General features: G+C 40.2%; 9 protein-coding genes and 1 long non-coding RNA gene across 17 annotated transcripts; 6 read left to right on the top strand and 4 right to left on the bottom strand.

The window, feature by feature from the left end:
* The first annotated feature begins 1,149 nt into the window (after positions 1-1,149).
* Positions 1,150-5,690, top strand: cdc42ep5 (CDC42 effector protein (Rho GTPase binding) 5). Its single transcript, XM_008431571.3, has 2 exons — positions 1,150-1,316; positions 1,962-5,690. Exon 2 carries the CDS (start codon positions 1,979-1,981, stop codon positions 2,864-2,866), a length of 888 nt encoding a protein of 295 aa, XP_008429793.2. The 5' UTR covers positions 1,150-1,316; positions 1,962-1,978; the 3' UTR covers positions 2,867-5,690.
* A 1,396-nt stretch (positions 5,691-7,086) lies between these two features.
* On the bottom strand, positions 7,087-18,256 carry grwd1 (glutamate-rich WD repeat containing 1). Its single transcript, XM_008431570.3, has 7 exons — positions 17,931-18,256; positions 17,725-17,842; positions 13,307-13,472; positions 12,371-12,581; positions 11,147-11,292; positions 10,435-10,626; positions 7,087-7,683 (listed from the first exon to the last, which is right to left on the bottom strand). Exons 1-7 carry the CDS (start codon positions 18,133-18,135, stop codon positions 7,375-7,377), a joined length of 1,347 nt encoding a protein of 448 aa, XP_008429792.2. The 5' UTR covers positions 18,136-18,256; the 3' UTR covers positions 7,087-7,374.
* Positions 18,257-23,361: 5,105 nt separating this feature from the next.
* flcn (folliculin) lies at positions 23,362-34,132 on the bottom strand. The gene is made up of 12 exons (XM_008431568.3): positions 33,887-34,132; positions 33,515-33,721; positions 33,280-33,426; positions 32,667-32,888; positions 32,396-32,562; positions 32,224-32,315; positions 27,871-28,028; positions 27,583-27,696; positions 26,266-26,389; positions 26,060-26,182; positions 24,713-24,815; positions 23,362-24,329 (listed from the first exon to the last, which is right to left on the bottom strand). Exons 2-12 carry the CDS (start codon positions 33,719-33,721, stop codon positions 24,122-24,124), a joined length of 1,665 nt encoding a protein of 554 aa, XP_008429790.1. The 5' UTR covers positions 33,887-34,132; the 3' UTR covers positions 23,362-24,121.
* A 178-nt stretch (positions 34,133-34,310) lies between these two features.
* On the top strand, positions 34,311-44,101 carry leng9 (leukocyte receptor cluster (LRC) member 9). Of its 3 annotated transcripts, XM_008431564.3 has the most exons (8): positions 34,311-34,436; positions 34,544-34,760; positions 38,317-38,410; positions 39,689-39,825; positions 39,938-40,267; positions 41,313-41,553; positions 41,875-41,995; positions 42,078-44,101. In XM_008431564.3, exons 2-8 carry the CDS (start codon positions 34,622-34,624, stop codon positions 42,696-42,698), a joined length of 1,683 nt encoding a protein of 560 aa, XP_008429786.1. In that variant the 5' UTR covers positions 34,311-34,436; positions 34,544-34,621; the 3' UTR covers positions 42,699-44,101. The 3 variants fall into 3 exon arrangements, with proteins under 3 accessions (XP_008429786.1, XP_008429789.1, XP_081472962.1); XM_081616836.1 differs by lacking the exons at positions 34,311-34,436; positions 34,544-34,760 and adding an exon at positions 37,648-37,756; XM_008431567.2 differs by lacking the exons at positions 34,311-34,436; positions 38,317-38,410 and having other exon boundaries at positions 34,632-34,760.
* Positions 44,102-44,963: 862 nt separating this feature from the next.
* ttyh1 (tweety family member 1) lies at positions 44,964-73,640 on the top strand. Of its 2 annotated transcripts, none has more exons than XM_008431561.3 (15): positions 44,964-45,507; positions 53,793-53,957; positions 55,901-56,130; positions 59,080-59,191; positions 61,479-61,816; positions 62,594-62,689; positions 62,794-62,866; positions 64,970-65,045; positions 65,221-65,276; positions 66,341-66,433; positions 66,520-66,612; positions 66,693-66,832; positions 67,892-68,059; positions 71,824-71,902; positions 72,566-73,640. In XM_008431561.3, exons 2-15 carry the CDS (start codon positions 53,823-53,825, stop codon positions 72,647-72,649), a joined length of 1,773 nt encoding a protein of 590 aa, XP_008429783.1. In that variant the 5' UTR covers positions 44,964-45,507; positions 53,793-53,822; the 3' UTR covers positions 72,650-73,640. The 2 variants fall into 2 exon arrangements, with proteins under 2 accessions (XP_008429783.1, XP_008429784.1); XM_008431562.3 differs by having other exon boundaries at positions 44,971-45,507; positions 67,892-67,952.
* On the bottom strand, positions 55,686-58,213 carry LOC145555271 (uncharacterized). Its single transcript, XR_014091376.1, has 2 exons — positions 58,082-58,213; positions 55,686-56,179 (listed from the first exon to the last, which is right to left on the bottom strand). It is a non-coding gene; the product is annotated as an uncharacterized LOC145555271 (long non-coding RNA).
* josd2 (Josephin domain containing 2) lies at positions 73,147-78,670 on the bottom strand. Of its 2 annotated transcripts, none has more exons than XM_008431559.3 (5): positions 78,277-78,670; positions 78,057-78,185; positions 76,737-76,862; positions 76,341-76,535; positions 73,147-76,158 (listed from the first exon to the last, which is right to left on the bottom strand). In XM_008431559.3, the coding sequence occupies exons 2-5, from the start codon at positions 78,176-78,178 to the stop codon at positions 76,047-76,049; spliced, it is 555 nt and encodes a 184-aa protein (XP_008429781.1). In that variant the 5' UTR covers positions 78,179-78,185; positions 78,277-78,670; the 3' UTR covers positions 73,147-76,046. The 2 variants fall into 2 exon arrangements, with proteins under 2 accessions (XP_008429781.1, XP_008429782.1); XM_008431560.3 differs by having other exon boundaries at positions 78,400-78,670.
* Positions 78,671-80,898: 2,228 nt separating this feature from the next.
* On the top strand, positions 80,899-84,637 carry ube2s (ubiquitin-conjugating enzyme E2S). The gene is made up of 4 exons (XM_008431558.3): positions 80,899-81,086; positions 82,377-82,524; positions 83,676-83,866; positions 84,195-84,637. The coding sequence occupies exons 1-4, from the start codon at positions 81,084-81,086 to the stop codon at positions 84,561-84,563; spliced, it is 711 nt and encodes a 236-aa protein (XP_008429780.1). The 5' UTR covers positions 80,899-81,083; the 3' UTR covers positions 84,564-84,637.
* Positions 84,638-87,500: 2,863 nt separating this feature from the next.
* shisa7a (shisa family member 7a) lies at positions 87,501-105,456 on the top strand. The gene is made up of 6 exons (XM_008431557.3): positions 87,501-88,061; positions 92,467-94,592; positions 96,372-96,526; positions 96,849-96,914; positions 97,212-97,397; positions 100,351-105,456. Exons 2-6 carry the CDS (start codon positions 93,835-93,837, stop codon positions 101,295-101,297), a joined length of 2,112 nt encoding a protein of 703 aa, XP_008429779.1. The 5' UTR covers positions 87,501-88,061; positions 92,467-93,834; the 3' UTR covers positions 101,298-105,456.
* Positions 105,457-109,928: 4,472 nt separating this feature from the next.
* LOC103478067 (uncharacterized) lies at positions 109,929-119,843 on the top strand. 4 transcript variants are annotated; one of them, XM_008431554.3, is made up of 4 exons: positions 109,933-110,344; positions 110,725-110,841; positions 113,445-114,087; positions 116,185-119,843. In XM_008431554.3, exons 3-4 carry the CDS (start codon positions 113,871-113,873, stop codon positions 118,557-118,559), a joined length of 2,592 nt encoding a protein of 863 aa, XP_008429776.2. In that variant the 5' UTR covers positions 109,933-110,344; positions 110,725-110,841; positions 113,445-113,870; the 3' UTR covers positions 118,560-119,843. The 4 variants fall into 4 exon arrangements, with proteins under 4 accessions (XP_008429775.2, XP_008429772.2, XP_008429773.2 ...); XM_008431553.3 differs by having other exon boundaries at positions 109,929-110,340; positions 113,445-119,843; XM_008431550.3 differs by having other exon boundaries at positions 109,929-110,344; positions 113,445-119,843.
* The last annotated feature ends 3,110 nt before the right edge of the window (positions 119,844-122,953 follow it).

The raw sequence follows: 122,953 nt of genomic DNA, 5'->3' as shown, positions 1-122,953 counted from the left end.
TCAGAGTAATGAAGTCTGAATGTAATAACACAGAGCACTTTTCAAAGTTTTATTTCTTGAAACTCGTGTCTCTTTTGCACTACTTTTCTATGTTCTATTACAAAAATGTTAATAAATGCATCTGAGTTTGTGGTTTTAACATAAAAAAAACAACAAAAAGTGACAATGTGGTTTTGGGTGTTATTAACAATGAATAATAACAATACATACATAACTGATGATTTTACAACTTTATTGTTCTTTCAAGTTTATTTTTATATCTAGGCCACTTTTCATTAAATGAAGGGGAATCAGGAAAATCACCTTCTATGTTAAGGGACAATGCAATGTTCTAATGTTTTACCCCAGAGGTCTCTTTGTTTAGTCCACCATGTGTTTCCGCAGGACAAACAAAACTGCTATTTTAGAGATCATCATGGAAAAATGTCTAAATATACTTTGTCTTTTGTTTTTTTTTTATATAATAAATGTCTTTTGACCTCACCAAAGGTGATGATGTAGTGAAAGAAGCCTAACTCTGGCCTGAAACAAATTTTTTTTATTAGGGTCAAAAACATTCAATTTGATCCATCTTGTTTCTGCAAAGTTGCTAAAAATCCAAAAAGTACATTTTCTTCCCGTCCAATGCATACAAATTTGTAGACTTCAAAACATGTAAAAACAAATTTGACATAGTGGAAAACAAAATAAGGGAAACGCTGAGAATGGAAAAAACCCCCAAAGAAAAACAAAAATCAAATTGCAGTGGCAGGGTATTAAAAGCAATGCAAGAAAATGAAGGGTGCACCAAATGCTCTGTTCAATTTAAAATACATTTGATGGAAAAAAATTAGCACAAAAATACTCAACCTGATCAAATTGTGTACATTTTACGAATGTACCTCAACGTTTTAAAAATAATAAAGTGCAAAAAACAAAACACCAAGGGATCCTAAAGGGATAAATATATATTTGATTACGTTAAAAAACAGACTCTGACCTAAATAAAGTCATTACGCACTGATTTAACAGCGCTGTGATACGTTTGAGTGCCTTCAAACTATCCGGAAAACCCGGTTTAAACCAGCTGCGGCTCTTCTCTCTTACCAGTAAGAGAGAGATAAAAAAAAAAAACCTGTCGCGTCACTTCCTCAGTCCATGCCCATCCCTTTGGAAAGGAGGAGGAAAAAAAAGAAAAAGAAAAACTCACACAGGCATACGACGGCGAGAAAAGAGCGAGGGAAAAGTTGAGAAGGAGGAGAGGAAAGCGAAAAGACAAATGAAAAAGGTGGACACTGCAGCGGGAGCCAAGAAAAAAGAAAAACAAACAATTTGAAGTAAGTTTTTTTTTAAATCGCTCTCAGTAAATCTTGGTTAACTCAGTCGATAAGCGGAGTTTTGTGTTGATTCAAACGTTTCTCTTAATACATTTAAGACCCATTCTTCGTGCTTTAGAATCGGTTTATGTAATTTTTAGATGTTTTTAAGTGTTAGGAAACTTAAAAAGCGGCAGAGGGCTGGGCCTTGAAGCCCCCTCTACTGATATATTAACTCACTCAGTCCCACTCCCGCTTTACACTACAGAGTCCGTCAGTTATTTTTAGGTTATTAATTATAAGAAAGATATAAGTTCAAGTTCACATCTGCAGTTTTAACTAATTTTTAAGCTATTTTAGGGGTTTACCTCCGTTTTTTCATGACTGTAAAACGTTTAGATGTCTTCTATTTTGTAGAGAAGGTTACAGTCTTGTTTTTGTCTTCAAGCAGCCCTGAGGGCAGAGAAAAGTATGTGCTAACGCTGCACAGTGTGCTTCAAGTGCAAGTCTCAGCATGGCCTTCACAGCCGGACCACTGCCAAAAGGCTCATAGGTTTCCCATACTGCATTACACAACTCAGCCGCGTCTTATCAGGAAGTGTCTGTGTGTTATGTCTCATTTAGCTCGGTCTTCTTTCCCCTTATTTTTTCCTTCTCCACCCATAGTTTTCCCCTCATAAGCCATGCCACTCCACAAACCATCCCGGGCCCACCGCCTGGACCCCACCATGATCTCCGCCCCCCTGGGGGACTTTCGCCACACCATGCACATCGGCAGGGGAGGCGACGCCTTTGGAGACACCTCCTTCTTGTCCACCGCTGGTCCCAGTCCGACCACTTCCGAGCTGAGTGGTTCCGGGATCTTGCCGGTTGCTGACCCGGAGGTGGCGGTGAACCACGGCCACCTTTGGGAGGATGCTCCACAGAGCCCACAGCTCCAGCACTCGGAGTCCGTGTCTTCCTTGACCATGGACCTGGACCTGGATCTGGATCTGGGTCCGTCTATTCTTGGGGACGTTTTAGGGGTGATGGACAGTTTGTCGCTGTGCTCCAACGGGGAGGCCGTGCTCAGCCCAAAGAGTGACACATCAGTGGTGGAAACGAAGGCAATCAGGGGGAATGTGGAGATGTCCGTGAACGGGAACGGCTTGGATGAAGACGGCAGGATACCAGACGAGAACGGATTGAAGTCCAGGGGGCTGAAACCCAAGGTGAGGTTCAGTGACAAACGAGAGGAGATCATCCGCCAGCCATCTGAAGAGGAGGAGGGTCAAACCTATGACCTCCACGACGACGAGGATGATGATGATCAGCTGGGATGCCACAGCCCGGCGAGAGACGACAGCGGGAGGAGGAAGAGTCCGGCGGGAGAACCCGAGTTGAGCAACCACAACGCAGATTTGCCTCCCAGTCCTTCTTCATCGCACAGCTCAGAGTCGAACGGGGTCACCGAGCTGGACAGGAGGAGGTCAGAGGGCGTCCACTCAGAGACTGATTCAGAGGAGGATGAGGAGGAGGAAGGACGGGGCTACTCGTTTGAAGATGAGTCCGATGATGAAATCGGTCTATAGGGGACAGGTATTCACATTCCATGTGAACAGTTTGAAAATACAGTCGAAGCCAGATATTTACATACACCATGACAAGAAACATAACCTCTTTTCTCACCGTCTGACATTAAATCAAACCATTTCGTTCCAGTTTTAATAACTTTGGTTGATAATAATGGCTTTTATGAACAGCCATGTGGAGATTTTGACCGAAGCTGTTCAAATTAGTATTATAATTCACAGTGAAAACGGTCCCTGGATCAGCTTAGGGTATGAATGCGCTATACAAAACATGTTTATTACATTTTTTGCACAAAATTATTCTTAGATAATGAGATTTTAGTCTCATTAGTTCTGTCTATTTTGAGCAGAATGAGCTGTTTTAGGGCCTCTTGTCGCTTTAAATCTGCTGGCCACACCCCCCAAAAATCAATGTTTACACATACGTGAAAATGGCGGAAAACGGATGCGCAACTATTCAATAGTGCAACTTTGAAAAGCAGAAGTGGAGCCTCCTGTATAACCAATGAGAATGCAACAAGCGGTTTCTGGATGGTAAGTCGACAACAAAACACTTGTCTTTTCCAGCAGCCATTGTACAGCGCATATAGCTGTAAACCCAGCTGACCAAAGGTGTTGGAACTCAACTTGAGTTGCTAGGCAATAGGCTGGTTTTGGCAGGGGTTGCTAGGTAACGGACTTTGCTTCACTGGGGTTGCTGAGGGTCTGTAGCCACTGATTTGTGACGTTACATTGAGAAGATTTTGAAACAGCAAATTTTTTAGACATCAGGGAACATTAACGTTTTACTGGGCGTTTTTTTTAAGTGCTTAGGCTCTTTTTAGAAACAGTCGAGACCAAAATAGAAGTACAAAATGTGAACCTTGCGTAACAGTTCCCATTTAAAGAGCTAAATTATAGTTTGCCAAAGCCCTGAGGGATAAAGAAACTAATCTTTGTAAAAATGTCCTGTGGTCTGATGAAACTAAAATTTAAACGCTTGGCCCGAATGAGCATCGTAACGTATTACAGAAGAAGGTGGAAGCTTGCAAGCCTGAATTGAGGAGGTGACAGTATGATGTACGAGTGTTTACTGGAGGAGGGACTAATCTATAAAATAGATGTCATCATCATGAGAAATGAACGACATGTGGAAACATTTAGGCAGCATCTCAAGACATCAACCAAAAGGTCAATGCTTGGGAACAAATAGGTGTTTCAAATGAACAATAACCGCCTAATTAAAAAAAACAGGCTGAAAGAAAAGAAAGTTAATGCACAGGAGTGGTCATCACAAAGCCATGATTGTATAATTAGTGGGATGAGCTGAAAAGGTGCAAGCCTCAGTTACACCAGTTCAGTGAGGAAGAATGGGCCCAAACTCCAGCAAACTGCTTGTTTAAAGAAACCAAATACTGAAGAAATGTATGCAAATGTCTGAATCTGAAGCGGAAAAAAAACGTCTAGTCTGATTTAATGTCAGATAATGAAGGAAAAAAAGTTTGTCTTTGTCCAGCGTCTGTAAAAAGATCCGGTTTATACTGTATTTACAACACATTCCTTAATTTACCACTTTACAGCTGAATGGGAAGCAGAAACAATCTGAATGTAAAGCTAAAATAAACCAACGAAGGCGCACAAGTTAACATGTTGCTCAACTGGAAAATACGGTTTAAACAAAGGTAACAAGACTTTGTATCATCTGCTCACTCAAACAGCGGAGAGTTTGTAGCACTTTGATCCGCTTCATTCAGCTGGAAACTTTGCTGCCAGACTGAAGCTCTGTGGAAAGTTTGATTCAGGATAAATGGATCAGGTTGTTATGATTAAATCTACTCTTATATCCAATTTATAGTCTGTACGCAGTCGGCGCTGTGTTCACGGGCCTTTACCTATATGTGCCTTAAAGGGACTTGTATCCTTTGCCTTATTGTACTCCATACTGTGCTATATCCTTATTTGTCCTGCATCGCATGTTTAGAACAGCCTCCTTGCCTTTAGCATTGCAGCCCACAGAGGCGTTGTTGATAATGAGTTACTGTGAATTTGTCACATTCCATATCTGGCAATGTGAGGTTTTCTGGTTCTGACCAAAACCACATCTGAGATGGTTTTATTTTTAACTCCCCAAGCTGTCCTTCAGGCTGTAGCAATGGTATCTTTTTTTCTAGTTAGAGGAAGACAATCATGGGATTTAAAGGTCACTCATAAATCAGGACAAACTGTATTTTTGTACTTTTTGCTTGCGTAATTTTCTCGGCTTAAATGCTCGTTGCAAAAATGCTGTAAAAGGGAGATACCATTTTACCTTTCTGCTGAAAATGCTGGTTTAAAAAAACCTGTGAAATGTCACCCTGTGGTTTAATAAAACATTACAGTAAAAATAAAGTTATTATTGGCACCAGCTTTGACTGCCTCTCTGATGCAAGGCTTGGGTAATATGAGGGTTTGAGATGCTTTCTCAAACTCCTCTACACTTTATTAGGAGTCTGCTATTTTAATTAGGCACTTTGACTGGGGTGGCTACATACCAGGTTTCCTGCCACAAAGAAAGGAAAGGCCTTGTAAAGTGTTACCTCCAATTAAAAATGAACAGTTATGTAACTTTATTTGTAGTGCAATGTGATGACGGTCATCACATTGCGCCACAAAACAATTTTCTTCTCTTAAATGATTCTTGTGTTCTTATTTTAGTGCAGCACCTTAAATTATTCACTCAGTTGTTCCTCATTTTGTCACATTCAGCATATTTCATTGAGCTGTTGATCAACAAAAGTCGTGCGCGAGTGAAATGGAAGGAAAATGATGCATGATTTTCTAAATTAATAAAAATCTGTAATGTTTAGCGTGTATTTGAGTTTATTACAATACCCCTGAATAAAATCCAGTGCATCTAACCACATCAGAAGTTGTTCAGCACTCCACCTGTGTCCAGTTTAATCTCAACACAAATCCAGCCGTTCTGTGAAGAGCTCAGAGGTTTTTTAAGAGAACAAACACAGCAGACGGGTCAGGCAGAACGTCGTGAAGACGTTTAAAGCAGAGTTAGGTTAGAAAAATAAAAACAAGACACTTCTGGAAATCGTGGATGAGCTGCAGAGATCCACAGCTCCGGTTGGAGAATATGTTAACACAAGTCTGCAGCCGAGGTTTTTGTTTTTTTCTTACCAATTTTCTAAATATATCTGCATAAAGTTTCTACAACAAAATAACACATAGTGCAATAATTTATTTTCCTTCTGTCTTTTTTTAATCAGTCAAAATCCTTTTATATTCTCCGTTTTCCACAGTGCAGAAAAAGTATTTCTGCTTCAAGGTTTTTCTTTGAACTCCTGCAAATAAAACAGTTATTTAATTTGACCATAAAACAAGACGAGCTTCAAATGTGAACTTCAAGGCCATGCTGATTTAGTGGCTCTATACAAATGTTATTAAAAGCGAGGACAGAAATGGCTCCCTGGATTTGTAAAGGTAGCTGATCTCCGTGGTTACGGGACAACCATTAATTGTGCACCATGCAAATCTGACCTCTGTGGAAAAGTGGAAACTAGAAAGACATTACTAAGAGAAAGAAGAAAGAAAAGATTCTGAGCAAACATGTGGAAGAAAGTGATCAGATAAGAACAATAAACCGTACGTTTAGAGAAAAACCAACAGTACACATGACCCCGAACTCACCGTAAAACATGGTGGTGGCAGAATTATGACATGGGCATAGATTTCTTCATCTGATCAGAGATTATGAATTTCTATATGGAGGTAAAACTGACGTATGCCCAGAGAAAACTGCTACAGACTTGAAACTGGGGGGAAATTCATCTTCATGTAGAATAATGGCAGTGGAAGATGAAATCATACTGTATGAAATGGTTTGAAAATCTATGCCAATCATTCAGCTCCACAATCTTACTGCGAATGAGGTAGTTTGCAAAGAATTAGCAAAGGATTCAGTCACTAGATGTGAAAAGCAACCAATCAGAGCAGCTGTAATTACAGCAAAACCTGGTTCTGCAAAGTATTGACTGAATACGAATATTTAAGTATTACAAAAACCCAAAAAGATTAAACAAACACACTACTGTGTGTTGGTCTAGCCACTAAAATCCCAATAAAATATTTTACTGTGCTAGATTACGCCAATCACCGACGAGGCAAACTGACTCATTTCTTCTGATCTAAGTACACTATGAATAAGTTTTAGCATGAAGTTAATTTTTCTTTAAGAGTAGAAACAAAGCAGATCAGAATTTAAACTGTTTATTGTTGGTGAGCAAGAAGAAATGTCTAAAACAGTTTGCACATCTGTAGAGCATATAGAAAATTAATGATACGCTTTTCTCTGCCAGTAAATGTCAGAAATATAGTTATTACTTATATAACCAGGTTATTTACATTATTACAAGCTCCATTCACATATTTACGACTAAATGCAAAACACACACACACACACACACACACACACACACACACACACACACACACACACACACACACACACACACACACACACACACACACACATCCACGGCCTACACAGATATAGTCCTGAAGACGTTAAACCCTGACAGGGCCGTGGAGATCATCACGCCGGGCAGCTGGGGGTGCCAGTGAATCTCCTTGATCTCCGACTGACCCTGGTGCAGGAACAGCAGCTGCGGGGGCAGATCCTTCACCCCCTCCACCCTGGCGCCCACGTCGCATGACTCCACGGAGAGGTCCCACTGGCTGACGACGTCGTCCGCCCCGGAGGCGGCGAACACGCTCGAGTCCACGGGGCTCCACTCCACCGACGTGATGGGGCCGCAGTGCTGCTTGAAGCTGGCCACCGGACAACCCGCCTGCAGGTTAAAGACGCCGGTTAATGTGGGACGGCCATTTTATTACCGATCTTTAAAAAGTCTGACCTGCCGATTCTGAATTTAGCCGATTCCAATTTGTTTTTTTTGCCTGAAATATAGCAAGAAAGTTGCTGATTTGGTAACAGTGTGACCTGGTGGTCAGGTCCGTCAGTCGAACCTCTCACTGCAGAGCAGAAGAGGACAGTGGTTGATTTTTAGACTCAAGATTGTTGGAAAAGATAGTCTTTACATGCAAGTATTGGCCAATCGCCAATCACCCTTAATTAAGGAAATTGGTGCCGATGGATTGGTGCACCACTACGTTCTATCATAGTGGCCATATGCATGTTAACTTTGTTTTTGTGGAAGCATTAATGGTTTTGTTTGACTCCGGGAACTGCAGCTCAACACGTTTCCACACGGATTAAAAGGAGGGCGGTAATAATCATCTTAATTATTGTCGGAAAGTTGTGTAACAACCATGAAATGGAACAAAGGTCTGCGTTGAGCTGAAGCTGGATAAATAACAAGGCTGCAGACAATCTGATGCAACATACAAACCTATAAACATTGGTTTTCATGTTGCAATGACAGAAATTCACTCAAGTCTCAGTGGGAATTGTCTGATGTATACAGGAGTAATTGGAAAGTTTATTTGCTTCAGTAATCCAGTTAAAAAACAGGAGGTTGTTGCAGATTCCTGGTTTCTGTCCGTTTTACTGATCACGGCTCACGGCTAGAGAAAAAACTCGATTCAATTTTTAGTTTCTTTCAAAATTTGAAAATTGCAATCAGCAAAACTCACCAAAAAGGAAATTTAACACATTTAATGGGCATGAAATGGCCTACAAGGTGCTTGTCTTGCAGGGAGTCACTAATACCAAAGTTATTTGCTGAAGAAGCTGCTTATTAATAGAAACCTTAGTTTAAGGAAAAAGTGTAGCGCAAAAGGTGGAAAAGCAACAAAAATTACTGCAGCCTGGATGAGATTATGTAGCAAATCCATTCAGGAGCCAGTTATCAGATAAATGTTGCGTTTGAATTTCCTTTGGAAATCTCAGTCCCAGAGTCTGGGGAATCAGTGGAGAAGCACAAAATCCACACAGCCCAAAGTCCAGTTTGAAGTTTCCACAGTAAGCGGTGAACTGGAGAGCTGCTGGTGTTGCTCCACTGAGATGTATCAAGTTTAAAGTGTTTCCATCTTTTCCTCTATCTTTTTTATCTGCTTACACGCTGCAGCTTACATAACCATGTTTACGTGTGACTGCCGGCAGTCACACGTAAACAGACTGAAACTGATTAGACTACCTGTTAGGGAGGGTACGGACTGCAGAGAAGAATAAAAAGCTAAACTCGCGCTACAATCTTTGCCTCACTTGGTTTAAGGTGAGCTAAGTGTGGCTCAGCGCTGGACGGTGAATGTAACTATCTGATCCATCCGCATGACATACATGGCTTGTGACATTTGATCATTTTTCAGCATTAAAGACTGCTTTTATGTATAACCAAATCTCATCATTTCTAAAGCTAATTTACACTCAGGGGTTCTGGTCGGGTCCTGGAAATGGTTAACGGACCTGGTGGAGCACAGAAACAAAGTGAATGAACTCCAACAAAAGTCAGCGTCGCCGTCCACCAGGTCACTTTAGAGCTCCTCATGCTCCCCTCTGCAGATGAGCTTTGTGGCGGCGCTGACGTCAGTTTTCAGCAGGACTTGGAACCTGCCCACATTAAGCCTGATGCAATAAGCAATTAATCGCATGATCAATTAAAATGAGCTCAATAATTTTGTTTACAGAGACTTCACAATCTACCGTATTTATGGTTTTGGTTGTTGCATTGGCTTTTATTTCTATTTTACTTATTGTTTTTAGATGCGTTTTATTTTGGATATTTATGAAGTCTTCTAAGTGTTTTGTACAAAGTCATGGTTCATTAAGAGGAAAAACTATATTACTATAGTTTTATTAACTATATTATATTATATATTACTTGAAAATGGTCAATGATCACCATTACCGTTTATCGCAATAATTTCTAAGACAATTTATCCTCCAGAAAAATGTGTTTTTCTGTACCAACACCTGTTTTAGTGGCCATGATATATATCACTGTAATTTATTGACCAGCAAACATAGATAGTTTTCAGTCAACTTTTCTGTAAAAAATACTTTTTTATTGGTCTTGTGTGAAATTCTAATTGTCTTAGAAATTTGAATTTAACCAGCTGTAAATCATAATCATCAAAATGTAAAGAAATGAAATACATTAATCTGTACCTAAAGTCACTCTGAAATAAACAAGTTTTACTTATCAAATTTAATTACAGAAATAAATTGTGTAGGTTGTATCAACCTTACAGACCTCTCAGGTCTTCTGGTTCTGCTCTGCATCCCCAGAACCAGAACCAAACGAGGAGCAGCATCATTCAGCTTCTATGCACCACAAATCTGGAACAAACTTTCTGAAAACTGCTAAACAGCTGAAACACCGAGTTTCTGTAAATCAAGACTAAAAATCCAGCTGTTTAGAGTTGCTTTTGAAACTTAATCATGACTCATTTATCTATAATCTCATGTGCAAAATGTTGACTTTGTAATTTTGTGTTTTTAAGATGTAAAGCACTTTGAAACGCCTTGTTGCTGAAAGTTGCTATGCAAATAAAATTTGATTTGGTTTTGATTTGATTCAGTTCTATAAGTTATTGTAGTTTATCGAGGTCTTTCTGGATAAGCTGGTGCTGGTTCCCACCTTAAACTGTCGCAGGTCCCAGACCTTCAGGAGTCCGTCGTCGCCTCCTGACAGCAGGAACGGCTCGCTCCTGTTCCAGCTGATTACATTGATGTCTGACGAATGAGCCTCATTGGCTGAGAGCATCGAGTTTGGCGGGGCGCGGATATCCCAGATACGGATGGACTGGTCAACAGAGCAAGACGCAAAAACCTAAAAGAAGAAAAGAAACAACAACAAAACGTTTCAACTGTTTAAACGTCAGCAGTGAATCACAACCAACATAAACCAGGTCTGAAACAAAGCAACTGTGTTCTTTCTTTTTTTCTTCTTCTTCTTTTTGGCAAAAGGCTCAAGCCAGCCTCAATTTGCAAGCTGCTCACTCCCAAACCTCAAACAAGATGGGGACTGTTTCGATTTTAGCCGCAACCTCGTGTTGCGACATAATTGCAGTGAGCCAGGTGTTCCTTTACAATAAACATACTTTCATCCACTCAGTGATTTCACTCGACACGCCCTGTGTTTTGTTTGTTTTTTTGCGTTTCCCACAGCCAAGAACCTGCAGAGCACAGAGCAGGTGAGCTCAGCGTGACGTCATTAATGCATGTCTAATCAAAGCATTCATGCACTCATCGCCAACTCAGAGCCTTCAACTCCTTTCATCTGAGAGGAGGAGGAGGAACAGAGGAAGCCCTGTGAATGTGACCCGCAGTGTCTTGATAATTGCACATACTGTGGCTTCGGTGGGAGACCACTGCAGATCCTCCACCGACTGGCTGTGGGAGCTGAACGGTCTCTGGTCGATCTGCCACGAGGCTCCACCCTCGCGAGGCTCCCACACGTGGATGTTCTTCCTGCAGTCGCCGCTGACGAGGCGACCTGGTGAGGAAAACGCGGGAGAATCTATTAAAAGTCTAGTCTTTATGTTTTTTTTAAAGCTTTGATGGACTAGATAAAAGTATTGGGCTTTAAGATTAATTTCCCTTCATTCTGCTGCACATTTGGTGATCAAAATGAAAAATATGATCCTGAAATTTCACTTTAATACAGTGTTTCACTTTGATTCTTTAATGAAATCCGTTTAGGTTCTCAGATTTTCAATGGCACTAAAAAAAAAAACTTGGAATGAACCAGGTAATTTAGCGTATTATTTTTTATTTATCCTATCATGTTCAGTATGCATTTAATTAACTAGAGGCCAAATATAAAGGGATAGCAACAAAAAAGTATATTTCACTTAAACTTTGATATATCCTTTATAGAAAGTTGATAAATTATTACACCATCGTTTAGGCTGGTGAAACTCACAGAAGGTTAGGGCTCAACGTGCTGCAAAGCAAACCTTAAAATCTCATTTTAGGGACGTAAGAATCCAGAAAGAGACAACTGCAGAAATCCCACTGGCATCACATTACAATAAAAAAACAAAATAAAATATAAAAAGAAAGTGTCGATGTTTTTGCAAGGTCCTGTACTTAAAGATCATCAAGTAGGGCTGATCGACAGCAGTACTTAGTATCTATGCAGAAGGTTATTTCCTTTTAAATACCGTTTTCGAATTTGAATTCTTATATTAATCCAAGTTTCTCTGGAAAAGATGCACCGTTTTATTAAAATCCAAAGGAACAAATGGGATCATTTCCCGCCACATTTTTAAATCTTCAACTTAGAGACACCCTTAAATTTCCTCTGTTTAAAATATTATCTATAATTAACTTTGTGAACATCCAACTCAACTGAAAGCCCTTTTTTTCTGTTTTTTTTATTATTGTCATTTTAAAGTTTCTACATCCTGAAGTCATGCTTGGATCTGGTTACCAGTTTTCCCTCTGATCAGACCCACAGCGTGACATCCAGCTCAATTATAGCCGAAGTCTTTGTTATTTTTGGCCTGCAGCAGAAATTCTTGTTTTTTTTTTTTTTCTTCCTTCTGTCTGCAGGAGGAAGTTTGACTCACCTGGGACTTTAGGGGACCAATCAATCGCGAAGCCTTCACTCATGTGTCCTGAGAAGCTGAACAGCGGTGTAGCTTCTTTCTGCTGCTGGACGAACGTTGCCATGGCAGCAGAGCTGTGGATGGCCTCCAGCTGAGGTCGAAGGTCGAATATCTCTACCTGTCCCTTGTCCGACCACACTGCAGCCAATGGGAGCTCGCCACACTGGGTCACCTGGAAAATAAATTCAACCAACCATTAAAGGGGGCCTGTTATAATTTACATGTTTTATGCTCCCATTTGGGTTTCAAATGCTTCCAAAAACAGCTCAAGAACTGTAAAAACAACAACAAACAAATAAAATCCTCCTTCTGTTTTTACGAAATAAGTTTATGTTTTTGATTGTGTGGAAAATGAGCCGTTTTAAAAACCTTCCAATGGTCAAGTCATACTGGCGTTACCTAGCAACCCAAATGGAGTACCAGCATGTTTGGTCAGCTGGTTTTACCGCTGTACTGTGCTGTACAATGGCAGCTGGAAAAGACAAGTGATTTGCTGTTGACTTACCATCCAGAAACCACTTGCTGCATTCTTGTTGGTTGCGCAGGAGGCTCTACTTGTGCTTTTCAAAGATGTACGGTTGTATAACCGTATTTTTTGCAGCCATTTTCACGTGTGAGGGTGAATGTTGAATTTGAGGGCATCGCCAGCAACAGCTAATTTTGATTTAAAGTGACAAGAGCCCTAAAATGGCTCATTCTGAAAGGAGCTCAAATTAGGCAGAACTGACCAAACGAAAATCTCATTATCAAAGAATGATTATGTGCAAAAAAAAACAACAAACATTTTGTAGAGCGTACAGACCTACACTAACCTGTTAAATAAAGCTAATTAGTTCTCCTTTAAAGAAAATCTGTGCCCTAATTATGATTTACCTATATAAAAAATGACAGACTTACTCTAACTCTGTTAATCCCTCCATAGTGAGGCATCATGGCCAGCTCCAGCTGTGGCTTCTTATCCTCTTCCTCCTCCTCCTCTTCATCGCTTTCCTCATCGCTGCTTTCCTCCTCTTCGTTTTCCTTCTCCGTTCCATGAAGGTTGTGCATGCGCATCACCAGAAGTCTGCAGCGAGAGAGAGGAGCACATTTGCCAGAAAGGTGAACAAAGAGGAGCTTGAGAGTGAAAGTAAAAAACACCCACCACCTTCTAACGGACTCGATTTATATTCAAGTTCTGACAGATTTTCAGTTAAATCCTGACTGGCAGGTAAAGGATTTACATGAGAGCTAACCCGAAATCCGCTCACCATGAACAAGTCTGCTTTTATCTGGGTGTAATGTCTGTTTCTACCACTGACAGTCATTCATTAATGTAAAAGGAGAGTCTTAAAAACAATATTGCACAATGTGAAACGAAGCCAAGAGGAACCGTTCAGAGATTTACTAAAGCTTTAGTTCAACAGAAGTATCTTACTGAGCTTAAAATAATCACAGGAGGACTGTTTAGTTTATTAATAATTTGACTTCTTGACACAATAGGTTGGATTTTATTCCGGTTTTCAGAGTAAAGGGGTAAATATATAAATGCAATGCAAAGATTAGTGAGAATAACACTTCCTCTTCCTTTAATTTCTTCTCAAAAGTTTAATAAAAATTCATAAATATTAAATTTCTATTTTTAAATTTCTTTTCAGTTACTTTAGACGCAAATATACACACAAAGTTCAACAATTATTTACTTTATGGGCATTTCCCTCCTATTTTGTCAGGAGGAAACTTCATTTTTGTGATAAGAAAAACACAAAACATACAAAATCTTCCAATAATAGGTGGCAAAGGAGAATAATTGGTATGAAGTGATTACAACTATCCATCCATCCATCCATTTTCTTGCACCCTTGTCCCTTAATGGGGTCAGGAGCATTGCTGGTGCCTATCTCCAGCTAACGTTCCGGGCGAGAGGCAGGGTTCACCCTGGACAGGTCGCCAGTCTGTCGCAGTGCAACACAGAGACACACAACCATGCACACACACACACACACACTCACACCTAGGGGCAATTTGGAGAGGCCAAAAAACCTGACAGTCATGTTTTTGGACTGTGGGAGGAAACTGGAGTACCCGGAGAAAACCCACGCATGCACAGGGAGAACATGCAAACTCCATGCAGAAAGACCGAGGCCGGGAATCGAACCCAGCACTTTCTTGCTGCAAGGCAACAGCTCTACCAACTGCGCCACTGTGCAGCCCGATTACAACTATAACTTGACAAATGTTAGAATCAATAATTTATAGAGATGTGCCAACCAGGTTTTTTCCTGCCGATACCGATTCCGATCACCCATGAGGGCCGATCACCGATACCGATCACATAATTATTTTTTTAATCAAAAGCACTACCGGTTACATTATGTGGAAAAAGGAATCATGAATTCACCTTAATTTAGACAAAAATTTGTTTTTAATAACTTTTTCCAAGAAAAAAACAGGCATTGTGCAAATTGTCCTGCTATTGATAATACTATCTTTAACAGACTGAAAACATATGAAGGCTCTGAAGAGGCTAAATAATGCAAAGAGCCAAAATAAAATCTCTCAACATTGCCAAAAAATTCAAGTATAAAACTTAACATTCAAAGGCAAATACAGGATCCATTACAATAAACAATCCTGAGTTACTGAATGAAAACTTCCTGATAGGTGAGTGTTTGTAGCTGTGCGCTGCTTTACCTGCTATCTGATCCTCCATATGTCTTTTTTACTGTAGTGAGCCTCGATGTAGCCAAACTCCTCAAGTATGGCATTGTTTTTATGCCATATTAGCTTCGTTGTGTTGATGCATTTTGACCTGCTTCAATTTTCCGCCGCAACACGCAAACGTCCCCATTCACTCAGTGCGTTATATAGTTCCACATCGCTTAGGATTTGTTGCTGCGCGTTTGCGCAGTATGAAGGAAAGAGGAGACCAGCTGCACAGGCAGGCTGCGAAATGAGAAGCAGGTGATCGGTTTGTGTGATCGGCAACAAGGGACCGTGATCGGCGATCACCGATCATACACTTTTTCACGGAAATCGGCCGATTATGATCGGTGGCCGATTATGATCGGTGGCCGATCGATCGGCACACCTCTAATAATTTAGGTTAATTACTGGTTAAGAGAGAAAAAATGCATTTCTGCAGTAACTTCAAACCTGAACATATTCAGAGCCTTTAAATAAATATTTATCCCCTTGGATGTTTTACAAAATCAATCACAATCATCATTTGGCTTTCCTGAGGGAAAGAAATAAAAATACAATAAAAAAATACTTTAACGTAAAAAAAAAGTAATTAACATGCAACATAAAATAAATGTCATTTATAATTTGTTTTGTCAAAAAAACAAATTTTGTTGATCATGATTGAGCCATTAAAGCAATAAAAAAGTAAGATACTTTTTAAAGGCACTGTACAATCTGAATATAACACATACTGTTTTATTTGTCTTATATTCACATTGTGGTCCATCACATTAAAGTTTTTATGGTTGGATTGTAACAAAATGCGCAAGAATGCAAAGGAACAAAGAAACGAGCTTATGCAACAAATTTCACAATAATCAGGCTTAAGACAAAAAAGCAAACACAGATACATCAAACTTCAGTAATCTGGTGGAAAGCTGCACATGCATATTTCTGCATGTTTAACAAAACAACAGTTTTATGGATTTAGCTTCAATCTGTCTGAGAAAAGAGTAAACAACTGACTTGGAGTCTAAGCAAACACGTAATCTATTTTTTATGTGCGTACTAAAACCACAACCAGTCCTGTTAACTTCACGTAAACATTTGCTTTCCGCTCAGCTAAACAAGCACAGAGAATCCTTTGCCATGTCGATGTCCCAACACAGGAACAAGGCTGGATCGGATCAGCTGGATGAAAACGCGAGCAGATGTAACATTTCTGTTGTCTCTTGAGACACTCCCTTCCCACTTTTTCCTCCACAACAAAAAAAAAAGAGAGCAAAGTGTTGAGACAAATACTAACTACAGCTTTAAAAAGTTGTTGATAGCATCGCAGATGCACTAGACAGAAAGCAACAACTGGTGCTTCTGTGAGGATACACACAGCTTAATTTAAGCAAAGCTACAGTCCTTTGCGATGCATTAATTTAAAATGCTACGGTCACCTTAACTGCAGTAAACACTAAGCAGAAGCAATCAAGTAAGAGGGAAGACAGTTTGACTGGTGATTATGTGAAAATGAGAGGAGAAATGCAGCCAAATGCGTCCCACCTCACCATTAGAAACTACTTTGTGTTGGATTAACTTGTGAGAAAACATTGTAACAAGATTGTGGCTTTTCACTAAACCTGCCACAATAACAAATGTGGTTGTCCCAGAAGTTATTGCCATAAACAGAAAGATTGTTGTTTTTATATTTACAACCAATTAAATGGCAATGGCATAATAAAGCGAGAACGCATCCTCAAAGATCGATAAACTTTAAATTCTAATGAACATCTAACCCTGGAACTGGAAGACATTTTAAATATCCAAAATAAACAAAACAAAACAACAGAAACAACAAATAAAATTAATTTTTAAGTCTCTGCAAGCAAAATTGTCCTTCAAACAAACCAAAGCACCAGACTGAAGACTTTCATCATCCAGGTTTTGGTAGAAAGAGAAAAGAGACAAATGATAAACCATGTGACTGGATATCATTGAGCTCATTTTAAATAATCACATCCATCCATCCACTATCTTACAGGCTTATCCCTAGTGGGGTGGAGAGGGGTGCTGGTGCCCATCTCCAGCAATCAACTCATTTATTACATGAGCAATTAATTTATTGATTATTGCAACAGGTCCGACAACAAATGTTGCTAGATGATAAATTATCCTCAAAATTATTGCGGTAAACAATCACATTGTTGTTTTGAGACCATTTTCAAGTAATATAATGGTAATGACATAATAATGCAAGTTTGCCCTCTCAAAGAATGAGAAACTTTCATTTTGTACTGAACACTGTAACTAGGAGATTTCTTAAATATTATAAATAGAACACAACTATAAATAAATAACATGGATTACGAAATGTGTGTGAACAAAATTGGTCTTAAAACAATGCTAATCATCGATATGAAATTATCGAGATCATTTACTGCGATTAATTGTTTATTACTGCGTGTAAAAAAAATAAAACTTGTTGCCAATAGCCTGAACTAAAACTACAAAACAAATCACCAAAACAAATAAACCCTGCCACTCGGGTATTTTATTTTACTAATTATTTCCCTTTTGTTTTGTTTTGTTTGTAACACAAATGTGCAATAATAATCTGGAAGATATAAGCCAGTAGTCTAAAAGTGAGCGGCAGTGTGTGGTACCTGTTCTTCAGGGCTGTTTCAGCCTGCGTGCCCGCGCACAGCAGCATGGACACGGGGAACTGCTGCCTGCTGTCTCCGTCTCCGTCCTTCATCACGTCGAAGCTCAGGCACGGAGCACCTGAACGAAAAGTCAAAAAGTTAAACCTGGATGGAGCTCCTGCAGTCTGGCTTGAGCAGCACGTCCAGCAGGCCGGGTCCGAACTCGCCTGTTTGGCACTCGTGGTACATGCGGTACGCGGAGCGGTCCATCTCCAGCTGCTCTCCGGGCTGAAGCGGCTCGATCCCGGGGACGTACACCTTCTTTCCCGCGTCTCCTTCCTCTTCCATCTCTACCCCTTCGTCCTCTTCCTCCATCTCTGCCATCTCGCCTTCTTCTCCTCGGTTTAACGCGTGCTCATCGGGCGCAGACATCTTGGAAGGGCACTTCCGGTCTATGAAGCGGCCACGTGGTTTGAGCGTCCTCCCTCTTTCTCCTCCTCTTCCTCCTCCTCCTCTCCCCTCATTCTCTCTCTCCCACCCTGTTTACGGGAATTCAGCTGGTTTCTTTGGCGCTTGGCTCCCCGCTGCCAGGAAAAAGCTGTCTTTCAAAGATTTCTCTCGAAAACATGACACCAGACTGTTGGCTGTATTGTGTGCATGGTCAACCTGACCTCTCCTAAAAGCCTCCCCCGTATGTGTGCTTTCTTTTCTTTTTTTTACTGGGGTCATCTGTATTCGGTGACCCACCCAAGACAAGGTTTCAGTGAATCACAGTTAAGCCTATTTACGCGAATTATGAAACCTCCTGACATTAGTACCCCTGTCACAGACTGGAAACCAGGACTTATCCCTCCACAGGCAGACGTCTTAAATATTTATGCATCAGACTGGAAAAGGTATAAAGAAGCGGTTCACGTAATAAAACGTAAGTATTTCCGTCCCCATTTGTACAAATATGTGTTTGTTCCTCCTTGCAAACTCTTGACACAAATTCAGTGTAAACAATGAGCACGCAAAACATGGTGCTTCCATGGCGACAGCAAGGCAATGCAATGCACTTCAAGGGTGAGGACAATGGTACACATTACATGTTTGGGTGTGTGTGCAAGCAGGGGCAAGTGCTAGCATAAAGATTTCACTTTTATTCCTCTTATGGTTTCAGACAGAAGCCAGGCCGCCACGATGCATTCCTCCCCCGTCTGCAGCTTATCTTTACTTTTTTTTTTTTCTTGCTTTCACCCGACATATCCACATCACAGTTCACCTCACATGAATAGATAAAGGAATCCAGGGGCATAAACAAAAGCATCTCATCGCTGAAGGGGCCGCCAAAGCATCCGAGTGATCTAGCATGAACAAAACGTAACTTTAAGGACTACTTTGTTCGAATTAAGCAAACGAAAAGAACTCAAAGACACGGAAGCTGTAAAAATCAAAGGTATGAAAAGAAGCATTTTACTGTTTCAGTAACAGAGCATTGATCCATGCAGCAACATTTACTGTCTGATAAATGCTAAACTATTGCCCTCCTGTCATTCACTAGAGCTAATGCACTCTTCCATCTTAAGACACACAACAAAAGAACCGTAGTAATAAATATAAGTTACTGGACCACTCTAATTTAAACCAAATGCCACTATACCTAAAAGTCTTTAATTTACATTTACTTACAGGAATAAACTCTCACAACATTCATTTGTAAACAGTGAGGCAACCACGGAGAATGGCTTATGTGCACCGACTAGCTCAGTTTGGATCTCTTGTTAGCAAGGAAAGCACAATTAGCTGGAGCTTGTGGCTTTTTTTTTTTTTCAACCAAGAGAGTGACTATAAGGTTTAATATATATTTGATATAATAAGAGCAAAGTTAGCTGACTTTTGGCATTTAATTTAAACAGCTTGTGCATATCACTTCATTTTAGCAAAGCTTACTGCAACAAAACTCAAAAATAACTCATTCAGTGCCAGGTAAAAGTTTCATTATTGTGCAATAAAAAAACCCAATGTTGCTACCAGTAGAGTCCAAATAACAACAACAATAACAAGGGGCACCAGAAAGCTGCAGGACAAGGCCGGGATCGAGATCTTCCACAGGACGATGGAGGTTTATTGTCTATCATTTTTTCAGGCTGGTCTTCCTCGCGTCTGATGGCTCGAGTGGTCAATAGTTTGCCCCTCACCGGACCGTAGTCCTTCCTTTCCAAAGGCGTGGGCAACGTGGGCGGGAAACAAGTTTCAATTGAAGGTGAGCAACCCACCTGGAGCCACCGAGCAAAAAGTTCTGACGTTAGATTTAATAGTTCTTCTGGGGAGGAGGACAACACTGGGTACTGGTTGAGATTCATCTCCTCCCGGAAACTCTGAGAAGAGGAAATGACGGAATGATCAGAGAAACAACTCAAGGCAAGTCGTAAAAGCTGCGATACTTTTACGACTCCTTCTATAGTTTACAAAACTCATTAAATGGAACATGTCAGGAAATTAACACATAAAGACTGAAAATCCTACCTCTGTATTTTTGTTCTTTCTAACAATTCTATCCAGTGTCTGCTTCAGCTCTAGGATGAAGGTGTAATTGAGATGCTGATCCCAGAGGTTTGTGAAGAGCACATGCCAGGACTGCACGAGAACCACTGCTGCCGAGAACACGCAGCACTGCAGGGAGACCTCAGAGTTAGCAATGCGCAACACATGACGGATCACCACAAGAACCACATCAGTGTCACCCGAGTGCAAGTGACACTAGAGAGCACCTGCTTCAGCAATCTGTTCACAAACTCAGTTTTTTTTTCTCTCTTTCTTAAGATCTGTAAATGAGTGTGGGAGAAAGGTAATAATTATCCAGGTTATGGAGTCAAACATTATCCCAAAAGAGGAGGTTGACTTCCATGAAACACACAAAAGCGGTTTTATGACATGCGAGACTCTGCTCCCTCCGTTTAACTGATAACTAAACTCACCGGCTCAGTTTCGCACAGCATGCTTCGAGTGTAGTGGTGCGCTACACGATAATCTTTAGGGAACACAGACCGCTGGAGGAGAGAGAAGAAAACAAAAAAAAAAACAAAGATCAGAACTGATTGAGCTTTGTACTGAAGTTGATAAAGTGAGGCATATCTTTTGTAATTGTTACAAATCTTCAAGGTGACTAAAAAAAAAGTGCAAAGCATCACATAGTTTGATTTCCCTCTCTGATCTGATGCGCTTACTCTGAATCTATTTGCTATTCCTTCACATCGTTACATCACATCCTCACTGACAAAAAGCTGCTGATTTAAAAATAAAAAAACAGTAAAGACTTACAAATCCATTTGGATTAGAATCGATTGTTGCCTTTATGTTTTCAACACCTTTCAGGTCAAAGTCACATCCACCACATTGGACGATGAAGAGCAGCAGCAAAAGTAGACCTGTTTGACACATGAGTGAGGATGAAAGGAACAGATGACATTCAGATAATAGGTGGAAACTTTCTGTGGTTTCTATCTTCTCGAGCTGCATACCTACAGAGAAACGTTTCAACATATCCTGTGTCAATTTAGCCATTTCTGAAGAAAACAGACGAAAATACTCTGAGCTGCGGTTGCATCGCCAGCTCCAACTGCATGACATTAGTGTGGCTGAGATTGTAGCGACACATGCAGTGAAAGTGTGCTGTGATGCCTGAACAAGCACGAGTAAGAGTCTGCTCTACAAGTTCTACAAGTGCGCACGTAGAAATAAAAGCTGAAGTAAAGCATTTGAAGGGTGTTCTTATTTCTCACCTGGCATTTTATCTTTCTAAGAATGGACACTTCTCCATTTCTCTTGTTGACAGCAATCACTCTTCAGCTGTGTCACTCTGTAAAAGGCAAAGTTTCCTCCTCTGTGGTTTGTTGAGGTCTCTGACAGAGCACGCTTCTGCCTTTCCTCTCTCTCAGCGGTCGATGTTCAGTCCCCCTTGCTCACATCCCTCAGTGCATTCTCTTCTTCTGGTTTCCTCTGGTACTTTCCAAAATATGACCCATTAATCTCCACAAGCCATCATTCTCTTTCACTTTGGATTTTCCCTCTAAATCCCAGAGTGGCTGCAGCCTTCTTTCGTTTTCAAGAGCTTTTTTTTTTTTTTTTGTCTCCCCTCCTTTTTTTTTTGGTACTGCAGACCTTGAATCTTCCTAAATCTCAGTAGCTCCTGGGTTCCTTAATGGATAAAGCGGCAGAGACGCGGGCCACCCTCCTCTCCCTCTGGTCACTCCTTGTGTTCTCCACTCAGACACAGGCGCCGCTCAAAGTGAAAGTGCTACGCTGGATTGCCTGCCCCTGTTCCCTTTAAGTCCCGGCCCCTCCCACGCCACACGTTTTACCTCACTATTGACTGACCCGGCTCCCTGCCCCCCCCCCCAGCTCCCCACATTCCCTGACACCCTCGCCCCCTTCCCCCCCTTCCAAACAGGGACTGAGGAGGCTTAGTCATGCAGTTGGAGCGTATGTTTCTCATTTGGAGTCTCCCCCGCACCTCTTCGCCTGCAGATCTGCTCGTCTTTCTCCCCTCAGATTCAGTATCATCCCTGATTAATCGTCACATGGGCCGCTTTTGTTTCTGCTTTAAATAAACAAAGAATCACATTCCTTGTCAATCTGGCGAGCAGGATTGCAACACCCCACTGCCAGAACATGCAAGTCATTCTATGTAGAGCAGCTCTTCACAGTCAACGCCATTAAATTCACAGATGCGCCTCATGGGACACTGAAGTCCAGCACTGTGAACAGCTGTCAACATCTTGTCTGTAACGTGTTGATGCGAGGCCTCAGGTCGTCTGCAGCATCCTGTTGCTTCGGATTTCAGCGAAGTGTCACGAAGGAGGTTAATTACTACTGAAAGGAAGGAGGAAAGAAGTTGTGTCTCTTTATCTTCTTTCCGACTGAAGGTCAAAGGAAAGTGGACCGCTTGCTCTGCTGAGGGGGAATGGAAACTACAAAGCAGCAGCAAAACCCGCCGTACGCAAAAGAAAGCCCCGGTCCAAAACTCCCAGAGGCCTCATCAAGTGGAAACCTCTCGACCTTTACAATGTGCTACAATGACAGTTATAAATATTCAGCCATTGTGCCGTCTTCCTGCTTCATGCATCACTTGCATGTTGAGAAAATATGCAAGCAATTTGGAAATAATGTTTTTTGGGATCTAGCAGAGAGTCGGAGACCAAATGAAATCCAGATTTGAGTTATGAGAGGAGAAGCATAACACCAGAAGAGTTGGTCAACCGCTGCATCGAGAACAAAAGTGCCGGTCAATCCAGTATTTTTAAATTTCATCTTGGAGCAGAGCATGAGCCCAAACTTGTTTCATTGTACAGGGTTTCTACACGTGTCAAAATCCCAGACTTCCTGGTTCCTGGCTAATATTGAGATATTAACAGAAAACATGACTGTGGGTTTATGGCCAATAAAAGGATTGGTAAGTGGATGGGTGGATGAACACAACATTTTGACAGCAGGACAGGAAATTAAGTCTGGCAACCCAAATCTTTTTCTCTTGTGTTTTTTTTCCACACTTATCCAGACCGGGATCCATAGTCTTTCAGACTGTGCAGGAACCCTGGTTGCACAATCATCACATAGTTTCAGGTCAAGTAAAACCCAATGGAAAAAAGAAAAATCTACCCGGTTTAAACAGAGCCGTATGTTGCAGGATTTTATTGACCGAAGTCTGCGGACCTCAGCAAAGCAAGAGACGCTTTGGATTTACACACACAAAAAAAAACAAAAAACAGAAAAAGCACAGGGGATCAGTGTGTGACTGGCTCGTTAAGGAGCCAAAAATGTGCAGATGCCGCGGCCCTACTAGTGCAACCATTTTGTACAACTTTGAGCTGCAGAAAACCTTAAAAGTCTTGTCTTACACCACTTGAGACTTGCTGGCTGATGGCCAGTCAAACAAGTGAGTGGGAGCTGGAGGAGAAACACTCCTTCTGCACTTTCACTCCTTTTACTTCCCCACTTCACCACCAGATGGAGCCAATTTGGGAATAAAGTGCATCAGAGTGAGTTTGTTTCTTTAGGACACATCTGTATTGATGAACAAAGCGGAAAAACTTTTGGTAATAAGTTAAACTTCACATGATGGAAGGTCCTATAGAAGGATTCCCTTTAACAAAAAAAAAGCCCCCCTGATGCTTTATCCAAAATTACTCCATGTATTAATCTGAGCAGGATAATCATCTGAGGCGAGTACACAATAGATTTCTCATTACTTAAAAAGACAATAATGGATGAGCAAAATCATTTCTGTCATCCATTCACAGTGCTCCTCCATTCCACACTGAATCCATACAGTTAACAAAACTACCCATGAAAAGACTCACTCCTGCTTCGTTTAGCTTTAGATATTACTGCTGTTGCTTTTATTTTCTTCACCACGTCCCTCCTCCTCTTCTTTTTATCACTGGCTGGGGCTCCTCTCCCCTCCTCGCACAGCTGTCATTAAATGACTCTTGTAGGTTTTGCTCAGTCCAGTCATCCAGTACTTTAACAGCCTGACGTTGTCTTCCTCGCCGGGCCCCGTGGCACCCAGAAGGGCCAGAACCTTCTGGGTGTCCTCCCTGCCCCGGCCGTCCACTTTGGAGAATTTAAACAGCACTTTGACTTTGCTGAAAGAGTGAAAACCTGCGGTGAGAACACTGAAATCTTTCCCGCATCTATGTTGACCTCACACTGCAAAAACAGAAAATCTTCTTGTTTTTAATCAAGTTTATACTGCAAATGTCTTTCTACAATTGAAATAAGACAAAACTAACTTAGGAGCTTGTTTTAAGTAAATGGTTCCTTAATATTGGTGAAAACTGAAATAATATGGCAGTGGATCTAGTACTTTTTCATCAATACTAAGGAATTACTGAGTTTAAACTTGCTAAAAAGTTACTTGTAAGCTAATTCTGTCTTATTTCAAGTATACTAAAACATTTGCACTAGAAACTGGACCAAAAATACTTGGTGAGATTTTGGGTTTGTGCAGTGTTGTCGTTTTGCTCACTTCATCCACTCCTCCTTCAGGCACAGCAGGCAGTGAGACACAACATCCACAGACAAGTTCTCGTTAGACAGGGCCACCTCCAGTTTGTTCAGCAATGTTGGACCTGGAAAAAGAAACAGTAAAGATTCAATAAATCTTAGTTTCACAACAAACCAGATTACACAGGTTTGCCTCTGATGTGTGCCGTCTGAACAACTTGCTCACAGAACAATTCTGAATTCAAGCTGAGGAGTCTGGGGAGAGTCAGTGGCCAGATAATTACTCTCTGACGTGGAGCCAGATCCTTGAAGTTTATTTATGCTCTGAACAGTTTCATAACTTGCACAACAACCGCTGCTCTGGCTTAAATCACAATTAATGAGTAGCCTCACATATCACACCGATTAGAGTCCAAAATACAGTATTACAATGCATTTTAAGGCTCAACTGAAAGGTACACCATATTTTCTATTATTTTCTAATATCTGTGAAAAAGTGCTAGTTTCACGGACAGATTAATTAATGTTTTAAGTTATTTTTCCCATGTTACCATTGTCTGTATTGTTTTATATCTAGTATTAAGATTTTAGACTCTCTAGTAGAAATGCAGCACATAAGAAGAATAAAATTTTGTGCTTGACTGGCCTTGACTGCTGAAAACTAAAACTCAAATCTGATCTTTCTTCCAAACTCAATGCCTAATAGCTACCAGGTTACACACAAAAAGTATTGTTTCAATGTATGCAGGATTTTGTTATTTATCTTGCAGAAATATAAGAATCAAGTTAAGTTGTTTTCTGCATATCAGGACTTTATTAAATTGTAATAAATAAAGTTTACCTTCCAGATCTCAGAGCAGTATATTTATAAACTCTTTTTTTTAAATAGTCTATTTTTTTTAAATCAAGGTTTTTAATCTCTGTAAACGAGAATTTACTGAAATTTTTTATTTTAGTAAATTAGAAAAGCATTCTGATAAGGTTTGTTTGTCAAATTAAAACAACTTTTACGCAGGTGTTAAACATACTTTTCATTAAGTCCGTTTTAAAAATGTTTTTCTTATTGGTCTTATTTGTAATATTTTAACCTTAAACATTGTGTTTTCAGTAGCTATAAGCAGAAATGTAACAATCTGCATGTAATTAACCACTATAATGTGTTTCACTTAGCGAATGTAGATACTGAAATAAATTTACTTTTACATATTTATAGAATATGGTTGTATAGGCAGTCATAATATTATTAAACACTTTTATTAATAAAAGTGCTGCGTTTTGTCCGTTCTACAAGCAAACAAATACAAGACGTTCAATAAAAACAGCAAGTCAGATATTCTGACCTCTACCTGCTTACGGCGCGCAGCCTCACCTCTGTCTGTCGGCTGTGTATTGGCGCTGCTGATGGTGAACTGATAAAGTGCAGAGATTTCATCTTCGCCTGCAGCTGGACCGTGACAGGCCTTCAACGTGACGTCCACCAGTACTGAAAACTCTGCATGACAAACAGAGCAGATGTCACACATTCATCCCATCGTGGCCTGCAGGTAACTTTGAGATCAGGGGGTCGTTTTGTACCCGAGGAGCTGACGTGGGCCGGGATAGGAACGTCTGGGCTGAGACCCAGGAAGTTGCATTTGTAGGCCTCTTCGTACTGAGCGCTGTATGGGACGGAGCGCACGCAGCCCACTGGCAGCAAAGACTAACAGGAGCACAAAGATTCACAGGGTAAGCTGTGCTGGATCAGAAACAAGTGATGCACAAAGAAACCAACTGGTGAGCAGAACTGGGCCAGTGACATCCTGTCTACTTCAGATCAGTGAACCCATCGTCGCCCATCAAGGCGCCACCGAGTCGCTGACCACATCAGGCTTTGCTGAAAATGTTACGACGTGAAGCAAACTCAAAGTTGGTCATTTTTAGCATCAGTGAGTTAAAGAAAAATGAAGCAAGAAGAAACACAATGATGTAAAAAAAAAACTAATTCATGTCAATAGCTAATTCAGGCTGCAAGAGAGCGAGAGAGAGCAAGGCTTTCAGCTGGTAACAGGAAGTCTGAGCATCTTGAAGCGAGGGATGCACCAAATATAACAAATTTACAGACATTTCAACAACAAAGTGTGGAATGTAGACATAACCAAGAACTGACTGGATTGCAATAAGTGTTAGCTAATTATTTAAGTATCATGCATACAGTCTCTCTGTCACTTTATTTAGAGAAACTTGTCATTTAATGGAGCACAAGTTTTAAGAGGTTAAGAGGTGCTATGGTGGTTAACACAGAAATAAAAAGTAATTTATCTCAATGCCAATACAAAAGGCATCAGCCAGAAACAACTTTTTCAATAAAATCTTATTGTTTAAATGGAAATAATGAATTTGATTTGGTATTAACAGCAGCTGGCCTGGCTTCTCATTAGCTGAAGCCAAAACAGAAAGGCATAAAAAGCTTTTCAATTATTTATCTGAAGTCATCTTGCATCATGGCATCCATTAAAGTGATCACATTTCACATTTTCTCCTAATGCTATGCAACCCTAAGTACAGCAACATTATTACGTCCTTTGGAGCTTTCAACCTTTGAGTGTAATGGAAGATGATGGGTTTATAAATGTGGAGATCTAAAAGTTTCTGGCTCAACTTCACAGACTCCCGACGTGCAAAGAGCCTGTTGGGAAATCTCAGAGATTAATATAAAGATCTCTATTCTCTGTGGTGTTGATATGCATAATTAGTAAAGCTAGCAGTGATGCTAATGACAGTTTACTCAATATCCTCTTATTTGAATTCACTTAAATTCCAGGTATGCAATAAAAGAGGCATTTTAAATATAACAACAATTATTTCTCATTTTATTGGACTCTATTTTAAGATAAGGCTTGCTAGCTGAGTTACCTTTAGCACAGTAAATGCTGACTGGATGAGTCCGGGGTCTGCACTTCTCCATATGACCTGATTTCCCATGAGCACATGCCATGATAGCTGTCGAAAGTCATTTGCCCCGAGGACCTGCAGACAAAAACACAAACAGCAGCTCACAGACAGAGTGTAGTCCACGACAAACAAACATCTTTTATATATTACTAAACAAAAAGTTTCTCTATAACTTTCATTTCCAGCCATACAATCTCAGTGTTCAGTGATTATGCACAGCAGAATTATGTTTCTTTTAGACATGCTTACCTGTCTCAAGTGTCTCAGTGATTTAAATTTTGGACCAGGGACATCGTCTGATTTTGAAGCTTCACACAGCAGACCCAGTTTGCTGTCGGGTTGGAGCAACTGTGACTCTGACACGCCTCCTTCTGCTCCTTCCCAGCAACTCATTTCTTCTTCTTGCTCTTTGGAAGACAAACAATGACATAAAGAAAACTTGAAAACCTAATAACTAAAATAACTTGGGGAATTTTCACAGGAAATTATTGCAAAGGACATGTGGACAGGTTGGGACGCGACTCCTCATGACTCCTCTTATTTTGCCTCCTCACTGTTCACCAAAAAGTTTCCTAATTACTTTTAATCATCGGCCGAACCGACGGTGCAGTTTAAGAGCAAACTGTGTGCTACAGTGTTTGTTGTTTGTGTTGTACCCACGCAACTTTTACTCATATCTTTAAGACCACAATACCGTGAGGGACTTTCCGTCATTCAGGGGGCTTTCCATCTCTTTCTATATGGATGGCAACAAAACCTACCTGTGGTCAAGATACAGCTATCGATCAACAGATTTACATATCTCACAAAGGCTTTCTCACCGTCGTGAGGAAACTTCCATTAAATGACAGGCCACATATTTAAATAAAAATAAACAGACTTTACTGTGGATGAAAATCTGTCAACATATTTGCTTTTGATAAAGATATTTGCTTTTCACAAGCCAATATTAAAGTTCTTGCTATGATACGAATGCGGAAGTCGGCCTTCATTCAGACCTAAGGTTAATTTTATAAATAAAATATTAAAATGATTAGCTACAGATATGTGTTTGCTTTGCTAGGAACACACTGGTTTCCACATTTTTATATCTTGAATCCCATCAAGGGAATCTTTGCTTTTAGTTTGAATCTAGGATTTATTCAAACTAAAACCTAGTTTGCTCAAACTAGGTTTTGAATAAACTAGTGCATATTTTTTAAATACACATTGAAAATGTTGTATTTGAACACATTTTTCAAGTTTCAGACTTAAATTTAATAAGATTTATTTAGCACAAAACATATACCTTCATTGCTTGAAGGTATATGTTTTGTGCTATATGTTTTTGGTACTATATATATATATATATATAGTACCAATGCATTGGTACTATATACTCGTTGCATTGGAAGTCAACTGCAGAGGTTGACTTCCAATTTGGAATCAAATAGACACTGCTTTGCTTGAACAAAAACATACTCAGAATACGAACCACCGGTCAAGTTCAGAACTGAAAATAAACTGACCAGAATTTCCAGGTCGATGCCGATCTTTTTTACTACTGACCTGTCCACTACAACTTATTTTCTAAGGACGATAACAGAGAGAAATATGTGTGCTGTAGGTCTTTTAATAGCACAGGGGATCTGAATCTAACAGCAAACTAAGGAAGTAAGTTCAGTTGTCTTTATACTCTTTTTAACACAACATTTACTAAAAACGATTCTAAATTACCAGACTAAGCTATCAAGCACATTTCAAACTGCAAAGTAAAAAGCAGAATTTTTTTTTCTGCATTTGGACAGGACCAGGAACTGTGTTACTTAAATTCCTGTAATAAAAAGAGCAGTTCATCAAAAAAACTGGCAGTCACTGTAAGACTACAGAGTGATAACTCTCTTCTCTGCGGTGAATCATGTTATGAAGGAAAATTCTTCCTGCTTCCCAGAGGCTTAACGTTTTTTGAGACAGGAATAAATAGGGCCTCTTGTTTTTTTCAACCTGTTACTGCAACAACCCTCCACCCAAAAAAGCAATCGTGAAACTGACAGAGTTATTCAGTATTTACTGAACAGCTCAGTTCTGAGGGAATTAAGGAAAGCTGACACATAGCAAAACAGAAACTCAAACCCGCTGGTTAAAATCCAGGACAAGAATCCTAAAAGCTCTCTTTTATCCCCACTCAAGTCTTTAAGTCATTGTAAATGATGCAATTTTATGTGCAAAGATAAAAAAGAAACAATAAATTAATAGTTTTGTTATCTGTGGCCAGGAAGGAGTTCAGTGGAAGCTTTCATCTGTAAAGCGATGGCAGGCCATTTTGAGTAAGGATCACTTTTGTCATTTAATGAACTAATTGCTCTGACAGTAACAATCCCACCATTGTCCTTTTTTCTCAATTTTTGAGGATTTTTCTAGGATTAGATCATAGTGAGAGAAGTATATTCTTCTTTGAAAAGAGTTGGGATGAGGACAACTACTGAATTTATCTAACATGACCAAATCCCAAACAAATAAATACAGAAAGAAAGAAAATGAAAATGTATTGGTTTAATAGAAAACAGAACAGCAATATGATTGGGTCTATAAACAGCTTCCAGAGAAGTGCAGGGCTCAGGGGTAAACATGTGGGCTGGTTGGGGGCGGGTGGGACTGGTTCAGCACAGAAACTCTGTGTGCAAATCTTCAGAAAGCATTGCTCAAGTCAATATAAAACTTTGCTGAATTTGGGGATTGGAGTCATTTACGGTCCAGAGATTTATTAAAATAGACTGAGGTTATGCAGACACGTGTTCCATGAAGCAGCAGGACGGAAAAGCCAGTAAAATGCAAACATGATGCAGAAATATATTTCTTTTTTTTTTTTCCACTTTCAACATCTGATATGACTTTGTGTTTTGGCAGGTTGTACCTGAATTCTGATTCTACACAAACATTAACATTGTATTCACAGACACTTCAAGTTCATCAAAGTTTTGGAGCACAAAGTGTTACTTTATTGACATTTACGGCACAATGAGTAGTCAGTGTTTGCCTCTATATGTTATATTTCTAGCTTGAAAACCACTTTTATTTGTACCTTCAATGAGCACGATCCAAAGTTATCCTTAAATCAGTGTTTCCCAACCCTGGTCCTCAAGGCACACTGTCCTGCATGGTTTAGGTATTTCTTTGCATCAGTCCAGCTGATTTCAATCAATGACTGATTAACAGGCGTTTGCTGAACTGAAATCAGTTGAATTTGGCACATTAAAGCAGGGAAACCTCTAAAACATGTAGGACAGTGGGCCTTGAGGAACAGGGTTGGGAAGCACTGCCTTAAATAAACCCGTTTCTCAAGGTTGCTGTAATAAACTGAACCTGACACTGTTGTCTAGGGTCAAGCAGGAAGGTATTTATTACATCTGAATCAGTCTGTAAGACTGGACTTAATTAAAATGTTTGTATTGTGAAGTGCCTGGCGGTGACTCCTGCTCTGAACTGAAAAGAAAACATTACAATGTTTCCGATGAAGTTTGGATTGATATTTTTTCCACTCTACCAAAGCTTGAATCAGACAAAGTAAGTAGACTGCTAACTTCCTAATTTGAGATGCTAGAGAAAGTTCAGGACCAACTCCAGTTTCCTTCAGTAAAACAGCACTCCATACTCGTTGCTGCATACTGCTGGTCAGCAGTCTGAAACATTGCTCTCCAATAACAGAAAGTCAAATTCAGGTTTTAAAAATACATCTGCCAGAGTTACAAATAACTCAGAGAGTCATGATGTGGTAATTACAGGAGTGCCACCTATCACGCTTTTAAAGGAAACTACAGTAATAACCAGATGATATTATTATGTTATTAGAACCACAAAGTACATTTTAAAAGATCATAGAGCACCAAAATGCTAAATAATTTTCAAATGTTTTTTTTTATAAATAAAGATCTCAAAAGCATGTTGAGCAGTTTTATTCAGCTCCCTGAATTATTGCTGTGCAAAACCACCTTTTAGGCTACTTCTATAGCAACTTTGCACATCTAGACTGAAATCTAGATTTAGGCCTAAGCCATTCTAATACATACATATATATTATGAACCATTTTACTGCAGCTCTGGATGTTCACTTGGGGTTGCTGTCTTGCTGGACGGTGGATCTTAGCCTCTGTCTCAAATCTTTGCAGCCTTTAGAAGATTGTCTCACTGTGCATTTGCCCATTTGTGATCCTGAATTGCATACAATTGACTATTAAGACAGTTGGTCTAAAAGCTGCACTGGACTCAGAGACTTTTCTGTAGATCTTTTTACCACTTTATAAATCTTGACCAGAATAGGACAAGCTCTGTTGAGAGAGGACAAGTTATCTGAGTGTCGTCATGGTTTTCTGGCTGCAGAGACGGCGTTCTGTGCGATCCAGTGAGTCAGATTTTAACAGGACTGTTTTCAGACTAGAAATAGGGAAACCAACTAAGACTGAGCAAACATGTGGCACTGACTGAGAGCACCTATCATTAAAAGAACAATGCCTTACCACATTATGCAATAACTTATATCACATTTTTTTCTTCGTGATAAAGGTGAATGTAACAAATATTTGTGCTGCAGAAAGGCTAGAAGAAATTTAAGAGGAAATGTCGTACCTGTTTGTCTCTCTATAAGCACCAGTGTGTCTTCAGTGGGGGCCCCCTCAAGAAGCTTCTCTGTTAGACGACTGCCGCTAGCTTTCAGCAACCTGGAAAAGCGACAGAAAACACAGATCAGCATGACAAAAGGAAACTGTCTATCCCAGTGAGGCAAAGTTTTTCAACTCACCAGCTAAAAGAGCAGTGCAGACTAGCCCAGAGGTTGGGGTGCTGGGTCAGGGAGGTTAGCGATCGAGCCGCATTCCCACTTCTCTGGTGTGGAAAAACTGCTGGGGAAAATACGCTGTTCATCCTCAGAGCTCTCTGGGGACAACCTCCTTGCTCAGTGTCAAACACCTGATGGGGAAAAGAGAAATATATGTGAGCAGAATGAGGATCGTTTATCTATATGTTTAGAAAAATAATACTAAAGGCATACAGCAACCATAACATTGATCTACCTTTAAAGCTGTGCTTTGCAGACTATGTATTGTGAGCTTGAGGTGACGTAGCAGGAAAGGCCAGGAGTTGATAAGGTAGATCCTGTCCATGGCCACCAAAACTATACTGTACCATCGCTGAAAACCCCGGGCCAGGCTGTCTTTGATAAAGAAGGTGTGTGAGAACACAAACCCATGCTGCTCATCGCCAAAAAAAATGGGCCCCTCACGGCCAGGACACACCTGAAAACAAAGGACAAGACATATTTAAAATGAGACTGTTCGAAATATAAAGAAAACAGAGAATCAAATTAAGTGCTTAAAAGTCTAACACCTTGCAGTATATCACATTTGCCCTGTTCAGACTAGGTGTGGGGTAACCCATAATGTTTCCAAGTATATTGTGAGAGTAATTTATGTTACTTATATTGCTTACTGCTTGTTTCTTTTGGCGAAGTCTGAAACAAATATAATATTTGAGTACTCTTATTACGTTTGATCCTCAGACTATAATGTAAATATTAAATTCCACTGCTGTATTTCATCATGTATGGACTGATTTGTTCACTTTTTCTGAATATGTTTTCCAAGATAACTTCTACTTTAAAGTCTTTGTGGAGTACTGTTAATTTACCTCACAGCTGAGACTGCGTACACAGGCCTGTCTGACCACACTGAAAAGCTGGGATTGCCTGGGGTGCTGATGGCTCAAGAAGCGAATGCCTGTTTCATCATCGATGCTCACAAAGCCAGGATGAGATGCAGGTAGAGATCGACAACCCTGTGAGGAGAGAAGAGGTGGCAATAAGTAACTTTGAAACAGACTACAGGACTTTATTCTCAAAACAACAGGCTTTCAGTTCACTCACCTCACACATCTCTCCTCTCTGTGTTGCTGAGCTGTTGGCCCTCATAGTCAGACCTTCACCCTCCCGGTCACCATCCCTGTCTCCAGGCACGGGGGTCCCCATCTGAGACGAAGGGTCTGGGGATGGTGGGTGTAGCGCCTCGGTGCAGAACAGTGTTCGGGGGCCATGAAGCTCACAGAAATGACACAGAGCCACCAGCGCATTCATCTGAGAGACATGTAATACATGTAGATAAACTATTGAATAAAAGTTTAGATGTCGTACAATTTACATCCTGTGGGTCGCATTTGTTTCTAGCCAGTACGTGACTTTACAATTCTACGCTTATCTTAATACGTTGTCATAACAACAAGCTAAACCGGAGAGTCTTACCTTCAGCGCAAAGATTGGTACGAAAACACAGCTGCTTCACTGGACTTCCGCTGCTTGTGTTTAAAAATATAAAGACGAGCAACGGTGAAAGTAAAAAATAAATTAATCTTCTAAAACATATTTAGCAAAAACTCATTATTAGACGAGAGTAAATGGATATTTGCATTACTTCCCCCGTTTCTGTTTACATGATGTTAGCAAACAGAGGAATCACATGACGTTGAGGCACGTCGCACGCGCTGACTCACTGCTGACTGCTCCGACGGTAAACGTCACATCACAACTTTTAGATAAACGTTGAGACAAAACATTATTTTTTAAAATTAAAAATATGCTCTTAATCTTTTATTTATTTATTTTGCTTTTGTTGGTAATATTAAGCTTGCATTTGTACATTTAAATTCGCTTCGCCTACAGATATTTTTCAATAAAACTGCATTAACCATAATTCCATTCGAGGATTACAGACGGGGTCAAAGAGTACTAAAGAGAGCGATCACTTTGGTGAACTTCATTTGGCTTCTTTTCTTTGTCAAAGAAAAAGAAAATTGTATGTATATATATATTTTTTTTTACTACCATGCAAATCTAAATTAGCCGGATTGCTAACTTGGAGTACCGGATGGCTAACCCGGACTTCCGTGTTTGTGTTTCCAGGTGTCCAGGTAGCAGAGACAGTTTATGTCACGCCAGTCTGTCAGTGAAACGCTACAGTGATATCTCTTTGATTTGGAAATGGCGTCAGACGGTCCAGAAGTTTCCTCGGACTCTATGGAGAACCAGAAGGTCGGAGGTGAGAACCTCCTGACGTCCACCTCCCTGACTGACTCACCGGATCTGATTGCTGCTGTGGCCGAAACTGATACCCGGAAAGGTACGGGAGATAAATGTCTCAGTGTTATTCTATTGCTTCATGTCTGCTCATCGCTTTTACAGATGGTGTTTTTAATAGATTTGTTCTATTTACTCTAAAAGCCACAGCTATAAAAGCAGAACCCCAGTTCACCTTTTGCACCTCATTCTTGGCTCTAAACCTGTGTTTGTTTTTCGTTTTGTAAGGTTTATGGCATGTTTACATGCAATAACTAATGTTAAAAGTTCTTCTTAATAACACAAACACGCTTTTGTGGAGTAGAGAGAATGTTAAGGGTTAGATTCTGAAAAACTAAGATATGAGATGTGCCTTCAGGTCCTCTCCTAAATGTAGATGTTGTCTTAACACACATATTTTTTAATGGTTTAGTAACTAATGTTTACTTGAAGAGTCCCAATTCAAAACAGTTCACATTAATGTCAATCAGCATAAACACAGCAAAATTAAATATTTTTCTTTCCTAACAATCAATGTATATTATTTATTTAGAGGTATATCAATGTATTCTGCTTGGTATCTCATTTTGTTGAATTTAAAACGCCAACAATGAAAAATACAAACAGGAAAAAAAAGTGTGTCAAGTATGTCACAAGAATGAAAATGCAAAACCACTTTAATGTTTAGTCATATGCAATCTGATAAATTACCCTAGTAAAAAATACTAAGTATGAATAATTGAGGAACAAGTATCAAAGATAGATTAACACTGCACGTTGTATAACAAGTATCATATTTAGAAAGCAGGTTTTTCCCAGTGTATTTTAAGCCTGGCGGGCCACCAGGCTTTACTTGTGCCCCCACCAGGCTAAGCATTACTTATTTATTTAAGTCTTTAAGTTTCTTAAGATTTTATAGTTGGTGTTCAGGTGTTAATCTTCCAATAACACATAATTATCAAGTGATATTTTAAAATTTTCTGTTAACTTTAAAACTTTTTTTTAACTCAAAAACATGATGAGCTGCTGGATGAATAACTGCCCTAGCACTCAACCGCCAGGCTTAATGAGTTTTCTGGGAGAAACCTTGGAAAGCAAAGAGAAAGTACAATGGTCATGTTTTTAAGAAGAAAATGCCAAACATCAGACTGTAGCCAGAACCAGCTATTCAGGTGGAAATAATGTTTTGTTTTTTAGTTTATTCGGTATCTGGATACACTATGTTCTACGTTAACAATCAACCGAAAGCACAGACATAAAATAAACACTTTTTATTTATTTGTTCATTGAATGTCATTTCAGTATCAAAAGACTTGCCAACATTATCTCATGTTTCCTAATATCATGGAGCCCTAATATACACTATACATATATATTTTAGTATAACAGCAGTACATGATCAGAAACCTAAATCTGTTTTTTACATTCAGATACATTCAGTACAGTATGTTCTTCCCTAACAAGTATAAAACATTACTCATATAAGCGCCAGGATTTTAACTTCCTACCTGCAAGCGGGAGCGTTCAGTCATGTACATTTGTGGAAAAACAAATGTAAGAACTGATGATGAATCAATGTGTTGCCTGTACTTTAAACAAATTTTATCAGTGTCGCATTTGAACAACTATTTTGATTAATTTATGATGAATAGAGGTAGGGTACAAATAACAGTAAAAAGTGTGATTCACCTTTGAACCAAACTGACTTATGGACTCCACACCTGCATTAAATGACTGGATGATAAGCATCCAGTCCTTCAAAACCATAAAATGGCAAGAAAAATCAGCAGTATGTCTCAGAACCCATTTAAATAACGCAGGACATCGTTTGCTGAGGACTAGAATTGCCCCCTTATCTAGTAAGATTTTCTTCTCTCTTTAGCTTCATTTTGAAAAAAGGTTTAATTAAATTTTGAGTCTTCAGATAAAATGTTTCATTTAACTTCACCTAATCTGAGTCCCACATTGCCCTTTTAATGGAGATTTAATTAGAAAAAACTGATTTCAATTTCTTTTTATGCTTGCACACTTATTGATAAGAGATATTTTATGAAAGAAATTAGTTTATTACTGCGTAGGACTGGACTTTGTGATTTTAAGTCACAAAGGATTAGAACATGAAATTTTGTTCATTGTTTTTATTATTCATAGTTTTAGTTCCCCTTTTACGTTTCGCTTCATGAACTGACTTCGTAGAAACAGCATGTTTTACCAGAGTTGTTGTCTTTTTATGCAGAAAATTGTGCTATCAGAATCATATTAGAGGTATTTGAGAATCAGCAGTTTTTGAGTCTTTTTGATGGAACTTAATTGATTATTTTTTTATATTTTTAAATTAGGGGTCCACTATTTGCAGTTTTCTGGCCGATTGCTGATTACCAATCTTTTAAAATCCTGACCTGCCGATGCCGATTTTTGTTGCTAAATATTGCAAGAAAGTTGCTGAGTTGATAACAGTGGGGTGATTATTATTGACTGCAAATGTGCAGACATGACCTGGTGGGCCGGTCTACCAGTCAAACCTTGATCACTGGAGGAAAAAAGGACAGTGGTTGATTTTTAGACTTTTGCTGATCAAGTATGTATCGGCTGATCACCGATCTCCCAAAGTTAAGGAAATCGGCACTGATAAATCAGCTGGCTAATAAATCGGTGCACCCTTATTTTTAAATACGACTTTAAAATATTGCATTGAGATGTGTCCTTTCCACTTACTGCAGCATTGTCATAAGGCAATTATGGAAACAAACCTTTCAGTGTTTCTCGCTCTCTCCCAGAGCAGTTTCAGTTCTGGTAAGCTATGTTATCATGTGTCTCTTGACCCTCACACACTGACAGAGGCAGCTGAATTCATGGAGTAGTGTGGTGTAAGTTTCTGACTTCCTGACAGAATGTTCTGCTGGACCAGTTCCTGGCTTCAGCAAATGACTCAAAACTCAAGACTCTCACTCCCAGAGGAGGAGAGAGATTTCACTGTCTGCTTCAACATCTGCATCTATCACTTTTAATCCCAGTAAAACTCCTAAGGAACAAGTACAGGGAAAAAAAAATGCACTTCCTGTAAGTTATCGCGCCTGGATTCGGGTCAGATGGTTTTGTGCCAACTGGCGTCATCTCAGTTCTCACAAGAAAGACATTACAGCTATAGTTTAGGTATTTGGGCTGAGAGTTACATTCAGTTCTGTCCAAAAATAGAAAAACAGGAAGTGTGGTGTGAACTCTTGGATGACTTTTCAGTCATCTGGATTGAATCATTACCACCTGTTACAGGGTTTGTAGTGTTACTGTGTTGGAGGGAAAATATAATATCCGGAGTTGTGCTTTTTATTGTAAACATTAGACTAACAAATAATTAATGATTAGAAGCGGTGGTTTTTAACATGTCTGCACTTACAGTTTACCCGCCAACATGCATTCATCTTCATTATGTTCATACAGAAACAATGTCGGTCAGTGTGTTTACGTAAGAAGCCACAGAAACACCAGACATGACTGCATGTGTTGTTGAGCAGATTTCTCTTTCTTTTGATGACATAGTAAAGACAACATTCCTTAGACTTTCATTCAGATTTTACCTCACGTCTTCTCTCTGTCTTCCTTATTGTTGTTCTAATTTGTAGAGTCTTCAGAGCAGAACAAGCATGGATTAAAAGTGTGCCAGTTTTTCCAGAAGGGAAAGTGTCACTTCGGAGGAAGATGTCGTTTATCACACAGGTTTGCTCAAATTCACTTGCCTCTCATAAGTAACAAGAAGGAGGTCTCTTACTCTCTGTTTGCACTTTTTCACTAGTTCATAGTATATAGGTTTGCTGTTTATATAGGTTCAGTTAGAGATTCAGAGACCAATCAGCTGGTTACTGGATTCAGATGATTTTCAGCGTAATCACCTCTGACCGAACTCAAACAAATAAATTATTCCCAACACTTAAAACACCATATAAGAACCACAGCCTGGGTTTGATGGAGTTCCAGAGAAAAGAGGGAGTCAGAGTCTTGAGTTTTGAGTCAGCTATTTTCAATGTCCGCAGTGATTTAAGTCAAGAAGGAAAAATATGTAAGAAACAATTTAACATGAAACGTGTCCAAACATGTGTGCCGTTCTTTCAGGCTGTGAGGAAGGAACAGAGAGCAAATCTTTAACAACAAGGCTAAAAGTATTACCGCAAAGTTTAACTGGGTTTAGAAATGTTGGCAGTCTTTTGGAAATGACAGAATAATGATAAAAATCTTCATTCTCTGTTGACACACTATGACAGACTACCATGTTGCTCCTGGTGACCACACTAATCTAATATGAGATGCTGAGGTTAAAATGTCAACCTTGATTCGTTTTTTTTTTTTTTTAATGTCAGAATCCAGTTTTGCAGCAGCTGATCTAAAAATATAAGTGAGCAGAAGAAAGGCTACAAAAGCACTAAAATGATGTCTTCTTATGTTTTAGTCGAGGGGTAAAAGTAATTAATTAAAATGGTAACCAGCAGGTCAGAAAGAAGGAAATAACATCTTTTCTTACCCTCCAGCACAGAGTAAGAAGAAGAAAAGGCTCGATGTAGTTTTCTATTTTGTGAATGAGTAGACTGTTCAAACAAACTTATTTTCCTTTTAGATAAATAAAAACATTTTTACAATTTCCAGTTTTATTATGTTCTCATTTTTAAGGTGAAAATCCCTGAGAACTCAGTGTTCCTGTGCATTTTCCTGTGTTATTTGCCCTTTTAGTTTACTTTGCATGTTTTTATGTTGGATTTGATTGGGAAATTTTGATATTAATCTGCATTTAGATGCAAATAATTCATGATGTATTATGTATTCTTCTTATTATTATTAATTGTGGATCTTTTCTTTAGATTTTTCTTTAATTTCATGTAAGCTTTTACATCCTAAGTAACATCTGTTTCAGATTAATGTAGGGCTCCTGCCTTTTTAATTTGTCATCATTTGTGACCATATTTACTTTTCCCCCCCATCCTCTATTGCTCTCATTTATTTCAGTGACCCATCACCGCATGAGTCAGCGGTTCTGTGCCCTGACATGGATGACAAACAGGATGAAGAAAAGATGGAAAAACACAAGAAGAAAAAAGGCGCTGTGAGCAAAGTGGCGAAGCCGAAAGACAACGAGGGGAAAGGTCAGTCCTTATTTATTCATCTGGATGTTTCATGATTAATCTGAAGAGACTTTTATGTGTTTATCTTTCTCTTTGTTCTTTGTCTGAATGGAAACGATTGAATTCTCTCCAGCAGATGTGAACAAAAAGCCCCGCATGCGCACGGCAGATGAGGTTATCTCTCGCATCTTGTGGGACACATCAGTGGACTCTTCAGAGTTTGTGGTAGGCTATGTGGATCGCTTCCTCGGCGTGCTGGAGCGCCCTTTCTGTGACTTCAACTGGGACACCAACCCGTGTGACTGCGACTACACCACAGAGCTGGCTCTGCCGAGACACCGGATCCAGTACTTTGCCTACAGAGGGCACCGCGTCTGGGACCGCCACAGCAGAACTGACAGGGTCTTTGGCTCCACCGGTCAATCTCTGGCTCCCCCGTTTGGAAAGGAGGAGGAAATAAAGGGTGAGACCCTTCTCTGCCTCCATCCGCACAAAACAAAATAATGTGATCTTTGTCCTTTCTCAGCCACAAATTAAAATGTTTCTGCTGGGAACTTTTGCAGAAGATCATCATAAAGTCGGACGCATTTATGAAGATGATGAAAACTTGCACAAGGTTTTATGAATTTAGTTTGCAAGCAAAAATCTGAAAAGTCTTGGATACGTGTGGAGGCTTCAGATGTTTGTTGGAGAACATTAAATGAGGGTTTGGTTCATAAATTATTGTCACAAGCCTTAAACATCTCACAGAACACTTTTGAGTCAATCGTCTGAAAATAGAGCCATTATGCTATGAGGATAATTCTCCTCATCAAGAAAGCTGGTTGATGCCTCATGGGGAAAATGGGCGATAATGGAAATGGATGGAGACATATTTAATAAATGAGAATTTTTTTTGTAAAGTTGATTCATTTCAGTTGTTAAATTCCCAAAGTGAAATGCATTAAAGTCATTAAGCACAGACAGATGATTTCAAACATTTCCATTAATTATCATCATTTTCCTCTTGCAGAGAATGAAAACACATTTCATAATAAAATATTACATCAGACCAACAGAAGATTACATTACAGTGCAGAAATATGAGCTTAATTTAAAGATATTTAATATGTGCTCAAAGGTTGATATTTTCAAAAGCTCTTACAAACAGGCTTTGTTGGAGTCAGTATTCTGATTTACTGAAAGACTTGATTAAGTTGTTCAGAGATTCAATCAGACTGAGCTCAAACTATTCTGGAAAGAAATATGTGGAAAACTGCTTTAGAAATACTTTAAGACTTGCAGTATAGGTGGTTTTACAAAGTATTCACTCTGAATACAAATACCTACCACACCGTTTAGATTTTTTTTTTTTCTGTACAACATTTACAGAATTTTATTATACACAGTTATGCACTGCTTTGTATATTTGTAGTTGTAACACAGCAAAATGGGGAAAAGCTCAAGTGGCATGAATACTCCTGTACATCTGTACTATTTCTCAAACTAAAAATGATCCTTTGTTTCAGATGGAAGCAGAGTAAAGGATCCAGAGCAGCAACAAGACGGTGGTTGTGAAACAACAGAGGAGCAGACAGGTGCTGTGGGTGGTCGGGAGGAAGACTGCGCTCGTACCAAAAACAGACATGAGGAGGAAGAGGAGCTGAATGAGATGAATCACACCTTTGCCCCCACACATTGTGCAGGAAACACTTCTCAGGAACAGCAAGATTCTCATGGATTATGTGTTGAAGAGCAGGCTGCAAATAGGTCTGGTGTTTATTCTTACTGCAGGTTTTATCTTGAACTCATTGCAGACAAAATGCCCTGTGTGAGGGAACCCCCCCCCCAAAAAAACCCCACATTTGAGTAAAATGTGTGTTTTAAATACATCAGTTTGGATAAAATGCTCAGAAGGAAGCATAATAGGTCACCTTTAATATTTAGAGGACAACTGATATAGTCACTAACTTTCCTGAAGCAGGTGAATGAATCATTAGATTTCTGACAATGTTATTGTTTTGTTTTAATAAAGTAAGTCATTTTTATTCTGCCATATGTATTTATTTTCCTTTCCTGGTTCCTATTTAGACTCCAATCAACTGAGAAAAATTCCTCATGTCAAGAAAATGACCAGGATGTAGGTGAGGATGGAGAGGAGAAGCATTTTGAAGACTGGGAGGAGACCTTGGAAGGTCATGAAGACACACAGGTGTGGACAGAAACCCTTCCTCTGACGGACACCGTCGCAGTTAGAGTTTTTAATTTATCTCCACTTTGATGTTCCTCCTTAGGATCCAGCACCAAAGCAGGCAGAAGAGAAATGTGGTGGGCGTCCTCCTAAGAAAAAACCCACTCACTTCATCACCTTCCGGGCCAACACGCCTACGATCCTGTCCTGCTTCCAGCAGCTGCAGGAGGAGCTCACCGCTCTCCTCCCCTCCTCTGCTCCTCACTGGCAGGCCGCCTCCAAGCTGCACGTCACCCTGTGCCTCCTGGTGCTGCGCGGCCCGGCCGAGGTGGCGGCCGCCGCGGAGATCCTCCGCCGGTTCGCCCAGCTGGACCGCAACCCGCCCGTGGCCGTGACCTTCCCGGTGAAGCTGAAGCACTTCAACGGCAAGGTGCTGTACCTGAGCCCCCAGCCTCAGCTGCGCCTCCACCAGCTGAACTGCGGCCTGCAGGAGGCCTACAGGAAGGAGGGCTGGCTGCACCGGAGCTCCTACAACCCGCGGTACCACCTCACGCTGGCTAAGGTAGACGACGCGGAGAGGATTTTTGACGGCGTGTGGGACCTGAAGGTGGGGAAGGGGTTGAATTTTGGCCGGCAGCCAGTCAACACCTTACACCTTTGTACCGTTAGCGGCGCCGAGGTGAACGGTTTTTATGATATCATCTGCACCGTAACTCTTCGATAATGAAGAAGTATCTCTCATCACCTGCACTATTCTACATATAGCTTATAAATAGTGCTGTAAATAACTAAACAGCACATGACTTGGTGCAACAGGATATGTTTACTTCTTATATTTATTACTTCAGTAAACCTGACGCTAAGGCAAGGTTTTTGGTATTTATCGAAGCATTAAGTCATAAATTCAAAGGGATGCAGTTCTCTCACATAGATTATGCTTTACTATTTTTCATATTTGCCTTAATTTTACACACTTTTATATATTCTGATCCCCTTCATTTAGTGACCCAACAGTGTCCCTTGGACATAAGAAGTACTTTTGTAAAGACTGCCATAGGAATTTTATATATCAGTGTTTTTGTAATCATTAATTTCAGTCCTCACCATACAGAACCAATTTCTGTTGTGTTGAATGTATTTCAATGCAACATATTGGAAAAATAAATAAAACCAAATCAAACTGTAATGATGGTATAAAACCACAGATTGTTTTATCTAGTTTCAAGGCATGAAAATTACCCCCAAAACATGAAACTTGGTCAATTTTTCTTTTACAATTTGCATGAGCACATTTGATAATGCACAAAAATAAAATAAGTTTATTGGTAGTTTAAGTTTAATTAGTCACAAAAGCTAAATTATTGAAGCAGATGCAGCTCATCTGAACTTTCTGTAAGCCTTTTGTTTACAGAAACTCACAGAAGCATTTGAATTAGAGCAGAAATTGTTACAAGATCTGTTTGTTTTCTCAGGATAAAAAGTTTTGAGTTGCTAGAAATTCCCATCAGACTTTAAGGATGAAGCTGCTGGGATTAGACATTCGAGCATAAAGAAGAATTTACTAATAATACTTCATTTATATTAGGTGAGAGTTACGTTTTTAGCTGTATGACTGTGACTTTTTATCAGATTTTCTATCAGATTTTTACAGAATTGCATTGATTAAAGCTGATTAGATCAAAAAAATCTAAAAACTCCAGAAAACAATCAATAGACAATCAATTATCTACATAATCTGGATTATGTCTAAATTGAAATTAGCTGTTTTTTTATTTCATCTGACTTTTTCTGAAGTTGATGGATCTAATCTCCTACTGGTTTGAACTTTGGCCTGTTTTTTTGTTTTTTTTTTTACATTTTGTCATCATTCACAATATTTGTACTGTTTTTTTAAACACTTGTGATAAATACATGGTAATTAAAATGCAGAAACGTTTATCGTCTCGATATTGTAAAGCTGTAAGGGTTTGTTAGCCACTGGGCTCGTTCTCTGCTGCCTCTCATGATTAATTCGATCATGAATATTGAATGTACTGTGTTTCACAAGAGCGATCACTCTGTATTCCCTACCAATTATTGCGACCGCTAGTTTGCTTTTACAATTAAACTTTAAGCGGATGATTCAAAGAGCTGTGAGTGGTGATTTTTCTCTCGTCGCTGATGTAACGGATGCTCGCTCCCTAAGCAGAGGATAATTAATCTGTTTGTTTTCTTCCCCGTTTTCCTTCCAGATGCATACCCACATATACACTATCCATAAGCTGAGTGAGTGTGTGAGTATGCTCCCTGCTTCTCCACTGTTTGCTCCCTTCGCTTTCATTATCTCCCCTCCCCCACTCCCTTTCAGTGACACAGAAAAGCCGACGCCCCCTCCCTCTCCTCTCCTCTCTCGTGCCTCTGCCCCCTTTTCTCCAGTGAAAGGCAAACACTTTTTGTTGCTGCAGTTCACCTCCATGCCTTTCCTGCACTCTTCTCGCTCCAGTCCCTGAGAGGGCATCTCTCTGAGCGTGCACTCATCACATCAGTCACGTCGCTACACGTCCTCCGCCACCTCCCCCGTCACTAAATCGGTGTTGATGCTGTCCTGCAGCCTCCACTGGAAACTGCCTTCGCCTACAAATCCACTGCACGCTGCTTTGCCCCTTTCTGTTCATTGTTAGTTGCTCCATCTCTCTCACCCTCCCTCCTCTTTTCTCTCAGCATCCCTCCATGGGAACCCGCATTTTTATTCTCCTCAGGTTTTCCTGTTCTCTGCATCCCTCCTCCCCCCCCTCTTCCTCATCCCCAAATTCATCTCTGTGTGCCTCTTCGTGATTCTTCCTCTGCTTTTACCCCTTCAGTTTTCATATAAGCACAATTTTTCATGTAAGGTGTGAGTGGTGTGCTGAAGCTTCCACAATCATTTTCCAGTCAGTACATTTTTACAGTTCGCCTTGGTAACCTGGACTGGATTCACCCTGGTGGTCTGGGCAGAGATTGGTTGGTCGGATGGGCGAGCTTTTAGATGTTCAGTGGGGGTTGGCGGTGGAAAGGGAGCGAGTGAGGGGTTAGACCCCGCTAATCCGCGTTAACAGATTAATTATCTCGGAGCAACATCGTGTTAGGGCAGCGTTTTGAACTCGCTTGGGCGTTCGGCAACGAAGGGCTACAATGCAACGATAAAGAGTCCCTCAGGGGTGTCTCCTCAATCCTAATCCCTCCCTCTCTCTCTCTCTTTCTCTCGTTCGCTAACCCCTGCTCGCCGAGAGCTCCTCGCCCATCCATCAACACAAGCACCTCTCCACTGTCACCAGACAACCACACAGTTATTGACCATTTAATATTTCAGCAGCTGTTACAGTTACCACCCTCGTTTTTCATTCCGTCTTCACGTTGGCATGTCTCTGAGCCGTTTCTTTGAGGATGATCAATTTTCAAGAGCGTCCAGCGTTGACGACAGGCACGATAGCTCTCTGAGTGGGTAAATATTTCACGGACACCAGCAACGAGAGAGAAGACAGAAGGAGACAGAAATCTCCCAGCAGCCGACTGAGGTAAGAAACTGATCCCTCTCTTGTCGCCATGTCTTAATTGCTGCTGTTGCTGCGGGGATTAATAATCACTGGGATGAAACATTAGACGATGGAGATGTGCATCTCGCACAGAAAAAGCAATGCAGTTTTGTTGCACGTTTTATTTATTTATTTTTTTGCTAATTGATCAGTCTTTCTGGGACCATTATCATTTTCAGTTGTGGGTGGTTCATAAATCTAATAGAAGCAGCCACTAATTGACATTTACAGAAGATCCAGTTACGCTGATAACACTGGGCATGGTTTGATTGCATCCAGTTTTTTTTTTCTACAAATTGAGGTTTGCCAAAAGTCATTTGATTTTGGTCAATTAGGGAGGACACATTTTGTGCCCTCTCCCTTTCAACTTCATGTCCTGCTGGACACTTCCCCTACGGCTCCGGTCAGCGGCACTTTGAAGGGTTTCACTTTTTGGATTTAAAGCTTTTTACATGACGTCTCATAAATGAAGCTGTAAGACAAACTGCTGGGGAATGTAATCGAAACTGATTTCACGAGGCAGAATGAAACATGCATCACTTCGGCTGCAGATGCGCGTTATTTATATCGTCTGATTCAGAGCGTTGGTCTTGGTGAAGGAGGTGGGGGGGGGGGAAAGGTGCCAATGATTTTTCATGCACTAAAGATGATTCTAAGTTCAGTTGACAAGCAAAGCTTCAGCCCCGTCCCCATTAGCTGCCTCACAAAATGGCCCTTTTTCTTTACATAATGGAGTCTCAGTATGCAAAGAGTTGTGGGTGAGCTTCAAGCACAAACAAGACAACAGATTGTATTCCTTTTTTAAAACCCTTCAAGCTCCTCCTAAGGTTGGAACCAGTGGGTTTATTCCATCTCTCTGCTGGTGTTTCCCATTGTTGTCCCCTTTGACTCGCTTCATTTATTTGTCTTCAGTTATGCAACAGTAACAGGCATTATAAGAAGCTGGCGAGAGATATCACGTCTCCTTGAGGTTTCCTATCTGTGACAGCTGCTGAGTGAACCCCCTGCTCCACGACGCGTTAAATATCCTCCATTTTTTTTTAGGTTTGGAGGAGAATCTCAACCTTGACTTTCACGTGACGTGTCATAAATCTTCGACTCTTCAGTCACGTTAATGTGCAAAAGAAGATGGAGGCTAAAGAACTGTTTTATGAACTTCCTGAAGATCTTAATTTTAGGATCTACTTTGTGTTGCATCTTCTTGTTCTTACATTAAAATGCACAGCGTTGCATTTTTTCCTCAACAGGTGAAGGGATTTTTCTTTCATTTTTGCATTCAGTCGTTCGTTTTTCTATGTGGATTTTTGTTGTAAAAACAAGCTTCTACTAAAAATAAACACAAAACTCCACCTCAAATGAACGAATTATATTACATTTTACATTTATTACATTTAATGACTTCTTTGCACCGCACACGTACTGGTATATTTATTACAAATTCTTGTTTGCAATAAGAACAGATAAGATCAAGCAGCCCACTTTCACAGTTAACAAACATTAGCAGCACTATTGAGGTCATGAAACGATAAAAACAAGCTGAGGTTACAGGATAGGATAAATATTTTAGCTGAAACGTGGGCAGGTTTCAGACCGTGTCTTCTTTAGAATGTCTCTAAAAGTTTGTGTTGATACAAAGATGCTCATATTTAATATTTACTTAGTATATGAGATGCAGTGTCACAATTAGATCCAAGAAGATTGGGACATGTCGCCATGAACTTCCACTAAAGGAAGGCAAACAACCAAATGTAAAAAAAGAAAAAAAGAAAAACTGGTTGGATGATAATTCAGCACCACTGACATGAAGACTTGAATGAAATTCAGGAAAAGTCTCCAGATCTCATCAAATTGATAATATTTGCTGTTTTTATTTGAAATAATCTTTTCAGCACTGAGGGAAAAAAACAAGAAGTAAAGGTTCACATTCTGGGCTTCATTCAGGGTGTGAAAAACCTTCCAAATATGTCATAAAGCAGAAAATGTCCAAAGCAAATGGATTAGAGTTGCTTTTTCACAGCCACACCTGTTACTGCAAGAGCCAAACATTTGTACCATTTGGTTGGGGCTCACTTGAATCTGAACAGGTGAGCAACTTTAAATTACCATCAAGAATTGCGAGTCCAGCACGCTGGATTTACAAAGAAAAGGACTAAATTTAAAACGTCTAAAACCGAAAGGTTCATGTCTTAATCCCACAGATTTTTTTCTTCTCAAAAGGCTGGAGTTGTTCAGCACTTCTGGGCTGCAGACAGAGTTTTGGGGAGAGTCTGCTTTGTGGACAGCTACTCAAATGATGCTCGTTGGTTCTGTCTAAAAACCAATCAATTTAAAGTGGATTACACTGGCTCCAGGACAAACATGAAAATGGAGTCTGAGGTAAGATAAGTGGATCGATAACGCAGGTCTTTAAAAGTCAGAAACTGTGAGAACAGAAGTGTTTTAGGGAGGGTTTGATCACATCAATAACTGGTCTGTAGGTTTATCAGTGGAAAAGGACTCTAGCACAACTCCAGCACAGTCAGTGGCCACTTTAATAGGTACATCTTGGTACGACTGCGTTAATTATTCACAGCTTAGATTCAGCAAGGTGAGGGAAACATTCCTCATCAGATTTTAGTTCATGTTGACATGACGGCGTCACAGTGGCTTTGTATTTGACAAATGCAGAACCATGAATCCAATGTAGCCAACTGGATCCAGATCTGTTGAATGTGAAGCAGAGTTGGGAAGCAACTAGTTGCATTTACTTGAGTAACTTTTTAATTGTACATTTTACTTTGAGCATTATTATTATGAAGTGTCTCTACTCTTACTTGAGTAAAATTTCTGGATACTCTACCCATTGTGAGTAACTTCACTGCATGAGGATAAAACAAAAAATGCATCAAATACAGACACTCCTTCAGCTGAAGTTAAAGTGAGATTTCTTGTTTGTTTTTTTTGTGTGTTTTTTTGTTTATCTGTTGAGAGTGCTGTGCTATTTGGGACTGGAAGTAGTACTTCACCCCATTCTGGCATATTGCATTGCGGACAGGTTTAATATATTTTTTTCTTCTTTTTTTTAAATATAATTTTAAAAAGTGCTGCTTGAATCTATTATCCTTCAGTCACGTTATGTATCTGATTATTTATGTATTTATTTGAGTCTTTAAAATACCAGAATTTGGACACAGCTCCATATTTTTGAGTGATGACGTCATTTTTATATATTAAATCAATTCTGATCAGTTACTCAGCTTATCAACGTTTAATGAAATACTTTTCTACTCTTTCTTGAGTAATTTCTTGGATGTTTCATAAAAATCTGTTGAAGTGGTGTTGCTCTTACTTGAGTACAGCTTTTGGGTTCTCTGACCTGCTCCGCTTTGTGAAGGCTATAGTCAAGTCCAAGAAACCAGTTTGAGATGATCTGGTTTCTGACAAAGTGGTCAGAGGTTTTTGACAAAGTGTGCTTTCCTGCTTGAAGTACTCTGTGGTCACAAAGAGATGGACATAATACTTAGGGAGGCTGTGGCTATTAAGTGAAGCTCACTTGGTACTGAGGGGATCAAAGTGTGTGAAGACAACCTCCCACACTGCCAGCAGCCCGATCCAGTCAAACAGGGCAGGATGGAGCCATACTTTGATTGAGTTCCTCCCTCTGTGGTCTTCTGCTGCTGTAGCCGATCTGCTGCTGTGCACACAGAGATGATTAGCGCAGTTATTTCATTTTCATCTAACATCCAAACAATTGCTCCACACTGGATAGAATTTTTATTCCACTCCATTCTCTGCAAACCTTCATCGCATCTAGATGGCTATAAATGAATCATCAAGTTGCTGCTACATGAATTTAGTGGAACTTGAATTTTTTTTAATTGTTATTATTTTTTTTAACAAGCAACTGAATTGAACAGATAGAGCCATTAAGGTGAACAGCGCCGCTCCGTCCTTGCTTTTAGATGAGCATCATAGATCCTGCGTAAGGTTTAGGATTTTCCAAATCCACGTCATTGAGTCAAACGGGAACGCAGTCACAAAGCAGCAGCGTCTTCAGCGCCGTCTGGTCGGTGAAGTGTCAACACTTCTGATAAAAGAGGTCCAGTAATCTTTCCACTGGTTGTTGTTGCTTTGTTGCTGGATTATGATCTCACTTCACTGATCCGTCTGGATTTCCTCCCATTAAAAGGAATTTCTCGGGTAAAATCTTTAACCCGGTCATTCCGGGAACAGAAGGAGGAGTTGTGAGCGATGACGTAGTTTTTCTGCGCCGTTTTAGAATTGTCCTCTGCCTGTAGTTTTAGCAATAGCAGATTTGTTCAGTCCACGTTGGCCACTCTTCTGTTATTTTATAGTCACTTGTTAATAATAAAGTTTATTGGGAAGAAAAGGCTGCTTCCAAATATTGAATTAACAGCTGAGTCGTTCGGATCGACGCTTCTTTCTTCGCAGTGCAGAGAATTTCGGTAAGCTACGTCACATTGCATATGAACAAATGTTAGCTATTGGAAAAAAAGCACAATTTTAATAAAGTCCAAAGCCTATAATAAAGGATGAATAAATGTCCACAAAAAGCTCAGAAATTTTGAGATTTATATTTTCTAGAAAAAGCTTGAAAATTTCTAGCTACAAAAAATTTGCCAAAAACAAAAAAGATTAATTAGAATAATCTCAAATTTTCTAGAAAAAAGCTTGGGAGTTTTCTGAGATCCAAAAATAATAAAAATTCAATTTTCGACACTCAGAAAATTTCCAAGTGTCAAAACCTTTTGCTTTACAAGTTCAGAAAATCTCCAGTTTTTATTCTAGAAAATTTCTGAGATTACTCTGAAAATTTCAGAATTTTTTTTGCCGGAAATTTATTCCTTTTGTCCATCAACACTGACCCTAAAACGCCGTCTATACAAAACGAAGCGTAGAGCTAGCAGCTGGTTTTCACCAAGTAAAGCTAAAGGTGCTGTAGGTTGGCACAACCAGAAAAAACCAGCTTGTCTTCTGTGATGAAACAAACTGAGATGACTGAATTTGAAAGATTGATAGAAAATATCACTTTAACATGAGTTAATGGCATATTATTGCACCTCTTCTGTTTCCCTGCTCAAAGTTTAATAAATGTCTCTCACAAAGCTTTAAGTGAAATAATCTCATTAATTCACCCATCGTGTTTACACACCAGAGCGCTCACGTGTGTTTACACCGCTGAGGTATGGGTGGATGGATGTGATGTGATTTGAGCCAACATGTTCGGCACAGATTTAATAAGAGAAATGGAGTGCTGGCAGTGATTTGATTTGTGACAGTTGGGCTGCTGGACCCATTAAGGTGAACAGGCTTACTGTAATGGGCTTAGAGCAGGGCCCTGTCTGGCCTGTGGGCGATCTGTTAACTTGTTCTCGGCCCGTAACCCAACCCAAATCTGAATGGTGACACTGTTGTGGGCGTCGTTGTTGAGTGTGACAAGTGGCAGAATCCAAACTTTTACCATGCACTGTATTGAGCTCGCAGAGGTCTGGCCTCGTCTGAGCCGCCACTGTGTGAGGAATCAATGGGAACAGAAATAAAGTGGAACATTGTGCATGCATGCTGAAAGTTTTATTTTGTTGTTACTTTGAATACAGCTTAGTGATGTGGAGCTGTACAGTTCAGAGCTCTGTAACTATGTACTGTTGTTATAAATGGTTCTCTCTGTATTCTCATCTTATGAACTCCTAATGTGTGGTGGGGTTTTACCAGCCTCCTTCATGCCCCTCCTGATGCCTCCATCTTTATCATGATGGTTCCTCTGTGTGTTTTAATTAACCGGGTCTGACCTCCCTCTTCGCCCCCGTTGACCAGCTTTGGGATGATATGAATGCAGAACATTGTAGGATCATTCTGTATCATTTATTTGTATGTCCAGTTATTATCATCTCACCACTAAATTCATAAATGCCACTGGTTTTATGAACCGTCTCAAGGATTTCAATGAAAACGGAGGCGAATAAACAATCAACCAGTTATCTCAAAGTTAAGAAAAGGAGTCTGAATTTGGATAAATTAGAAAAACGGAGATTTAAACTGGAGGTGTAATTGGAATTTTGCGTTTATATTGAATATAGCTGATTCCAATTTCTGTTTAAGAGCTATAAAAATAATTTAAAAATAGCATTACAAACATTATTTTCTAGCTATCCTGAAATATGAGGTCCTAATTTGTTTAGGAGTTAAGGTGACACATTGTGTGTGAGAGAGCAGGTTTAGCATCTTAAATTGACAATAGACACTTTGGGTGCACCTAACGTTACTAAAACAATCTCTGTGTATCTTATTTACTTACTGAAAATGAGATTTCCAGAACCTTACCAGCATGCGTGTCAAATCCAGCATGTTTCTTTACACAATGTGAAAACTCAAATGGATAATGGAGATTTGTTTTATTCTAAAGCATCTCACTGATACTAAAGCAGCTCTTTGCTCAGCAACAACTTCTCCCATTCTGTCAGCCCGATGCCATAGCGCTTAAATATAAAATTGGATATTTTCTGATTCAGACTGTCCAGTTACTGGTCATCAATCTAAAAAACAAACAAACATTTGGTTCCTCTCACATCTCTGTCCAAAGCAAATCTATCTACTAACTTCTATGAGGATCTTTGAATTTGTCTTGGTGTCAGAGTCAGAACAAGTCAAGGCAGATGTGGAAAAACCAATGAAAACTGATCCGGTTGGGGTTTCTAGTGCAAGCCCTGTTCGGATCGCTCTTACCTCATCTGTGTCCGTTCTGTTTGCTTCCTGGTCAACGTAAAAAAACTGCGATATGAATGCACAGGACGTGAAAACCACAAAAAGATATTTCATCTCTGGTCCACCTTGGAAGGTAATAATGAAGCTGTAATGACTGCAGGGAGAGGGACCAGGTTTCTTTAAGAGTGTGTGGTAGTGATATGATACAAACACAGACAGAAGCAGCTCCACGAAGCACCGGGTTGGTGCACAGTAGGGTTTTTTTGTGTTTTTGCGCATATATCTAAAGCATATTGAGTTGTAAGTTACTCCCCTTTTAGTTTTGTGATTCCAGCTGCCTGCTCTGAAACATGACCTGGGATCTCGCCAGTTCGACTTGCAGTAAGGGTTTGACAAAATGATCCATAAAGGAGGAGTTCAGTTTTAATTCATAGAGCTGAAAGGAGCAGTAGTGGGGAGAAAATAAGAATTATTATGTTACTATATAATTTCTGTCAGGGTTTTTAATCATCCCTGGATATCAAATTAACATGATTACAACACAAACAGCGATTTTAAACATCTCAACTTAGGGAATCATTTGACTAAAAGTCTCTAAAATGAAGAAGTTGTCTTTCTCAATTGAAAACTTGGGAAATACAGTTACAGATTAAATATGCTGCAAAACACACACATGTTCTGATGCTGTAGCACTCAAAGATTTCACTTGATGGATAAATTGCAGGTCTCTGCAGAACAACAAGCCGTTGACGTTACCTTTAGAAGAACCTCTAGTGTTGGAGCAACAGAAACATCTAAGGATGCATTCACACCAGCTCTGTTCAGTGCGCTTTAATTTAACTCTTAGCATATTTGTCTAAAAGGTCCAATTTGTTTGGGTAGGTGTGAACGCACAATTGAAAATAGGTCTGCCTGCAAACCTTGGTCATGTTTTGTTTGAAGTGAACTCTGGTGCAGTTTGAATGCAGTGTGAATGCCAAGTGGACCAGAGGTCACTTTAAAAGCAGGAAGTGGACTATAGTGCATGGCATTCTAGGTAAATACAACCAAAGCAAATGTGAGAGTCTAACTCTAGAGGGAAAAATGGCTTATAGTCTTTTACCAAAGACAAAAGTAAAATCCTACGACTGCTAAAATCTGATGCAACTACATTTTAGTTTACATTTCATGAAGATGAAAGTTGCACTCTTGTCTTCTTCAGAGGTTTTTGTGTCGTTTCCTTCTGTGGTTCTTGATGCAGCGCCACCACAGGCGAGGAGGTAAACAGGTTTTTCAAAGGTTTTGGTTTGTTTGACACGGTGCGGCTTGAAATCAAACCACGGTAGCTAAAAATGTAACAAATGTCGCAATTTTGGTCCCGAATTGAACCGATTCTACCAGACTAACAGGTGTGAAAACCTCCCAAAACCTTTCAGTCCAGTTGATCACCTATCAGAACGCCTCATTGTTTCTGCAGCATCGCATCCAAGATGCACTTAAGAAAACCTGCAACTCCCTTTTTTCCTTCTTTTTAGTTCTTACCTCACATCCAGGTCCAACTGACCTCTGTGTCTTCCCTCCTGCAGGGTGGCGGAGGGGACCGCTGGCAGTGGAAAATGGCCGCCATGATCACAGTGCCCAGCTATTCTCCTTCGATATGGGTGAGGATGTGTCACGCCCTGCCCCGGCTGGACCTCAGCATGCAGATGAGGGACAACATCTTCGCCCCCGACAGCTGGGAGTACCAGCAGGTAACGGGCTCTCACCACAACCACTTTTTAACCCACTGTTTCTGTGTATGCAGGTACAGTTTAGTACATGTTCGTGTGATGATGGAGTGTTTGTCCAGAAAAACTCTTAATTGTTCCATAAAAACCTGCAGATCCATCACAACAGCATTTAAAGGCATTTAAACCTCTTGTCCTTGTTTATTAATGGACCCAATTACAGGAGGGAAGATTGCATTGAGCCGTGCAATTAGCTCTCAACTCTTGCCCATCTCTTCTTTGCAGATATATTGCAGTGTTTCTGTGCAAATTGGAGCTATGTAAAGCAATTTGAGGTTGCATGTTTCCACAGTTGCTTTTGTTTGGATTATGGAGGCATTTCTGAAGCAAAAAGCAAAATTTCAATCCCTTTGGTTAAGCTTCCATTGGTGACTACTCTGTGGTACAAAAAAAGGAGGTGGGCTGGTGAAGGAAGAGCAGAAATTATTCTGCAGAACAGAAAGACAAAAGAGACCAAAAGTGCTTGGAGACAGAGAAATGGAGAAAGAGAGAGAGAGACGGGATGAGAGTGGTGATGAGTAATACGTGGAGGTTGATGAGCGGAAAACTGGGCAGAGACGGAAAGGCGAGCAGAGTTAGAGCAGGGAGCCGGAGAGAGTGGCAGCGAATGTATTTAAGTAGGTCACAGATTATTAATAGAGATTCAGTGGTGTGGATAGAAAGAAAGAAAGAGACGGCAGAGTGGGGGGAAAGGAGAACGAGAGCTGGAGAACGTGAGGGAAACGGCTGGGGCGGGGAAGAGAGTCTGAGAACAGGAGGTGAGACAGAGGGAGTAAGGTGGAGGAGTGACAGACGGGCAGATGGATGAAGGATAATGCCGCGGTAATGTGTCAGAGCAAAATGCCTTTCAGTGATGTTGACTTTGTGACATGGAGCCTGGTCAAAAGCAGAGTCTGATATGGCTTAGTGGCGTTGAAATCCATCACAGAGCAGAGAGACATCAAGGTTTTAGAGCTGAAAGTCTCTGAAATAAGGATAGAAGACAAAGAATTACCTCATGTTTGCAGCATTTTAAAAATCTGTTAAAGTATTTACATTATGTGTTTGAAGTATACTCCTGTTGATCAGCTCTAGAGTTCAACGTTCTCAAATTAATCATCTTTATTACAGTAGACCAGTCTAGAATACACCAGACTAGAATAGAACAGCATAGAATAGCATAGCATAATGTAGCGTAGCATAGAATACGACTACTCATACAAATATAACCATAAGAAATATAACATTTATAAAACATATACATAAGTGTGGGCTGCACAGTGGCGCAGTTGGTAGAGCTGTTGCCTTGCAGCAAGAAGGTTCTGGGTTCAATTCCCGGCCCGGGTCTTTATGCATGGAGTGTGCATGCGTGGGTTTTCTCCGGGTACTCCGGTTTCCTCCCACAGTCCAAAAACATGACTGTCAGGTTGATTGGTCTCTAATTGGTCTAAATTGTCTCTAGGTGTGAGTGTGTGTGTGCATGGTTGTTTGTCCTGTGTGTCTCTGTGTTGCCCTGCGACAGACTGGCGACCTGTCCAGGGTGACCCCGCCTCTCACCCGGTACGCCAGCTGGAGATGGGCACCAGCAACCCTCCCGACGCCACCAAGGGACAAGGATGGATGGACATGTGTTAGTCAAATATGTCTAAATAAATAAAATAATAACAAGAATACACGTGGAAATACTGTCTATAAATGAGAGACTTAAAGACACTCAGTTGGGTATTGTTTAATCTGATGGCTACAGACAGAAGTGATTTCTGATTTGTGGTGCGTTTTGGTGCTCAGTCTCTGGCTAGTGTAGCCGGCCAGCACGTTATAATAATTATTTGAATTAAAATTACTTTTTTTCCCCAACACATCCCAGTTCATCTGCTGTTCTCACCCTCTCCCTCTTCTCTCGTCTCTCGTCTTTTTTTAACCCACAGACTCTGCTCATTCTGTCCAGTCTATCGGCCATCGCTCTTGTCATCTCCCTCCTGGTGGTCCTGTCCTTCCTCATACATTACTGCTGCTGTCACCGCGGGGACCGGAGCGAGGGTTCAGAGGAGGAGGACGATGATGAAGACGGCAGCACGGGTCATGGTTACAGCGGGAAGAAGGGGAGGGGCATCTGCTGCGTCACGTGGGTGGCGGTGGCAGCTGTTACACTGTGCTGGTGAGAGGCGGGCGCCAGGCTTCATCAGCACTACAGAAATGTACAAAAACTGTTGCGAGAAAAAGTCACACATTTGAAGTGTTTTTTGGGGGTTTTTTTTACAAAATGACACATTTTACATTATGCATTAAGTGAGGGAATACAAATTACAATACAATATTTAATTCTAGATGCAACCCAGCTATATTTTTGGAAAATACAATGAAACAGAAAGATTAAACTTGGAAATCTGTTGTTTTTTTTTTCAAAGGGGACCTATATGAAAAAATCACTTTTTGCCTGTTTTTATGCTTCCATTTGGGTTTTAACTGCTTCCAAATAAATTCCCAGACACATAAAAAATACACCAAGTTCTTTTTTCGACAATAAGTTAATGTTTTTTTTATCTGTTTCAAAAAACCTACTGAAAATTAAGTCACATTTGGCAGACACTGCCCTGTTACCTAGCAACTCAAGCAAATGCCCAGCATGTCTGGTCAGCTGGTTTTACCACTGTATGTGCTGTATAGAATAGAATAGAATAGAATAGAATAGAATAGAATAGAATTGTTGACTTATTATTCAGAAACCACTTGTTGGTTGTGCAGGAGGCTTTACTTCTGCTTTTCAAAGATGTACTGTATGATTTCCGTTATGTAAGAATGATTTCCAATTTTAGGCAAAAAATGTAGTGAACAGGTTTAGTATAGCCTGTAGACCTCTGCTAACCTGCTCAAGAAAACATAATAATTATAATGACAGATAATTTCCAACTTAACAGCAGATGTAATCAGTTTTTCACCCTGAGCCAGTTTTTTTTGTCTTAAAATGCATATATAATTAAAAATTAGTGGTTTTGCTAGCTCTGGTTATCACCATGTGGAATCAGATGTTGTTTGCACTAAAAAAAAAACCACCTAAATCTTACCAAGTAACTTTGAGTTTCAAGTGCAAATATCTTTAAATAAGACAACATTATCTTATAAGTGACTTTTCAGAAAAATATTGGAGCTTGTTTTCAGTAAACAGTTCCTTAATATTGACAAAAAGATGCTTGTACCAGTGGCAGATTATTTCGTTTACAACATGGGAAAAATGTCTTGTTAAATAATCTTCTTCATCAACAGTGAAGAACTGATTACTTAAAACAAACTTACAATTTAGTTATAAGTGTATCTTAGTATTTCAAATGTACTAAGATACAGTATTTGCTCTAGAAACTAGACCAAAAATACCTGGTAAGGTTTTGTGTTTTTGCAGTGTAATTGCATCACTTGAGCAACAAAAGAAGCAAAAACACATTAAATTTGTCGAGGGGACTTTTTTAACAGTACATATCTTTCTTAATGCCAATCCCAAAGCTAACAATGACCAATTGAGGATGTGTTGCAACAGAAGGAAAGGGGAACTGAAGTCACAGTAATCCAGAGCCAATCCTTGAGTGGTTTTAAATTGCTTTTAATGTTACCACAGTGTCTGGCTGTTCTTCAGCATTGCTGCATAACTGCATAGGTAAACATTAACACTGTTAGAAGCAGCCACATTGTCGGGAAAGTGAAGTCATTGTGGAAGTACCTCAAAGTGCCTTAGCACTAAGCCTCATTCAAACAGTGTCAACTTATTTCTAAAAATACTGAGTCGATGAGTCATCGCAGACTCATTGTAAGCTGAATTTCCTCTTAAATTCTCTTTGATCAGCGTGACAGAGCAAAACAGCACGCCAAAAAATGAGGAAGTCAAAAAAAAAAAAGAAAAGCATGACACTAAGCCGCATTTAGGTGGTTGAGATTATACTGAGCAGTAAAAAGTGCAAACATCCGACTGTGAATCACAGGTCGCACATCATCACTTCCATCATGTGGCTTTCAGTTTTCCACACAGTCATGTTATTTTCCTATTTCCCAACCACAGCCTGCCACAGCATTACGTGTGCGGAGTGTCCCAGCGCAGAAACCGCTGGTCCTTTACCCACCAGTTGTTCCCCCCACGTCTCCGCTGATTGTGCTTTCATCGAGTCTGCACATTGTGGTTGCCATACAGTGCTCAGAAACACTGCTTGACATCTGTCCAACACGCGCCTCTTGTATAATGGAAGAATGAGTCACTCAGGGGAAGCTCTGCTGTACATCCAAAGCTTCAGCCATCTGTGAGGTGCAAGGAAATCAAAGTGCACTTTAATGCTTTTAATGCTCATTACGTTCCACTTCCTGTACTTTTACATGCGTTCAGACTGCATCGCTGTCTTGCAGGGGGGGTAATGTGCAGCAAATTTGATTTCAGCTTCCATAATGTTGTCCTCGTTTACACACTGCAGGATGATAGAGTGGCTCGTGTCTCCCCCTTATGGACTGCGATGAAATATTAGGGCCTCATCCTCACTGATGCTCAACATGAAAGCTCTCTGTGCATGAATAGCAAATATAATGTTGAATATGCCTAATATGAGCCCTCAGCTGCTGGCCTTTGCTTGGATCTAGCTGGCTTGGTTCACATTTGGCAGCTTGGAATGAAAAACACATATTCCTCCATTTCCCCTGCTTGCTTTCTAATCTGGGTCACATACTTTGTGGGGGATTGGGTCATACCATTTCTCCTGGGTTCGAGGGGATTTGATGAACATCTGGCCCGCGCCTTAATCTGAATATTTGAATAACGGAGAAATGTGTAAACACTATGTTTAACATTTTGAATATTTCCCCCCCCCCCCTCCCCTGGAGCTTATGCGTTAACAGCCAAGCGCCTGATTTTGTGTTTTATTGCTGCTGTCATCTGTTTATTCTTTTCCCTTTTGCTTCACTCTTGGTACGCTCATCCAAAGCACTTCACATCTTCCTCCGTGTCACATTCATTTAAAATGTACACACTGAATTAAACATTGCATTTATCTGCTCTTCTATCCTGCTTTCTGCCTGTCACCCTCCAATAATGTTCTCATGCTTTTCTTTACCCTCCTCCCTCCCCTTTTTGCAGTGTTGCCATAGGCATCGGTTTCTATGGCAACAGCGAGGCTCACGATGGGATGTATCAGTTGACCTCGTCTCTTCTCACAGCCAATTACACGCTAGCTTCCATTGATCTGCTGGTGAGTGCTGCTTCCCCCCGCCCCAGGAAAATGTCATGCGGAGTGTTGTTTGTTTGTTTGTTTGTTTGTTTGTTTGTTTGTGTTGGGAGGAGAGAGGGGCAGATTCACATGTGGTAAGCCTCACAGAGGAAAAAGAATCAAATGCAAACTTATCGATTTGTCCTGTGGTCTGGCAGCGGTTTGTGAGTCAGACTGCTAAATGTCACTCCTCCATGAGGTCAGGATAATGATGCTAATACGGCTGCGTTCACACCGCAGCCCGAAGTGACCCAATTCCGATATTTATTTATTTATTTATTTATTTTTATTTTTTGCCTCAATGCGACCTGTAGCTATATGATCTTTTTATGACGGTTTGAAAAAGAGGTCGGATTTTTTTCGAATGCGACCTAGGCCACTTCCAGAACGTCATTGATTCTCGACGAACGTCACTATTCTGCATCCTGATATGGCGCACGCAGGAAGAAAAAACGACAACCATGGCGGACAATAATGAGGGTTAAGTTGTTACTGTGCTGGCTCCAGTCGGACGACAACTTCAAAATCGAAAGCTTACGCTCCACCTTTACCATCCATGTTTACTTCCGCAAACACCGAGCACGCTCTCCGTGTGTGACGTTACTGCGTCCTCTACTGCGCATGCGGGACACTTTCAGTTCGTTTGCAGTTCACATTGGAGAAATCGGAATTGCGTCACTTCGTGTTGCAGTGTTAACGCAGCCTAAGTGACAGCAGAGGTGAATATTTATGAGTTACAGCAACACAGATTGGATTTGGGATTTTCATTGGTACAGATAAACTATGTGTGACATTAAGTTAAAAGATGCATCATCCTAAGCTATCTAAATATGGTTTGAGTAACAGTAAGGTGACCTTTTCATCATGTGATTAATTATTAAATGTGCGCAGTGAATCTTTCCTCCATTTGTGATTTCTGCCCTGAGCAATTTGCTCCATAATAGAAAAAAATGCCGTGTTATTTAGTACAAATTAACTAAATTAAGGTCCTTTCACAAAACAAATGAACGTTTGACTAATTCTAAAACGTACTCTACAGGAGCAGGAATGAAAAATACCACTGAACACTAAGTTCTAAAAATTTATTTTTCTGGAATTGCAGCAGCATAATCTCACTTTTTTGAAATCCCCAATCTGTAATTTGTTTAATGAACACTCCCTCACCTGTTTTCACCCTTAAAAATCCATGAAAAAGTGGAACTGAAACATTTATTAATGTATATTTGATCATTTAAAATTGGTCAGAACTTTTTTTTTTACCAGAAATCTATCATTTTCTGTTTTCTCTAAAAAAAAGCACAAGTTGATAAAGAGGCCCACTTCTTCCAGCTAGTCCTCAAAATGGGAAAGACAAGTAGATCATGCAATTCTTGTGAGACAAATGTGTTTTTGTTTTGCAAGAAAACACTTTCCCAGCTTAATATACCTATACTTACAGTCAAAATAGTTTAAAACAACCGGAAATGTGACAAACCAGACTGAATGAGGACCCAGATTCATGTTGTCATCACAGACAGGGAGTAGATTTGTGATAAAGTTCAGAAAGTCTTCAAAAATCAATGTTTTTAGCACGAGAGTGGTCTCCTGCAATAAAAGAGTAGTATTATTTCAAGGCTAATTACACATTTTCACAAGCGGCGTCTGTAATCTAGTGAGTGCTGCAAATATAAACATTGAGTGTTTACCATTTGAATCGTAACTAAGCTAATTTACAGGAAACTAGATGAAAAATATTAGATTTAAAAAAACAAAGGCTTCCATTTGTGGCTGTAGTATAGCAGATTAATCTCTGCAGTGAAGGATTCAGACAGATGACAGATTAAATGAGAGAAAAACCTTGACACAAACTCTGTTGATGTGCTGACTCTTAGAAAAAACTGTAAATCTAAATCAATAGAGATCTGCTTGTAGAGATCACATTCCTGTCTCGCTAGGAGACGTTTATTTCACCATGATCAACACCCGGCTCACAGGTTTGATTAAGTTTGACTCACTGAAAAGTTTTTGGGGACTTTAGGGACTTAATTGTTAAAATCTCCTGGTTACAGAAAAGTGCAGAGTCCCTTTTCGGTGCTCTGACTCAGACGCCCCTTTCTAAAAGGGAGCTGCTCTCTAATCTATTAGCGATGTTTTAGGTTATAAGTGCATTAGCACTATCTCCTTCTCTATGCAGCTACTTTTATGTGCAATTATAAGCATCACTATGGCTGTTTTGTGGTTTTTATCCCACTCAGCTCGCCCTCACGCTCTTCCTCTCCTCCCCTCGTAGATTTCAGACACCATTACTGGACTGCAGCTCTCCGTCTCTGGCCCTCTCAGCTCCATGGAGGAGATGTTTTCCGGCAGCAAGCCGTTCCTGGTGTCGACGCGGAACTGCCGGAGGCTGTCCGAGAACGTGATAAACCTCCTCTCCTCCATCTCCCTGGCTCGGTCCAGCGTAGAGGCGGGGCCGGGAAATGACAGCGGCGTCAGCGGGGCGTCCATCACGCCCCTGACTCCCGTCCCGCCCTCTGTGGTTCCCACGGTGGTGCCCACCAGCAGCTTGTTGCCCAACCCCTTCACGCCTGGCTGGGCCGCCAACACACTGATAGTCAATGAGGACTACAGGTGAGGTTATTTATCAAAGCTTAAAGAGATTTCTGTGGATAAATATTTATTCAGTGGAAAATTATTCAATTCTTTTGTCTTAAACAGTACCCATATAAATACGATTTATGCAAAAATGACAATGTCACATTACTATAAATAGCAAGTATAAATAGTGGAAACTTTATGTATTTTCTACTGTCTTACTTTGGTATTCTGATAATTTTTTGTTTATTTTAATTTCAAACAATAAAACTAAAATGATTGCTTATTTTTAGTGATATTTTTATTTGACAAATTCAAAATGTATCAATTTGATTTGATAAATTCAAAATGTATTAATTTTGAATTTGAAAAATTTGATACATTTTATAAAACTTTGGATAACATTTTCTCTAAAATTATCAACATTTTCGATACATTTTTGACAACTTATCAAAATTATATTTGCTTTATCAAAACACATTTGATCAAATTTGATTTATCAAATTTTTGTTAAGTAAAATCAAACAAACAAACAAACGATACCAAAGTAAGAGTAAAAAATATTAAATTTTTGCCTGCCATGATAAATAACATTGTACCAGTTGTTTAAAATAAATATAAATGTTATTTAATACCATCATGTTTATTTATCTTGACGATGAATTTTAACTTCATGTCTTGAGATACAAGTTTTAACACTTAAAGGTTGAATGTAATCAACTCAACTGATACTTTCTTTACTGCGTTGCGTTTAGGATAAAATTGGTTCTGCTTGTTTGGTCACTGATGTGAAAATCTCCGTGTTTCTTTCAGGTGGCTGTCGTACGTGTTGCTGCTGCTGCTCGACCTCATAGTGTGTCTGTTCATCCTGCTTGGACTGGCCAAGCAAGCCCGCTGGCTGCTCATCCTGTGAGTGCACTCGGTTTTTTATCTCCAGACTGAAACCGCTCTGGCCTGATGTACTGAGTGTCCCTTTGGTTGAGCAGCGTTTGCCTTCCCCTCCTCCCTCACAGGATGACCGTGCTGGCGTGGCTGGCTCTCTTCCTCAGCTGGGGCTCCCTGGGTTTGGAAACTGCCACGGTGGTGGTGAGTACGGATCCAGAAAAACTGGGCAGGAACAGGAGTGATAGCAGGGACTGTCAGCGAAAGGCAGCAGTTGAGAGATGATGGATTAAAGAGGCCTGACCCCTGATGGCAGGCCTGTGTTTAATTTCTGTCTCCATTGTGCTAAACTGTGAAAAGCCCAGCATCGTAGGGAATGCTGCAGTCATGGCAGAGAACCAAGACGGCAGGAAAATGGGTCAGAGATTAAAGATTCAATGAGCGTGTGCGCGCTTGTTAACAAAGTGCATTTGTCCACCGGAGTGCGTGCTCTCGCATGCAAGTGTACTCGCAAGTTTGTGGGCATTTGGCTTGGAGAAATAAAGATAAAAGATGAACAGAAGTGCCTTAAGCGAGAGCAAGGAGGGGACAGGAAGAGCTGGGGAGTGCATTTTAGGACCAGAAAGCAGAAACAATCAGCTTGCTGTCTGTGGGATAAGCTCAAAGGTTTTGCTGCAGCCTAACCTATTGGGTAATAAGACCAAGTGTGAAAGTAATGTACATTTACAATGTGGGGAGCAAAGGCTGACTTTTATGGAGCATAAAGAACCTGTTTACGTCTGCGGCCGAAGAATGTCCATTTTTAGTTGTAAAGTGCGGCCATTGTCTCGGAGGAGGGGCTGCTTTCATCCTTCAAAAGAGTTGAAAATGTGGGTATATTTTCTATTCAGTTTCCCAGTGACATGTAGGGCTGGTGGGAGATGTCCCAAAGCGTATGCGTCCACACAGAGCCACTCTGTCCTTGGTTACTGACAGGGAAACAATGGAGCAGCTGTGAGGCGGCCCAGTCTGTGCTGTGTTGGGTCAGTGGTTCCCAGTCTGTCAGCCGGCCTGCTTGTGTGGGGCTCTCACTCCCTCTTCTGGTGGGGCGATCTCAAGCTGCGACTTTTTTTTTTTCTCTTTTTTCTTCTTGCACTTGAACTTTTTCAAATTTTATCACATTCTTACGCTAAACTTCAGTGTATTTTATGGGGATTTTTTTTATTTAGACCAAAAAAACAAACAAACGTGGTTTTACTGTGAATTGGATGAAACATGAGAACTGTGGCGTGCATTTGCATTTAAGCCACTTTGTTTTGATACCCTTAAATAATATCATATTAAAATATCATATTCGCCTAATCAGGCTGTCTGGGAGTGCATTAATCAGAGAAGCAACAAAGACACCCATGGTAACTCTGGAGGAGCTGCAGAGTCCACAGCTCATGTAAAATTTTCCTTCCACTTCACCGTTTTGTGATGATCTGAGGGGCGATGTGGACTTGAAGTTTTATTGTAATATTCTGTGCTGCTATTGTGAAAACAATAAAAGTTACGATAAGACTTTTATCGATATAGTTTTTTAGGCAACTATATCACTGTGAAGGCTGCAAAACTTGAGCAACATACCCATTTGTAATACGCTTTTTTAGGACACCAGTCACATAAAAAAAGTTTGATTAGTACTACAATTCACACAGTAACGGCATTTAATCCTGTTTTCAAATTTATTGATGAACAAACAGCGGATGAAATGGTTAAAAACAACAACAACCCAGACAGTTTTTTAAAAAACATTACTAGTTGGAATTTATCATGAGAACGATAAATCAAAATTCTTAACACGACAATAAATTTATTATGATAAATGAAATAATAAAAGATATAACAAATGCAGATTCTTAGTTGGTCTTACACACAGTAGGCTAATAAATTGCAAACCCCTTCGTGAAAAATGTTTAAAAGTTAGAGCAGTCCGAACACTTTCGCAAATAACTGGAACTCCAACTCAAAATAAGTTCAGGAGGGAAAGCACTTATTAACGCCACTTTTACAGGAAAAGAGATTTTTAATCTCCATGGGATGTTCCTGGTGAAATAAAGATTAAATCAAAAATAAAATAAATAGAAAATAGGTTAAAAGGCAGGAGGATTCAACATAACCGAACCAAAGCTTGCCATAAATTTTGGACTGCAGTTAGATATGTTAAACATTTCAACTGGCCAATGTTTCTACTAACTTTGTTCCTTCTATCATTTTCTTCATTTCTTCTCGTCTATCCATCTGTCCCATCATTCCTTTCATGTCATCCCATCTTTCCTGCTGCAGGCCCTCAGCGACTTCTGCTCTGAACCAAACACGTTCGTCCTCAACTCCACCCAGATCACCACCGGCACCAGCTCAGGTACAGACGGCACAGCTTCTGAAAAAAAAAAAAGAAAGAAAATAAACCCCTGCCCTGTACATGATCTACCGCCCTAAATGTGCCTCAGATAGCAGAATCCAAAACAATACCAGATGAATGTTCCTTTCTGTTGTTCGCTGATCTTTTGTGTGCTGCTGTTTTGCTGGCCGTTCAGACGTGTTGGATTATTACCTGACCTGCAGCAGGAGCATGAACAGTCCATTCCAGCAGGTAATGTGATCGCTTTCAGCCGTGTGGACATGTTTCAGCACATTGAACTGTGAGCACTGAGTCGGAAAGTGGAATGTCAGAAGCAGAGATGTTCATGTACGGCCAGTTTGTTTACGTAAACTCATCAGATCAAACCAACCGTGATCATTTGAATAAATCTGCCTCATCCAGCTGCAGAGAAAACACACCACAAATAAACAGCAGAAGAGTTTCGTGGTTGGGAAATTTAAAACCTGCTAAATACTCTGCAGTCAGTTCTCAGCAGTATTTCAGTGAAGCGACTGAGACAGAATGTGGACAGAAACGTAAAATCGCAAAGCGAGATTAGTTGAGACTGAAAGGCCTAAATCAATAACGATATAGATCAATAGCAGTCTTTCAGAACTGTTTTGGGCATTTGCTCCAGAGAGTCCACAAGGACCAACCATTGTTTAGCTTATCCCTTGTTAAGTGTAGAACTGCAATGTAATTTTATTTATGGAAAATAAATTACACTGGAAGAAAACAACATATGTATCAATAACAATATCAGTAGATAATACGGCTGATAGAATGTTCAATAATTTCACTAAACTCTCATCCAGAACTGCACAGCATTCGTCCCAATTTTTACAGCATTGGCATGTCTTCCCCTTCTCTCCAAATCCTCTTTCCTGTCTAATTAATGTTCAATAAAAGCCACTGGTGCCAAAATAAATATTTAAAAAAGGAAAATGTATAGATTTTGCTTTGTGTCATAACACAAAGGCCTGTGTTATGATGAGATGGAGGGATAGTCTGTGAAAGGGAACCATCAAATGTTTTGTTGACCTCTGCAGTGTGGTATAGCTCATCTGCTGAATTATTAATGTAGAATTATTTGAGCATGTCTGCATTGCAAACAAAATACACAAAATATAAAAAGATTGCATAAGAATAATTCAAAGTCTTGATGATGAACATTGCACTGGTGCTGTAGATTACTCAGATTAGCACTTACACTCAAAACAAACAACAAAGTAAAAGTGAAAATGCTAAATCAAAAGCGTGTGATGGCACTGACCTCGGTGAATTTCTGGGTTTAGCTGCTGACCCAGTCTCAGAGGGCGCTGTCAAGCATCCACACACACCTCTCCAGCCTGGACAGGAATGCTCTGCCACAGTTCCCCAAAGCCGAGGTAGGGAACAGCTTTTGCACAGAAAAGTGCAAGTAAAAGACTCAAAAGGAAAATTCTCACCTTTGTCAACTTTGTGCCACTCGCAGAAATCACTCAGGGAGGTTCAGCAGATACTCAACAGCACAGAGGGCAACTTTCATCAGCTGGTGGCACTGCTGAACTGCAGGATCCTTAATAAGGTGCAGCATTAAAATCAAGCATTCCCAAAGCAAAACCTCCAAACTTTCTGAGCATTTTATCCCTTTTTTTCTCCTTTTAGGACTACATCGACTCGCTCAAAGGCCTGTGTTATGACGGGATGGAGGGATTGCTCTACCTCTCCCTTTACTCTTTTCTCTCTGGCCTGGCCTTCACTGCCATCCTTTGCTCTCTGCCTGGAGCCTGGAGAAGCTTTCCCAGGTGAAAAAGAAGCACCATGCAGGCATTCGAATGGCTCAGATATCTGTTGCTCTTTAACGTTTACGACTGTCGATGGTGAACATTCCTGCTTTAAAAACAGATTATATCAGGCTGAGTTTGTTACTCCACTGTTTCACAGTCCCCAGTCTCAGTTTAATTAAACCTAAAACCAATTATTTATAATGACACTGACAAAGAGGAGATTTGAGAAAACTCTCATTTGTGTTTGCGTGTGTTCATGGGAAAACGGAGATGTAGCGTCCGGCGCATTACAGTCTGCGACGCTTATGTGGTTTTGACAAGATTTCCAATCAACATCGCCTTGTGTTTTAATAACTTTCTATTTGAAAACGCTACTGTAAAGTAGTTCAACCTATATATCTGTCCATGCAAATGAACCTTCTGCTGCCATGTTTAATTCCTAACAGGACGTCGTGGTTATTTTGAAGCAATTTGAGAGACTTACAGGTTTTAGCTTTGTGCTATTGTGCCCCCTATGGGTGTGGCATGTTTAAAACAACACTGAGGGGCAGAATTTTGCAGGTTCGTGGATAAAAACTATTCTGAAACTGATCACATGTGTATGATATAATTTTTCTAAACAATTGGCAAAGATATTTGTTTTTATAAAGACCCGACTACATGAGTATAAGGTGTAAACGTCTCAGCATCAATCAGTCCAGGTCCATGTGCTTCAGGAAAAGCACCTCATGCCCAGTCTCCAGTCAGTGGAGGATCTGTGAAATAATTTCTACAGTGACTGAAAATAGAGCATCGGTGGGTTTTTCAGCTACATAATTCTCCAAAATATATGTTAAGTGTGCAGAATATTGTCAGCAAAAGTACCAATAACTGTGAAAAACAGTAGTGCATGGATTCCTCACCAATTCACAATGAACAGATTTACTCAAATCAAAGGTGGGTTCCTATAAATGTGGCTGACACTGAACTTACTCAATCTACCAACTATAAGTAATTACAGAGACTCAATGGTTTCCATTTCCTTGCTCTTATGTTTCCCCGTTGTTTGCTTTTTCTCTCTGTCATGGACGCCAACAGTGAATCAGAGGAGTACGACGACTCGGACAGCGAGAGTGAGGACCCCTTCACCTCCCATCAGGCACGTAGACAGGCATCCTCGGGGTCTCAGCGAGGGGCAATGGCCCCCTTCTATAATTACCCGGGGGCCGGGTGGACACCCCCCTTTTCTAGTGCGCCGCCCCTCCCGTGAGTAACACAGACACTCAGACACACAGACAGACAGACAGACAGACAGGGAGACAGACAGACGAAACATGCTGAATGTTTTCAGACACACATCAACCTTGTGATTCTGTCGCCACATCTGGACCATCTGGCACCTCCACACTGCTGACCCCCATCTCAGACCAGGGTCCATCAGGAGAGAAACACAACACAGAGTCTGAATCATTGCTGAGAGCTTTGAGCTAAAATCCTAGTCCATCACTTCAGCACACAGATTTATCACAGTGTCAGCAAGCTACGCTCATCTTTGCTCAGAGAAAGGCAGGTTAGACACGAGGTGGCGCCAGTAAATTAGAATTCCTTCCAGTAAATGAATTTAAAAAGGTGAAACTACATTTAGAGTGGAATATTTCAGGAATTTGTTTCCATCAATTTTGATGATCATGGCTTACTAATGGCAAAAACCTAATGTTTGGATTTTGAGAAAGTAAGAAAATTACACGAGACTGGTAAATGAAAGCATTTTGATACTGAAATATTACGTTAAAACTAGGTTAACTAACAATATAAGCATCTCATATCAGTTGATATCGATAGTTATACTGGTGGTGTGACCTTTTCTGTTTTATCCACAGTTTTCACTCCACATGATTGTCTGCTTTTAAGCAGTTATGAGGCACAGAGGTGAAAATTTAAACTGCTGCTGTGCTGTGTCAGTTACTCAACAAGTTGTTGCTAGGTAACCAAAGAGTGAGTGAGTTGCTAGGGAAACAAAGAGTGAATAAGTCGGTGTAAGCCACCAACCTTGCTTAGCCGGCTGTGAGAAGTTGAGCTGCTAAAGTCTTTCCTCTGCCTACATCTGCGTCCAATACTAACAGAAAGTTGAGTGGAAGGAAAAAAAACACTTTGTAGAAAAATGTGTAGTTTTGGGGAAGATTCAAAAGAAGTGGACTTCAATTTGAGTGAGTGACGTTTCCAGGGCTTGGCCTAAAACTGTGGTGTTTGTTGTGTTAAGCATGAACCAGAGACAACATCGATAAATGCTAAAGATGGAGAAAAGTTACTTTTGCCCAGTGTACCAAAGTTCTCCTTTTGTTTGCTTAAAGTAGCAGAGTTTGGATAAAGAGTAGAGAGGCACAGGACACAAGAAGCTTGGCAAATCGATGATGATTTGGGGTTCAGGATTTTGGAGATTTATCAAGTCCAAAGTCAGCACATGTCAGAGCAGTTCATGGTTCCCTCTGCAGATGAGCTTTAATCCACCCACCATAAAATTACTACGCTTTATTGGCCAGAAAACTGTCCTGACCTGAACCCCACAGAAATCTATAGAGAGATTGTCAAGAGGAAGACGAGAGACACCAGACCCAACATTGAAGGCTGCTTTTAGAGAAAGCTGGACTTCCTTTACACTTCAGCACTTCCAAATGCTGATCGCCTCCATTCCACACTGCATTGATGCAATAATCCATGCAAGAAGCCCTGACCGAGCACTGAGTGGACTTACTATACCATACATGAACATACTATTCAGCACATCAACATTTCTGCATTAAAAAAAAATTTTTTTATTAGTCTTATATTCTATTTAAGTTTTTAAAGGGGACCTATTATGTAAAATTCACGTTTTACATGTTGTTGTGCTTCCATTTGGGTCTCAACTGCTTGGAGAAACCGCCCAAGCATTATAATTAAAAAACAATAATCATTTAGTTTTAGCAATGAGTTAATGTTTTTTGGTGTCTGGAAAATAAGCCATTTCAAAAATATCCCAGTTGTTAAGTCACACCTCATGGGCACTGCACCATTACCCAGCAACCCCTGCTAAGTCTAGCCCCGTCACCAAGCAACCCAGGCACGTTTGGTCAGCTGGTTGCACGACTGTATGCGCTGGGAAAAAAGAATAAAGTGTTTTGTTGTTGACTTAACATCCAGAAACCACTTTCTACATTCTTGTTGGTTGTGCAGGAGGCTCTACTTCTGCTTTTCAAAGATGTACGGTTGTGTAATTGCACATCTGTTTGAAGCCATTTTCATGTGTGAGTGTAAAGACACCCTAAAAAACTGAAATCTCATTTTCTAAGAATAATTTTGTTCAAATACTGCAATGAACATGTTTTGTGTAGCTCACAGATCTAAACTAACCTGTTCTAGCCCTTTAAGAAAGTTAATTTAGGGTTTTGATTAAAGGTGTAAGCCAATATCATCAAAATGAACAGAAATAAAAACTCGAAATGCGTCACTCTGTGCAGAATAAAGATGAAAAGGAATTCACTTTTTGAATTTAATTACGGAAATAAATCAACTCTTTCTGAATTATTGGGGATGCAGTTGTAGTCTCAGTGTCTACATGTACACATGCACACACACAGAGCTGCACATGAACTGCAGACAGACACACAGACAGGTCAGTGTGAAGCAGAGTGTAGGCAGAGGAACAGACACAGCTCCAGAGGTCGGTCGGTCTGTCTGTCTGTCTGTGTGTCTGTCTATCCGTCTGTCAGGTGTTTTCAGGACAGACGATGTAGTGCCGCTCGGGGACATTTCACAGATCTGGTTGCAAACGGCCTCCTGTCTCCTGGACAGCAGTCCAGGTGCACTGCTGTGCCGGAGGGGGAGGGCCTCTCTGACAAGGCCGCGCTCGTAAAAACCTCCGGCGATGTGAGGCTCAGGTTGTCGATAGGTAAACCCCTCGGCCCCCCCACCCCCCCTACTCCCCAGTCCTGCATCATCGCTCTCATCCGTCTCCTCACTGTGGTGTCCGGATCGCTCAGGTTATTATCTCCCTGCGACCTGTCCTGCTGCTTCTCTCTCTCCAAGATCCTCCTGATCCCCGTTTGGTTCCCCTTCTTTTACACTCCCCCCTCCCCTCAAATTATTTGGTGCTATCTTGCTATAAATCACTCTGATTAGTCTCATTGATAATATTATCACACAGATACAAATATACTGACATAGCTTAGGAAGAGAGCAAGCACTAAAGCATAGTCCACTCATTTTAAATTTACTCAGATCTCTGCAAAAACACAAAATCTTACCAAGTAGTTCTGGTCTAGTTTCTAGTGCAAATATGTTTGTGCTCTTGAAATAAGACAAAAGTAACTTTTAAGCACAATACGGGAGCTTGCTTTAAGTAAACAATTCCTTAATATTGATGAAAAAGTGCTGGTTTCACCAGCAGATTATTTCACTTATAACAAGACATATTCCCATTTTAGAAGTGAAAAAATCTGCCAGTGGAGCAAGACATTACAACTTATAATATGGCAAAAGTTTCCTGGCAGATTATTTCACTTATAACTAGTAATTTTTTTTTATCAGTATGAAAGGAATTATTTATATAAAACAAGCTCCTATTTCTTGCTGAAAAGTTACTTAAGTTAGTTTTTGTGTATTTGCACTAGAAACTAGACCAGAAATACTTGGTGAGGTTTTGAGTTTTTGCAAGTCAAAGTTCATTAGAGCAACATCAGAGCTGGTTTGTTGGTGATGAATTAATCTTAAATGCAGGTTTCTGTTTTACATCAGGAGTGGACTGTGTGCCTGTCTGGCGCTTCCCTTGAGGGCCAGTGGTGCTTATAGTTACACTAAGTGCTGTGCTTTTCTGCACTTTATTTCTAATCTCTCTCTTCTTCTTTCCTTTTACCTGTCTTTGGGTCCCGTCACCCTGCGGCCCCCTCGTCCCCCGTGTCATTCTGATTGTGTCTCACCCCTGCCTCCCCCTTCTCTCCCCGCTCCTTCTCTCCCTCCCTCTTCTGTCCTTGTCTCTTTCTGTCTCCACACAGGACTCCAAACGTTTCCTCCAATGGCAACCCTGGCTATGAGAGCCTACCCCTGACTGACAGGCAGTCCCCACCCCCCTCTGTGAGTTCCTCTGTGCCCATGACGCCATCATGATGTGTTTCATTTTTCCATCGAGGTCCTCGCTCACGCCAGGGACAGAGACGCACCGATCAGAATTTTGTGGCTTTGACCTCCTGATACCAATTTCCCCTTAAGAACTATATAGCAGTTGTTATTATAGTGATTCATTGTTTATATTTGAAGCAGATATGCCGTCACACTGTAAAACATGATTTTTACATTGATTTTAAACTGGCAAAACTATAACTTGTAATTTTAGCTTTACTCTGCGACAGTGGTGTCCAGAATCGGCACTTAAGCTTGTTTAATGCTGCCTTCCACTGCAAACACAAAATCCTACTGTCTTTTTTTTCTAGTTTCTAATGCAAATATATTAGTACGTCTGAAAAAAGAGAAAACTAACTTGCATGCAACTTTTCAGCAAGAAATATGAGCTTGTTAAAATCAGCATATCCTCAAATTGATGAAAAAGTTCAATAGAAGCATTTTATTTACGATGATTTAAAGATGTTTAACACGTATCGGATGTTTTGATTGTTGCCAAACTTGAAACCTTTGTCGTGTTTATCTTCACTTGTCTGAGAAATAAATGTCTTTTCTTCTTTTTCTCCCCTCTGCGACGTCTCTGGACCATCTCGACCTCCTGTTTTTGTGGAAGCGCAGTACTCTCCCAGCATGCTGACTGGTTACGGGGGAAATCAATCACACCCCAACCCCTCCCATTCGAGGAACCTGTATTCACGTTAATTCTTTTGTTTTTTTTTGCTAGAAAATGTATAGAAAAAAAAAAGTTTAGTTTTCATATGAATGGACACTTTAATGAAATGAAAAAGAAACTAATCTAAATAAAGTGAATGCTAGATGTGAATCAGTACCACTGAAAAAATATTATTAAAAGCACTTAAAAAAAGGAAGGGATTGCTGACGTAACCAGCTGCGACGCTGCTGGTTGTTGGTGCGAAGCTACGAATCGACGCCTCACGGTCTAACTTCTTCCCCCTTTGTTTGTTGGAAATCTGTGTAAACTGTGAACAGTGACGAGGCCAGTCTGAGCGGTATCGATGCTACAAGCGTTGTAGTTTTATATTCTTACATGTATCTGTACCACCCGTTTTATTTTCATGTTTTTATATGAATATTGTGTAGGGAAAAAAAAACAAAACACTGGCTCGTAGCAAAACAACTCATTTTTTCTGTGAATGGTTATGCAGTTCCTTCACTTGGTATACATCTTTTTTTAAATTATTATTACTTTTTATAGGTGGCAATTCTGTCTTTTCCTTGTACTACTTAATGATGCTACTCTGTATATTTCACTGTCGACCGTATCTCAGTATTCATGAGCCTTTGTCTAAAAGGAAAAACAAAACAAAAACAACAAAAAAAAAGGAGAAAAACTCTACCTTGTTTAATGGAGAACTACAACTGCCACTCGGAGTGGAAAAACTACAAATCCCACGCAAATGACAGCAGGTACATAGCAATATGACCCTTGCTACTGGTGCTGCAGTAGCTCTACCGTAACAAGCAATAATAACTATGTATAGCATCGGGTTTCTGGGATCTCTCCAAGATGTTTTGTGTATATATGGTACGATTTGAGATTTCATCGAATCCCCCTTCCCTGCCAACTGACCCTGTTAATTGAGTTTGTATGGTTACCTATGCTCCTTTTGAATGGCATCCTTTTACACTCGAGAGTCTAATATAAATAAAAATAACTTCAATAACCTGTAAACAGCCTTTGCTTCCTTCTTATAACAAAACAGTGTGCGTCGCAATAGATTAAAACAAGAGGTCCACGTTTTTTATTATTATAAATAAGCATCAACAGCAGGAACTCAAAAGGTTCAGGATTAGTCACTAGTGTCCATCAGAGACGGCGCTCCTACTTACTTGAGTATGCATAGTTCAACGGGCGAGACAAAAAATACAAACATAAATACAGCATCCAATCACAGAACAGCTTTGTTTTTTTGCATGTGTTACAGATGGCTGAAAATGACTTGAATTTATTTGATAATTCATCAAAATAAACAGAAACCCCACTGCAGATAAGACTCTGCCTGCATCGTCGCATCTTATTAGAAAAAAATAAAGACATAAGATGTACATTTTGATGAGGATTCACATGGGAACTATGAAGCAGGCTTAAAAACACTCAAGAATATTAATTTGTTCTGGCTCGATAACGTCAATCCTGCGACGCTGCTTTTCCTAAATGAGACATGGATCTATGCGGGAGCTTTTTAGAAGAACTATCATCCCCTAACAAGCTCACTGAACACTCAGTGTGTGACATTTTCTGGTGCTTAGACCTGTCATCTGCAAGTACTTTTAATAATTTAGGTTTCTTTTTTTAGGCATTTGACATTTTCCAGGGTGAAAAAAACAAATCTATAGAACTCTAAAAAGTTTTCAGAATAAAAATTGGGAGCACACACTGATGCACAAAAGGGCCAAAATTATATCTCCGGGTTCCAAAATAAACGTACAACCTCACTTTGATAAATATTTCGGTAACACTTTATTTGAAGGGGTGAGCATAAGACTGACATGACACTGTCATAAACATGACATAACACCTGTCATGAACATAAAGAAGTCTTTATGAATGTTTATGACAGGTGTCAAAGTGTCATTCGGTAAATAATGACACTTTTAATGCAAAGTTGCTCTAAAAGTTGCATTAAAAATCCATTAAAAATGCCAACTTTGCATGTTTTTGTAAATTATAATTTAATGCAAAGTTGGCACTTTTAATGGACTTTCAATGCAACTTTTAGAGCAACTTTGCATCAAGTGTCATTATTTACCAAATGACACTTCATGACATCTGTCAAACATTCATAAAGACTCCTTCATGTTCATGACAGACGTTATGTTATGTTTATGACAGTGTCATGTCAGTCTTATGCACACCCCTTCAAATAAAGTGTTACCAATATTTCTTTGCAATTAGCAGTGCCCGCAGATTTTTATTTTTTTTTTTGTGGAAAATATTTGCATAAAATTACAAGAATTGAAAGCCAAGTAGTTGGAGTACTGTGCAGTCTCAATAATATAACACAAAAACAACCAAAAAGGAGCCCATACTGTCACAATCTGGGAACTGGATGAATACCAGAATCAGAAAACTGGTAGATGTTTCAGTGCAAAGGAGACTGGAAACTACAAGAAAAACTGCAATGGAAGCCTTCTGAAAGGGAATAACTTTCTTTCTGATCCCACATATTAAATGTCAACAAGAACTAATTTAATAACCCAATCAGCTGTTCTCCCAAATAGAAGTCTATTTCATAATGATTCTTGTCTGGGAAAGCAAGAGACAGCAGAGCATAAGAAAACACTTTCATTCAGTAGAAAAAGTTGTTTTCTTTTTCCACTGAAAATGATTGGCAGGTGTGTTTATGTGTATTGATTTTATCCCAAGCAAAGTCAACCCGGGCTGCCTACAGCTCAGTTCAACAGAGCAGACAAGATCCGCCGTTGTGACGATATGAACTCACAGCAGGCAGAGTCACAAAGTTTCCCGATTCGTAGCCACAGATCCTGCTTCATAGTTCAGCCATCCTGGTAAGTGTGCCTGCATGAGCACAACCATACACATTTACAACCTCGCAAATCCCACTCCGCAGTGCATAGAAGAGAAACGACAAAGAGGAAAAAGACAACGCAGCTGCTTCACCGGCACGTCCCGATATGGCCGAGAATCACCCAAATCTGAGACGACGACAAAGAAAATCACCTCAGGACACGTTTACCTTCGTGTTTCAGTAATTAAGGTACCGTTAACACGGCCGTCCAATCATTAACACAGCCTACAAGTAAAACTGCAAACAGTTCAGTCAGTTCTCATTAGCGTATTTGTCTCAAACTACCCCCACTTCAGCTTCGTCCTTATCTTAAGACACGGGGTCATACCAGAGGGAAATCTTCAACAGCTGTTACAATCAGAAACTTCTTCATTTCAAGAGTAAACTTTACCCTTTGCTTCTCTTTGGATTTTCATTTATGTGTCTGTTAAGTGTATTTTAGTGCATTCCCTGAATACTTTTCATTAATGAAGTGTTTTAAAAAAACAAAAAAACAAAAGTCTGTAGTTTTCCCCGAGGAGCTTTGTTTAAAAAAAGAAAAAAATGGATCAGTTGTTTGGGCTGTCGGGGTTTAACCATGACCCGTCCTCCTCCACGTCCCGTCGGACCACCAGAAGCATCTCTGCCACTTCCTGGGACAGCTGCTCGCTGAGAAATGCTCTGCAAGAAAGCAAGAAAGGAAAGTGTTAGAAGAAGAATGCAGAGTGCAGAAGCAAAACAAAAAGAGTGAAGTAAGAGCCTTGTGATGGCTCGCATGGGAGTGACTCAGTCACTGAGACGTAGTTCAAGCAGGGCAACAAGAGCAAAGATTTGACCTAATTCGTAGCAGGTCACATTCCTACCGTAGCTCTGCTTCTCCCCCGATGCAGGCGGGACCCTTCAGTTTGGAGTCCAGGTTGTAGTACTGTCCGTTAACTTGCCGGACCGCCAGCCAGTGCCGCCGCCGGAGCGGGAGGGACACGATGCCCAGAGACACTCGGGAGGGAACGTTGAGAATAAAACCCTGGACCTTTGACATGCAGAGACTCTGAACCGTCCTGCAGGTTTACAAAAGGCAGCGATAAATAAAAACATTCAGTGGTTCAGAAGAGTCACAGTCCAGAATTAAATCCAATTTAGTTTATGATGTGTAATAATAAAATATATATATTATATATATTAAACTGTTGCAAGGTACTATAACATAGTGATGGATTGCTCATAAAAAAAGACATTTCATGACGACTTCAACCACTCACCTGCGTTTGTCCCACCACACGGCGGCCAGGTCTCGGCTCTGTAGTGCTGCCATGATCACGTTAACGTCGTAGTTTCCTGTGCCTAATACTGACCGATGGGGGTTTACCACACACTGTGGAGCTAACCTGTGGAGAGAGGAATTAGTGATAAATAAAAGCAAGTTTTTATCCATCTCCGATTCGTCTTTAAATCAGTGTTAGTTGTTTGTCAAAAACCCACCAGGATCATGACTCATTCTGCATCATGCTCCTTCAGGCTGAAGATCAACAATGTGAGCAGTGGTCTCTGCAGCCACAATGGCTTTATTTGTGCAAAGCAGCATCACCGTTTTCCCTGAAGGTCCCTCTTACATTTTCATAACAGTGACTTTGTCTGAAATGTAGCAAATCTATTTCAGCAAGCACCATGGTTGTCCACTTAGTGGAGAGACAAGCTGGTATTTTCGCCAATTTAAAGGCTGCCTGTCACCTAATTTACTCTCTGTTTGCTGTCCAGAGTTAGAGCCTTTAACACCAGAATGTGGATTACCTGGGAAACATGATGCCTTTTTTGTGTCAGCAGAATTAGAGTTTTGAACACAGAAAAAGGAATTTGAACAAACTTTTAAATCCAGAGACTCTAGTTTATTAGTTTATTAGTCACTCTTTAGCTTATTTTTTTTTAAAGAAACTATAGAGTATTCACTATTTAGACCAATATTAGATACATTTTTAGATTATTATTCAGAGAGACTCCTATTACTGCAACCCAGAAAAGGAATTATAACAAACTTAGAATCCCGAAAAACTACTTTAGCAACTACTTTTTAGACTCCTATTCTTCTAAGGAATTAGACCAGAGAATACTTACTTATCTACCAACCCTGAATGGGAGTATCTAGTTTACATACTTTAGATTAACATTATATTCTTTTTCTTCTTTTGGTTTGTTATTTTGCTTGTATTTCCTTTTAATTCCCGTAAAGCACTTTGTATTGCTTTGTTGCTGGAAATGTACTATATAAATAAAATTACCTTTACTTTTTGCCTTTGAAACATTAAAATCCAAAATTAATGATAGGGTTATAGGGTTAGGGTCTCCTACCCACAGCTTCACCATCTACACTGACTCTTAAGATAATTGAGTAAGAGTTACAGCGGCATTTAATAAGGTACTGTTCAATTTGACCTGAATTTTGTTTGTTGTTTTATCCTGTTTATGTCTTACAACTTAGACTTTCTGGTGATTAAAACTGCCATTCGTTGACACAAAATGTCAGATCTGATGTTTGTGTGTAGAGATGAAGTGTCGCGCGTGCCAGGGTGAAGTGACTGGGTTACCGTTTACAGATGTCATCGGCTGTCTCCTTGGTAAACACCCGCTCCTGGAGCACGTTGTTGAGCGCATGTATGGCGCACAGCTCCAAGCGCTGCTTCTCGTGAAACACCTCCACGTCGTTCATACTAAAACTTCAAACACACACAGAGAGAGAAAAAAAGTAACGTTTTCGAGAAGCGTTATACGTTACAGCTCTTCTCAAGCTAGTTAGCATCTGCTTACCCTGACGCCGAGCCTATTTGTGACAGTCCGCTGATTGTACTCTGTTTTCGGCTGCAGGCAGTCGGGAAAACAGCAGCAGAGTGGACTATTATTATTCAACAAAAGCCAAATGAAACCACTGACCTGCTGATAAAGCAAATCCCTCAAATGATGCTGGAGTCTAAAACCGGAAGTAGAGCTCTTGTTGTTGTTGTGATGCTGCTGTTGTTGAGAGATTGTCACACACCCCGAAAACAGCGGTAAAATAAACTACCCCAGTGTCAAATAATAGATTTAACCCACTGGAATAAATAATAATAATTTAAAAAAAACTAAAAACAGTCGATGAAGCTAACTTACGACTTCCAAAGATTGCAACTCCAAAGAGGGTGAGACTGTGCTGTAGTGCCCTCTAGTGGTGAATCGTGTGAAGTGAAAGATTGCGACCATTTGGAAAACAACGAGATAGATAGATAGATAGATAGATAGATAGATAGATAGATAGATAGATAGATAGATAGATAGATAGATAGATAGATAGATAGATAGATAGATAGATAGATAGATAGATAGATAGATAGATAGATAGATAGATAGATAGAACAACAAACTGTGTAAAATTAAGATAAAATAGAATAAACATTTATGTGGAGAAATTCATGTGTAGCAGCAGCACATAAAGTTAATATTTTATGTATTCTCTATTCTGTCTTATCCTATACTATCTATTCTATAATTGTAAACTTTAATTTAAAACTTCATAGAGTCCAAATGTGTTAATTTCATCTGATTGGATGTGATTTGGAAGGGAACAGTCTTATATAAAGTCTTACACACAACAGTGGATATCAGAACAGAAGCCGAGCTACAAAGTCCCAGCCGTTGTCTGTAGACATCTGAGACAGATTTGTCCTTTCACACAAGAATACAGACAACTCCTTGTGTTAGTTTATTTTTTTATTACTTTTTAAAAATAGCCTGTTTTTTGCGTAGAATTTCAATAAAAAAATAAATTGAAAACATTTTAGAATAAGGTTTATTTATATATATAGAAGACTAGTTTTCTTGGCAGAAAGACTCACTGTAGGGCTGTTGGATGAGATTATGAAACACTGGACCTTTTTGTACAGGTGTGGAAATGGACCTCTGCTCCTTTTAATGAGTGCAAAGACACCCAGACTGAGTGGGAAGTAAGATTACAAAAATCAAACCAGAACCATTTCTATCTCATTTACTGCAACTCTATGACTTAACTCTCTTATTCACTCTTATTCTTATTATCACATGTAATTTTGAAAAATTCATCCTTCTCAGTGGCACATCTCTTGGATTATGAATGCAATATTTCTATTCTGCTGCACAGTATTTTAGGTTACAATCTTTCTCAGTACATAGTTACTATCATTGTTGTTATTGTTAATCTTATTTTTGATCTATTTTAAAATTTTTTTTGAGCTTTTATCAGTGTCTTCAGAATGAGAAATAATTTTACATAACTTCTGGTTCTGAAGACATTAATAAATACATATCTGATATATTCTTTCTCTCTGGAAATTAGCAAATATAAACAATTTTAGTAATTATAGCTGACCTAAAACAAGATAATTAGATCTAATTCAACTTCATGCTTTACATGTTTGAATATATCTGTTTCTGAGAATTTTGTTTTATTAGTAGTTTGTATTTATCATAGTAGTTAGCTTGGGAATTTAAAACTAATCTTAGGCGAGGAGTGACATAATTTTCAGTTTTAAGTTCTGACTTCTGATCCAATTCTTCAATTCAAAAATACTTTATTTATCCCAAAGGAAAATTAAATGTTGTTGCAACTCTTTCATTCAAATATCTTCAGTGATTTTTCATGGTGGGCAGGAAGGATCTCCAGTAACAGTCAGTCTTGCAACAAATCTGCAGAGACCTCTGACTGAGGACAGTTCATGTAAGACAGGTAATTTTCTAGCAGAGACGATATTCACAATATGTCCTTGATGACACCATCAGTTGTTGGTAGACACTGCTAATCCACTTCATTTGCATTTGTTACTCCTCTTTCTTTTGTGGTGTATGGTCAGTGATTGGATTTGTGCCAGTGATGATTAGTGGAAGAAATTATTTGAACTACAAAGAAACACTGGCACCCGGTAAATTTGAAGAATTGCGTCTGCTGCTAACAGTTGCTACACGTTAAATCTTATACAGTTATACAGCATAATCAATTAAGATTTAATGCTTTGTCAACTGCATAATAATAACACCATGTGAAAGGAATAATACAAGTAATTACTGTTAGATTTACCACTTCAGAATGTCACAAATAAAAAAAAAATAATATTTTTGCCCTTTTTAAGCATAAAAGTAGAATACTGATGCTTGGTTTTAAAATCATTGGCCTGATTTAAACGGTATGGAGACTCCACATTTGAGATTTTTAGGCGGCGCTAACTTATGCTGGTGTTTAAATGATGCTGACCCTGTATTGATCGAGGTTTGTAAGTTTTTTCAAAAGAACCAATGACTGAAGAGTAAAACTCATGATTTTAACTTTCTGAAGCTGATAGGACCGTCCTCTGTGATGAAAAGATAATTCTCCATCATGATTGGCTAAACCTTTCTGACGTATCACGTAACCAACCTTATCATTGGTCAGTGGCAGTAGGTTAAACCGTAGAACGTATTTTTGTTCCTGTGTCAACGTATAGAAGAAGAAAAGAAAAACAATAACGTCCGAGGCAGGCTTAAGTTTTCATCAGAGACATTTATTATAAAAAAATTATAGAAAAACTTCTTTATATCTGACACAAGCCATACATTCGTCGTCCTTCTCGAAGATGGTAAGATTGATGACCGAGTCTATTGCTAACAGCTAGCTGCTAGCTTGAGCCGACATTTACTCGTCGAAGGTTCTCCTGAATATTTCATTTTTTTGTTGAAATGTGTGCTTTAATAATAAGATAACTTTTTCATTTAGTCAAATCAATAGGGGGATTTACAAAGAACCTGGTAGTTTTCTAGCTGTTAAGACTTGATACTAACTGTCCTAAGCTAGGGTTTGCAATGCTAACCGTTTCCTATAATTAACTTTCTCTATGAGATGCTCAATAAAATACTTTACAGACAACTTACGTTTAATGCTGAATTATAATGTGTTTTTCTTAAAAGGTAAGAGCCAAATAAACAGATAAAGCCATTTTAATCTTTTGAAAAAACTTTGTCTTTACCGCTAGCACAAGAGATTCAAAACTATATCCAAGATTAGTGAAAATACATTGAGGTGTAAAACAGATTCTGTAGTCAAACTAAATTAACTAAAGAGTACTTAAGGAAAAAGAGTGTAATAAAATGCTGCTGATCGTTTATTTCATGCCAGATTGAAATAAATTATAACTTGAAAAAGACGGTCTTTTTCAAGTGAACTGTCAATGGAAATACGTCTCAAGTAGGAAAGACTGTGGCAAAATCGGTATTTTTGAGAATAATTTGTGTTAAGACCAGTGGTTTTAATAAAAATGTTTTTGCTTCTTAGGACTAAATGCTATGTACTTAAAATTTGTAAGCTCTAAGGAACAAAATGTTAGATCTTCTCTCATGTTAGAGACAGAAGTCATAACATTGGCTTTTGCTTGTGTTATCTAATGGACATTTAACTACATATGCAAATCAATTTATCTATAAATCAAAAATGGTCCAGTTTGTTTAGCTGATTGGTATGCTAAAAAAAATAAAAAAAATTTAAATCTAAAACTTCATCAATCAAACTTCATCAATATTCAATATTTTTTAAATTTCAGTTTAGTAAAAATAGATTAGGGTCAGAGCCATATGTTGTAATGATTTCATATTTCCTTAATTTTCAGTTTGATTTTGAACTTGAACATTTCTGAATCTGCTGCACATTCCCAAGGTTGTTTTTTTACTCCAGAGTAGAAAAAAGTAAAAATCACAATTTAAATAATAATAATAATTTCTAATCTAAACAATATGATGTTGCCTGGCCCTACCACTTGCCCGGCAAGGTTGTAAGTTCTTTAGGGATTTTAAAAATGTATTTACTTGCTTTCTAATGGGCTTACCTTATTACACAACTTCTTGTTTGCTAAAGGTTTAATAATCTTTCTCTTCAGAACTCTAATGTAGAGAATTTGCCCCCCCACGTTCTGCGGCTGGTCTACAAAGAAGTTTCCGCTTTGGCTGCAGACCCCCCAGAGGGCATCAAGATCTATCCCAGCGAAGAAGACATAACTGAACTTCACACGTCTATTGAAGGACCAGGTAAAGTTTGGAGTGTAACCTCTTCATAGAAATAGGAATTTTCTGTTTGCATTTATTTGTTAAATTCTTTGAAATTCTTCCCTTCCCTTTTTAAGGTAGCCATAATCTTATTCATTGTGTATCATACATCAGCTTTGATAATGGCTCATAGAAACATGCAATTAACTACAAAGTAGGAAAAAAATAACATTAGAATTTTTTATTGTAATTGTGTAATGTCTCAATCTTATAGTTTCAAAAGGGAATTTATTATTGTTAACTTATGTGCATTACAAGACATGAGAAAAAGTCCCTCCGTAACCATAGTGAAACAAAAACGTAAAGCACAGAAATGACAGTGCTTTAGAAAAGTATTCATACTCATTCAACTTTTTCAAAATATGTGCCAAAAAATTCAACATATTCGATTCAAAATCCAGCCCAGGAACTATGTAAATACAGTCTACCTATGACTGATTTAATGTCAGCATTAATTCAGCTGTTCAGCAAAAGCCTTCAAAATTCTGTTGGAGAACAAAAGGCGTCATGAAGACGAGGAAACACACAGACATGCCAGGGAAATGGTTATGATTCTTTTTAGATCTTGTTCAATCAGTAATTGCAGAACTGGAAAATATGGGATATAGTATTATTTATGGGTAAAGTAACTTGGTAGCAAAAAAACCTAGCACTGCACTGATTTTTTATTTTTCCCCTCGCAAACATTCTGTGCAACAAAGCATTGTGATGACGTTAGTGCAACACACACAAAATAATACTACCATTTCTCTGCTCCTATTTTTATCATGTAAGTACTTAATTGGTGTTGTCTGAGTCAGATTAAACAGATGAACGACAGTCAGTGGCCTCCATGTTATCTCTGTGCGTTTATTTTCTTTTCCCCTGTTCCTTTGAACCAAGAGGAGGCAGATCAGATGTTTCTCTCCTTCACGCATCACTCTGTTTTTAAGTCTGTGATGCAGAAAGTGGTATCTGAACCTACAAGATTATAGGTATTTATTATTTGTGATTGATATTTTTTTTCCCCTCAGCTGCAGCTTTGTGAGCCTATTTGTTTTTGTTTTTTTTGGAGGGTAAAACATTTGTACAGAGTGGGTTTGACACAGTAATGAGATACACGCGCATGTGATGAATTCTTTATACTCTGGCAGAGGGGACACCATTTGCCGGCGGCATTTTCCGAATGCGACTGGTCCTCGGGAAGGACTTCCCTGCTGTTCCACCTAAGGGGTATTTCCTGACCAAGATTTTTCACCCAAACGTGGGTCACAAGGGAGAGATCTGTGTCAATGTGCTGAAGAGGGACTGGAAGGCAGAGCTCGGCCTCCGACACGTCTTACTTGTAAGGTTTACTTTTAGATTTTTTTTTTTTTTTAAACCTGAGATAAATTTACAGTGACATGACAAAATAGTAAAAAAAAAAAAAAAAAAGCAAGGTTGAATTTACATCCATCGCTGTCATGATTTTTAAAAACTTATCGTGTGAACAAGCTTTTTCGTGTGTGACTCTTTAATTTCTTATTTAATGAAAACACGGCTATTGTGAAATTGCTTTTTTTCAACATTAGAAAAAGGACAAAGATCTCGCACACTTTTGTAACGGAAACACATCTACAACATAATTCTAAAACTTTTGCTTGCTTTGTCCTCCCCTCCCCCCCCAAAAAAAGACCATCAAGTGTCTTCTCATCCATCCAAACCCTGAGTCGGCGCTAAACGAAGAGGCTGGCCGCCTGCTGTTAGAGGATTATGCTGAGTACGAGTCCCGCGCCCGTCTCCTCACAGAAATCCACGCCATGGGGGGGCCGGGCGGGACCTCCGGGGCTCCTCAGGACCCTAACGACGGCCCACAGCCAAAGAAGCACGCAGGTGACCCCATGAAGAGAGCGGGACCCAGCGTGGCAGCAGTACCAGCAGCTCTGGGTAATGGAGCTAACGGAGCCAGTACCACCAGCAGCAATAGCAACAGTAGTAGTAATACCAATAATGTAGCAGGGAAAAAGAAAGCAGATAAAAAGCGAGCTCTGAGGCGACTTTAATACCTCGGCAAAATTTCTGTACGTATGAATGCGAGCGTGAGTGTAAATATAAATATTGAATTGTGTTGACAGAATTTTTTTTTGTTGCTTTTTTTCCTTTTTTTTTTCTGACTCTTACTAGACTGTCCCTGTTGTACCTCTCTGTTTTGCCTCCAGTTTGTTTTATCCTCTACAGGTTTGTTAATTACTTCCATACCTGAAGACACTGAGAAGCTTCTGGATACAGATTTTCAGCAGAATAATTCCAGTTGTCTGTATTCTTCCTTTAAGCCAGTCTGAAGGAACTACATCACTAAAATATGGCATTTAAAGTCTATTATTGACACATAATTCCTATTGTTTTGGACGTTATCAGGTATTTTTAAAGTGTTTCTTGCTGCTGTGGTGGTACCGTGTACTGCACAGCCCGCCTTGTTATCGAGTCTGAACTAGGACGAAGTTTTCAAATTGCGTTCAAGGGATTTTTATGAAAAATTTGCTGAAAAAAAGAAAAAAAAGTACACAGGTTCACTATCGGGATAGAAACGATGCTAGTGCGCAGAGATGAATTTTTGTAACCTGTATTTTTCATATCATGGTCTACATGTGATAACGGTATGGAAGAATTAACACTGGATTATAGGAAATCTGTCGTTTTCTTTTGTTTCTAAGAAAGAAAAATAATATTTTCACTGTCCAGTATTTTCAAATCTTTGACATGTCTGCACTCGGCTGTGTTGTGGTTGTGCGTGAAGATGTAGAGCAGTCACCGTAAGGGAGCAGGGTAAGCTGGTAACTTTTATAAAAACATGCAAAACAAACGACAAAAAAAAAAATCAGCTTGATTTACATCCGGTGAAGCATAGCTAGCATCTGCTACCTACTCTTTCCCACTACTGAAACTTCTGTAGTTTCCCTTCAGAAACTAGAGAAGGGATCCATTGTTGGCTCAACTTTCCTCCTCAATCACAGCACTGGCAGCGTTTCTTAGGCAGATTTTGTGCCGTTCTAAATGCATGCGAGGTCCACAGATCCGGAGGAAATGCTCTGATAAGACGCCTGTGAAACTCCGGCTATGGGATCAGCTGACGGCTGGATATTTTGTGTCCATTTTAAATTATTTGAAATAATAAAACATTGAAATATGACAAGTAAAATTAAATCGAGTCATATTTGCTGTATTTATTTTGTTTTGATGTAAAACAACTGAGTGTGTTAAGGTTTTAAAAAGTTACAGATGACTTTTTCATGTGCCACTAAGCAACAGTCCAGATAGTTTTCCCCCTAGCTCAGGTAAGGGACTTCTGCATCGTTTGTAGCCTGTTTTGCATTCAACTGTGCATTATAGTTCTTAATGTGCCGACTCCGACTTGATTCCTAAATCTACAAATTCCTCTCAAGACTGTGGTTATTTGTTGCAGATGGATATTTTCCTTCCACTCAACTTTCTTTGAATATGCTTGGATACAGCATAACTGGGATGTGACACTCAGAGTTTCCAATATTTATCCTTTTTATAGTATTTCTGATACACTGAATGTTTCCATTATCAGTAAAACTTATGAATCAAAATTGCAATAAAGTTTAACTTTATGAAACGAGTGACAAAAATATAGAGCTTTTTATATTTTGATTTTTTTTAAAAAATACTTTCTTTATCCCAAAGGGAAATGAAATAAATTATGAGATGTATCTGTACCATGAGGATTAAGCTTAGCTGGTTCGACATGCTTCTAGTAACGAGTCCAATTTTATCTTGTGATAATTGCCCACCATACAGGTCCAGTCCTCCTATAAGCAATATGTGTAAGTGATATTTTCACTGTCTGGCAATATAAATTGGCGCTCTGTTTTTGTTTAGAGTGGTCTCCTGCTCTGATGGAATACTCATTATGAGGAAAAGACTAATTGCATCCACCCCTGCAAACTAGCCGGTGAAAGTGCACCCGGCAGAGCGTCATTGGACCATAATTGCGGGCTCCACCGGCCTCTGCCTCAGACATGCAGCAGCCCACCCACCTGTGTAGAAATAGCAGCCTGCCATGCAGGTAATTATCAGGCCCTTCTTAGCCACCTGGGGCTCCACATAACCCCCGTATACATCCCCCTGAGCTCCGTTTTTTGAAAGTGCTTACCTCGTCCACCAGCTGGTATCCACCTCCTTTGGATCCTCATGGATAAACCCGGGGGGCCCCACACCTTTTATTTCAGGAATTATTCTAATCAAGAGTGATACTGTAGGCTGGGTAATCCATTTGTTTTAGTATCATGACTCATCCAGTAAGCCTGATGCAAATTATTAGTGAACATGCTATTTTTTTTTCTTTCTTGTAGCTATATAGATATATATTTTTAAAGATATTTTCATTCATCTTTCTCAGGATCTGATGATGGCGAAGTCAGTTTCACCCACTGCCATTTCCGACCAGTCTTCCCGTTTACTGGTTTTCCAGGCTCTCCCGTCCCACACTGAAAGCAACGTGAACTGTCGGTGTGGAGCTCAGAGTCTAATTGACAGTTTCGTTCACGCTCCAGTGTTAAAGCTTTTGCGCCAGTCCTCTCCCCGCACCTCACCCGTTTTCATCGCTTTCATAATTGCCACCAACATAATGACACAGTTGCTGTGGCAACCGTGCCTCTGTGTCTCTTTTCTTCCTCTCCGCTGTGCGCGCACACACGCAAAGCAATAGAAAATAACACGCAAACACAATCTCTGGATCTAGATTTTTTTATTTATTTTTTTTACTTTTTTTTAACCCCCCCTCCCCACTCGCTGAAGTGCGTCTGATCTGTTTTATTTTTCTTTACCAAAAAAAAATAAAGATTTAAAAGAATAAAAATAATAATAATAAAAGTTTTAAAGCGAATGTATTTTTCATGTCATAATGTAGGGTCACGCAGTTCAGTAGGAGCTAATTAAATGGAGATGAACGCCACCAGTTGAATGAGCCTGCATGCTGACCGTCAGCATCCAGCAGCCTGGAGTCGGGTCTCATCGGCGTTTAGCCTGACGGACCAATCAGAGCGCTCCGCCACTGACGGACCTCCGTGAGGCCAGGCGCAGTTAGTTAGGCACCGACACCAGAGGAACCAGCGTCAGTCAGTCAGCTCCAGGTTCAGAAAGTTAAATTCACACTTTTGCGCGTTTTTTTTCTCTCTCCTTGGACAGTAATTCTGAAATTTCCACTGCGGGGTTTAGATGAACTGTCACATGTTTGAGAACATCTGAGAACATCTCGGTGGGTTTTTTTTTTTTTTATCCCCCTCTTCTTTTCTTGTCTACCTCTGGATTATCAGCAAGCCTGCTGGAGAGGAAAGAAAACTGAGATCGGAAGAGCTTTTGGAACAAATAATAATAATAATAATAATCAAGTCAAATAAAACAAGTGGCATATCTAGCAGCAGCGGTTCAATCTGTCCTCATCATCTTCTGCCACGATAACAGGCTGCCATCAGAGGAGCGCGGAGATGTACAGTGCGCAGGCTCTCCACAGCATCAAACCCCAGAGCAGCGCACAGGTAAGACACGACATTATGCACCTTTTATTACTGCAACATCACTTCACGATTAACATCTTTAAAAACGACTTGGTACTTTCTGTGTCATTGTATGTGGACGAAAATGTGAGTTTGTGCGCGTCTGTTAGGCTGACAAAAAATAAAATAATAAAAAAAAATTATACAAACAAGAAAAAGCATTTAGATAAAGGCTGCGCCACACCGTCACATTTTCACGTTTGCTTTTATTCCACGGGCGTTTTTTGTTATTGTGTAGCATTTGAGCGCATTAATCGACAGCACTGCGGCGTTATGAACATATTAAAAACCATTCATAAGACGCACACACACGCACGCACACACCGGCACGGATACACCCCCGCACTTTTAGCCTGTGCTGAATACATGCAAGTCATGTCCGTGCAAGTTGCAACTTATTAACCTAATGAAGGATGGAGAGCTGTCTGAGGAGCGGGGTGTCCAGTTCAATCGCCTGGTGATGCACAGGCGTTGCGCAGCACGTATTCACTGATAAAGAGTCCCTCATCCGCGGCTGTCACTGTAATTAAACGTCTCTCAGATGCACAGTGATTGTGTTCAGGATGTTTTCACCCACTGACATCACAGTGCGCTCTCTGTGAGAATGAGGAGGGGGGGAGCGGAGGGGGGGAAGTGGCCATTTTGTTTCATTCCCAACAAACACCTGTTGAGAATATTGTATACTAAGACGTGCAAACGCTCTCTCCCGCAGTGGAAATGATGGAGCCCCGTTTGCTGTGTTGCAATTTAAAGGTGGAATGTTTTTGCAACTGTTGTAGCTGTGCAAACTCAGTGGAGGAGGAAGAGTATAGTGGGATGGAAGGGGGGGGGGGGCATCTTCAAGGCTGTGAATGTATGTGCACCCTACAACCTTTGGCTCCCATCTACTGCAGCACCCAGAGGAAGGCTTGAGTCACTTCACTGAAAAATAGCACAGCGAAAGACTCGAGGAGGTGCATTCAGATTGATCAGATTAAGTTTGAGAAAGAAACATCTGTGCAGCTGCAATTGCACATTTTCTTTTGAACGTCTGGTCTGACGTAAGTGGAGTCGATGTGATCATGACATGGGTATCATCTTGTCGAGAAAGAGATGGGTAGATGTGACTTTGGAGTCTGATTTTTATTTATTTATTTATTTATTTATTTATTTTTACTAATAGGTGTAGATTGGATTCTGCCTCCTTTCCCCCACCTTTCAATTCCTCCTTCACTCACACACAGACAGAGCTGCATTGCTATTCTGAGAGAGTTAGCTGCCTCAGCCCACGCACAGAATCTGAGAAAGAGAGAGAAAGGCAGAACGAGGTAGAAAGAAGGGAAGGAGGGAGCAGGAAGAATAAAAAGAGAGGCAGAGAATACATGGAGGTTTACAGAACGCCGACTGTATCCTTCACATGCAGTTTCGGGTTCAAACCCCTTTGATTGTTCGAACAGGAGCCGATGTGCGGTCCTGATCACCACTCTCCTCCTTCTTGCGTGTGGCATGGACTTGCATTAACAGATCTGTTTGGTGGTGCTGTTTGTGTGATGTGCCGTGTTGTATTGGTAAGTGCTGGGAGAAATGTACTTGATTCTGTGCCACCCACACACCGCCCTCCCACTCATGGTCGTCTCTGCATCTATACCTCTGGCTCTTCCCGCTCGCCACAATCTCTTTGCTCGTTTAAATCCCTACCCTGCATTTATCCTTCTGCACTCTTTTCCATCACCGGCTTTTTCAGGAGATTCAGTGTTCCGTCCTGCAAACCAAACAAGCACACTAATACGCAATCCGCACTCTCCCACTATTCACGCCAACATGTGCATCGCCCCAAAAATTAACTCAAGGGTTGACGAAGGTGTACAGGTCAGGAATTACGAGGTTGTGGCCCTCTGGGCAAACTGTACTTTCAGTCAACTACCCACACAAGTTTCTTTAATGCCTGCAAATCACAGTGGATTGATAGTTAGGCTCTCTGCTTTTTATTGCTAAAATGTTTTCATGCATACCAAAGTACCAATCCCAAATGTTAAAGTTGCAATTTGAGGCCTATATGTGGCAGTTTGACCAATGTTACTGAACTGAAAACAAAGCGTAACGTGCCCTTAAAACTAATGGTTCAGATTTGTTTTAATGGTCAAGAACAGCTTCCTTACCTGCAGCAAAAAGACATCAAGTTGCGATGTGTTTGTCAAAATGTGAAGAAATCCTCAGAGGTGGATTTACCAATATGAAACAACTCAAGCTGAAAATGTTTAATTCACTAAAGACTGTTTATAAGTTTTTGTTTTCTCAGTTGAACAACATCTGTAGACTGGTAAAAACGAACACCTTGTTCTATGCTATTTGCTTTGTACAAAGGGTCTGAACTCTATTCAAATAGGATCGCTTGTTGGAAGGGTAAACTCTGTTGAAGCTCTACATTTTACCCAGTCGTTAGCCTTGCCACGGCCCAGGCTAACATTTGGCCGTGATTCATAATGCGCTAGTTCAATGCTATGAAGCTTACCAGAAATTGCATGTGCTGCAAACAACCATCCTCCACCGTGAACAGGGAAGTACTGAGCTGAACAAGACAGCTATTAATGCAAATTCAGTATTTTGAAACATGACCAACATGGTTTGAATGGCTTTGTTCACTTCCTCCGCTGCCATTGCTGAAACTACAGGCAGACTATGGTTCTAAAACAGAGCAGAAAAACGTTATCGTTCACAGCTTCTCCTTCTGTCTGCTGATTCGCCAGGTTGAAATTCTGCTAGAGAAATGCCCTTTAATGGGAGAAAGCCCAGAAGGAGTAGGAGCCATAGAATTGGTTTTGTGTGACTGTAATTATGTACTCGATATCTAAAAATGTATTTTGACTAGACACAATTGCATTTCGACTATCCTGAATTGTAATTTAAGATAATATGCATTTACACTCTGACTAGTAAGAATAATAATTCAAAATATCTTCAATATTATGTCAAAACGCTTTGCCATAAGGCTTCAGCATCTGTGTGACTATGTGAAACTTCCTCAGCAGAAACTACTGGGTTTATCATTCCTATACATCTTCATCATTGTAAGTGTAATTGTGAGGCAAATTTTCTATGTTTCGGATCTCACATTCCCTATTAGTGGGTAAAAATTCAACAGTTAGTGAATTCTGCTTCACAATAATAGGAAGGTAACAGCGTTCCAGTTAAGAAGCTGGAATTTCAACATGGCGACACATATAAACATTGTTTGGAATAGCTCTTTCAAACATCAATGTGAATCTTACTTTCCATAAGCAAACACCACTTTTAATTTGTTCAGTTTAGAGTTGCGGGCACTTTATGTCACACTGGTTTTAGATGCACGCATCTTACCACTGTTGATGCCAGGAGCGGCCATATTGAAACGTGAAGTCCACTTTACAAGTTGTAACTGGGAATAATCAAAGTTGCTCCCTGTTTCCCAGTGGGAAATCTGACTTTAGAGGACGTTCCAGTTGATTTTTACGACGGAGAAGTCAGAATTTTCCAGTTCTGAGAACAACTGGAATGGAGGATAAGAGTGGATTGATAGCAGCTGATGGTGGATTGGTGCAGCCAGCACAGATTTAGCGTGGCTATTCGGCCAGTGCCCTGCTGAAAACAATCTCGTTGACAGCTCCTTTGGCATAGTGTTGTATTCCACAGATTACCTGTATATTATCGCTGCAGTGAGGATTTATACAACCATCACCATCAACCTACCAACTTGTTTGGCTTATAAATCAGCATCAAAAATATGCTGAAGTGTTGAAATTTAATATCCACTAATGTAGTGTTTATATTTTGATTCATATCTCCATTTAAATCGCTAAAATTAAATTAAATCTTCAAGAACCAGTAGGTGGCGGTAATGCAAATCTAATCTTTCTTGCTAACCGCCAATAAAAATAATCGAGAAGAAGAAGAAGCTCAGCATAACTTTACTGTAGTAACACAGATGTATTTGGCTAAAGAAATGTAAGGGGAAAGATTCATGGTATCTTATTAAAGTGCAGGTGTTTAAACTCTGCTGATATAACTTTGACTCATATAGATTAAATGATTTTCATCTTGAGTGGCTTTAATTTGTTTAAATTAGCTAAAATGATGAGTCCATCTGACTAGTTGTTAGCCTACCACCTCTCTGATTTATTTGGTAGGACATCTTTCAACTCCAGATAATAACTTTAAAATCGGATGTATTCTTTTAAAACTTACTGTTAACTTGAACTTGTTTGACTATGTCTAACCCGAGGTTCAGATTACATATGGGGCTGTGATGTCCTTGTTTTCAAAAAGATAAAAATCCAGGAAATTAAAACATGTCTGTCACGTGAGTTTGCTCTTCCTAAGCAACAACGTTTGCAAGACACCTGTTAATTTTTTGTTCTGTTACATGTTGCAGATCTGATTGTCGACTTGTTAACCTGGAGAGTGTTTTGGCCATCAAGCTTTTTAAAGACAACAAGAAGAGAAACACCCACCCCCCCTCCTCCCCCCCGGAATAATAGTCAGTGGACGAACTGCTGCTTTGTGGGACTCTTTATTTCACAACCAAACCCTCCTAAGAAGGTTAGAGGAGCATGTAAGTGAAACAAGTGGAGCCCTAGGTGATTTCAGCATTCTGTCTCCCCCATCTGTGCCTACATTCTCTGCTACAGATAGGGACGTTTTGATAATTACATATAATTATAATTTCTGTGGGAGACAGATCTGCCTCTGTCTATTATTGCCAACACCTCCAGTACAATAACTTCACACATTTACATATCTCTCAACAAAAGTGATATTCTCTGAACCCCCTGGAGATAAATCAGGAATAATTCTGCTCCGACTGACATGTCACATGCAAAAGCAATGTGCCATTCATCTCATATCTATTTAAGGATACAGCTGAGTGACAAGGGCGACTTTTTTTTTCCATAAAAATCTGCCTGAAAGCCATGGCATTTAGCTCTTGTTGCTGCACGTTTTAAAAAAGGCCGACAGTCATTCTTCTGCTTCATGTGTGCTCGTAATTTTTTCCGCCTTCTAGCACATAAGCAGAGCCTTCCTCATTATCACCCACAGTCCAGTCACAGTAACGGCTTGTGCCAGGCGAGCACTGACCAAACTGATCCCGATGGAGTCCTCCGAAATGAGTCTGCATTAATGGGCAATATTGATCCACATTGTTTGACGGGCATAAAATCCCCAAATCTGTTAGAGCATTATTCTCATACATTTCTTCCGATAGTAGTATCTGCCTACAAATTAATTAAGTGTTGAATGTAGAAAGTGCCAGACTGAACTAGTTAGCGGGAGATGAATAGAACAGACAAAACACTCCCTGTGAACCATTTCTCAAGTGCCAGAGTCAGCAGACGAATGTACAGGAGTGTCTTGTTTTATTGAATCAATTTGGTACTCATAAAGGACTATTGGGGCCAGGAATTGAAACCGTATCCAACAGGGTATTTTTAAGAGAGATGAGAATAAAGCTATTATGCTTTCGGGGTCCTTCATAAGACGCAATAAAAACAATTTTATTATCATTACCATTAAATACTAACACACACACATGCGCTCATAAACTGACGGAAGGAGGCTTTTTCTTTTAAAAATGATATTATTTAGTAATCCTGAATGAAATCCGTGATACATCTTTGATATCCAGAAGGCTGTACATTAAATTCTTCACATGGCGTTTTAGTGGGTTAAGCTGGAAAAGCGGATAAAGCTTTGTAACTACATTGACTCAACAACAGAAAATAGGTGTCTTAGTCATGTAAAAATGACGCCCACCACCTATCTCAGAGTCCTCGCCGTCTCCCTGCTCTCCCTCTTCGCTGCCCCTCTTACCAGCGCGGTGGAGCCCTCTTCGTCCCCTCCTCCTCAGCATGTAGACCGCTCAGGGAGGCCGTTCACCGAGCAGCCGGACGCCGATTCCAGCTCCTCTTTCCTGCTCCTTGCCATCCAGGCTAATGCCAGGCCAGCCGCTCTCCGAAGCAAACCCAAAGCCCCCGAGGAGCCTCCAGACACCTCAGAGGGAGTTCTGGAACCGCTTCCCAAGCCCCTGGCCCAGGTGACGTTTCCAAAGAACGCGACCTCTTCAGAGGGTCTAGGGGACCATTTTGGGGCAGCCCACTTCCCACCTCGCATCATGGATGGATGGACAGATGTTTGTTGGGGTTACTACGATGTGATGGGACACTTTGACAATCCTTTCAACTGCTCCAAGGACTCCTACATCTACTGCTGCGGAACATGCCACTACCGCTTCTGCTGTCCAGACCAAAGCCGCAAGCTGGTGCAGGACCTCTGTACAAACTACAACTCTCCAGACTGGGCCAAGCCTCAGACAGAGGCCATGATGATACCAGAGGAGGTGGGTCCCGACCCGGACTACGATCCGCTGAAGCAGCAGAGCCACAACACGGGATTTGTCATCGGTGGCGTTGTTGTGTTCATGGTGGCCGTCGCTGTGGGTATCAAGGTGTGTTTCAACAAGGTCCAACAGGAGGCCAACCAGAGAGACCTGAATATGCCCAGGTAAGGCTTCCACATCCTCACATTTCATCACTTTAGCTGAAAACATGTCTTCAGGTCGTGTAGAATAACGCTGTTAAATTATCACACAACACATAGTTGACCTTGTTTATGTAGCTTCAGTGAAACTCCTGGCTACTATGAGATTCTCAGTAAGTAAAAAATCAGCATGGATTCATAGCATTGGGGTATTTTTTAAGAAACATTTTAAAGAAAAATGTATAACACAATTTATTTATTTAAAATGGAAACTACCAATTATTCCTACTGCTACAAAAATATTATAACATATTGATCATGATGATGATCAATATCATGATCAGTATGATATTGATCATATTGATCAATATCAATATGATATCATGTCAATATATCATATATCATATTGATATGATATATCATATCATATCACATCAACACATTATCTTGCGTTTCTTTCAAAAAATGTTTAGGAGGAACAGTATGATGGTTTTGTGCATGATGTATTCAATTGTAAATTGAATCTATAGTCTAGGAATATTATATGGAATATTTCTAGGGTTTAATTAAGCCTGTCAAATTTTGGTGATTAATAATTTTTCAAGGGCAGTTTTGTTTACAGAGAGATCATACTCCATTTTATTTGTGGTTTCTGTTGTGTGTGTTTTTATTCCTGTTTTATTTGTTGGTTTTGGTTGTCGTGTTTTATTTTGGATACTTCAAAATATCTTCCAGTTCCAGTAGTAAGAGCTTTTTACAAAATTAAAAATGATTGGTTTTTGAGAGGGAAACATTAATTGAAAATAGTCTAAAAACTATGTTTTTTTTTATCTCAATAATTACTGGGGCAATTTATCACCCAGCAAAATTTGGTGATCCAGATGGTAAACGCAGGGAGCATGATGATGACTGAGTGATTAAAAATGGGGGTTAATTACAAATAAGACTGTCATGTCTCATGTGTTCCCAATATGCAACCTAGGGCTGGACAATATGGCTGAAAAACATATCGCGACATAAGAGTTTCATATTAGTCGATGTAAATAATTATTATTGAGTTGTTTTTTGTTTAAAATGTCTGAAATTCTGCCAAACTGGTAATGCGACATTTACTGCTTTGTCAACAGTTTTCATTTTACGCCTTTGGTTTTCTTTTTTTTTAGCAGCTATGAGGCCTGGTGGTGGAACCTTGAACTGTTGCTAGGTAACCGAAGAATGAGCGAGTTGCTAGGTAACCAAAGAGAGAGTTAGTTGATACCAGTAACTTTGCTTAGCTTGCCAGGTTGAGCAGTCAAACAAAGCCTTTCCTCTGCCTACATTCCCCATAATGCTGTGCGGTTCTGGATCAGAGTTTAGTGAATATTCTACAAATTGAATACTGAACATTCTATCAAACGTAATAATCTATTGATATTGATCATGTGCTACCACAATATATATGTTATTGATTTATTGTCCAGCCCTAAAGCAGCTGTAGCCTAAAACCAGTCAGGATACTTGTTTGTGTCTTTTTTTAAAGAGGTTGTTGTAAACGGCACTGGATGACGATCGCTGTTGAGCTACATCGAGTGTTTGTTTGTCTCTTAGGTGTATTACGAGCGCTGTTGCTGCAGGTCATTTTGAAATGTACTGCAAAAGCTCTTGTCTCTTCATCAAACTGACATTATTTTCCTGCCTACAATTAATTACATCAAAAATCATTAAAACTACTCTCTGGCGATTTGAATGCTGAATTATTGTCAGTGTGAAGAGCACAGCTGCTGATCTGTGGCCGATCACCCCCCGTCTCTTGTTTTCCGCCAGAGCCCTGGTTGACATGTTGCGACACCAGTCCAGTCCGGTCCAGCAGGACGAAAGAAACAACAGCGTGGCTCTGACGGTAGCAGATGGACAGGGGACACTGGGAAGAGCTCCGAAAAACCTCTACGCCCCGGGAGTGCCCAGCAAGGACAACAGATGTGAGGGCTTCTTGCAGAATTAGAGAGTGCTTTTGTAACAGCATCTTTCATATGCAGAGGGGGCTCATCTGTGTACTTTTCTCCCCTGCGCCCCACCACTGAGATTTCTCCATGATTAGATAGGACACAAAAATCCCCTGTGGTGTTGTGCTTAAGAATGATTGCAGAAACGGCTTATTCTGACTTAAAAACTGCTAAATGAACATGCATCGGGAGGTTTTTGTGTGCGGGCCTCATTGTTTTTTGCTAAACCGCCATTCATTTTCAAACTGCCTGACATCCATTTTGTGAGCTGATTACCTTATTTTTCTCTGACTTACAGTGGGCAATCTGCAGCACAATTTCATCCACTCATCAGGCTCCAGCCCCAAACACACTGCGACTATCGGTAAGGCAGCTGCTCACATCACGGCTTCCATGTAAATCGCATGCAATCACCCAGATTCTTCATTTGCTTCATTCACCTACATTTTAAGCTCAGATGTAGGCTCATTCAGCCGAACAATAATAATGATTATCACAGCTCCAGTTGCTTGCGTCGGCGCTGAAAGCGAGTTGGAAACCGGTCTCCCGTTTTCCCAGTGAATGTTGGAGGATTCGCACCCTGCGAAAACGCAGCGCGCTCGCATCCAGAGGAGCAAATCTCATTTAACACGCAGTCGTTTTCTCCCTGTGGTTTTTGCAGAGCGCACCCCTCGGATGAACAATGCTCAGCTGGCAGCTGGAGGCACCCTGCTTTCCAGTAAACACAACAACACCAAGTCCCAGCCGTCCTTCCACCACTCCCTGCACAACCTGGCCCAGCTGCCGCCCTCCTATGAAAGTGCCACCAAGCCCGAGCTCAACAGATACTCCTCACTCAAACGCCTCGGTGGGTGCTGCCTTCTCCCACAAATGAGACGCCTTCTTTGCCCGCCTTACAGGGCTGCTCCTGCAGATGTTTCATAACCCCTTCAGCGTGGCGACGCTGTTGGAGTGGAATACATCGTTGTATGGTCTCGTTTTTCCAGTGGAGCAAAAGTATTTGCACCCGCTGACCTTTTCTACGTTAGGTCACATTACAACCAATCGAGCGATCAAATTTTTGGTTTTTGAAGGTTTAATTTTTTTGGAAAACGTGGATTATTTTTCCACTAATGATGTCAGAGTGATGTCAGCACGCCCAGGGTCGCCATGTTGCTTAAAATGTTACAAGAATACAGTCGTAAAATTAGAAGGAACTAGCGGTTTTATGAGAACTACACGAAAAATAGCAAAAATTGAATAAAATTAGGAATGTTGAGCATCTTGTGAAGTTATTCTTCGGTACAGGTTTTACAGATATTACTTACTACTTGACAGAAAGACTTTTAACACATCAGCATCAAATTATTATCAGTGGCTGGATTTGTGCAACAATCATTCAAACAACTGTGTGTATTTCAAGGAAGGGGCTGCTCAAACTGAGATTCTCATGTCATATCTTGATAACTTTTTTGAACCTTTATCTTCATTAGACATTTTTTTCTCATAATTTTAAGATGTTTTTTTTTTGTTGTTGCTAAAGTTACTACTACTATAACTATTTTCTTGCAATAAAACAAATTCTCATAGCCTAATACTCTGCTGTACAACTCAACAGAAGGTATTGTTGTAATTGCTTTGTAGAAACAACTGTGCAGTTGCAGCTGCAAGTCGTATTTGTTTATTTCTACCAGTTTTGCACATCTAGAGCCTCAAAGGTTCGCCTAATTTGCTTTTCAGGGTTATATTGAGGTCGTCTGCCAGCATGAATTTTTTTATTTTACCAAGAACTCTCGACATGATTTAGGTCTGACTTTGGACTGAATGATTTTAATGTGAGATTATTTACCAAGTCTGTTTCCCTCTTAACATGATGGATTGATTAGTGCTTTGTGAGACGTTCAAAGCTTGTAATATTGTTTGATAATCGTAGCTCTACTTTAAATGCCTCAATAATGCTATCGCTGAGCTTTCTGCTGTGGTCATTTATCTTCTTCAGTGGTAACTTTTAATATGGGTTTTATTGGCAGTTGTTCAATAAAACCCTGCCAAACGCAGGTGGTCAAGCCCGACATGCAAATTTTAAAATTATTTATTATATTGAAAGGTTTTCTATTGCTTTATGCGTGATAAAGAGAAGTGGGCGTCCCCTTGTGTTCAGGAGGCATCCCTTTCTTGCTGCTGAGAATAGGGACACTAGCTTACACACTTTGTGCAGCACTGCACTGCGTTTTATCCCCACTTAGAATCTCGTTTTCTCATTTTGTTTGGTTGGGAAGATGGGAGAAGGAACTAATTGCCAAGTGAGAACCTCCACTGGACTTTATGACACTGCTTGCTCGCTAATCTTCTCTAAGAAACCCCTAAGATAAGCACAGTCTTCAATAAAATCAAGCAAATTACACAAAGGTTGACTAATTACTGTTAACTTATGCAATTAATCTAAAAAGTTTAACTTGTTAATATTATATAATGCAGATTAATTGTAACAATAGGGTTACTCAGTTCACAGCAGCGCTGCCTGGTGCTGTGTTCAGCAACGCAGTCTGAAATGGGAAGGAAAAGATGAACGAGGCGAGTCAGGCTGGTATACTCAGCGCTTTAAAAAACACTGCGATGTGTGTTTGACATAAAACCAAAGTTTTATAGCCGACTTGCACACCTTTACCACTTCAAGGCTGAATTATTGCAATTCCTTGCTGTTTTAAATTTCAAATAAGATTCGACAAAAGCTGCAGGAATTCAAAATAGTGCATAGTTAGCATTTCTAAATTACGTTTGAAACCAAATGACTTATTTTAAACCTTCCTAAATATTAAAACTTGGAAAAACTGACATGTTTGGTGATAATAAAAGATTTTCTTTTTGAAAATGTTACATTTCAAGCTTGAAATGTGCCAGTATAGTACAGTGCCAGTACAGTACAGTACTGGCACTGTACTGTAGTACAGGCACTGTGATTAATCACAGTGCCAGAGTGTGACTAATCTGATAAAATGTCTTAATCGATTGACAAGACTACTAAATACCAATTGCTTTTATTAATTTGTATTGTTTTTTCTGCACTCCACTATCATGTCTGCTTTGTTTTGGCCTATCACATAAAATCCTAATCAAATGTGCTGAAGATAGTTGTTGTAATATGACAAAATATGGAAAAGTTAAAGAGGTGTGAATATTTTTTGAGGCAATGTAAATAATTCAGATTAGGGCTGAAACAATTGGATTAATTGTGATGAATCGACTCTTGAAATAATCCAATTTAGAAATTGATGAATTGTTAACTGTTGTATAGATACTCATAAATGACTAGTTGCTGAAAGAACAACATTCTTAGAATAATAAATAAGCCAAATGTGTACAAAAAAATACATACAGTTTGTATTTCAGATAAAATAAAAATCTCTTTTGTAAATATGTTCTACCCAGAACTCCTCAAGTGGCAAAGTTTTAGCCTCACCTGGTTCAAATTCTGTAAAAGAAATCAACAAAAAAACAAAATGTTTTATTTGCACTTGTTGATATCCAATTATTTACCAGTTAATCCAAAAAATCGTGAACAGGTGTATTGATGGTAAGACAAGGAGCGAGGGATGAGATTTTAACGTTGACAATTGTAGTGTTTTTATGTGTAGACTTATCCTGTGGTACAAATGATTAATTCACATCTTCATCTTTCAACGTATTTTTAAAATTGTATAAAAAAGGCTTAAGTGGTTCAGTAAAAAATCTGCAGAATGTGACTTTTTGAAATCAGATTAATTGTGAGAATAATCGTTATTTGCAGCCCTAATTCGGAGACTTATTTTTTTGGCTTTCAGAGAAAGGACTTGATGAGTACTCGTCTGGTTACTGCACCACCAAGCGCCGACCCCACACGGCTCAGCCGGCCCTCCAGTCCTCCCAGCACCACCTCCACTGGGGTGGAGACTACACCCTCAGTGGGAGAGGAACCCTCCCCAGACACGCCATCCGTCCCTGGATCCCGCCGCCCCCCTCTGGCATGCCTGCCTCTCCCACACCCAATCCTTACCCTCTGGACCCTCCTGAGCCCCAGTACAATCCTAACTACGACACTCTGTCCAAGCCAAGGAAAGTGAAGTCCAGCGATCAGCTGCTTAACATGGGCGACGTCCCCGGCAACACCGGGACGCTGTCTCGGATGTCCAAGAACCAGCAACACCAGTACCACAAAGCCATGGCGGCCTCCAACAAGAACACCAACATGCAAACCCTGACCAGGAAGACGAAGGACAGGCAGGAGATTCAGGACAGGCAGGAGAGGATGCTCATGTCCCCGGACCACCTGGAGGACAGGATGGGGGTCAGCGGGATGGGAGTGGTGGACCCCTACGCCCACACGGGAACCGGCATCGTCCCCACGCTGCCGCGGCAGCAGAAGGCCCAGTCCCAGCAGAACGTGTGCGCCACGCCTTCCCTCGACCGGCACCACATGATCAAGATGAACTCTCACCCCACGTCTGGCCGGGAGCAGGAGAGGAGCACGGGCATGACTAGTCACGTGAGCGGGGGCGTGGGCTGGTCGGGGGAGGTGCCCGGAGCCGGGGTCGTCATGGGAACGGGAACGCTGGGGGGCCACAGCGCCAGGAGGATGGCTTTCGCAGCGAAAAGGCAGAACACCATCGAGCAGCTACATTTCATACCAGGAGGAGGAGGAGGCGGCGCCGGTGGCGGCGGGGGGTCTGCAGGAAGCGCAGGAGGAAGTCAGGGGATCAGGACGGGGAGTAAGAACGAGGTGACGGTGTAAGGTAAAAATCCCTTAGACGCAGGGGAACAGATCACCCTTCTGCATTTAACTATTAGACACAACTACAAATAAACCTAGAAGTATTCAGTAGTAACAGTAATGTGTTTAGGCTATTCAAATTAGTTTTCTCTTTAATCAGATTAGCTTGAATATGACTACCTATAAAACTAAAAGTCTAGGTGGGGACACCTTTGTGATAGCCTACATCAGCCATATTTTCTAACCGATTTTTGCCATATCGCCATATACAGCAGTGCCATTACTCGTAGAAGGACTGGTGAAACAAAACCAATAGAGGAGTAGTTCATGATTTAGTTTTTCTATATCTATATATAAATATATACATATAAACATATACACACACATATATATATATGTTTTTAAGAAGTACTCAGGAGCCATATTAGATGTAAAGAATGAGACATTAAAAACTAGGTTTAAGGAAGCAGAGGACTTCAGAGGAGAGAGCCAGCTGCCTGGACTGATGTCGACGTGTTAGGCTGAGGAAACCAGATCAGTGTCAAAGACCATTGTGCCTGCATGGTGAAACATTTTGGATATTTTACATTCTGCAGAACAAAACCTCATCCTGACACAAGGAGACTGAACTGCGCTTTTTGCTTCCTAATTTGGTGGACAAGGCTGTTTTCCAGCAGGACTCCTCGCCTGAATTTCAAACCGAGGACGGACCCAAAATTAACAATCCGACACCTGGGTTGCCTAATTTTTCCACGTGACCTTAGATTTTAAATCATCAGAGGAACGCAAACTCTGATCACAGCAACGCTACAAGGAAGCCGATATTCAAAAACGGAGGGCTGGGGGGGGCTCGAAGTTTTCCCCTGATGTTTCCATTCACGGATCAGGCCCCACCAAATAATACCGAGCCATCTGTTTTAATATTACCCAAAACAAAAAAGCATGTGTTCAGTTTACCTCCAGAGAGGCGACTTGCTGTGTAATACATTTTGCATACAAAGAGCACAAAGAGGTTGCACTTACACAACTGTCCTTCAAAGCCATCTTTTTGGAGATACAAAGGAAGTATCAATCCTGGAAGCTGGTCTGACAATCACCACTTAGTTATTACCACAAATGATACAAGCCAGTGATGTTTTGTACAGTCAAAGGATTGTCTTCGGAGCGAGCCAGCGAAAAAAACATCCTCAGAGTCTGGAGTGGGGGTGAGAGACTTGGACGGTTGGGAAGCCCTTCACATCTTCAAGACAAGGAACTTGCTGTATCATAATGCACTTCAGCCAGTATGAGTTAGAAAAAGAAATATATAAAAAAGTAGAAAAAAAATCATCAATAACAACGCTTATCAATACTAAGGGCTATCCTATCCTATATACTGTAGTATGTGATATTTGTGGTCCATATAAAATGCTCTCTCTTTCTATCGATTTTGTGTTGATATCGTCATGATGTATCAAGTATCAATGTGTACGAACAAAAAAAAAAAAACTACAAAAAAATAAAACAAGAGCAATTTAAGCACAGTTCCAAGAGAAACACAGAGACAAAACTTTGCACAAACCAAGTCCCCTGATATTTGCACCAGACACGAGCACGCTCCGTGTCGTGTCCTCAAGGTTTACATTCTGCACGAGCGCGGCCGATGAGAGCGCGACTCATCTATGGAAAGAGGGTACTGCATTGAGAGAGGGTTTATTTTTGTTCCTTATTTTTTATTTCTGTTCTTATCGAGCGAAAATCAGAGGCGCGGGTGACGGAAGGGAACGTTTCGGCTGGAGGATAAAACGAGGCGAAACGCCGAAGAGCAGAAACACACGACTCCATTTGGACAATCTTCCTATACACAGTGCTAAATGTAGTTGTTATAAATTTGATGGAGTGTTATTATTAATAATTATTATAACTGTTATGGTTATTATTAACAATTATCTTATGATATGTGATGTTCTTTTACTTGGTGGGATTTTAAGTGTTTATTGTTTTTAGATGACTTTACATTTTCATGACTAGTTGTTTTATTATTTTTATTTTTATTTATTTTTTCCTGGTCATCAAGATTTTGAGAAGTCTCCAAACCTCGATGCATGCCAGCTCCATTTCATTGAGAGGCATTGACAACAAAAGCATGCCTGGCATTTCTAAAGGGTCATCAATACTTCGAATGGCCAACCCTCCAGCTGTATGTACCGTGCCTAGACATCAGCCTTATGACTTCTTTGTCTCAAGTGATTACTTAAGGTTTCCACTCGGGTACAAAAAAAAAAACACGTTTCGAAAAATTCTGCAGCCTTCTTAGCTGGACGTGCATCGAGAGAGTTTCGAACAAGTCTCTTCTGCAGCAGCCTGACCGGCTAACTTATGGCGGGCTGCGCACGCAAAACCCTACGATGCCGTAATGTTTGTATGTTCAGATGAATGTTGATTACAGAGGAGCTAGAGGTCTAGACGGAAACTCGAAAGCGTTGAAGTGCAGTGTCTTTTTTCAGGGAAATAGGACAGACAACGTAGAAGTTGTATTCAATTTTTTTAAAAATAGAGCCACAAAAAGGTCTGTAGCAAAGTCTGTAATAACTCACAAGCCATATCCATTTAATACTCATCACAGTTTTTATAAATGGTTAATCTAATTTGTGGAAGTATTGTATTTTGTATAGCTAGTACAATCAGAATATTTTGAGTGATCTCTTCAACATTAATTTGAGGATACAAAAAAAAACAACCTTACGTGTTAGTATTTAATGAACTGTACAGTGCCAAACTCATAACATTTTGTTGTCTTTTTATTCTCATAGCATCCTCCTATATAGGGGTTATTTCTTTTTATCATAAAGGAGAAGTAATTCGCAAGCAGGTACACTGAGAAGCTTGTTTTATTTGGAGAGAAATTAATGAATATGGTGTGCATTTTTACCATGATGAATTCATTTGGAAGGGAAGATGCATAAAAGCCACCTGAAGCGGACCGGGAGAGTGTTCAGTAAAGGAAATTTATGGATTTATTTTCATGCTGATAGATTTAAATACAAAACCCTTTTTGTTATTGTTGAATGCATTGATTCCCTTGGATACGACAGTGACAAAGAATTTGTATAATAAAGTTGGTGGAAAAAATGTTTTGTGCTTTTTTTTTATTTAGAGTGTGAGGTCTAGAAGATTGTTGGATGTTGTCACAGTTTAGTGTAAAATCAGGAGGTAATCAGAAGTTTAATTAATTTCTGCAGTTGATGCATAAATGCAGGGGTGCCGCCTGCATGAATGATGCCCTGGGTAACCTCCTCCACCATAATCTAGAATAATCCACTAGATTTGTAGACTGTTTCATTACTGAAAACCAACAGAGATGCACTGATTGGCATTTTGTTCCTTTGTTTGAGGACCTCACCAAACTTAAACCAGAAAACCTTCCTTTATGCCTAGACTGATTTTATTCTAGATTTACTTTTATTCTCTAATGAAGTCAGTTTGAAGTTAAGCTGAATTATACAGTAATTACTGACTTACCCACAGTAATTGGCACTTTTGTTAAGAAAGACATTAAATTAATCTTCTTTTGGAGTAAAGCTGAATGACATACTGCAGTTTTCTAATAGTGAATGTTAGAGATTATTCTCTTTTAACTAATTCCTCACTGAAATGAACTTGCTCCCTCGCTCTGCTTAGTTTGTGAAAGTTTCACTTGTTCATGTGTTTTCCAGGCATACAGTTCCATTATATAACACACTAAAGTATCTGTCACCTTCAGTTGTTATTAAAAATTACACATCAAACAAGATCTAAAAGAAATTTGACTTCACAATTTAGCGCCTTAAAATTGGGCTTCTGTCTCTTTAAGAAACTCCTTTTTCTATGACACAGCAGTGTTTCTAAATTAAACCTTTAACAACATTTTACCAACATTTCCTAAGCTCATCACTTAAAAAAAACCCCTTATCTAAATTTCCCACTGTGACATTATATTTAGAGACAGAAACACTTTGATCAGTTAATATAAGTAAAGCTATAAATGAAATAAACATGCTTCGTTTATGTGTATTTTATAGTAATTGTTTGTGATAAACCTGAATGTTCCTCATCTCTCAACCTGCAAGGAAAAGCGGGCATAGGCAACGAATGGATGTTTAGATTTTGTGATAATCTGTTGTTGCCACCACTGAATAAATACTAGATTTAAAAACTGTAATTTTCTACTTTTTTTTATGTGAGATGATATAGCGGCAATGAAAAATGTATTTACTTAAAAGGCTTTTTACACCTCTTAACGAGGGGCGCTTAAACATAGTTGGTAAATAGAAACTACTACCACATCCACTTTGAATCAAAGTGTTGATCATAAAAAAAATGAGTTTCCAGGTTTTCTACTAAAGCTGGTTGGTGGTACCTTAAACATCCCTGAGATGTCTCCCAATACAACATTCTAGTCTTTAACAAACAAACAAAAATTAAATAAACAGAACAACATTGAGGCCAGGAAAATCTAGCCGAGTTCTAATACAAAATGGCAAAAACCAAGAGCTCATGCTGCATTTTTAATGATGACTAAACCAAAGAGAAGATGAAAATTCAATATCCTATATTTGGTCCAATGCTCAGACTGACTGTTATCAGACCAGTCTGAGAGACGTTTGTGTAAACACTTCAGACACAAGAGGCTTGCTCAGCAGTAATATGTTATGAAATAGGCTTTCTAAAAGTAGCAATCAGGAAACAAATTAATGTTGTATAAGGGGTCAAAGCAGAAGCTGCAGCTACATTAGCAGAAAACGCTTCAGTCGTCTGTAGATTAGTAAACAAACTAAAGCTGTACATCACCGAGGTGTGAGATGTTGTATAAGCCACATTAAAAGCCGTGGAGTGCTACTGGGAGTGGACAGCTGTACTTTTAAATTAAATCCACTCCAGATCATCTGAACGCAGAGTTATATCACACCGCACCTGATGGATCCTTGCAGCAAGACGGAGACTGTGCACTTCATATCTTCAACCTCCTGTGAATACATTTATTGCTGTGAGAAGAGTGCGGGTTTAAATGAAAGAGCAGCCGGCAGCTCACGTTGTTGTGGAGCTGAAACACAAAGAAAACACACAAAGGACAGGAAAATAAGATGCATTTGGGTTCTTGCAGTTCCACATTTCACCACCAGGCGGTTCACATTCAGCTTGATTTGGACGCAGACCAGAGGCTCATATATGAAAGGTTGTTTTTGTTAAACGGTCTGACTATAGGATATCATTTAATCTATCATTTGGTGTCCTATTCACTAAATAAAAAATGATTCTGATAAGCAAATTACATTACATTAATAGGTAAAACCATACTGATGATACCAACTGGATGTTGGTAGGTTTGCTCCATCATCCTGTAGCCAGTAACTTAATGTTGCTCTCAAAAAATACCATAACATCATAATTTTTTTAATGCATGATTACTGTTTATATTAATGAAAAATACTAAAATATTATTGCGACTCGCCTGATATGGGCCATGACTCTTCTATAAAAGAGTACATGGGTGAATGACTGGACTTGAGGAAGAAGTATACAAGTACAAACCATTCATCATTTACGTCTACAAAACATGCATTCATAAAACAAACATAAAAACGACTGAGTTTTTATGTTTACTACTGACATTTAAAGTCTAGACTTTGTCTAGACCACTCCAAACCTTCACTATAGCAAGCTGGATTCCTGATGTGCTTTGGGTTATTGTTCCACTGTATAATCCAAGTGTGCGTAACCTGATACCTGATGTAGGAACATTTTCCTGGAGTGTTTGTGTTCCTGTTGGTCAGCAGTCGGTTCGGCCGTTGGACTCTTCATCTGATGCAGTTTTTGCCCTGTCTTCTGTTAAATCGTGAACTCTGACCTTATTCCTTTCCAGGCCGATGTCAACCACTGTTTCTAATCTGTTGTTGAATTTTATTAGAACGCATGATTTAGCACTTTTTGAAATCTTTTAACCTACTTCATGTTGTCGTACAGGTTCTAGTTGTAACTGAGTTAAACCAAACTATTTTTGATTAATCACAGTTAATTTGATTTAACAGGCATATCTTAACATAGAGGCCAGGCTGGATTGGAAATAAATCGTTTCCCTAAATAGATGGAAACATCATTTGAAAACTGCATTTTGTATTTATTCTGATGAACCTTTTATGATACTAAAATTAGTCTGATGATGTGAAACATTTAAGTATGAAGCAAAAGTAAAAGCAAAACAAATCTTTGGGGGTGGTAGATGTTTATTCTTCTGTGTTAGATAAGACATATGGGATTCTCATTATAAAGAAAAATGTGTTGCTTTTGTAAAAGAAGCCACTATTTATCTCAATACCAGCGCTTTCACACTTATGGAAAAACAAATCGAAGCCAGCTTCATCAGGTCGTCGCCTGGAGCACCTTCACCTCACCTGAGACGTCCCCATTGCTCTCTGGCTCCTTTCTATTCCTCTGTGGTCCAATTACTCTCAGGTCGCCCCACATGGTTTTAGGTGCGGGTGACTGTCGAGGTTTGGTGATTTAAACACTCCATCACTCCGTCTTCTTTGTCCGGCAGAGCCTGATCACTCTATCGCACCTCTTCCTACGTCCTCCACAGTGAGAGAAACAGATGCAGACGCCATCGGGTCTGTTGTAATCTCCAGTATCTTTGCGCTTCCTTACACTACCACACTTATTTCTCTTACAGGTTTTCCTCTATAGATTTTTTTTCTTTGCACCTCAGTTGTTAAAGGTTGTTCTATTGAATAGCTAATCTCTAGATGTAGTTACGTTCAAAATACATTACAGTATACTATCAACACATTTGCCAAAAAGATTTGTTAAAAGAGATAGTATTTATAATTCAAGAGGATCTGAGATTTTTTTTTTTAAATCTCAAAGTTAGACCTAAATAAATGAAACATTACATTTCTGTTTATGGAATAAATCTGTGAAACAATCTGTCTAAAGAAACAATACAATACAGTGATGTATATTGGCTCAGCAGAGTGCTGTATCATTACAAAGATAATACAAAGATAATATTTTTATATATACACATTGCCTGTGTTTATCAGTTTATTCATCAATATGGATGGTTGATTGATGCTTAATTGCTTATGGTATAAAGCAATTAAGCTTTATATCAACTTTTGAGAGAAGGGCTAAGCTGTATGAATTTTTTTCTTCTAACTACTCTTTTTCATTCAAATATTTTGTTGATATCAAAATGGGACATTGAAATGAATGAAACAAACATCCATACATCCATTTTCTTGACACCCTTGTCCCTCAGTGGGGTCGGGAGGGTTGCTGGTGCCTATCTCCAGCTTACGTTCCGGGCGAGAGGCGGGGTCACCCTGGACAGGTCACCAGTCTGTCGCAGGGCAACACAGAGACACACAAACTCACACCTAGGGACAATTTGGAGAGGCCAATTAACCTGACAGTCATGTTTTTGGACTGTGGGAGGAAACCGGAGTACCCGGAGAAAACCCACCCATGCACAGGGAGAACATGTAAACTCCATGCAGAAAGACCGGGGCCGGGAATCAAACCCAGAACCTTCTTGCTGCAAGGCAACAGCTCTACCAACTGCGCCACTGTGCAGCCCATGAAACAAACAAACAAACAAATAAAAATAATTTATTTTACCAATTAAACTGATGTAACTGGGTGTTTTCTGAGGCTGTTAACATTATTGAACCTCAGCAGCAGAGGAAATTCTCAGACTCTTCACAAATCATTAAAAAATGAAGAATTCAGTATAAATGTAAATTATTAATAAGTGTGTTCAATGAATTTGTAGTTGTTACACTTATTTTGTCTGAATGCCAGGAATACCACAAGAATAAAAGCCTAAAATATTTATGCATTTTACACTCCTGATGAAGAAATAGTGATTTAATGTTTAAAGCAAAACATAAAATTGTTTTGCTTTGGTACAAAACGATTTAATGTAGCATGCGTTATGTCCCCTGGCTGCCCTATCAGATATAAGGACCTAGCATAAATCTACTGAATGAGGAGACAATTTATTAGTAAAATAACCCCTTATACAATTACTGCAGAGTTTAATAAAAGAGATACTGGCATAATAAAAAATACTGTTCTGGCATCAAACAAATTAAATTACTTTCTGTAACATGAATGTTATAACCTCCTGATTTTCACTCTGAAACATATCATACAGGCTTGATCAAGATTAGGGTTGAAATCTCATAATTATTTCTCTTAATTAAGAATTTTCAATTTTATCTCACAATTTAAATAAAATGTCAGATTTGTGACTTTTTTTTCTTACAAGTCTGAGACCCCCCCCCCCCAGAATTCAGAGTAGAAAAAAAAATCCGAATCGTACTTTTCTTCTCAGAATTGTGATTTTAATCTAAGAATTTAGACGTTTTTCCTGAATTCTGATTTTAATGCAGATGTGCACCTGGTAGCAACAAGCTTCAATGACAGGGATGTGAATTGTGCAGCAGGAGTACTAATTTACCGACTTTAATCTGAGAACTCAATTCTCAGATTAAAGTCGGATTTTTTTTTTTTAGTAGCCTTAATACTTTTCCGTTCAACTGAGATGTGATGGTTGAACCCACAAAAAACACCCAATATGCAAATTGCTAAAAGTGAAACCGAGCAGCATGAAGCCAAGCGGTGAGCCCTAAAACACCGTCCGCGAGCCCCTTCTGCCGCCGCTACCCGGAAACATTACAAGGGCCGGAAAGGACCAACGTTAGGGGAGCACACGTCACTCACTTTTACCCAAAAAAATATATCACCACCGACTGACCAAAAAATCTCCTCGTCCCTCTAAATAATAATCTAATGAGCTCCCCGCCAGCGCAGAGCGGTCGGTAACCAAATGGTGAGGAGGCTGCAGCGGTGTTCGTCGGCGTTGATTTCGAGCGTTCACCCAGCTCAGCATCAGTGAAAATGGCTCTGGCTAACGACTGGAAAACACCACGCAGAAATGGAAGCGCACCGTAGCTAGCCAGCAGGCAGTTAGAAGAAGAAGAAGAAGAAGAAGAAGGCGTGCCAGGCCTCATCCATCTACAAACTCTGCTCTGTTACTGGATGCGTAGGTAAACATTTGCTGAATATAGGTTACGCAGATGTATATGCTAGCGCTAGCATCGTCAAGTTAACGTTAGTCGGCGTGCGTTTACAATTGTGCTTAGAGAGGATGGCTAACGTTAGCAACAATGTGGCTTTTGTAAAAATGCGTGTGGCTGCACATAGCCAGACACACTGAGCCGGAGTCTAACATGATGCTAAAGAGAACCGCCAAGTTTAGTTTTTCTTTTTTTTCCCTCTACTAAATGTTAGCCAATGCTGTAACAGGAGCAACCGTTATTGCTCGCGCTTGAAACTAATGTTTACATGGTGAAGCGAATGGAAAGCTGGTGTTAACTTTAGCATTTCTGGTCCATTTTTTTCAAATTTTTTTTTTTTTTTTTTGCAGGATTGCTGATGTGCATTAAAATGAGAGGCAGTCAGATATGCATTAGATAATCTCCCTCATCTGCCAGGGGAGCTCAAATCCCCCTCCAAGGATTCATCTATTGAATTAGAGGAAACGGTAAGATTTATAGAGGTGAGCATAAACACATTTCAAGTGAGTTAAGTCTACAGAACACGGTGAACTTGAACTATCATTTAGTGACTAAATGTTATTTCTCTATGGTTGTTATTGAAATTTAGTTTTTTCTTTTTTGCGTATATTTAAATATTTTTATAAGGTCGAATGTTTTTTCCCCTAAGGGTTTTATGTATGCGACTAAAATTTTCATAAAAAGATTTTACCTGAAGCATTAAAAACTACATGATGCCAAAATTATGGACGGAGGTTCAAAATTCAGATTTTTAGGGAATTACTTTTAAAGCTGTGAGAAGTTGTGACCCAAAATTACAAAAATAGCTTTAATTAAAAAATTTCTATAAATGGAATTTAGTATTACAAAAGTGTATAAATGGTAAAAATAAGTACCAGTTAATTTACTTGTAAGAGTTGCGTTATTTAGCTTTTATGACACAATCATTACTGTTTAGCGATAAACTCTGAGATCATAATGGAAATGTGAACCTTGTATACCCACTAATCTAAACACATTCTCCCGACTTCTATCTATCTATCTATCTATCTATCTATCTATCTATCTATCTATCTATCTATCTATCTATCTATCTATCTATCTATCTATCAAAGAGCTTGCCTCGTTAACAGGTTCACTTGTTTAAGTTGAAGGAATACAAACTAAATCTGATATTTTAAAAAACAGTGTCCCATTGCTGCCACTCTTAAAGTACTAACAGGTTGCAGTATGCTTTTATTAAAATCTTTACTTAGTTTAGGCTCATCTGACAAACTCTGAAAGAATCTAAACTATTATTTTCTCTGCAGCTAAGAGCAAAGTTAGAAGTGGCAGACTCCGTTGAGGGCCCAACTTGTTCGAACCACTGTCAAGTGGTTGCAAGATGTTAGTTTTTGTGCACACCCTTCAAAGTCCACAAGATGCATCATGTTGATTTCTTATGAATCCCCTCCCGCCGCAGGTGTTTTTAGTGAACATGGAAGAGAGAAACAATTTACAAGTTTGGAGCCGAAAGGAATAATAGTTGTAAAGTGGTATTTAATTTTTCATATTATTAGAAGATTTAAAAAAAAAAAAAAAACAGAAGGCGTCGTTGGGATGTTTGCCTGTTGCATAGAACTAAAACCAAGCAGGGCGAGTTCAGTGTTTTGGTCCAACAGATACGCTTTTCCGCATAAACAAACATTTCCACAAAATTCTGACCAATCACGCAATAGCTTTGCATGCAGAAGGGGACAAGAATTTCACCACAGGGTTTGTGATGAGAATGGGCGGACAATAAGAGGCTGAGAACAAAATGATGATATTTTCGTCACACAACTGCGACTGAGAGCCGATTTCAGCTGTTTATTCCAGTTGACTACCAGTGATTCATAGCAACTCTCTTCAACTAGTTGGCTGTCAGGATTTGTGGTAATGTAACTTGGTTATTTTGATTTGATTGCGGTCATAATCCCTCATATTCCACAAGAGAAAACTGGCTCACACAGAGGTCAGAATCGCCAGCAATGGAAATGAGGTCTAATAGCTCTAAATAAATTTAGAAGAAGAATTTACAATTAAATTATATGAGTGTTTTAAGCATTTTTTACTACCATGAGACATGCTGTGGATAATTACATAGTTGCAAAATAGTATTTATCAAATCTGATGAAAAAGGTAGTAGACTGTGATGACATGACCACTTGTAGGTACAGAATCAGAGTACTTAGCAGAGTGGCAAAGTCACTTGGATATGTTTTGCATCAGTTAATATTTACCACAATTTTTTTTCTTGCTTAGTTTGTGTGATAATGTTAATTTGTTATGTCCAAAATTGTCTGTGACAAAGATTTAAATCCTCTCTAATATCCATCCATTCTGCAATAAATATTCTGCATAATACTCAGTTATGTGTACTATGTGTGATTCACATCAGAAAAGATTCAGCATGGAAAGATTAAATGGTCAGATAGTATAGTAATGAAGTAAAATGGGTCACTCTCTCCAGTGCTTTGCTAAATATGCAAAATCTGCCTCTTTTCACACAGACGCCTACAAGGTGCACAATATTCATTCACAGAGAAAAGAACATACCTATGTGTTTGTAGTCAGTATGAGACTAATAATAAAAACAATTGGCATTTATACAGCTACTTTAATTGGGCACCACTCCAGCAGAACCACTCAAAGGTAAGTTATTGCAAATATAAAATGTTGAATGTTTTTTTTGTTTGTTTTGTTTGTTGCAGATGCTACAAAAGGTCAAACTTTCAGATATGGCACAAATTGTTCATTTCACTCTTGCTTCAGAAATATAAATGGGTGTGTAGATTTACTGCAACTAAAGTTTGATGGTGCAAAAATGTGTTTTTGTTCAAAATTATATTTTGTAGGAAGAGATACTTTAAAACTGCCCTGCACTGTGTTAAATTTAAATTTAGTGACAGTTCTAACAAATATGTAGTAAACAGATTTTTTTATAAAGGTTACATACTGCAGCCTGTATTGTAATAATCTGTCGGTCTGCATAAAGTGATTATTATCTTAATATAAAGATATATAGAGCCCTTCTATGACTTTCACCCCTTTTTGACTTTTCTGTTTTCAGCTGTAGGAACTCCTTGGCTGAACATGGATGGGGAATCTTAGGTGAAGGAACACAGTTATTCTCAAAGGAGACAAGAAAACCATCATTTTGAACTGGTTCCTCAATAAAAACCACTTTTAATTAATTTCTGATGCAGTTGGGTGGAACTCATCTACCTTTTACCTTTGATCATCAGTTTATCACCTCAGCTACCCCACTGAGTTTGGAAGTATAGTGTGGGCAGTGGATGATCAAGAGGGAGTGGCAGCACCAGAGATAAACAATCTGGAGAGATGAACTTTAAGCTGTCTCCAAAGTAAGAACATAGTAGCATAGTCCCACTCTTAGGGTAAAGTCTGTCTTTCACCAGTGAGTGGTGGGATTACTGTAGCCGCTCCTAGCGCTGGAGGTTTGGCATCTGCACCCCCATGTGCCAGTGAGTGGGAAATGTTCCAATTTGGAAAATACAATCTGGACATTATAGAGATGTTAAGTGGGCACCAGGCCCACCAGTTCAAAGGCCTTGGTTTAGATCGACAGCTACAGCATCAGCAGCAAGTGCAACTACACCAGCATCAACTCCAGCAGCAGCAGCAGCAGCAGGCTGAGTCTTCTGGAGCTCTTCTGTCTGGACTTGGCTTGGGCCCCCTGCAGGGGTCAAGAGGTAACGCCTTTTCTGATTCTGCCTCCATTTTTGCCAAGATGAGTGCCCCTCCTCCCCCACCTTTACAACAACAGCCTTCCTCATCTCAGACCTCTCGCTCAAAGTCAAGCAAGATGAGCAGCAGCAGCTCGAGTCATTCTTCAGGCTACCCGCAGTTCCTGCGCTCTTTCCACCCGTCTGAGGCAGCACTAGCACAGGAGCAGTTACACCCAAGTGTAGGCCGCTTTGAGCACTTTACAGGGGGAAGTAGCAGTAGTGGGAGTGCTGGGGGATTAGGAGGATTAGTAACATCAGCACCTCCACCCCCTCCTTTACATCCTGGCCTCTCTGTCCCCCAGGCATCACCTGGCCCCTCCTCCTCCTCTCCCTCCCCATCAACATCTGTGGCCACCTCTAACAACCCTTCTAGCAGCAGTGCAGTCAGCTCTTTGGGACACCAGTTGGTTGGAGCCCAGTCTGATGCACGGAGCCTTCACCAACAATTTAGTTGCATGTTAGCTGCTAATCAATACTTTCTTTCTGGCGTGCCTGCTAATGCTAGCTTAGAGCAATTTCTAGTTCAACAGGGAACTCATAACCACTTAGGGATTGGGTTAAGTCAGGCAGCTGGAGAGCCTAGCACTAGCCTCGCTCCACCTCCTGCTTTGCACTCCTCCCATTCACATGGCCACTCCACCCCCCAGCCCCAGCAGCCTCCCCAGCAACCTCTCCAGCAGCAGCTTCCACCTCATTCCCTTTCTCATCCTCACTCTCATTCTCATCCTCACCACCCTCTCCACCCAGGCTCCCAGGCTTCATCGCTAGGTGGCTTTGACTTCCAGGGCATTCCAGTGCTTTCATCTAATCAGATAGCTTCTTTGATGCAGCAGGAAGCAGGTCTGCCCCTTCCCTTACCACTTCACTTATCTTTATCGAAGGAAGATGGTAAAGGGGAAAGCAGCGGAGGCGGAAGTAGTGGTAGTAGTAGCAGTAGTAGTAGAAGGAAAAAAGCCATGGCTGGCTATTTGCCTCAAAGAAAATCTGATAGCGGCAATAATAGCAGTAGCGGCCATGCTCACAGTAGCAACAGTGGTAATCCAAGCACTAGTAGTAATGGAGGGCTAAGTCATGGCCAGCCCCCAGCTTTAATTGGTAGTGGGGTTGGTATTACAAATATGGGTGGAGATCCATCATCCCTTCTTGCCTCTTCATCTTCATCCTCATCTGTAGTTTCTTCTTCCTCCTCCTCTGCTCCCTCTTCCACTGCTGCCTCAGTACTGGTTACTAATGATTCCCAGCTTTCTAAATCTGATAACCAGAGCTCAATGCAACCCAACGCTTCAGAGTCTGATTCAGAGCCCCTTTATAGCTGTGGAGATTGTGGCAAAAGCTTCCCTCACCTATCAAGCCTTCGCAGGCATATGCGCATGCATGAGCCAACCACAGCAGGTACTAGCAATACTGCCACTACAGGCCCTAACCCCGTTTACATTAAAACTCAGTCTGACCCAAGCCTTCCCCATTCGACCCAAGAAACTCCCCAACCCTCGTCAAATTCTTGTCCTAGCCCAGACAAAATATTTCATTGCCCTGATTGTGGCAAAGGCTTTAAGAAAAAGGGGCACCTGCTGCAACATGGAGTTATACACTCTTCAGCCCGCCCATATGGCTGCTCCACCTGCTCTCGAGCTTTTAATCGTAGAGAGTCACTGACACGTCATGAGAAGATTCATGAGGAAAAGCCATTCCGATGTCCTGCCTGTGGTCGTGCCTTCCGAGAGAGCACCTCTCTTCTCAACCATGCTGCCTCAGGCACCTGCGGCAAGCCAGGTAGGGGACCCAAACACCGGGGCAGCAAGACAGGAACTGATGGTGAGGACAGAGTCGGGGGAGGGGGTGGAGGAGGTAATGGAGGAGGGGGAACTTATCAAAGCAATAGAGGGGTCATTTATGGGAAAACTGAGGAAGAGGATGGTATAATCATTGTGAGTGAAGGAGAACCTAAATCAGGTTTAGGATGTGATGGTCTGTTTCAATCTGGAAGGGGAGGGAATTCAAATGACAGGGACAGAACAGATGGTAAATACCCCACTGACTACTCTCGGAATCGTTACACAGGCTACCATGATGACCACCGTTCTCAAGGTAATCCATCTCCGTGCTACTCTGGTGCCTCCCCCTGTGGAAGTGGGATGGCGGGCCCAGCTCTGAGAAAGGCTCCCTTGGCCCCAACTCTGCATCCACACTCACAGAGCCACAACCAGCATCACCATCCGCAACAGCAGCCCCACCTGCCTCTTTCTTCTCTACTGGATGACTCAGAGGATGATGTCACTAGCTCTGTCAATAATGCAATCTCTGCAATAACAGCAGCTAGCAACAGCGGAAATAGAGGGGATGATAGGGGAGACATAATAGGAGGTCTGCTAGGTGGTCTTGGTTTAGGACCTCTAGGCTCACCTTCCTCCACGTCTGGCATGGATAAGAATTTCCGAAGTGGTGGGAGCCAAGAGGCTATGAGCAGCAACCCACAGAATCCTACTACCAAACCAAAACGTCCTCGCAAACCAAGAGCTAAAAAAGATCCTGCAGCTGGTGGACAGCCCCCAAAACGTAGGCAGTACACACCCAGAATGGGACCCAGCGGGCTCCCACGCACTCACCTTTGCAGTGTCTGTGGCAAGGGGTTTGCACGCCGCGAGACTCTGCGCAGGCACGACCGCATCCACACTGGTGAAAAACCCCACCATTGCACCATATGTGGAAAGTATTTCAGAGAGGCTTTTCACCTCAGCAAGCATCAAACAGTCCACTCTGGCGCAAAGAATTACAAATGCACAATCTGCGGGAAAGAGTTTGGTTACTCCCAGAGCCTTAGGAGGCACAGCAAACTCCACCAGAAAGGGGAGCTGGAAGAGGTACCCACAACACCAGCTCCAGAGAGCCTCAACAGCTTTAATCCAAATACTCAATGTAGCGTGGCACAGGACAGGAGCCAGAATCCAGCACCAAGCACCTCTTCCTATTACCCCTACTCTCAAGACGTCAAGCCTCAAGACTCCAACCCTCAGCAACAGCCTCCCCCCCCACCCCAGTCGCAGCCTCCACCGCAGCCTCGACTCTACACCTGTGCTATATGCTGGAAATCGTACCGTCATCACTTCCAGCTAACTGCCCATCACCAGATGGTTCATGAAGGTGGGGGTGACAAGTTATTTTCCTGTGAGGTATGTGGGAAACAGTTTGCCTACTCAAATAGCCTCACTCGACACAGGCAGTCTCAGCATGGAATTACCCGAGCTGAACAGTCTAACTCCCAAGAAGGCAGCAGTGGGTCTGGAGAAAACAGAGGTGGTAGTGATGTTAATCAGTCAGCTTCTGAAAGTGAGGCTGCCACCAATGCCCTGCTTCAGATGGCTCCATCCACTGAAGGCCATGGAGGGCAGAGTCTTAGTGTTGTCACTCATAGTCACCAGCAACCACCTCCACAACCACCAGCTGGTTACTCCCCCCTCTTTTATGATGTTGCAACAGCCCAATCCTCCACCTCCAGTGCTCCATCCTACTCTCAGCCACTCCCCCCAAACTCCACAATCATGCCCCCGCAGCACCCACATTCCCCTGCTGGGGTGAAAGGAGAGCACATTTATCCAGCCGGATCCCGTAGCCGCACGCTTCACACCACTGCCCCGTTCCAGCCCCTCACTGAACTACCTTCCACTGAACATCACCATCTGCATCACCATCATCACCTCTCCCACCATCATCCCCATCATCAGTTAGACACCCAGGCGCACCAACCATTTGAGTGCAACATCCCTCTGCCCCACGATGAAATGAGACGACACAAGAAGAAAAAAAAAAAGTCCGACAACAGAGAATGGAGGGAAAATAACTGGGAATCCCAAGATTTAGTGAGATTTGATGGAGTCAAACGGAAGAAAAAGATAAGCTGTACAATAAGAGGGCAGCAGAATAAGAAACAAGGCTCTCTTCGTTTGACGATTAAGCGAGGGGGAGGATCTGGTGGTGGTGGGTATAGGCTTATCAACACTGGAGGAATGAAAGTACAGATCCTGTCATCTCTCCAAGTTCCAGTGAAACGATTCGGATGTCCCATATGCCCCAATTCCGTATTTTCCCGCAAAGCAGGGCTGCTGATCCACATGGCAGTTAAACACCCACGAAAGGCCTTGAGCGCTCAGGATCGGCTGAGGTGCAGAGTGTGTGGGAAGCAGTCTCACAGGCCTTTGACAGCCTTCATCCATCGAGCCTCCCATCGTGCCAGAGGGACTTTCTCCTGCCATCACTGCTCCGCTCGCTTCTGGAACGCTACACTTCTTCACAGGCACAAAGCGTCCTGCCGCCGCAGGGCTAAAAGACTGCAAAGAGGCGATGCTAAGAGGCTGAAGCTTTCGAAGAGACCCGGAGAAAGACAGACACACGACAGTCATGAGGAAATGCCATTCTTACAAGAACCGTACAGATATTGATTCTGGCGTCTGAAAGAAATGGCAAACGAGGGATTTTTGTTGTTCAGTTCTAAAATAGAAAAGAGAGAGGTAAAAAAGGGACTGGCAAAGGCATCTACTGTCTTTAGGAGAATTTGCCTCTTTTTCTGTTGCATCTACTCTGCTATTAGAATGAGTGTGTTAACAACTACTGTAGAACATTATATTAAATATCACCAGAGATTCTTCCAGGTTATATTGGAAGATGTTCAAAGGTGTTTTCAAAGACGTGACTGTTTCCATAGGATCATAAATTAACCCCTTAAGTGCATTGACACTATGCTTGGCTGACACTGTGCAGTTATCTAGACAAGTTAGGTGAAATGACCTGCTAATGTATCTTCCCCTTCCACAACTAAAGTTCCCTGCTACACCTCTTGCTGTATGATAACGTCTCTGCTGTGTATTTTGTCTTGTTGTTGTTCACTTAGAGGCTCTGAGGAGTTTTTTTTATGTAAAGTGCATTTATTAGGAATAGGGACATGGGGACAAAAAACTTTTTTTTTGTTAATAGTATGTCAGTGCATGTTTGTTCTATGGTCAAGTTTTTTGCTGAGGTTGTTAAATCACTCCTGCAGTATGTGATGGTTTATTCAGTATATCCCCAAAGGTTTGTAGTGTAAAGTTGATTTGAGAGTTGCCCCTATATTCCTTAGTGATTTAATCACATATAGATGAAATGTAAGTTTCTGGTAATTAGCATTACAGTAATCCCTCTCCTGCCAAAATGAAGAAGCCTTGCTTACGGTGTTCACTTTACGTTGTTTATTTGAGGATATTCCTAGCTTTTATACAACAGGATTAAAAACAGGTTAAACAAATTGACTGTAACATGTTAATCTCATGTTATTTGTATGCTCTTTTTAGCAGTGATTATTTCTACAGTACTTCTTCAAAGTGTGTTTAAAAACAAGGACCTATCATGATAAACAAATGTAATATTCCATGTATTTGTGTGTAACCTAATCAGTCTTCATGCCAGTCTTCTACTTACCCCCTTATACGTTTGAGTTGTTTGCTGATCTGCAATCATGTTTTCACTGTCAACCCTTGTTTTTTTTTTCTTTCATTCAACTCAATCTGATGAAATACATTTTTAAGAACATTGTGTCACTTTATTCACATATGAAATGTTCATACCCCTGTCAAGTTTTTGTTTTCTTAAAGAAAAAAAAATTCTAGTTTTAGTAGATTTCTATCACATTATTTACTGAGAAGTCAGTAGTTGATTATATTTCAGCAATGAATAAACCTTAAGTGTAATAATTTGTTTCTCTTTTATTTCATATCAGTAACATACAAGCAATATCTGGAGTATAAGCACAAGAAAAAGAGTTAACCTTATCCAAAGTTAGCAATTCATTGAGTGAACCAAAGTCATTCAGGATGTAGTTACTATAACGATAAATTTAATTGTGTCAATTGCTTGAGGATAATTAAGGGTTTTCTATAATCAAATTTAACACTGTCCATCCAGTCAGGCACTTTCTACACCAGCCTAACCCTTGTAGGGGCTCTGGTTGCTTCCATATTCAGTGGATGGAAGGTCCAAAGAGTTTTTCAGGAAATATTAATATTGCCCTGGAACAACAAAAAGCCCTTTGAATCACTGTGCCAGTGCAGCGGGGGATGGAGGTGGCTCTGCTGAGGTGTTAAAGCCCAGGTTGTTTTAATGCCTGGCTTCAGCTGGTCTTCATTGTTGGCTCTGGTATTTGGTCTATTAGGCAATAAATGGAGGGAGTTTTAAGTCAGGTGGCTTCCCTGTTTATCAGCTTACCACACTTGTTTTTTTTTTCTTTCTTAACTTTCTATTAACACAATTGGATACTTCACGCTGTGAACAACTTTTTTAGAAATGACATTTTGCTGTTTATTATTCTAAAGAGTCAGTCCTGCGAAGGGTTGTGTGGGCTATGGCAAACAAAATATGTATGAAAGCTTCAGAACTGACCAGTGGTTGAATATATATTGATCTATGTGTGAAGAATTAGTAAATGATGGGCTTATTTCTTTGAATTGAACTAACATAATAAATGTGATTTTCACATTTTTGATACGGTCCTCTAGCTGCTATGAAAATAATTGGCTCTCACTCGTGGCGCCACAAGATGGCAGTAAGCAACTCGCTATAGTGATCTTGGCCTGGTAGGGATGAGTGGGGCGGTCACATGGATGAAACTGTGATAGGAGAGGTCTGGCGAGGTTGGGTGCTGGATCAAGTATGTGAATGATGTGGCTGTTTTTGTTTACTACAGGATTAGTACCTCACAGTAACCAAAGTAATCTAGTAGCCGTGTCAAAGTTATTTAAAAAAAAAATTAAATGACGTAAAATTTGAGCTTCTGTTGTACATTTAAATATGGAGCAGCAAAGCTGAGTTTGGGATTTATTTTGCGTGTGCTTTTAAACATATGTGATTGATACATTTTAATGTGAGGTTCAGTGATCATCAATCAATAAGGGACATTGTTGAACTGGAATAAGTGGAATCAACAATCTTACTGCCTAACGTGTTGATGCACTGTTATTAGTTATCCGAACAACAGCCATGAAATGCACTGCTATGTTGCCATGTCTAATCTACTTGAACCTCTGCATGAGTCAGGAGGAAGACAGGTGAATTCCTGTGGCGCGCTTTGTTTTCGCACGCGCTTTGCAATGTACAGTAGACGAGACAAACCCTCGCGCTCTCTTCCCTCTCCCCTCGCTTGTCTCACGCGGCAGTGGCATGCACGCGGGGGGGAATCCAAGCGGGCGGGTTTATTCGACCTATTTCTGGCCAATGGCTCTCTCTCCGGGGGCGGGGTAACCGCTGGATTAGGCCAATCAGAGCCCGGAGCGCGAGCGGACAAGGCTCGCTCTTCGCGTGTCTCACCCACGTGAGCTGGAACAGCTATTGTACGCCGGCAGGCAACGTGCAGAAGCGTTCCTCTCTCCTGAAAAAACAGCACACTCACGTTTTCCGTGGATTACAAGGGAAACTGGAAAAGTCGTGCAATTGTTACCAACCATTATAAAGAAGGGATACCTAATTCAACTAGAATAGTCCGAGGCTCAAATCTGTAGGTTTTACAATACAAAAAATAAACGTGTTTATAAATATTTATGTTTTTGATATGTATTACTCAAAGTTCACACTAATAAAGAAAGCACGTAAAAGCATAATAAAACAGATTTCAAATATACTGCTGCTGTAACGAGAATTTAAAAGAAAAATACGAAAACAAAACGAAGTCATACTGTCTATATCAGTCAGACAAAACAAACTGTATGGCAAGCTAATTTAGCATATAGTAGCTTGACAAGCTCTTCTAACCGGAACAGTGCAACATGTTCAAATATTATGTTAAGGTTATTATTGCAGTGTCACCTATGTCCATTTATTTTAGTTCTGATCCCATTTGAGACTCACGAATTTATGACATTACTATCCCTGGTCAGATTAAAATAACTCAAAGTGACCTCCTCGTGTTTATTATATGTTAGTCATTAAGCCACGTTTTCACGGTAAACTATGAGCAGAATATAGAAAACTGGTTTAGATTGTTAGTTGTTGAAGTGGGAATCAAACTTCCCTCAGTCAGACGTGGACGAACTCAGGCAAAGTTGGTAGAAATTGTCCTGGGATAGAGGTTACAATTTAGTAACATGAACTTGACCACGAAACAACCAAAATTACAAAAGTACAGACTGACAAAAGGTTGAAATGAGCACCATCCTCTGGTATAAAATGGTGGTATGAATTGGTGAATTGGCTGAGAGCCTGCATGAAGTTTATATAGTACAATAGAGACTCTTAGTACCTGTTTTAAAACCAATCTTTTGTAGTCATATCCCAATCTGATCAAGACTTGGACAAAAGTCTTGATCGGAGCAATGCATTGTTCTGAAATAATATTCTATCCCACATATGATAGAATGTCCAAATGCAATGTTTACAATTATGAAACTATTACAATGAACTTGAACAGATGCCAAATAATACTCCTTCAAGTTAAAGATACTTGTGTCTTTGTGCATGTTGGCAAAGATGACTTTTGATATCTCTGTTTTGAAAGATGACTTTCTGAAAAATAAGCAAACAGATTTGAAAGAATTTTACTTCTGGGATAAATAAGGTGCCACCAAAATATGTGATTTAATCTCCTCCAGGCCGGTTGACCTTACGAAGGAGTGATTTCTGTGTGCTCTAATGCTGAAGAGAGAAAAATGTAGAGAACCCTGACTGACAAGGAGGGACTAAGAACCAATATCACGCGAGAGCTCAGTAAAATTATTAACTTCATGTTTTGTTTTTTCATAATTTAATCTTTGAGTTCCAACCAACTTTGTTTGTTTTGCCTCTGTGCACCAGAAACCCAGATGATCGTACTGAA

Source organism: Poecilia reticulata, chromosome 16 (assembly GCF_904066995.2).
Source record: "Poecilia reticulata chromosome 16, P_reticulata-male-v2, whole genome shotgun sequence".
Classification (NCBI taxonomy): Eukaryota; Metazoa; Chordata; class Actinopteri; order Cyprinodontiformes; family Poeciliidae; genus Poecilia; species Poecilia reticulata.
The sequence above is the reverse complement of the archived record's forward strand: the minus strand, read 5'-3'. Positions and strand labels throughout refer to the sequence as shown.

Coding starts and splice junctions, on each gene's coding strand:
- ube2s (XM_008431558.3), top strand. Junction 82,525..83,675: donor CACGTCTATTGAAGGACCAG/GTAAAGTTTGGA, acceptor ATACTCTGGCAG/AGGGGACACCATTTGCCGGC. Junction 83,867..84,194: donor GCCTCCGACACGTCTTACTT/GTAAGGTTTACT, acceptor CCCCAAAAAAAG/ACCATCAAGTGTCTTCTCAT.
- cdc42ep5 (XM_008431571.3), top strand. CDS start 1,979: ATGCCACTCCACAAACCATCCCGGGCCCACCGCCTGGACCCCACCATG.
- shisa7a (XM_008431557.3), top strand. CDS start 93,835: ATGACGCCCACCACCTATCTCAGAGTCCTCGCCGTCTCCCTGCTCTCC. Junction 96,527..96,848: donor GCCCAGCAAGGACAACAGAT/GTGAGGGCTTCT, acceptor TCTGACTTACAG/TGGGCAATCTGCAGCACAAT. Junction 97,398..100,350: donor CTCCTCACTCAAACGCCTCG/GTGGGTGCTGCC, acceptor TTTGGCTTTCAG/AGAAAGGACTTGATGAGTAC.
- grwd1 (XM_008431570.3), bottom strand. CDS start 18,135: ATGTCTGCGCCCGATGAGCACGCGTTAAACCGAGGAGAAGAAGGCGAG. Junction 12,582..13,306: donor GAGGGATTAACAGAGTTAGA/GTAAGTCTGTCA, acceptor TTTATTTTCCAG/GTGACCCAGTGTGGCGAGCT. Junction 11,293..12,370: donor TTGGTCCCCTAAAGTCCCAG/GTGAGTCAAACT, acceptor TTTCCTCACCAG/GTCGCCTCGTCAGCGGCGAC.
- LOC103478067 (XM_008431553.3), top strand. CDS start 113,871: ATGTTCCAATTTGGAAAATACAATCTGGACATTATAGAGATGTTAAGT.
- ttyh1 (XM_008431561.3), top strand. CDS start 53,823: ATGGCCGCCATGATCACAGTGCCCAGCTATTCTCCTTCGATATGGGTG. Junction 62,867..64,969: donor TGGAAACTGCCACGGTGGTG/GTGAGTACGGAT, acceptor TTCCTGCTGCAG/GCCCTCAGCGACTTCTGCTC. Junction 71,903..72,565: donor GGCAGTCCCCACCCCCCTCT/GTGAGTTCCTCT, acceptor GTGGAAGCGCAG/TACTCTCCCAGCATGCTGAC.
- josd2 (XM_008431559.3), bottom strand. CDS start 78,178: ATGAACGACGTGGAGGTGTTTCACGAGAAGCAGCGCTTGGAGCTGTGC. Junction 76,536..76,736: donor GTGTGGTGGGACAAACGCAG/GTGAGTGGTTGA, acceptor GTAAACCTGCAG/GACGGTTCAGAGTCTCTGCA. Junction 76,159..76,340: donor GGGGGAGAAGCAGAGCTACG/GTAGGAATGTGA, acceptor GCTTTCTTGCAG/AGCATTTCTCAGCGAGCAGC.
- leng9 (XM_008431564.3), top strand. CDS start 34,622: ATGGCGTCAGACGGTCCAGAAGTTTCCTCGGACTCTATGGAGAACCAG. Junction 40,268..41,312: donor AAAGGAGGAGGAAATAAAGG/GTGAGACCCTTC, acceptor CCTTTGTTTCAG/ATGGAAGCAGAGTAAAGGAT. Junction 41,996..42,077: donor AAGGTCATGAAGACACACAG/GTGTGGACAGAA, acceptor GTTCCTCCTTAG/GATCCAGCACCAAAGCAGGC.
- flcn (XM_008431568.3), bottom strand. CDS start 33,721: ATGAATGCGCTGGTGGCTCTGTGTCATTTCTGTGAGCTTCATGGCCCC. Junction 32,563..32,666: donor TGCAAAGCACAGCTTTAAAG/GTAGATCAATGT, acceptor TTTCCCCATCAG/GTGTTTGACACTGAGCAAGG. Junction 32,316..32,395: donor CTGCACTGCTCTTTTAGCTG/GTGAGTTGAAAA, acceptor TCGCTTTTCCAG/GTTGCTGAAAGCTAGCGGCA.